The 141,149-nt window shown below is 40.4% G+C and overlaps 13 protein-coding genes across 21 annotated transcripts in view; 9 read left to right on the top strand and 4 right to left on the bottom strand.

Annotated features, from left to right (window-relative positions):
- krt222 (keratin 222) overlaps window positions 1-877 on the top strand; it is a 9,150-nt gene extending 8,273 nt beyond the window's left edge. Inside the window, exons 11-12 of the mRNA XM_030772184.1 lie at window positions 238-340; window positions 664-877. Coding sequence (XP_030628044.1) covers window positions 238-340; window positions 664-877 — 317 coding nt within the window. The remainder of the gene's footprint in view (window positions 1-237; window positions 341-663) is intronic.
- Window positions 878-7,961: 7,084 nt separating this feature from the next.
- LOC115809382 (adenylate cyclase type 8) lies at window positions 7,962-21,163 on the top strand. The gene is made up of 18 exons (XM_030770997.1): window positions 7,962-8,849; window positions 9,016-9,165; window positions 9,457-9,587; window positions 9,772-9,883; window positions 10,402-10,529; window positions 12,467-12,625; window positions 13,499-13,736; window positions 14,408-14,596; window positions 15,042-15,142; window positions 16,857-17,058; window positions 17,637-17,741; window positions 17,858-18,030; window positions 18,130-18,211; window positions 18,368-18,526; window positions 19,112-19,258; window positions 19,555-19,650; window positions 20,498-20,615; window positions 20,742-21,163. Exons 1-18 carry the CDS (start codon window positions 7,962-7,964, stop codon window positions 21,161-21,163), a joined length of 3,600 nt encoding a protein of 1,199 aa, XP_030626857.1.
- Window positions 21,164-24,681: 3,518 nt separating this feature from the next.
- On the top strand, window positions 24,682-41,315 carry parp1 (poly (ADP-ribose) polymerase 1). The gene is made up of 23 exons (XM_030771071.1): window positions 24,682-24,809; window positions 26,402-26,564; window positions 27,246-27,361; window positions 27,599-27,813; window positions 31,974-32,067; window positions 32,178-32,294; window positions 32,606-32,782; window positions 33,683-33,842; window positions 34,250-34,393; window positions 34,693-34,935; window positions 35,244-35,309; window positions 35,415-35,547; window positions 35,798-35,993; window positions 36,214-36,342; window positions 37,923-38,006; window positions 38,366-38,488; window positions 38,729-38,857; window positions 39,018-39,116; window positions 39,309-39,461; window positions 39,655-39,782; window positions 39,890-39,951; window positions 40,202-40,316; window positions 40,630-41,315. Exons 1-23 carry the CDS (start codon window positions 24,687-24,689, stop codon window positions 40,709-40,711), a joined length of 3,051 nt encoding a protein of 1,016 aa, XP_030626931.1. The 5' UTR covers window positions 24,682-24,686; the 3' UTR covers window positions 40,712-41,315.
- LOC115809153 (adenosine receptor A1) lies at window positions 29,200-30,369 on the bottom strand. Its single transcript, XM_075353558.1, has one exon. It carries the CDS (start codon window positions 30,367-30,369, stop codon window positions 29,200-29,202), a length of 1,170 nt encoding a protein of 389 aa, XP_075209673.1.
- A 723-nt stretch (window positions 41,316-42,038) lies between the features above and the next one.
- Window positions 42,039-49,476, top strand: lin9 (lin-9 DREAM MuvB core complex component). 5 transcript variants are annotated; one of them, XM_030771743.1, is made up of 15 exons: window positions 42,039-42,090; window positions 43,508-43,540; window positions 43,845-43,936; window positions 44,263-44,370; window positions 44,948-45,078; window positions 45,363-45,488; window positions 45,883-46,040; window positions 46,262-46,395; window positions 46,620-46,745; window positions 47,036-47,137; window positions 47,246-47,326; window positions 47,550-47,675; window positions 47,976-48,158; window positions 48,677-48,774; window positions 49,146-49,476. In XM_030771743.1, exons 1-15 carry the CDS (start codon window positions 42,060-42,062, stop codon window positions 49,249-49,251), a joined length of 1,635 nt encoding a protein of 544 aa, XP_030627603.1. In that variant the 5' UTR covers window positions 42,039-42,059; the 3' UTR covers window positions 49,252-49,476. The 5 variants fall into 5 exon arrangements, with proteins under 5 accessions (XP_030627603.1, XP_030627605.1, XP_030627608.1 ...); XM_030771745.1 differs by having other exon boundaries at window positions 43,508-43,544; window positions 43,852-43,936; XM_030771748.1 differs by lacking the exon at window positions 44,263-44,370.
- Window positions 49,477-50,522: 1,046 nt separating this feature from the next.
- mixl1 (Mix paired-like homeobox) lies at window positions 50,523-51,764 on the bottom strand. Its single transcript, XM_030772183.1, has 3 exons — window positions 51,665-51,764; window positions 51,336-51,556; window positions 50,523-51,212 (listed from the first exon to the last, which is right to left on the bottom strand). Exons 1-3 carry the CDS (start codon window positions 51,762-51,764, stop codon window positions 50,523-50,525), a joined length of 1,011 nt encoding a protein of 336 aa, XP_030628043.1.
- Window positions 51,765-55,785: 4,021 nt separating this feature from the next.
- On the top strand, window positions 55,786-74,324 carry susd6 (sushi domain containing 6). The gene is made up of 7 exons (XM_030771492.1): window positions 55,786-56,010; window positions 60,328-60,496; window positions 70,867-71,058; window positions 71,269-71,463; window positions 71,889-72,027; window positions 72,669-73,072; window positions 73,380-74,324. The coding sequence occupies exons 2-7, from the start codon at window positions 60,373-60,375 to the stop codon at window positions 73,403-73,405; spliced, it is 1,080 nt and encodes a 359-aa protein (XP_030627352.1). The 5' UTR covers window positions 55,786-56,010; window positions 60,328-60,372; the 3' UTR covers window positions 73,406-74,324.
- A 2,025-nt stretch (window positions 74,325-76,349) lies between these two features.
- srsf5b (serine and arginine rich splicing factor 5b) lies at window positions 76,350-82,676 on the top strand. The gene is made up of 8 exons (XM_030771691.1): window positions 76,350-76,406; window positions 76,905-77,043; window positions 77,407-77,477; window positions 77,626-77,730; window positions 78,022-78,091; window positions 79,695-79,768; window positions 80,199-80,306; window positions 81,475-82,676. Exons 2-8 carry the CDS (start codon window positions 76,918-76,920, stop codon window positions 81,731-81,733), a joined length of 813 nt encoding a protein of 270 aa, XP_030627551.1. The 5' UTR covers window positions 76,350-76,406; window positions 76,905-76,917; the 3' UTR covers window positions 81,734-82,676.
- A 593-nt stretch (window positions 82,677-83,269) lies between these two features.
- slc10a1 (solute carrier family 10 member 1) lies at window positions 83,270-86,482 on the bottom strand. The gene is made up of 4 exons (XM_030772182.1): window positions 86,190-86,482; window positions 84,537-84,741; window positions 83,976-84,154; window positions 83,270-83,477 (listed from the first exon to the last, which is right to left on the bottom strand). The coding sequence occupies exons 1-4, from the start codon at window positions 86,480-86,482 to the stop codon at window positions 83,270-83,272; spliced, it is 885 nt and encodes a 294-aa protein (XP_030628042.1).
- Window positions 86,483-94,304: 7,822 nt separating this feature from the next.
- Window positions 94,305-102,397, top strand: max (myc associated factor X). Of its 5 annotated transcripts, none has more exons than XM_030771512.1 (5): window positions 94,305-94,416; window positions 94,774-94,800; window positions 98,855-98,962; window positions 100,379-100,502; window positions 100,914-102,397. In XM_030771512.1, the coding sequence occupies exons 1-5, from the start codon at window positions 94,381-94,383 to the stop codon at window positions 101,099-101,101; spliced, it is 483 nt and encodes a 160-aa protein (XP_030627372.1). In that variant the 5' UTR covers window positions 94,305-94,380; the 3' UTR covers window positions 101,102-102,397. The 5 variants fall into 5 exon arrangements, with proteins under 5 accessions (XP_030627372.1, XP_030627371.1, XP_030627369.1 ...); XM_030771511.1 differs by having other exon boundaries at window positions 100,367-100,502; XM_030771509.1 differs by having other exon boundaries at window positions 100,364-100,502.
- Window positions 102,398-103,116: 719 nt separating this feature from the next.
- fntb (farnesyltransferase, CAAX box, subunit beta) lies at window positions 103,117-111,423 on the bottom strand. The gene is made up of 12 exons (XM_030772181.1): window positions 111,292-111,423; window positions 110,593-110,657; window positions 108,536-108,608; window positions 107,903-107,994; window positions 107,504-107,650; window positions 107,097-107,180; window positions 106,324-106,410; window positions 105,952-106,081; window positions 104,867-104,999; window positions 104,047-104,158; window positions 103,541-103,655; window positions 103,117-103,251 (listed from the first exon to the last, which is right to left on the bottom strand). Exons 1-12 carry the CDS (start codon window positions 111,388-111,390, stop codon window positions 103,117-103,119), a joined length of 1,272 nt encoding a protein of 423 aa, XP_030628041.1. The 5' UTR covers window positions 111,391-111,423.
- An 869-nt stretch (window positions 111,424-112,292) lies between these two features.
- On the top strand, window positions 112,293-124,220 carry rab15 (RAB15, member RAS oncogene family). Its single transcript, XM_030772769.1, has 7 exons — window positions 112,293-112,416; window positions 122,462-122,522; window positions 122,618-122,678; window positions 123,042-123,119; window positions 123,483-123,572; window positions 123,691-123,756; window positions 124,062-124,220. The coding sequence occupies exons 1-7, from the start codon at window positions 112,293-112,295 to the stop codon at window positions 124,218-124,220; spliced, it is 639 nt and encodes a 212-aa protein (XP_030628629.1).
- A 10,399-nt stretch (window positions 124,221-134,619) lies between these two features.
- sipa1l1 (signal-induced proliferation-associated 1 like 1) overlaps window positions 134,620-141,149 on the top strand; it is a 55,131-nt gene continuing 48,601 nt past the window's right edge. The window contains exon 1 of the mRNA XM_030771018.1: window positions 134,620-134,645. The gene's annotated coding sequence lies outside the window, so the exon portion shown is untranslated. The remainder of the gene's footprint in view (window positions 134,646-141,149) is intronic.

Genomic DNA, 141,149 nt, shown 5'->3' with positions numbered 1-141,149 from the left:
GTTTGTTTGTTGTACAAAAGCAGTCACAGGTAGACCCAGACATGTGCCGCACTCAATGATCACAACTCAACTTTTGTTTGCACTGCTTACTCACTCTAATTTTATGTGTTTTATCCAGCCAGCTTACAGACGAAGCCTACAGTAAATACACTCATTCGGAGTGTGACAAAAGCAGACACACACACACACACACACACACAGCCTGACATTGTTATATTTGGCTTTTGTGAATCACAGATCCAGGAGAGAAAAATGAAGGGGAACTTACCACAGTGAGAACTCAGGAGATGCTGGATGGGAACGTGGTTCAAGAGAACACAGAGGGCTGTGGCACTGTAGAGTGAGTGACTTACCAATCCACACGACTCTTCTACACCTTTATCTAAATAGGCTTACCACTACTAACTATCACTTCAATTTACAACATTATTATTAAACTATTGTGAGTGGGAAAAAATGACACCAATTCATTTTCTTGAGCCTTGAAATGAGGGTATCAAAAACACTCATTCTAAGCATAATGATAAAATTATTAGGAATCAAATGAATAACTTTTAGGCTTAAAGTTGTATTTTAAGTCAAATTTGTCATGAGGGTTCAGCAATACTTCTCTATGCTGACCTGAACTGGCACCTTTGTGTGTTCCCTATCTCTTTTCAAAAGAATGGAAAATGTCGATAAGGTGATCAAACAATGGGAAGACGCCTTTTTTAAGGTGAACCCAAAGCTGAGGAAGAAGTCTTCGGCCTTGCGCTTCGATGTGCAAATGAGCAAGCCTGAGGACGGCTGCGGACAGATGAAAGACGACAGCCCACCCAGTGTTGAGGTGTGTCTGGTGATGAAGCATCCTCATGGCATGCCCACTGCTGCTAAGTGACATCGTCATGGCAACTGCATCAACACTGAGTGGTACCTGGGTGATTATTTACCTCGAATACCTACACCTTACATTCTAACAAAAAATTATGAAGTTTTACATATCAGAGACAACATATTAGGACGTATATATTTCTAAGGAGACATAACAGTTTTTGTTTGTTTTTTTCTGTTTTTCTTTTGCGTCTCCCCTCACATGCTTTCCTGGTTAACTACCCTAATTCATAAATGATATGATATAGGTGATGAATATCATTGAGATGAGTATTGTGGAAAAGGTGGAAAAACAACATTTTGAAGTGTCATTGTAAGACTGTAGTGAGCCAATTCAACAAGCCATTATGATTTAGTAACAGTTGTGGATTCACAGTCTGAAAAAGCATTCCTAGATGACTCATAAGAAACAATGAATGTGTCTCCTCTGCACATACATTCTCCACAGTAAGGTATTTCCCTGTGTCAAGGGTAACAAAGGTAATTCCCACACAACGAAAATGCCATGCTCGTTCAAAACTAGAGGAGTAACAATGAGCACACCTCACTCATTCATGTCATGAACAAATACATTAGTCTGGTGTTTCAACAAATGATCCAGTCTTATACATTGCCTTCCATGTCTGCGGGAATCACTGAGGATAAAAATAGAGGTTTTTAAAAATGAAGAGATCATCTATTGAAAAGAATCCTTTAATTTGGAAAAAGGGATATTGTAAACATGAGTGACAGAAATTTCTGTAGGCTATTCTTTATGTTCATGGTTTATAAGAAGCCTGTCTTACAGTACAAGTAGTGCTAAATTCTCTCAATACCATCTCAGGTAGGAGGTTTCTGTTGATCCGTTTGAATTACAAACATTAAAGCGTTCAGGTAGAACTGCCCTGAAAAACCTCAGACATGCTCTGTTAACCGTGTCAAAGTTAAGTTCGTGTGACACTGAAATGCTGTTATAATTCTTCCTATTCATGCTTTTTTAATGCCCAAATTTTCATGTGTAATGATTCCTGATATGTCTCAGCTCAGTGACAACACAAACATGTAGACTTAGCTAAATATTACACAGCTGTCAGCTCTGACATTTGTGGTTTGGAACGTAACTAAAGAAAGAAAACTTCAGAGCTCATTTGTTTTGAAGTCGTTTAAAACTATTTGTAGGATAAAATCCTTCCATTCTTTTTGAAGGTTCTCCAGGAACCCTGTTTTTTTCACTGATTAATGAGATTTTTATCTCTCAGGTTGGCATGACAGCTGCATCTCGTTTTTATTAGTTATCAAAAACATAATACATAAATCTTTAGATGCACCGATGCATAAATAGAGGCTCTTCGGTCTGCCTGTGAGTTTATGAAATAATTATCCATCTTTTAAGGATTTTTTACACCAACACCTACTTCGCATGCAGTTTAAAATCATTTGAAGCCATTGTTTTCTGTTTATCACGCAAACCATAAAGGAATGGAAGAGAAACTGATGTAGGCTCGCATAACAGTGAGTTCTGACCCTGTGCATCAAAGAGGAAATAACCCAGCACATTCTGAAAGCCCTGAGGGTTTTTTTTTTTTGTAGAGATTAATTTGGTTGATTTTGTCTTACTATTTCATTTTATACTTATATTTTCTAGTACTATTTTTCAGTCTTATTTTGTTTTCGTGGTAACTTGTCTCTTCTTTTGTCATATACAGCACTGTATTCTCTTTCTCACTGATTCATTTTACCTCATATGTCTCTTTACTTCTTATATCTATAATGGTGTGGAGCACTGAACTGTTTGAATGGTGCTAAGGTAATAAAGTTCGTCATCATATTATTGCTGGCCATGCTGTTGTCATTACTACCCATATTTATTTTCTCCGGCAGGCAGAAACCAGATCTCTGTCAGATCACTGAGAAAAAAAACACCCATAACAACAATGTCGTATTTCATGTTCATTTTAAGTCAAAAAGAAATAAGCTTTTGATGTAGACATGTACAAAGCTAGTACTGAAAATGTAATGGGGAGTAGGAGTTTCTATACACGATTTCTGGTTTATGCAGTCTTAATTTATGAATTTTAGTATGTTGTAATTTTTCATGCTTGTGGTTGGAGGCATTTTTAGCATTTTGGCTTAAGTGTAGACTGACACTTACTTGATGAAATGGTTGAAAAGCAACATCATAATGCTGACTTGTTTTATTCTGTTCTCAAACATGTTATCTATAACACTTGCTAATCTGCCAATTTTAGCCTTAAAGATGACTGTTTCCATTTAGAGGTGGTGAGTCAAACTAAAAAAAAAAGGTTGTTCTACGTCTATCCTGTGTAGTGTTTTTTATATAACACAGGTGGCTCTAATGCTTGACAAGGAGAAGCCTATGATTTTGTCTAGCCTTACAGTCACTTTATTTCATTTTCACAAAACAATATTTTGCTCTGTTTTTCTGTTTCCTGGGTGACAAGATTGTTATGAAAGGTATCATGAACAATTGAAACAGGAACCACTAGGGGACAGTGCTGGGATGCCTGACAAGTCAAACCTATCACTGCAAGATGCACATTAGGATAAGGAGGGGTAAAGCCAAAGAGAACTAATTACAGTAAATAAATTAAATATAGTATTTAATTATAATGATATTTTCTTTGCTATAGTAAACAAATTAAACAAAGAGAAGTCATAAATTCAGATAATCTAGATGTACCCCTTTTCTGCCTTTTCTCCCTGTAAAGTCACTAAAATACAGCTTCATGCAGGCCAAACAAAGAAATGTCACATACAGTTCAGCCTAGCCTGAAGACTGGCTTGTTCAGTGAGTGTGCTCTCAGCTCAGGTCTGAACCATCTCTGCTGAAGGGTACTGATGAGCATGCTGGAGTGAAATACTCTTCTGCTCTTAAACCCTGTGTAATCCCCTTGGGGCTCTAGTCAATTATCGCTTTCTTCTTCTCAGAGCATGTTTGTTCCATCACACACACACACACGCACACCCCCCCACACACATACCCTTCCCAAACCATGACCCTCATAAGATCATAACAGGCAGGCAGATCTCCAATCAGACCAGAAGATCCTACAAGTAAGAGGGCCTCATTTAAGACGTGGGGGTCGACCTGCCTTGTCAGAGAGCATTACAGTCACTTGGTCACGGTGGAAAACGATGAGGAGCAAAGTGAGTGAAGAACATCACTCTAAACTGGGATTGTCATACCGGATGTTTGATCCCAAATACTGTGCTGCGTAATCTGGAAGGTGTGACAAAGATCATAAAAGCAGATTTGTTTTTACGATAATTTTTCAGAAAAATCAGTAAAACACAAATTTTGCATATGCTATGATCCGTATAGTGACGACACATCCTCAAAAGGCGGTTTCTTTCTTTGCCAACATTCTGTATCCTGTTTCTTTCTTTTACAACAAAGATACTGTTCAGCACTCAGTCATAAATACTGTACTGCACTGTAAAATCTGACAGTTGTGGCATACTCAATGGCTTTACTAAATCAAGCAAATGCATCTCTTAACTCGCTTAATTTTGTATAAATGAAATATGAATTAAGTTAGTAATATTTACGAGGTCAGTCAAGGCAACACATTTGCAATTACACTTACTAGGGCATTTCACATCATCAGCATAATCACTAAATGACAAATCTTTTCCATCCAACCCCTCTTCTCTTTGTATCACCCCAACCTAGAGCTAAAAGGCAGTCAGGTGACTGCTCCCCTGATGAACATTCCTGTTTAACATACCTGGTTAGATGCCAGGATCACAAATAGCTATGTGCTACAATATTAACACGATGCCTAATTCAGGACCATAACACTACGGTAGGGAGAGGTCTAGATTGAATCATGTGTGTGAATTAGCAGCTTAGCAAATGCCTGGAATCCCATTAGTGCCAAGCTGTACTGGTTAATGCCAATCAGATTCCTCTATAGCTCTCCTCAAAGCATAGCATAAAAAACAAACAAAAAATGCTATTTATAATGAATAATTTCTTTTTAGGTGTGCTGACTCAGACTGCCAAACCCAGTGCACACTCTTCTACTAAGAAACTCTTGCACAAAGGTTCTCTAGTTCATTTCTGATACTTTTTCATAGTTGCTGTGGCTATATACTTGTCCACTCAGACAAGCCATATCAAGAATTTTGTTGTTATACATCTTTGGAGAACCATCACTGTTATAGCAGAATAAGAAAAAAGTTTGATGAAAACAGTCATAGTGTTGGTGAGTAGAATGTTTTTGATCATAGAAGTAAACAAGTGACTGGTTAAATCTGATGTTAAATATGTTAAATATTGTGAGCTGCTTTCTTTTTCTGCAGTGCCATGAATAAGATGACTTCCTTTTCATCAGCTCACTTTTCCTCAGACGTCAAATTGAGTCTCAAGCCCTTTATCCGGCTTATGGTGAACATTCTCTCAGCCTGTTGACCCGCTCAACTCAGCCCAACATCTCTCTCTCTCTCTCTCAGTACTACTTTCTCTCTCTCTCGCTGTCCATCCACACTGTTTTACAATCACACTCTGTAGACCAGTATTGAACTGTCATATCTGACAAACTAGCACAACTTGACCAAAAGTTAAATTAATAACATCTTGGCATTCTTGATTTAAATTTGGACACTGTCATATCTGACAAACTAGCACAACTTGACCAAAAGTTAAATTAATAATATCTTGGCATTCCTGATTTAAATTTGGACACTGAATTTAAAAAAATATTTTAAAGTTAGGTTAAGCAGCCAGAATTTTGCTAAAGTACATCAACGCAGGTTTCTCATGTGGGCTATTGGACGATCATACCAAATAAATGCTTAATTTTAAGCTTTATAACGATGACATCATACAGTTCTTAAAGGCCATTCAGTTCATCAACATAAAGTAAAGATTACATTTTTATTTATTAAAAGTCTTCTCGTGTTTACTGTGTCCTGCGTCACGTGACGTCATGGCTGAAGGCTCTTGGGCGAAGGAGCATCGTTGCTGAGTAAGTAATCCTATTTGGGGTTGACAACTTGCCTTCTGGCTCCTCTACTCTGTGACAGTCTGTTTGTCCAGCCTCAGGTGACCACGGCATGAACATGGTCCTTTGCTCCTGATCACCGACTTCTTTCTGTCTGATTTTTATTTATTTTTTTCTAATTTGTCTTCGGTCCACCTCGTCACTGGAGTGAAAGACTCCAACGCTGAGGGAAACTGAATAACAATGTTGCTGGTGAGCTAAAACAAACAATCTCTGGTGAAAATGTGCAGATGGATTTATAGGACTTTCGGACACAACGGCTCTGAGAGTAAAGACATGCAGGCAAGTACCTTTGTTGTTAACTCTGGTTTTGCTGGTCTAATTGAAAGCCGTCCCTCAGATTATTAATGTCAGAAGCTTCTATTTATGTGCTGAAACTACAGTTATTAATGTGTTGTTATATTACAATTCCAACTAATTTAGAACACGAAAGCTTTGTTTACTGTTGCTGTTTTGGCCGGACTGATGCCCTAAAAGGCGTGGCTGATCTAAATCAAGTTGTACCTTAGCTGCCAAAGGCAGTATATAGCCACCATCGAAATTAATGAGCTCGGGGCTAAATGTGGCTGCCTGGCTCAGGACATCTCATGACGTCACAGAGTGCTCTGTCCTCAGAGGATTGGCGCTCCGTCTCCGATCAACACGCCGCTTACATCATTATAGCTATTTCGCCAGTTATTTAACTTGTCAGAGTTGCAAAGTCGACTGTAAATGTGTCTTGCGCAACATGAACTGGTTCTCCTTTTTAAAGGTTTGACTCTAACATTGAGTCAAGCTTGTCTGATAGTCATTTACTGAGACATTAGAGAGACAGAGTTTAATATAAAGTGTAGAGGTTAAGAATGTAATTATGCACAGTCCCTGTATTAATAAAAAACTGTAAAGAGACACGTTGTGTAAGCAATAAAAACACCTCTGCATATTCTTATTGCATATTGACAGTCATATGCAGTCATTTTAATTAATCAAATGAAAGTCATTACATTTTTACAATGCATCACATTTTACTCACTATTTAACAAACTCTTTGCCCTGTGTCACTGAAATATTCTTACATAGGTATTCACTGCCAGAGGTCATTTTTAGACAAACAAAGGAAACAGAAAACAGATGATCCAGGTGTATATAAATAGCCAGAAACCATGAATAACTATGAATATGAGCCCTGAACATCTTAAATGATCTGTGCCTTGGAGTTATTCACTTTCATGAAGAGGCGTGCTATTAAGCCAAAAGCTTAAATTAATTATGTATAAAACAACTCAACATGTCAAACAGCAATAATATCCCAACTGCTTCTTAACTATATATACTTTGTCACAGTATACAAATCTGTGGCATTAAAAACCACTACACTCCTGGCAGGCATAACATAGGGCAAGCTTCACACATCTTTACTTCTTGATGTGATATTTCAGTATAAAAGCTAAACATTTGAATGACAATCAGAATCATTCTATTCACTTGTGAAAAGATTTTTTAACACTTTTAAAGAGTTTGGCATTACCTTCGTACCATCGTATTTCAGCATTACCTTCTGATTCATTACTTGGTTGTTTACAGGTACTCTCTGGGCTTTGAAAATGAACTGGCCTTGATTTATCTTTAGTACAAAGAAACTAGGTCTGAGAATTAGTCTACATAGTTATGTGTTGAGTATGCCTGTGAAAATGGGGAATTGTTCTGCCCCTTGTGTTTTGGAGTATTGTTTGTTATCACATAGTCTGGAGGCTTTCAAAAACAGTATTATACGTTCAGATTAGATATTATGTGAGCATGTAAATGTTAAAATGCATAATATGCAGTTCTGTTATGTTTTATACAATTATATCTGTAGCCCCACAGTATGTATGCATTTGTTTAGGTACAGTATGTATTTGTTTGTTTGGTTGCTTGTATGTCTAGTCATTGATTCATACTTTCATTTATCAAGAAAAAATCTAATCACATCTTATATGACACAGGTTTGGGTGAGTCATCAACTGCTAATCTTTGACAGGTCTTCAGACCTCTGCACTTAAAAGAAATACTAGTTGCCTGTTTTGGGAGAGGTGGTGAGAAGAAGAAACCACATCAGATGTAGCTATGGTAACCTTCAACGAGTCACCAGACATCCACCAAATGCAGCCCCCATCCACTATACCTGCGCACATGTCACCAGGTTTGCGACGCAAACAGCTGATGTGGCAGAATGCTGTCAAGCACATCATTAGCCAAAGGGCGCTGAGCGAACAGGTCGGAGTGGAGCCAGCTCGAAAGATACATGTCACGGATGCATATATCGAGGAGATCAACCAGCAGATACGTAACAAGCTATCTCGTGGTTTCACTAAGCGCCGTTCCTCAGCTGCCCGTGTGCACCCCTCTTTTTTTGGTGAACGGTCCAGTTCCACCACGCATCCTGGTGGCTCCTCTGATTACATTAGCGATGCCGATTTCTTTGTACGCTGGGGCCATCCGCTACATGGCGTATATCTGCCAATATTACGACACACCTTCAAATCCCGTGACCTGGAGAAACTCTACCAGCGCCACTCATCCCACCAGAGACGTACCTCACTGGTGGTCACCAACATCATTGACGCTGCTGCAAAGTTGCATTTGCTCTTTCTTTACCTGGTGTTGGCTCCAGAGGAATCAGACCCAGTACGTGGTTGGTTGACAGGGATCTTCATGGCATTTGCAATGACTTTATGTATCCTCGTGTTAACCTGTAAAGGATCTAATTCACCAGGTTGGCTGCACTATGCTGGGCTTGCAAGTTGGCTGTCACAGACAGCTCAGGTTGTTGGCGGTCTGGCCTATGGACTGGAGAGGGACCCATCCTGGTATTTGCTGTTCACTTTGTTTGCCACATACACTCTGCTCCCCTTACCACTGCTCTGGGCTATAGCTGCAGGTTCACTAACCACCATACTGCATGTCATTGTGGAAATTGTCCTTCACTTCAATGAAGCTGGATTGCTGAGAAAGGTGACTAACAAATGAAGAGATGGATGGATGGATGGATGGATGGATAAATGAATGGATGGATGGATGGGTAGGTAGATGGATGGATGGATGAGTAGATGGATTGATAGATGTATGGATGGATGGATGGATGGATGGATGGATCATTAATTCTCATTCTCTTATCTAGGTCTGTGCAAAAGGCTTGCTCTATTTGAGCATGAACACTGCTGGTCTGTTCATTCACTACTTGACTGACAGAGCTCAGAGACAAGCCTTCTTAGAGACACGTCGTTGCATTGAGGGTCGCATGAAACTGGAAACAGAGAACCAAAGACAGGTGAGGAGACTCACATTGAAAAAGTGTACATTTGCGTGTATATTAGAGTGTGAATAGCAGCCTGTACTTACTCTTGGTAATGCTGTACTTGGGTAGTATAATTCACATCCAATGTCGTAAACGATACAGGACTAAATTTCAAAATCAACTTTCCCTCGCTCTTTAGTACAGTTCCATTGGTACATAAAAAATGATGAGTGTTTCTAATTTTGTTTGCTCATCACCCTGTGTCTCAATAAGTCGTGAGTCATCTCTTGTTGTTGTTGTTTGTTTCTTTTTTTTCAAAACCAGGAGCGCTTGGTTCTGTCCATTCTTCCTCGTTTTGTTGCCTTGGAGATGATTGCTGACATGACCTCCATGGATGATGATCTGCTGCCTCAGCAATTTCACAAGATCTACATTCACCATTACACCGACGTCAGGTATAAACCACCCATGAGGACCCATTAAAAATATTTACTGTGATATTGTGGTTTTCCAGTGGGTTTTTGTGTACTAGTCAAATTAGCATATTGAAAAATTTAAGAAAACAAGGACTTTCAAAATCTTGCTAAGATGGCTATTAAAGTCCCATCTCTTTGATATTTCCTCTGCTTCATCCCTCAGCATCCTGTTTGCAGATATAAAGGGCTTCACTCTGTTGTCCATGACCATGTCTGCCCAGGAGTTGGTACGAACTCTTAATGAACTGTTTGGTCGCTTTGATCGTCTGGCTGAGGTGAGATTCCAAAGGAAGTTCAGCTAAACCTTTGTCTCTAATTTAACATTACCTTGTACGATATCATTTTTAGTATTATATTATATCGACACAGGAGGTTAATTTTCAAAGGCATTGCAAATTAAATATTGCACAGCCAGGGACAGGGTGATGACCATCAGATTATAAGATCGAGAGCAATGGCTATTTTCTTTTAGAAATGATCAAATCATTGCAGCTCTTGTTTATTTTATGACTTTTATCTTTATAGCCATTTATGAATTAGTATTGTCAACTGAGATCATTAACCAGCATTTTGCAGCATTTTGAATTTTGTTGTTTTGTTGAGTTTAGCATATTATGAAACTTATGAGTAATGATGTTAGTCTGAGTACGGTGGAGTCATGCTTAGAACTCAAACTAAACACACTTACAAAGTATACAAAGACTAGTTGTTCAATTACTGTATTAGCACATATGACATGAGGCACCGAGCTGTCAGTGTCTTAATCCCCCTGCTTTTCTCTGTGATCCCATAGGAACATCACTGCATGAGGATCAAGATTCTGGGCGACTGTTATTACTGTGTGTCTGGGGTCCCAGAACCTCAGAGGGCTCATGCCCGATGCTGTGTGGAAATGGGCCTGGCTATGATCAGCACCATACGGTATGTCATTTCTATGGAGATTACAGGCTTTGGCTTTATCCACTCTGTTAGTACCTTTTGTTCTATTCATATGCCGTCGGCCTTTGGACAGACTTTTCTGGGCGTATCATGGTTATTTGTCTCAAACTGACATAGAATGAAACAATCAACAAGTATTTATTTAACCACCAAATAGAATCAGATAATGATAAAGATGCTGCATGCCAAAATGCATTTTGCAATACACACCCTTTTCATGAGAACTAAAGTTTCAAGCAAGTGTCAGCAGTTTCAAAGGTTGATATATGATAGGCTTGACTATCATGTGCTTTGTGCTTTGAGGATTGACATTGTATCAGAGCTGGTCCTAGACATGAGTTCTTCGAACTTATTTAAGTCGGAATTTTACTTTTCCCATGAAGAGAAATGAGGCCTGAATTTTCTTTTCCCCCATGAGGCCTCTTTTCACTTTTGCATTAAGGAGCGAACTTATTTGGTTCTGTGAGATGCAGATTGTGGTCTTTCTGATTTTCATTTTTTAGTGAGAGTGGACTGCCTTTGTGGATCCCTTTGCAGGCAGAACAATCCCTTGCCAATGGAAACCCTTGCCACCGTTGCCAATGGCAAGGGTGTTGGGAGTGCAGAAAGTACTGAACTAAAAATTCAACTGAGCTGAACTACAACTGAGCTATCGTTAGTGCTTCCAGTCTATGTTTGCCCATTACTTTTCACTCCTCACCAGTCTTTGCATTAAAGTTGCCCTTGTGGGTAACATACTATTTTTTCTGTTTAGTTAAAAAGTTGTTAGATTCTGCGTAAAAATAATATTTAGTCTGTGGTTCTGCATTATTTACTGGCACATAAGCGTGAATAACAGTTATGTCCAGCCTATACCCATCTGATTTCACTGAGATTTAGTATGATGATATTATTTCTCCATATCTCAACTGCTATCTGCAAAGCTTGTTCCTTGTCCTGACATGTCAAACACCAGTTATTACCTTGAGATGAGGTTTGGGAACAGGTTTCTTGTGTGTAACACCCATTTATCTGTCACTATTCGTGCTTTGAGTTAGGTTTCTTCTTGCCAAATCATGTACCAGCTTCATCAGCTGTAGACATTTTTGTAAATATGCTGATCTGTTAGAATTTCTCCTTCCAGCTTCATGAGAGATGAGACAGTACATTGCCAACTGGATCTATTTCATTTTTTTAATAATTACTTTACCAGCCAAGGCAATAAAACTGAGAACCAACCTTTACCACAAACTCTTTCTTTTTCATTCACAAATGCAAATGACCTGTGAAAGACAAAGAAATGAAAGATGGGAGCAGTTTCTATCTCAAATAGAAGAGCAAGTGCTCCTAGAATAGGAGAAACTTGCTTGAAAACAGAGGGCAGTGGAGAGCATCTGTAGATGACCTCTGCTTTTCAGTGGAGAACAAAGGTTTAACCCAGCTTATCCTCACATGTGTATGTTCAGATATCCTCTTAGCTTATAATACCATGAAACAGAGCCATGAACTCAGTCTGTCCACAAAGTGTAATGGTCAGTACCACATAATCGGTCTAAACTTGTTTGAAATCACTTCAGGGCAATCTAGCAATACTTGAAATGGAGAGAAATACTCAGCTCAGGTGTCTGTGCTTCTATACAGCTAATGGCCCAACTTCTCTTTGGTGTTTAAAAAAACATTGGTGACGTTTACTTTTTGCCAGTTGTGGTTATGGTCAGGCTTTAGGCAAGACTAACCATGGATACATAACATAATGTTTTACTGTAAAGCCACATTTTAGCAAGCTAAGTATTGAGTCTAAAACTTTGGCTATGCAGAGAGAGTACTAGCCTTGGTCCAGGGAGACCCAGGTATTAGAGCCAGGTACTTCATACTCTCCAGTTCTGCTACATTATGTTGAGTCAAACAGTGAACTTGACTTCTCTGTGGTGTATTTTCAGGGTTGTGAGCAAACAGCTGAACCACCACATGGACATGAGGATAGGAATTCACTCCGGTTCTGTCCTGTGTGGGGTCCTTGGCCTTCAGAAATGGCAGTTTGATGTGTGGTCCTGGGATGTGGCTGTTGCCAACATGCTGGAGGCTGGAGGTATTCCTGGGTGAGTGAGTTAAACAGACATGACATTATTTCAGCACAAATGGACCTTATGTCAGAACGAACTGATTTTACCAGCTTTAACGATTTCATTTGATCTGTTGTTAGTAAAAAGTTTGAATTCTTCACAAATAAAAATAACCATACTGATGTACAATGATTATTTCAAACTTTTTTAGAATGGTGACATTTCTCAAAGCTCCCTGCCCCATTTACATATTTTATCACTACTTTTGTGATATGAACATTTTGATCCTGATAAAAAAGGACAAAATTTTATATGTTTAGCATACGCTCCTTGATAGGCATGTTTAGCATATGTCCCTGCTACTGACAGACCTAATCCCCTCTACGTCTGGTGGAGATATAGCTGGAGGCAGCTGACTGATGATAAGACAGTGAAATCTACTGGTGACATAGTTGGAGAAAGCTGACTGACTGGTGATAGACCCCAGAAGGCCAAATCTCTTTTACAGCACTAATATACTCACCAGTGCTTATCCAGGCACAGAAATAGAGTGTAGTTCAAAATGGTTGGAAGCCAATCCAATCAGCTTCGGCAAATCTAGCATAGAACAGCATGGACTTTAATTAACTCAACAGAGATAACAAAAGGTTGTATGGATTGAGGTTAATAGATAATGTTAGAAAAATACTGTTACTATTCTTAAAACAAGTAATGTCCTTTACTATCCACAGCTATTTTTATCTCTTGTTTTGACCAATGAGAATGTAATCCGAGTTTTCCTCCTTATGCTTCACTTTTCTGTAATTGCTGAATGATATCACACCAACAATGTATGTCCACTGCCTGTTGCTTAGGTAGGACATTCTCTCATTCTCTCTCTCTCTCTCTCCCCTCCTCACCTATCCCTAGTCGGATCCACATCTCACGGGCTACCCTGGACTGCCTAGAGGGAAACTACCAGACAGAAGATGGACGCGGTCATGATCGGAACGAGTTTCTACGGAAGCACAAAATTGATACCTTTCTGATCTGTCACAAGGAGGAAGGAGAGGAAGATTTGGGGGTAGTGAAGCCACCTAAAACAGTCAACACACACCGTACATGGAGCACTGAAGTCCCCTTTGGCAACATCATTGATATGAACTGTGTAAGAGCCCACCTGAACCCCTGAACCCCAGACCATAGGTCTACACCTATTACCTCTTTCTGACTATACCCGTCCAAGTCCATGTACAAAATGTACAGTTGCCTCTGAAAGGAAACCTGGGTCAGTTCTGAGAAAACTTGTCACAGATGTAATACAGTCACAAATATAATTTACCAACTACATAAGTAATCAAGTGAGCTGTGTCATAGTCTTTAAGAGCAGATTACATCAGTACATGTGATATTCTTGTCCAGTTTCAGATGACAGGCTCAAGCAAGACAATGTATTCCAGCATTACGAGGGAATATATGTTTTTACACTGTACTCGCATATCACATATGTTGACACATTTGTAAACACACAAGTTAATCAGTTTGTATGTGCACTACAACAAATCATTGCCGTAATACCATCATGACTGTGGTTTAACATAAAGATATGAAGGTATTAGAATGTCTTATGGAAAATGCTACTCCATCACTGTAATTAATACATCTCTGTGCATCACTCAGCAGACCAAAAAAGTCTGACACAAAAGTTAGGAGAAATGCTACAGATGATATAAACATTAAATGCACATAAAAGAAAAAAACAGCTCAAATGCTGCAAGGTCCTGATTGAGCTACACATGCCATTGACATACATCTGAGTATGACCTTTCATTTCCACAGATCCTGGCCTCTTTCACCAATGGTTCCCTGCCACAGCTGCCCAACACTGCATCAGCACGACGTTCCACCTCCAAGGAGATAAACAAACGCATTCAGCACGCTATCGAAGTACGCAGCAGTGAGCGCATGCGTCAGGAGCATATCACTCCAGCCACGCTGGTGTTCAAGGATACCCACATTGAGGAGAAGGTAATATACCTGGCATAGGTGCAAAAAAGAGCAATATGTGTGTGACATTAAGTGAAAATATGAAAGTGTAAATACTGTACTTACTTTTTAATGTCAGCTAAAATGACTGATTTCAGGGCAGATATATGCGTTTAACTTTTTCCAGCAGGTGTTGGAAAGTGCTTTGCCAAAATGGAGATAACAAGGTAAAGATCCAGTGACAGATATGACAGAATATGACTGAGGCAAAATGACCAAGACAGAGAAAATGACTGAAGCTGTATGAAGGAGATAGGGAGAGTATGAGAAAAGCTGAATGACAGAGAGAGAACATGACTGATGCCAAGTAACAGAGAAAATGACTGAAAGTAAATGACAGTCAGAAGGACGAATGCTTGATGTTATAAAGAGCAGAATGAAACAGTGGCTGGGCCTGATGTTCTTTTGTGTTCTCTACTTTCTACAGTTCTCTCTGGTGAGAGATGAGATGTTTAAGACCAACTTAGTCTGCTCCTTCATTATGCTCCTCTTCCTCATGGCCGCCCAGGTTCTCATCCCAGGACCCAGGTATAAAGAACAACCAATCAATGCTCTGCACACCATACCACTCCTCCCTACAGCAAATCACTGCTCAGCACAGATTATCACTACTCAGTAGAGTCAGTCAGTACTTGGCAAGGGTCAGCTACTGCTCAGCACAAGCAAATCAGAGTTTAGCATAGCCAATCACTGCTCAGGAGAGATGATCACTATTCAGCATATCCAGTCATCACTACGCATTTACATTGAGTCATTTCACAGATGATTTTGTTGAAAGCGATTTACAAGGGCCATGCATGGATTTAGTGCTTTATTTGGTCCGTTTTTTTTTTTTAGTTAAGTAAGTGCAACTACTGGTTATAGACGATTTGAAAAGAGGTGAGTTTTTTTTTGGTGTTTTTTTTAATGTGTCCAGGGTGTCGGAGCATCTGTCAGAGAGAAGCAGCTCGTTCCACTAGTTAAGATTTAGGTGTTAGAAGATTCTTGACCTTAACCCATGTACAGGTGGTTCCATTGGGCATCTTGCTGAAGCTGACCTGAGCAGGTGCCCTAGGAGATACTGTTTGATTGCAGACTGGATGTAGTCAGCTGTGGTTCCATTAGCCACTCTGAGAACCAGCGTCAAGGTCTTGAACCTGATGTGGGTGGCAACAGGCAGCCCATAGAGGAAGACAAAAAGAGGAGGAACATATGAACATTTCATCAGATTAAAAACTAATCCTCTGGAGTGGATGGATTAAGAATGCATGAAGACTGGTCCGGAGAGTATTGCAGTTGTATAGATGAGAAATGACCAATGCTCTGGACCAGAAACTGTGCAGTGTGTTCCAACAAGAATGGCCTGATCTTCCTTATGCTGTAAAGAGTGTGTTTACTCGGCCACATGACCACCGTGATGTGGTAATCATGTTGTTGTGATGTGGTCTCAGTGAACATCAGATTAGCTCTCCAAGGTTTCATCTACTGATACTTCAAGGTTTCAGCAGTAAGACTCTCCAGCAAGGTAAACATTATCTTACTGCTGATGAACCTATGTTGACAGAGAGGTCTTGTGGGAGGGATGAGCCAGCAGGAAATACCAGGAGCTCTGTTTTCTAGAGACTGATCTGGAAGTGATTATTCACCATCCATCTGGAGACGTCAGTGAGGCAGGCTGTGATCTTAGCTGAGGTGTTAGTATCAGTGGGAGGGAAGGATATGTAAGGTTGAATATTATCAGCATAGCAGTGTCATCTGATAATCAGCATAGCCAGTCACTGGTCAGCGGCAGATAATTGCTGCTCAGTAAAGCCAATCACAGCTCAGTGGCACAGAATCGCTGCTCAATAAAGCCAATCACAGCTCAGTGGCACAGAATCGCTGCTCAGTATAGCCAGTCACTGCTCAGCGGCAGGTAACTGCTGCTCAATATAGTCAATCGCTGCTCAGTATAGCCAATCACTGCGGAGTATAGCCAATCACTGCGCAGTGGCAGACAGTTGCTGCTCAGTATACTCGTTCACTGCTCAGCAGTGTTAATCACAGTTAAGCACAAGTAATAGTTGTTCAGCCTTTTGTTCATAATGATGTTTTTTTTAATTTAGTAACCTGAACAGCCATGTCAAATTTCTCAGGCTTTTCTGTCTTTCATCCCTCTATTCAACATTTCTGTGTCTCCAAATCACATGCTTTCCCACTTGCCTTCATCCCTCTATCAATCACTCCTTCCACTCATCTCTCTCTTGCCTTCTCCTCCATTTAGGTCATGTCCTGTCGTGGTCCAGCTGAGCCTCTTCTTGTCAGCCTATCTTCTCTTGCTGGTGGTGGCTTTGGCTGAGGAGTTCAAACAGTCACCACTGGCCCTGCAGCAGCTCTGCTGCTGGATCCACGAGAACAACAGCATGCGTAACCTGCTCACCCTCACTGCTATAACCATCAACTTCAGCATGGTTCCATCAGGCATGGTAAGCTCCTCTCCAGCTCCTCATTTGATGAGTTCCACTTTATTTTAGTCAGTGTTTAGGTAAACATTGATTTGTTTAGGGAGCATTTCTATTAAGAGTTATTCACATCGAATGTGCACACAAGTTGGCTAGTGTAACTGAACAATGAGGTCTAGTTTCACTATCTGCACCAATATACACAGCAAATTTGTTGCTCGCAAAGCAGTTTCCTCTTGTCTGTATAAAACATCCTGGACTTGCACAGATTCTATTTCACATTTCTTTCAAATATGTCATACATGTCATACACTAGCACCTACGTTAAGAAATCCCCAAGACAGGCTGTGCAGGAGGCCATTGTAGTCTTCAACTACATGCTGTCAAACTCAGACTTATAACTGTAGTACTGGTGATAACAGCATTAAGTCTGTCAGATGGAAAGTGGCACCAAGCTGTTCAGCTCACCTGAGTTAATTAAAGATGTTAAAGTCTAAAAGGAATATGTAATTGTACTGAGAATATGCCTCATTCTGAATGATATAATGATATCATGCACTGTTACTAAAAGCGACCTATCATTTAAACCTGCTCTTGGCCAGGTGTGGTGTGATTTTGCAGAGACTGGGATAGGAGAGATGGAGACCAATAAGAGCAGTATGCAGCAGCCTGCTCAGTGGCCCCTTACTGTTTGCACATACCCAGAGGTAAGACAGAACTTTAGGGATGCATGAAAAAATGAAATACTGTAATCTTTTTTGAAATATTGACTGCTCCAACGTCCATTTCTTTCTTTATCTCTTTTTCCTCTTGTGCGTTGTAGTTTTTTGTTCTGAGTGGCGTGATTTCCATGGTGACGTGTGCAGTGTTCCTGAGGTTGAGTTCTCTTCTTAAACTGACTGTTATGGCACTAGCAGTTATTGCATACGCCTATTTTATTGAAGTGTCCTTCCACACACTGTACACCAGGCAACAAGAGCAGGAGCACATGGCCAGGTAATTTCTATATAACCAGAAAAAAAGTTTTTAGCTTTTTTTTTTTTTAGTATTAATTTTGTATATACATTGAATTATGTGTTGTGTTCCACTCTCCAGGTCTCATTACCTGAGGAGGAAAGGAATCTCTATTCTGCTCATGGCCATGATTGTAGTGGCTGTGTTCTACAATGGTCGACAGGTAAGGCAGATCATACGTGTCGGTTGATGGGAAGATGTAAACTGAAAGTTTCACAGTACAATTACAAAGGAGCTGCAGCGTTTGTTTTTATAGTGCGTGATGTAGTTTTCAGATAGACTTCTTTTCACCAATCTGCAAACTCTGCTCATCACCCAGTGGGAAGCCACAGCGAGGCTGGACTTTTTGTGGCGTCTGCAGGCGCAGCAGGAAGTGGAGGATATGCGGGAGCTGAGAGAACATAACGAGTGCCTGCTTCACAACATCCTGCCCGCACACGTGGCGCGACACTTCCTGGAGAGGAACAGGAGCGATGAGGTACTGTACCATGGTAATGCTCCACAGATTTAATGTCCTTTAGTTCACCTCCTCTGACCAATCACTGTTGCGCAAATGCAGTTGTTTTTTTTTTTTTTTTGCTTTGACAAATTCTAAAGATTTAGGAACACGTTTCCCTCATTTTTATCCTGCTGGAAGCTGCTCTTGGCTGTTTACAGTTGACAAAGCACAGAGCAGCTTTAGATTAGTAAGAAAAAGCATCAACTCCTAATTCAGCATGGCCACACCCACTGGCAACAAGGCCTGCTGATCTGGATGTCCATAGATTATCTGCGCGTTTTGTTGTTCTGTGATCTTGTTTAAGGGCAGATCAGTTAAGGGCATGGGTTCAGGTTAGCGATGAGGTAAGGAATAGGTTAGGGTCAGAGGTAAGGTTATGGTCAGTGTCAGATTTTGAACGAATCTGGTCACAGCTTTTACTCCATTACACTCCAGCATGCAGGATTCTTTGCGATTAGGGAAAATGACAGACCATTCGGTGAATATACTCTTTAGGGAACAAGCCTTTACAGTATGTAATATAGACTTTACATTTCTGTCGCTTTGCTTCCTCTCCCCTCTTAGGAGCTGTACTCACAATCCTATGATGAGGTAGGGGTCATGTTTGCCTCCATCGCTGGGTTTAATGACTACTATGAACAAAAGGAGATTCAGCATGAGGGAGTGGAGTGTCTCCGACTGCTCAATGAGATCATCGCTGACTTTGATGAGGTGTGTAAAGCACTTAAAAGAAAAATGGGTTAAAAACAGTGTGTATTAATATAAATCTACACTGCTGATGGGTACACATGTAAACATCACAGGGATTTTAGGAACATATTACAGCCCAGTCTGGTATCAACAGAATCAGCAGTATCCATTAACTAAGTTAGGGTTAATGTTGTCACAACTATTGTAATGAAAATGACTCTTTCTCAACTTTCTCTCTCTATATCCACTAATATCAGAAAATCGCTTTGTCTATCCTTTATTCTTATTCTTGTTCTCTGTCTTTCCCTGTACAAAAGCTTTTGGAGGAGTCCTACTTTCTTGATATAGAGAAAATCAAAACTATTGGCAGTTGCTACATGGCAGCATCTGGTCTGTCTCCAGACAATAAAAAGGTAAGATGCACCAATATCCTTATAGAAGACAACTAATTGCTCTGGAGTGATGACCAGTTACTTATTTATCACACACATACAGGACAGACATCTCAATAAAGGAGGGTAGAGACCAGCACTAGGCCAGTTTATTAGGGTACACTGCCCTGTTCATGAGAATAGATCACTCTTACAGACAGAGAGTCACATGGGTATGGTTTCCTACATAAAGCGAACAGACAGGCATCAAAAAATCCAGACCCAAAGCTAGAATGGGACAAACAAGTGACCTAAACAGGTCTGGGTAGGATAAGATTGTGAGTGGCAGGCTGTTCAGTTCAAGCATCTTAGAAAAGGCTGTCTTTGTGGGCTTTTCATGGTCGGCATTGTGAGGGTTTTACAATGGTGTGACAGATAAAAGACATCAAGTCCTGTGGGTGAAAACAGTTTGTCGACGAGAGAAGTTGAAGAAAAATAGAACTGGTGTAAATCTGCAGAGACTCTACTGATCTGTGTAGGAGTTTTGTTTTGACAACTAGTGGCAACGAGTATGACTGTGGCCCCTCTTGACCTAGATACATACATGGATTGTTGGATTAGTAATCTATCAGATTAACCACTCAGTAACCTCATCCCTGTAGCTTGCAGTGTTAGGATGAAACAAGCTTAAGTATTTCTTTCGTCATCTGTTAAAAAGTGGAGTTCATTGCTTGTCATTGATCAGGCTACAGGAAACTGTTCCATCCAGCAATACTGGATTTTTTGAGATACATGCTAGTTAGCTTAAAGGTTGCAATAACATGAGCATCACTGGTCTACAAACATTAATATTTAAATTCCTTTCTTTCTTTATCTGCCTCTTCCTCAGAATCGTGGTGGGAGTGACTGGCATCACCTGAGTGAGCTGGTGCTGTTTGCCTTAGCCATGCAGGAGACTCTGAGGGAGATAAACAAACATTCCTCCAATAACTTTCAGCTCCGTGTTGGTGAGACCTTATTGCACTTCAAATAAATAAGTAAATAAATGAATGATCTGAGTAATCTTCTCATTAGCTTCGAATTCTGTAGCTCAACTCTCCTCCTTAATTTTATTCTTCTAATTTCTCCACTAGGAATTGCCCATGGACCCGTTGTTGCTGGGGTGATCGGTGCCACAAAACCACAGTATGATATTTGGGGAATGACTGTCAACCTGGCGAGCCGAATGGACACCACCGGTGTCAATGGGCGGATCCAGGTCCCTGAGGCCACACAAAAAATCTTAGCAGACTGGGGCTTTGTGCTGGAGCTACGTGGCGAGATCTTCATCAAGGGCGTTAGTGAGCGGCAAGGGCGCATCCGGACATACTTCATCAGCAGCACCAGGGGCCAGAGAACCAGCAATGGAACAGTAGGAGGACGAACCGGCGGTCGTAGCAGTGGGAGGAACACTCTGGCTGCTGTAGTCTTTGGACTTGTTCAAGCCATACACAAGGAGAAGCAGAGAGGCAGTACTGGAGGATTCACCCTACCCACCAGCAGCTTGCAGTGTTGACTCAAGTTACTCTCTTTCTGAACCCAGCAAGGCTGTTCTACTGACAGGGTGGGCATATGAAAAAAAAAAAAAAGTTGGAAGACGTTTTTTCCTTGAGTTGAGTTCTTGCCAATGTACAAGACAAGCAAGAAGGGAATGAGCAGTCTTAACACTGACAGCTTAGAAGTGTGTGCTGAGAGAGAGCTAGCAGGAGACTCCAGATGTACGCGTAAGTTTGGAGCAGTTGTAATCCCCTTGGTGTGGCCCGTCTCATCCAGTACATGAGAGAGACAAAGAATGCTGGTGCATAGTAACCATGACAGGAATGCAATGTAAACATGACAGGAAAACGGGTGGTTAAATGGTGGGTGGCTAGTTGACTTGATAGTTGATTTATGTTGTCAGTTATCTTAGAATTGGCTTTGGTGTGCTCACCACACCCTCACATTTTGACAATAAACACAAGCTGTATAATAAAAACAAAGGGATGAATACACATCCAGAAAAAATACTTGAAAATGCAAATCTGGAAGACAACCTTTTATGTTTGTGAAAGGTGGTGTTTAGGTATGCTAGCTACCCCAAACAGATGATTCGCATGTTATGAAATGTACACGAGTTGGCAAATGAAATAGAGAACAAACCAGGCGGTTCCTGACAGCCTGCTCTTCAACTGTGTAATTAGAGAGTTTCTATGTAAAGTTTACCTTGTAATATACAGCTATCTAAAGGCATATGTGATGTGATCTTTCTCCACTCTAATGTTTGTGGGTATGTTGGCATCACACTTGATTTCATTGGTTTTACTTACGGACAACATCCACTTGGTGAGAAGGAACTTGCGCAACTTCAATAGCCACAATAGCTTACAGCAACTTCAGCTTTGTATGGTTGTGTGGGCTGAAATCCATTGCCATTTTGATGGGAATCTCATGCCAGGTGTGTAGTAGAGTGAAACGGCTCTCTATTTTCTGCTTACAATACCTCACATACGGTAAGAACACAGCTATGCCTTCACTCCATGTGACATAACCTCTTGAAGTTTTGAAGTCACCTTAATGGGTGGTAAGGACATCGAAATCCTTACATGAATCCCAATGCAAGGTGAGGAATTCAGAGGCTTCGTAGAGGACAGCAGGATGAGGGAGAGGGCATGACTTAGTTCAAGTTTTTATAGCACTGCTCTGAATTTATTTAGTGCTTCTGTATATTGTATTGCTACTATATTGGACTGTTGAACTGTCTTTTCCTACTTTTTGCCATACCTGAAACACAAACATTTATCTGTTACTTTTTGTTTTGTTTTGTTTTTTTTATTTTATCTGGGGGGAACAATACACAGAGAACTAATTGTGCAGTGAAAGCCAACAGATCCTCTGTTAGTCATGACATAGATGCAGTTTCATTTAGGGAGCAATGACTTCCGACGCCATGACAGCGTAAAATACCTCACATGTAAATTAAAACAAGTTACACTGTGTTGAAATCCCATAGCGTTTTGTAAACCTTTTGTTTTTTGTTTTGATTAACACAGTCATTTTCTGTCTGTTTGCCCCTTTTCATTTAAGGGTACCCTCAAGTTGCCGTTCAGTGGAATGATGTCATATTCATTATCATGCAGTTCATGACTATGACTGGGTGATTTCAGGGGTTTTTTTTCCATTTCACCGATGGGTTCATAAGCTGTGTGTGAGTTCATACATAAATGCTCTGATTCATATGCTTGACAGTATAAGGTGTTGGTAAATGAACTCTCAACATTCCTTGTGGCTCCAACCAAAACCTGCAGATTCACAACTTTTTATCTTGTTTTGCTAAATTACTTCAAATGTACTTTTTTGTTGTCTTCTGTGTTATTCACTTATTTCTACAAAGTAATTTGATTCTATTTGTAATATACAGTATATTTTGTAATTACAGTCATTTTTAGAATATTTTGATTTTGTTTTGTTGTCAAATTATAAAAGAATGTCTTAAGCCTCAAAATACAAAACAAAACAAAACAAACAAAAATAAAACGGGGTCATATTTTAATATTGGCAGGGCTCACAAGACAAATGAGATTTCGTTTAGCATTATCTATTTAGTCTGGAGGCTAACTCTACATGCCATCTTCATTTTCACAAAAACAACCAAAATATATAGCCCTATATTTCAGTAGTCAGTACAAAAATGAATATATTCCTGTTGGAAATCTTGGACTTGAGTTAGAAGTACTTCTTGGAAAAAGGATGATACTAGGGAAATATGTAATAATTATGAGATAGTGATTTTATGCATTTCCTTTTATTTTTTTTTTTGCAGAATCTTTGGGAATTTAACCTCATTTACAAATTCAGTAGATTATTTTTAATATTTTATATGAGCATGATGTAACTGTCTGTCAAATCAAAATCAACATCAGTGTCAAAATACAATTTCAACACCCATTTTGTTGCCTTGGAATATACCTGGTGTAGTTAAGGTGAGGGGGTATGAGTGCAAAAGTTTTGTACTCATCCACACCACCTACAGACATATGTATTTATATGGAACATATTTATCCATTCATTTGTATTTATCACTGATTGCTGTAGTTCCTATTTTTGTCAGGATGTATCAAGCCATGGTCATATATTGTATTTTCCAGTAAATGTTTATTTTCATAACATGATCAAACTTGATAATGGTGAATAAGTTTTTGGTAAATAAAATTTTGACAGAACAAAATATTGTCTTGCATCATTGCTCCTGCACCTACAGCTCAGGAAATCTTTATTGTGAGAGGGTTTTGGAGTTATTAAATATGTAGAAATATGTCACTTTATCTATTTCTCTGGACTACTTGGTACTTAACCCTACTGAACATAAACAGTACAAAAGATCCACAACTTCAGATCAAAGAGAAAAGGATAAATCTCATAATTTGAGACACAGACAGAGACAGAAACTACAGAACATGTAATATACCTTAAAATCTCATAGGTCGAAACAGCGATAGAAACTACAGGACTGGGTGGTAATTTAGTTAAAGTGCTCCATCTAGTGGACGTTTACGCCGGCGCCAATAAACACCGTGTATTTTCGATGCTGTGCATACTTGTACATGCTTTCAGGAATAAATCGGGTAGCCACTCCACATCATTCAGTAGTACTAAACACTGTACTTCCCTAGGAACAGCTGGAATTTATACTCGCCTAGTACACTTGGTCACAAGTTGTAGCATTACTTCGTTTTATATAATTATTTCCTACACACATTTTAAATGTGCTTTATAAGAATCCATATCGAAGTTGGTGCCAAACTCCAAATGAAAAAAACAAACAAACAAACAAATAAAAAACAATTTGAATTTATTCCTGCGAAGCCCAACTACGCCTTGTGAAATTGCCGACTCTGTGTTTGATTGTATTAGTCTGAGGTTCTCGTTCCGGTTTGCCTTTTGATTGGCTACGCCTGTGATTCTGCGCGGGTACTGCTGCACGCGGGGCGAAAATACGTTGTGATTGTTAGCAAGTTAGACGTCAGTCTGTAAATTTATTTCTATTTCAGCTGTGTGCAGATATGGCGGATGCAGTGGACGACAAGCTATACAGAGCTGAATATGCAAAAAGTGGACGTGCATCTTGCAAGAAATGCAAGGAAAACATTGCGAAGGACTCGCTACGAATGGCCATTATGGTGCAGGTAGGGACTTTTTGTTTACGTGAAAACTGAAAGCAGAGATATTTTCCTGAATTTCCTTCTAGAATCTTTTGCATTCGAAATTTGCCGATCGACATAGAATTGTCTGGGTTCTAATTTACACTAGATTTGAGAGTCGGCACCTTCATTCCTTAGAATTTGTCTGAGGCCCGTGAATGGGGGGGGGGGGGGGCGTTTAAATGGCTACTGATTGACTTAGCCTTGACTGAATGAAGGCAACTTTTCTTTGAATCCGTCGGCGCATTTGTATGAGAGAATGAGGCAGGTATCTCATAGCCTTAACAGAGAACTGAGTCAAAACGTAACTACGTGTTTCAGTGCCCCCACCCCCAGATTTGGTAAGTGTCCTGAATGCTTCTGGGGGATGCGACAGCATTCTTCCGCGAGAAATTCCATCTGGACAGGATAAAGATGGTCATTCCGGATGGCTTTGTGTTCAGTGGTTGTGGGTTTAGTGGCCATAAACCGTGCCAGGAGAATATACCCTACACCACAGCACAGGCAACAGAGCCAAACCTCTTCGTTGTGCGGAAACAAGCACTTGGCGTGTGCCACTTAGACACCCGACCGTGAAGGATGACTTGCCACATGGGTTTTCCACCGCTCAGTAAACTGCTGCTTCTCTTCTTTGCACAACATTAGTCACAGAGGCATTTTAAGACGTATGCATTGCCCCCAACCCCATCTGTTGTATCAGTGTGAAATCCCCAACAGGCTGCTGTTGACAAAGCTGCCTGGTTAAACTCTAGATTGATATTTGAAGTCAGAGTCGTTTGTCTATTTTGTCTTCCATCTCAAATCAGTTCTTGGAGATTATGGTCAAGGAGAACCCCTGTATAAATGCCCAGACACAATTTACTGTAACTAATTATAATTTCATTCCCTCAGACATGCATGTCAACATCACCCCTGTTCCTCATGAAACATAAGCAAGTTCATCAGTGAAGTTCCTACTAAACATTCCCTGATAGTCACCCCTCTCTTAAAGTCAATGATGTTTTTTTCCTCATACCATAAGTAGCCAAATTAATGGACAGCAGTCACTGGCCACTATTTTCATCCATGACCATTACTGTAATAGGATGTGAATTGCTTATTCTGTGGAAACAACTGCTTTCAATACACATGTCCAAATATGGAGATGTCGTCATCGGTGCAAAGTACATTTTTCTTCATTTGAGCATGTTGATTACCTTTTATTCACCTACCATCATAATTCACTGAAGGAAGAAGATCCTCATGTATTATATTGTTGTACTCTTTACCTCAGTTTATTGTACCTTCCATGAATTGTACCTCTCCCCACTTCTTTGACCTTTTAGGACTTATTCTATTACTACTTGTGTCTGTAAACATGATAGTAAGGTAATAGGTGATTTTTTAAAAGCAAACTGATACCATTGAATCATACTACTGAACACCTTGCACACTGAAAAATTCATTGGTTACCCAGTTCAAGAGGCTGTTCCCTGCTGTGTTATTTAGAGATTACAGATTAGTTAGAGATTTAGAGAGAGTTAGAGATTGGTCCACTCCTGCCTAAACACAAATCTTCTCTCCCTCTTTTCCCCCAGTCTCCCATGTTTGATGGTAAAGTGCCTCATTGGCATCACTTCTCTTGCTTCTGGCTCCGGGCATCTGTCCAGTCCTCCAGTGACATCGCTGGATTTTCAGACCTCCGCTGGGAGGATCAAGAGAAGGTTAAGAAAGCCATTGAGGGTGGAGGTGCAACAGGAGGTGACTGCGTTTTATATTGAATTTAGGTTTAATCGCTTTTAATATAATCAGGGCTTTAATTATTACATTATACAGCAAATCAGCGTCACTGCTGTAGGCTTAACATTTTAAATGAAAGGGTCCTCTGTAAACCTCTGCTATACTCCAGTGTGATGACTTTTCTCCCACCTTATAACTCACAAATTATTTTAATAGTTTGACCAGGAATGGCTTGATCTCCATGAAAACAATTCTATTCTTATCATAATCTTAGAAAATAAAGCTAACACAACCCAGATTTAGTCCTGCTCTTGCTTGTTCTTACAGACATCTTATAAGCGTATGGCCCAACAGCAATATTAAGGATTACCTTCATACTTATAACAGTCTTTTTGGATTAGCGTAACTTGTTGATTAATGTTATGACTGCTGGAGTATGTTAAATTAAGAGAAAAGAAAATGTGTCTTATTAATCATGCCTTTTCAAATCAAACTGCATGTTACGATGAAGCCAGTGTATTTTACTTTTTGCAGATGTGTCCATTTCGTACTGTGTCATTATCTGGCTTGAGGTTTGCCAGCTATGTGTTTGTCTGTCTGCATTAAAATAAAAAATTCAACATGTCCCATGATGCCACGTGTTGAGTCATGAAGTTCTAAAGGTACATGTTCCAACTCTGGTGTTTTCCTTTGATTCAAAAGGAAAAGGGGGCCCGAAAGCAGGAGCTAAAGGGGAGAAGACCCTGAATGACTTTGCAGTGGAGTACGCTAAATCCAACAGGAGCACCTGTAAGGGCTGTGAGCAGAAAATTGAGAAGGTACATGGATGCTTTTTATTTATTTATTTATTTATTTATTTATTTGGTTCATTTAATTTTACTTCTTTTACGTATACACGTTCACATCTCAGCATATCACTCTGTCACGAGGCAGGTTTTGAAATATTTCTAGTATGTAGTGTGACCAAAAAATATCCTTCTATGCAGCATATTTAGAATGACCAGCAGAGGAGTGGACATTTTCTGAAGTTTTTTAATCACTGATTTTAACATCAGGACCAGATCCGAGTGTCCAAGAAGGCTGTGGACCCAGAGAAGCCTCAGCTGGGTCTGATAGACCGTTGGTACCACATGGGCTGTTTTGTGAGTCGTCGGGAGGAGCTGGCCTTTAAGCCCGAGTACAGCGCTGCTCAACTCAAAGGCTTCGCTGCTCTGCGGGCTGAGGACAAAGAGGAGTTAAAGAAAAGACTGCCTGCTGTCAAGAGTGAAGGGTGAGTGCCATGTGGAGCGTGGTGACCTCCCGCGGAGATAGTGCTAATTAAATATGTTGTCTGTTCAGGTGAGGTTAAATGATCTCCCTTTGTGGGTAATTAGCTCACATCATTTTTTTAATGTTTACTGTGTGTTTTTGTAAAATTTCCAGCAACTTATGGTCGTGTTTGTTCCCTCATTTATTACCAGATGTGACAGTGGCATGATGATTAATTAATGTTTAATTACGAATAATGTATTTACACATATCCAAGTTATCCATATCCAGCTTTTAGGCTCAGTGTAAACACTAAAAGGCTTTCATTCAGAATCTGTGAACCTGGAAATTGCTCGAATACTGTTAGAGACCCATTCATTTTGAGGTAAATTCAGTAGCTAATGAAAGCATTTCAGATGCAGTTTGGACTCGAATTGTGTACAAACATTTCTGTAGAATATGGGTATGCAATCTTCATTCATCAATTTCATTCTTGTAATGTATTGTTTTTATGCGTCAAATGCAACATCATTGAAGTTTATTGACCTTGTATCTTTACAGTCATGTTGAAGAATTTTTGTCTTTTATTTTTAAAGTAATTACAATACATATTAACGGTATTACCATACATCGGTTTAACTAACAAATTACTGAACAATCAAGGGTTCTGCCTAAATTACAGAAAGTGAGGAAAACAATAGTGTTTTGTCTGCAGCACATGATTAGGAGGATAAGCAGAAGCTGGGTTCCTTTGGTAACTGACAGTGGTAGATACATCACCACCGGATTTAGTCAGTTTACATCAACAAAAGTTGTATTTGTTTCTTTACCTTGTTTAACTTGTGTTTCAACATTCCAACAAACTGTTTCCATTTACAGACCATTTGGTCACAATCTAGTGTTTCAAATGCAAGCAAAAAAAAAAAAAAACAGAGATCTGCATGAGTGAATGTTTATCATGTGCATACATTTTGTCTGGGCTTATATATTAACAAAAACATATGAGTGAATAAACATGCCCAGTTAGTGTTGTAATTGGGTGTTGAGAGGTGTCGATATCACACCAAGTCTATTCTTAGTGTGCAGATAACTCATAAAAATAGAACACCAAAATTAGGATCACTCTGCAAGACTGTACAGAATTCAACATCATGTGCTATATGATTTGTGTCAAAGAAATGTTACTAGACCTTTCCACACCCGAAAACAGTTTCTTAGGATAGACATTTATTGAATCTAAAGTAGATAGCCTCAATAAACATTTAAGTCATTGCTTCTGAGTAGCTGTTCTAACTGTCCTTTTTAATGGTAATCTTGTATATTGGGTTCCCCTTTTAGGTGGCGATACAATCATTTGAACTGTGCTTTTTGGTGTGAAGCATTAAGGATGTGTTAACAGTCTCAGAGTTCAGGACTTGTGGGTCGTGGTGCCTCCTGCCTCTTCCTGTGCTTCCTCTCCATCCCCTAAGCCTCTGCAACAGAGGAAAATGGACTTAAAGGCCACCCGGAAGGTCTTCATCTTGTAAGCATAGAGGAAAGGGTTGACAGCCGAGTTGGCGTGGGAGAGAATGATGGCTGCGAGGAGGAGAGGAAGGGGCACAGGGCAGGTTGGACACAGCAGGAGAAAGCAGTTGATGATATGTAGTGGGATCCAGCAAACGGTGAAAAGGAAAAGGACGAGGAAAAGCGAAGTGGCAGTTTTCATTTCCCTCTTGATTTTGGCCGTTGCCCCCGCCTTTTCGCCATTGGTCATCCAGCCCCTCTCCGACGCAATCCGCCTCATCTGTCGCTTCACCGTCACAAAGATCTGAGCGTAGATCAGGAACATCACCACCAGTGGTGTCAGAACGCAGCCGAAAAAGTTGAAGTACACCATGTAGGTCATGTCCACCACAAACACAAAGAAGCAATAGCCAGATTCAGGTGGGGTCTTGTGCCACCCCATTAATGGGACCAGACCAATGAGAAATGCCAACACCCAGGTGATGAGTATAATCAGTATGGCTTTGCGAGGTGTCATTAAACTGTGGTACTTGAACGGCATGAAGATGGCTACGTAGCGCTCCACAGCCACAGCCAGCAGGCTGAAGATGGAGCTCTGGGTTAGCATGATAAGCACAGACAACATGAGCACACATAGGTAGAAGTTGTGCCGTGGGATTCCTAAGTCCGTCATGATGGCGCAGGGAATGGCCAAAGCGCCCACACAGATGTCCGCCACCGCTAACGATACCAAGAAGTAGTTAGTGACCGTGCGGAGCTTCCTGTTCATCCCCACGGCAACACAAACAAGGACGTTTCCCACAGTGGAGAGAGCAGCAATGACCAGCTCAGCCAGCATGTAGGGCAGATTTATGGACACGATCAGATCGGCAGGAGGGGGACTGGTTGTGGTGGTGGTGGTGGTGGGGAAGATTGGGTTGCTGTGGAGTGGTGGCTTCGTGACCTCCAAGGGGATGATGGTGTCATAGGTGGTGCCGAATAGGGTGGTGTTTTCAGAAGAGGTGATGTTGAGAATTGTGGTGTTGGCATAGTGGTAAGTGGGTGAGAATGTAAAATTGGAGATGCTCCCGTTCATTCTCTGAAGATGGAAGTCAAACAGAGTAGTCAGATAAATTTGTATCGTTGATATAGTTATTCCTGTGAAGCCCTTGAGTTGTTTCTCTCTTTTCAAGTTTTGTCATCACCTTGAAATGCCCTTTTTGCTGAAATGTAGTATAGGCTATGAAATGATGACTTGGTCAGTTTCTCTTAAAATTTGCCCTTTTCTGTAAATACACTTGCATCAATCCATGTATTACACAGTAGTTGCTAGCAAAATCTATCAATCTATCAGGTGTTCAGTTTCTTCCCATACATGACACTGGTTTGTGTTGATTTTAAAATATATTGAAAACTTACACTTACTGGATTTTTGCCTCAAAAACAAACAAGCAAAAAGATTGTTAGTAGAATAAAAGTGTCCAGAGATACTCAGCACCCTTTTGGTGATGGATCTTCATGTCATAATCCTCCAGAAGTCTTCAGGTTCATGAAACCTAAAAGAAAGGAAAGCCATCCCTTGCTCTTTGATGCTACTGTCCGACAAAATATGAAATATCTTCTCAACTAAGCCACGGACATGGACTGTCCTCTTCAGATACCTAAATTATGTACACAATGGTTGAAAAGTCGTCTTTTTATATGAGTTTCCTTCCTGTGTTTTTTTTTTTTTAGAGCTGTTTGTTTTTTTTTTTTATTCTGTCCACGTCTCCTCTGGTGACCGTCGTGGCCCAGGCGCGGCTCTGTTTGCGTGATAGAGGGGCTGTTTGGGGACAGCTGGGGTGGGGTGGAGGGTCACACTGGCAATGGGACAGGTCCCACCAGTGTTTCCTCGATGGAGAGGTGATTAATGAATTGCTTTAGTTCTAATGAACCCTGGGATAGAGGAGCATGTGCCAACATGAACCTGTCTCAGATGACTTATGGGGTCCTAATGAGTTCCTCTGATAAATGAGGTGGCTGTGTTATTTACTCAGCCTTGGCTTTGGCTCTCGCCCTCTGTAGGCTGCATTTCAGGTCACAGCACCACATTACACATCTTTCTTTAAAGTTTTAAGATCATAGAACTGAGGAACTTATGAATATACTTTAGCTTGTGTTCTGAAACATTTGTAAGTACTTATGACACTTCGTCTTCATGTTTGCGGTCAACCGCGATGGGACTCCTCAAAATATAGTATTTTGACCTTGTATACCATAGTCATCTGTTAACCCAATTGTGAGCCTCACCTGAAATAACCCCTGTCCAAAACCAACAAGGAAGTCAGTTGTTGCTTTCATAGAATTTCCCATCGAAGCCCAGGCTGACAGATATTTACTTTCAGGTTGGGGGGAAAAAAGAAACACGCAGCAAGTCCTATTTAGTCGTTTTCATTTTTTTATTCTTATCTCTTCATTACAAATAGAGCTCCGGAAATACTCTGCAATTAGTGTGTTAGGTGTTACAGCTTTGTATTTGCTTTTGATTAGTGGTTTAATGATCAACCTCTTAGTATATTTTTATATAAGGGGTTTACTGACAATGAATGTTCTTTTTTTTCTTAAATCTCAATATGAGACATGGCAAGATATCCATGGTGACTTCTTTTTTCATTTCATTAATTTGTGCTATTACTGACTCATTCTGTTTGACTTTCTCAGGAAGCGTAAGGCAGATGAAGTTGATGGAGAAGCAGTGTCTAAGAAACAGAAGAAAGAGGATGAAGAGCAGAAACGCCTGGAGGCACAGCTGAAGGTAGGCGTCTCTTTATTTGTCATCTCACAACAAATGTCTCATGTCAACAAATTTACGTTTTACCCAAACTCGATTATATTGCTCCCATTGTGTCTTTGTCTGGTTTATAGGAGCAGAGCCAACTGATCTGGGGAATTAAAGACAAACTGAAGAAATTTTGCTCGATCAATGACATGAAAGAGCTGCTCATCGCTAATGGGCAGGAGGTGCCTTCCGGAGAGTCCAACGTAAGGCCACACCTCTTTCCTTTGGTCATCATTAAAAAACCTGTTAAAAGAAGTGTCTGATGGGGTCTGTGTCGAGGGTTTATGTGTATAAATGCCTGAATCCATCTTCTTATGACAAACCACAAACCAACCATCTTGAAGGTAACTGTGTCTGACTGTGAGGAAAGGGTTTTTTTTCCCCCTTGCACTGAACTAGCAGATTGTGACTTGGCAAATAAAGTGCACCGTTTATGTACAGAATTTACTTCAGCCATTATGGAGCTCTCTTAATCCCTGCAACATATTCATGTGTGTATTTATGTGGTTGACAGATTGTGGATAGTCTATCAGACTGCATGGCCTTTGGAGCTTTGAAACGTTGCGAAACATGCAAAGGGCAGTTGGTGTTTAAGAGTGATGCCTACTACTGCACTGGAGACATTTCTGCTTGGACCAAGTGTGTCTTCAAAACCCAGAAGCCTGACCGTAAAGACTGGGTCACTCCAAAAGTAGGTCCTTTTTGATATCTTGCATGCAAAAATTGCTTTGGCTCTGGATGAGGTCCAGATTCACCCACTGCATTTGTTTTGATAGGTAATGACAACTGGAGAAGTATACCCTCCTATGGGGGTTTACTTGTGGTTTACTTCTTGCTACAATGTGCTGTTAAACAAGGGCATAAGGTCCTTCAAAACCTGTGTCGTCATATGTTTGTACCACAATCAGATCCCAAATCTTTGGGAGAAGAGAACAAACCAACTATAAAAAAGGATTGAAATAATCTAATCAAAAGTCATCAAACACTTTCTAAAACAGCTGTTGTGACCTTTAGCCTTACTTTTCCATGGTGCTGTAAAGCAATAGCCTTATTTTCATGTTGTTGTTATTCACTTACATGTGTCTAGACTGCTTGATTGCCAGGTAGCCCAAATCCTGTGCTGAAAAACACAGATATCTGACAGACTTAGTTTGGATATGCATCAGTGTGTATCGTAGGCTATTGACAACCGGCATTGCCATTGCTGTTTCAGTTGTGATTAACCATAAAGAAATACGGTTTACTTCGTACTGCAAATGTATCAGTAAACAATGACAGTCTACTACAGAAAATTTCCATCGTAATATTTGACCGATATCTGACAGGCTCACTTCAAACTCAAATTTGGTTCCACATTACGTTCATCAGTCTTCACACTTAGGCTACCGCGTATGACTGCATGCACCGAATTGTCACAAGTGTACCATGACGTTTCAGGACGAATACACATACCGTTACACCCCTAGTTGCTAGGCTTGGATATGCATTGAATATGTATTGAGTGTGCACTGACTGCGCATTGCTTCTTTCTGTAAAGTGAGTTTCTTTTAACATCATACGTCAAAAAGCTGATTTGTCATCCCAACTGTAGGAGTTTCACGAGGTCCCCTTCCTAAAGAAGTTTAAGTTCAAGCGACAAGACCGTGTGTTCCCCAAAGCTGCTCCCCCTCCCCCAACCACCACCAGTGCTGCTGCTGCTCCCAGTGCCTCCAGTGCTCCCAGCAAAGCCTTACCTGAGTCTGCACCTGCAGGTCAGTGTGTTTTCCCAGTTACATTACATTTGAGTAATATAAACCAGATCAGTTGTATTGTATCTGGGGACCAAATGTTGGTATCTGGTGATCAGATGTGTTCCTGATAAATCATTATATAAACAAATGAATAATGTAAGCCTCAGGATGTTGAGGTGTATTCCTTTGCTTTTAAAATTGCACCCTAGAGAACATGTACTTCAGAGCTCAGACTCTTTTTGTTCTCTCTGGATATTAAGCTTGTTCTTGTTTCTGTAGATGCTTTTGAATCATTCTTAGTGTACAAGGGAAAAACTTTTGGAAGGTTGTGGCTTTGATCTCCCCAAAAGAGCCTAAATCTAGGAATCCATTGATGCCAATCCCTCTCCCACCGGTTCTTAAAACTGAAAATTACACCCTTGCCTGAGCAGATAAACCACTTACTGGACTTAAGCTGCTGGCACTGGGAAAGCTTACAAAGAACAAAGATGAGCTCAAAGCTGCGGTGGAGGAGCTGGGAGGCAAAATCACAGGCACTGCCAGCAAGGCAACTCTCTGTCTCAGCACCAAAAGTGAGTGATTCTGTTCCCATGCTGTTTTGTATGTTTACTCGTCATACACTGATTGCTCAAAGAGGGATCAGCTGTGAATGTATGTAAGCGTGGTTGCCTTTGTCATGATGTGTGACTTAGCTTTAATGATGACTCCTGCATGGAACAAAGATATCTCAAGAGAGCATGGTATACGCTGGACTTCATTACTGTTATGTGTGAGTGTCTGTATATACTATTTTCTTGTGTGTGAGTGTGTGTTCTTGTGTGTTTTATATTGAACTGTGACTGTGTGTGTGTGTGTGTGTGTCCTATCTCAGAGGAGGTTGAGAAGATGAGCAAGAAGATGGAGGAGGTGAAAGAGGCTGGTGTACGTGTTGTGTCTGAGGAGTTCCTCACTGACATCAAGTCCTCCGGCAAGGCCCTTCAAGAGCTCATTTCTCTGCACGGCATCTCTCCCTGGGGGGCTGAGGTCAAAGTCGAGGCCCAGGCTGCATCTGTGGCCTCCAAATCCACTGGAGCCACTGCCTCAAAGAGCGCAGGCAGAGTCAAGGAGGAGGAAGGTAGTGGTAATTAATCACAGATGAGACATATCTTGTAACTTTTGAGAGTGTCCAAATTTATCCTTCAACATTTTTAAATGTCAGAATTTACCATGCAGCATATTTAAACAAGTTATAGTTGGTTAATCTTTGCACAACCTCAAAATCTTATCGATAAAGACTTCAAATCAGTAGTTAATCCTTACATTCTGTATCTTATACTCAGTGTATAAGATATACTCTCAGTGTATGATATGCACATACATTTGTGAAATAAAAAAATATATATTTGAAAATAGTAAATATAATAAACTGTTTCTAATTTATAGGTGGCAACAAATCCAAGAAAATGAAACTGACTGTCAAGGGAGGGGCAGCCGTCGATCCAGATTCAGGTTGGTTGGAAGAGTTTAATGTTTTGTGGGTGTCTGTAGGTTTGAACTGATCTATCTGAAGGGAGTGAGTAGATCCAACCATAATCCTCTGTATCTGTGTCACAGGTCTGGAGAACTGTGCTCATGTGTTAGAGCAAAACGGTAAAATATTCAGTGCCACGCTGGGTCTGGTGGACATCGTCAGGGGAACAAACTCCTATTACAAGCTCCAGCTACTGGAGGATGATGTACAGAAACGGTGAGACCACCCCCTCCCACCCTAGACATTACTTATATCTTTCATGTACTTCTATTATACTCTGACATTACCTAATTTTTGTATATTTTTGGTCCTGAAGGTTTTTTAAGGAAGTTCTAACAAGTAATGGATTCAGTGTTGCATCTTTATGAAAATAATTTTTTTTTCCCTTGGATTGTCTTAGTTCCTAGATAAACACGACCACTTGTCCATGTCAGTTTAGAATGTTGTATTTCTTAATCCTCCTCAGGTACTGGGTCTTCAGATCCTGGGGTCGTGTGGGCACCACGATTGGAGGAAACAAACTCGACAAGTTTTTTGACAAAGCCTCTGCCATGGATAACTTCTGTACTGTGTATGCGGAGAAGACGGGGAATACATGGGATACCACTGTTTTCACCAAATACCCCAACAAATTTTACCCCTTAGAAATCGACTATGGACAGGTCAGTACATAACTATGTAACTCATGGGAAATTACATGAATTTGAAAATCGAATCTTATGTGTGCTGGCCATTCTTCCAAATGGTTCAGTAGTTCATGTTTAGAGTGTTTTGTTGGGAGCGCTTTTCAAAATGTATGTTTGAAAGCTGATGTTGTATCGCTTAAAAGAGAACGCGATCTGCTGTAAACCAAACGAGAATTCACTGCTCTTGTTTTCTCAGGATGAGGAAGCTGTGAAGAAGCTTACGGCCAGTGCTGGTACTAAATCTCAGCTGGCCAAACCAGTCCAAGAGCTCATCAGAATGATCTTTGATGTGGAGAGCATGAAGAAGGCCATGGTGGAGTTTGAGGTGTGTTTTGTGGCCTCTTTGTTACTTTTTTTGCAGAATAATTCAACAATGAATAATGCTGTTCTTCCCCACTTCCACATGGAATTACAACCAGACTCCAGAGGTGGATCCCAACAGTCTGGTGACCTGGTTTGCGATTTATTTGCAAGACAAACAAGAGCTTGGTATGAGGGTGCTATTTACAAGTTGCCCCCCCCCCCCCCCCCCCCCCCCCCAAATATTTTTCACAATTCCAAGTTCTTGTTGTTCTTTAGCTATGTGCCATCCCCTTTGGAAGAACAAGGAATCCTTCTGTTAAAGGATAGGGCAATATTGATCAGTGAAAATGTACTGTATCTTATGAAGTGGGCAGTTGTGCCAGTGCTGGTATCCCTTATAATTATGGACACATATTTTCCAATGGTCTCCAAAAGGGTACGGCTGCCCCCGACCAAAGACTTTCCTAGCCAACTAATAGTCGTTAGCTCAAGCCAATAGTCGACTAGTTGTCGCACGTTTCTGATATTAAATTAATCATTTAAATATATATTTTTTGAGGCATCACAAAATGGTTTGAGTTCCAGGGTCGTAAAAGAATGTTATAAGTAACATTGTTAACACTATGCTACATTACAGAGAAATTCAAAACTGTAATAATGAGCCTTTAAAATATCAATTTTACAAGTGCACGCGCAAAGTGAGCCACCTGTTAACGACAATGCTAATGGAAAAAGTAGTAATGATTCTGAATGTGTCGGAACAACCAGCAAGGAGATTGAACATTTTGTTAATTTATTTCAACACAGTATAACACCACACAACTTATGAACTTGTAACACCAACACAACAACTTATAAAACAAATGATAAATTAAAAAACAGCCTTTTGTTCAAAACTAAATTGAAATATTATTTTCATTTATTTTTAAAATGTAAATAAATATAAATTATATGAACAAACCAATAAATATGTAGCTGGGCTCTGGTAACACCACCTTCTTCTTCTTACTACCAGGTGCTGGTAAAAACAGTGGAAAATATATATTTTAAGACAAGACAATAGTCGTATTCACTAATGGATTTTTTTATGATTTAATGACTCTTTGAAAATTCAAAAATCATGACCCATCCCTGCTCAAAACTCATTGTTCTTTGTAATTAGTAAACAGTTTACATAACCAAGACCAACAAGGCTTCAAATCTTTTTGATCAGGACATCAACCATGTCACATTGGCATCACCCTCACTGTAGTCACACTCACACTGGTTTAGGTGTTGAGAAGGACTGAAGCAGGACAGAAAATCTGACAGGTATTTCTTGTAACCTGTGGAACAGTGGCAGTGGAAATTAATCAAGAACTAGGTATAGTTCCATGTAGTAGTCTGGAAAACAACAGGAGAGGGAGAGAGAGAAGTTGAGAGATTATGAGGAACAGACTAAAGTGTCCTTGTCCTTCTTTTCGGCGTGGTGAGTCTTCAGAAGGAGAAGACCAGAAAAAGAGTGGGTTACTAATAAGTGAAGTATCTGTGGGCTGCAGGTTGAGTTTGACTTCATATGCCTGAATGTATGTCTGAGAAATGTGGTGACTCTCTCTTCTAAAGATTGACCTTCAGAAGATGCCTTTGGGGAAGCTGAGTAAGAGACAGATCCAGAGTGCCTACGCCCTCCTGAGTGAAGTGCAACAGGTCTGTGTCCTTTTTGCTCCCATGCAAAGCCTGTTCAGTAGTTCATAAATGCAAACGTTTATGGAAGTTTCAGCTGCTTGGTCCACAATTTTGCATGTCACACAGCAGCAAGCCAGTAAAGGCACTATTTTTGTGCATTCTTCATGATCCATAAACTATCAATTTTTTGTTAATTTCAAATCACTGTTATTGTTTACATCAAGTCTCAACACGTCTAAACAATATCTAGTCTGTTAGATGAAAATTTATAGTGGCCTTATTTATAGTGGAACTAACTTCCAGTGTTTTCACCAGAATACTGTTTTGATGTCGGTCCTGTTTAAAGTCATGTTCAGTCAAGTCTTGTGTTTTTATTGCAGGCTGTGTCTGACCATGCGTCAGAATCCACCATCTTAGACCTGTCCAATCGCTTCTACACACTCATACCTCATGATTTTGGTATGAAGAAGCCCCCACTGCTGAGTAACCTGGACTACATACAGGTAAGACTCTGTCATAATCTGAATTTTATTGTTTCACTGGCATGAATAACACTGTTCACGGGGATAGACTCATGAAATATGTTAAATCAGGAAGTTCTGCTCAAAACCTTTCAAACTTTTTACTAAGTAACCCAAACCTTTGTTACTGAATCTAATGACTGTGATAGATTAAGTCATGAGTATATTTCCAGAGTATCTATGTAAACTCTGGAGTAATCCCTAATTCTCACCATTGATCAGGCTAAAGTCCAGATGCTGGATAACCTTTTGGACATTGAGGTGGCCTACAGCCTGTTGCGTGGTGGAGTTGAAGATAACAAGAAGGATCCAATTGACATCAACTATGAGAAGCTCAAGACTCAGATAGAGGTAACCCTTCTTAACTCTTTTTGTGCTGCTGTAAAGAAGAAATGAAAACTTTCAATGAGCTGTTGACAATGATTGCATAGATAAGGTGTTGCAATGCTGTGACCTAACCTTATAGTAATAAGTTTGGATTCTGCCAAATATGCACGTTTTAATCTTATAGGTGGTCGATAAAGCATCGGAGGAGGCTGAGATCATTCGGCAGTATGTGAAAAACACTCATGCTGCTACCCATAATACTTACACACTGGAGGTCGATGAGGTAAGGAACAAATCGGTCACGCTTGATTTGTGGGTCAGTGAAAGAAGCAGTGCTTTAGTAGCTGCTCACACCGAGTGTATTTGCATGGCATTTGTGTGTGAAAGTTGTACTGCAATGTGTCTTCCACATATGTATTCCAGTGTGCTCATATGTGGTCAGCACTCATTTTGGACGGCCCCTATTGTGTCTTAGATCTTTAAGGTTGTGAGAGAGGGCGAGTACCAGCGTTACCGCCCCTTCAAAGACCTGCACAACCGCCAGCTCCTGTGGCACGGCTCCCGAACCACCAACTTTGCTGGCATCCTGTCTCAGGGTTTACGTATAGCACCACCCGAAGCCCCAGTGGTAAGTGCAAATGAAGGATACTGCCATCTGGTGTTTCTAAGCAGTAAGTGCAGCTTTAAAGGGTATTTTGATTCCTGGGGCTATCAGCTGTCATATTAGAGATGCTCATCCTTAATTTGTTGATATATCACCTGCCAGTATTTCAGAACAAGCATGGCATTTAGATATGTAATTGATATCATTTTTTCATCAGACCGGTTACATGTTTGGCAAAGGTGTATACTTTGCTGACATGGTATCCAAGAGTGCCAACTACTGTCACACATCCCAGGCTGATCCTGTAGGCCTGATCCTTCTTGCAGAGGTTGCTCTTGGCAATATGTGAGTGAAAAATGGTTCTCTCTCTAAGAAGATTTCCCTTTCTTTTCCTGATTATCTTATATGCCTATGACCTGTTTGTGACACTTCTTTCTGTGTTCTTTTGAAAGGCATGAACTGAAGAAAGCCACTCACATTACAAAATTACCAAAGGGCAAACACAGTGTGAAAGGTAAGTCTTTCTCTCTTATTTTTCCCATTACACTCCTCTGCAGCACCACATGTGTAATTCAAGCATCAAGCTTCAAAAATTTTAAATTCAGTATTTTTGTCAGATGTAGTAGAAATTTTTGAAACCTTTTCACAGCGTAACTTTTTTAAGATGTTGGTCAGAGCGTTTCCTTTATACACACTGCTTCAAATGACCAAGGTTCATTCTTGCAAGGAACCATCTGGACATGATTTTGTTTTACTCAACACAGGTATGGGAAGAACTGCTCCAAATCCAACTGCCACTGTTAACCTAGATGGTGTGGAAGTTCCCTTGGGCAAAGGCACCAGTACAAACATTGAAGATACAAGTCTGCTTTACAACGAGTATCCTTCATCAATCCTCAACATCTGTGTGACAGATCACAGGCTGCCTGTGTATTACACATTTTTATTAAGTTTAAGTTAATGATAGAAGGCAGGGTGTGTGTCACAGAATGCACACAATTTTCCATAATTTTGTCTGATTTCGTGATTATTATAAATACACTTTTTGTTCCCTGTTTGGTATTGAAATGTGAGCGCATATTAAAAGATGTCCAATAGAGATTCCAGGTGTGGACCAGGACCGTGTGGTCCATCTTTTCACAGACAATGTGTGATATGGTTTCTGCCTTTTCCTTAACTTCTATTCTTCCAGGTATATTGTGTATGATGTTGCTCAGGTGAACCTGAAATACCTTTTGAAGATTCGCTTCAACTACCAAACATCACTTTGGTGAGACCACCACTGGCTGATGAGGGTCCATCCAACTGTATCCCGGACAGCACCACTGGCTTACCGCATGGCTGAGCACCCAAGACCAAGAAGCCACAAAACTTCCCAAACATAAAAAACACAAAACTGTAGTTAATTATCAGCAGCTTGCTCTCAGCTACTTTAGAATAAGAAGATGGAGTAGCTGACTGTAATTTTTGAGCTCTCATAATGTTTTTTTTTCCACACTTGACAGTAGTTTCTGCTTATACAATGAAACAGGAGTTGGGTCTGAGTTTGTGCTTGAAGTGGCTTGGTTCATTTACCTGTGGAGCTACCCTGAGTAGTGGGTGGTGTTATCTTCCATTGGTTAAATAGGTCTGTGTGCAGTCTTGCATGCAGTTGATGAAAGAGAGGGATTCACACGATCCTTGGACTATCTGAACCTCTCCATATGCAAATTCAGAAAACCATTCAGTGCAGACTTTTTTGTTGCTGTTTATCATTCCTGAAAATAGATGAAAATACTGTACAATGTTAGTATCCTTTGCTTGCTTTTAAGATAGAACAATGACTGTTCATAAGTAGACTCAAACAAAGAATTTACAAGGATTCCTAGTGTAGGACTGTTGAAGTAGGCTGACTTACATACTTAAGTTTATCTTTTGTTTTGTTTTGTTTTTTTATATATATAAGTTTTGTCCGTCCTTGAGATTAAGTGCTATAAATGTTTTAGTTTACAGCGGTCAAGAAGCTCCCAGTAATAACGATTAAACGTTGGAACATTGTCCTAACTGCTCCGTTTCTTTATTCGTTTTTCTGCTGTTTTTCCCTTCACAGAAAATATTTCATCATAAAATAAGATTGATCGATAATACTTTGAGGTTTTCTAATACAATGTTGCATCAAAGCTTTCTTGTTTCTGTCTTCTGAAGAATGTCAACATGAATCCATTAAACGAAATCGTATGATGTTCCTTCATCCAAGTCATTTTATGTCATATGTCATATTAAGTCTCTCCTTTACAGGCTTCTGTTAATTCTTTTACTCATAAGACTGATTTCTGCTATCTCATTGTATCTGCAACCTAGTTTAAGTTACATATCGCGAAAGCGAAGAACACTGACCAAAAAATAACTGGCTTCATATTTGACTTTTTGGCGGCAAAGTAACTTATTGAGTGGGTTCGTTGATCTATTTTAACACTTAGAAAAGATACTCAAAAGAACTGTTAATATGATACGACAAATAGCCAGTTTTCGTGAAATAATGCTGTTCTCCATGAAGGTGTTTGAACAGCCCTCTCTGCCCGTCTCTGTCCCACAATGCTCAGTGTCACACGGTCTTTGAAAAAGCGGCGCGGCTAGTTCAAGATGGCGGAGCTGGACCAGCTGTTAGATGAGAGTGAGTATAAAAACTAACTCGGGTTAGAAAAATGGAAGCGTATTTGGACGGAACCCATACTCACCAGTTTCGGGAGTCACACCATACTTTTTGTTTTCTTTAAATGAGCACATTTGTAAAGGTTTTTGACTTTATTAATGTGTTTTATACGCAAAGTAATGTCACTGTTAGCTAGCTAGCAAACTTGCTAGCTAGCTTTTAGGAGCCACCTAAGCCACCTAGCCAAGAGCTAGACAGCTAGCTACCAACTCTAAATAATATCGAAATGGTGACCACAGCTTGATTTGTCCCTACATTGCTAGTGGGACGCAAGCTAACAAGCTAACAAACCGGATCAACAACACCACAACTTATTTTCTTCACAGGTGTTTATTATTTGTGGGGGGATAATATAATTTGGCGGTCGTAAAATTACTATGGCTAGTAGGAGTATGTATCCTGATATGTCAGTGGCCCACATCGTTGACAGTTGCAGGCTAGTGGATTTATCTTTCTTGTTGACTGCAACCATGCTTACAACAGGAGCACTTTACCAGCAGTTCAACTCACGAGACAGTCTCTAAGCCCACGGGGGGTTGTCAAATCTGAACTGTTTTTTTCTCTCTACTAGTCAGAAGTAGTCAGTTTTTAGATCCCTTGTCGATTTGACAGGTTGTGTATCTTGTACGTGAATTGCTTTGTTGTCATTAACGATATTAGGCTAACTAGCTGGTGGTTCCTGGGGGGGTCTGTATATATAAGGCAGTTTATACCACTGAACAGATTAAGCTAATTTTTCTACAGATATTATCCAACAGTGTTACTTTAAAAATGTCCAGCATTTATTATGTGGGCCTTCTTCGACTAGTTAGCTGCTTAGTTTTTTGTTCTGTCCGTTGAGGTATAGCAAGTAAGCGCGTGTTAGAATCAGACATTTGACGCTACATTTGTCAAGCTTGTTTATTTTCTGCTGACTACGTTTCGTTTCACACATGTCTGCAGTGATTCGTAACAGGATGTAATAGAGCCCTTAACATTATAGCTTACAACCTGGTTAAATGTTATCAGTTAACACGCTGTGGAATATTTTACAGACTATAAACCAAGTTCTTATGATATCCGACCCCTGTGGAAATGCTTGGTGCAAAGGGTCGTGTAACGTACGCTCTTGCAGGGAATAGTGTGTATAGTTGTCTGTAAGCTCGAATAGTACGTATGAAGACATAGCAGCGAATGGGATCAGAACATGTTTACACTGGGGTGAATTGAATCAGACATATAAATTATATTGGACACGTGAATCGTGCCTTTGTACTTCTAGACAAAATCCTGACGAATTGCCATATACCATTTTACTTTTGTTATTGTAACTAAGTATACAGTTCACTGGAGTAATATTCCATATTTCTGATGCCACTGTTTTCTGCTCTGTTTTCAGGCTCCTCAGCAAAAGCCCTTGTCAGCCTGAGAGGTGAGTTGTTTTGAATGATATGCATATTATAGCACATCCAGGGGGCCAGAACACTGTGTATTGTGGATACTCTGTTGGAGTTCTTGTTTTTAATCATGCTTTTAAAGCAGCTTAGTGTAGTGAGGTTAAGTGAGACCTACTCCATGATTAGGTCAAGACATGTAATGGTGTGATTTTTTTTCTCTCTCTCTTTTTTTTTTTTAAACACCATTTTGTGATTGTGACTGATTGTGACTGTGATTGTGTAGGATGGACTTACACGTGTGGTAACTTGATGTTGACTTCAATGTTACTGTTCCCACAGAGGGAAGCTTGTCAAACACTTTAAATGAGAAAAACACATTACCAAAATCTCAGAACACCAGAGGAAGAAGCAGCTATACATCAATGGAAACGGTGAGATTTCCAAGCCCTTCCTGAAGAGCGTTGAGCTGTTTTTCAAAAGTGTTAGATCTGTTATATCTCAGGGATTCTTTTATTGAAAGTGTTTGAGACAAAAATTACCACATTTCCACCTGCACTCAGAGTAGAATGTGATGCTGTGCAGTTGTTGGACACTAAAATATTGCTTTCTTAGCCCACGTGCTTTACTAATTGTTTTAAATATGAATAAGTTGACAAGATACACAGCATGATGAACTTAAGCACAGTAGAATTCATGTGTTTTGTTTTATTTTTAGCATGTTTCCTCAGTATCTACCTCTGTTGGTTTTGTTTCCCAGCCAACAAGGAGCTCTAAGAGGAGTCGTCTGTCCTGTGAGGAGGAGGAGAGGCCGCTCACCTCCTCCAGATCACCTAGGAGGAGTCAGAGAGTCACCACAGTGCCTCAGGTTAGATTGCCAACCCTATGCAGAGCTCTTAACCGGCAATACCCTCTCTGTGTTCTTAACTAAAGGCCTTTAAACAGGGCCACTCCACCCACAGCCCTGGAAAAAAGGGTACTGCATATTCTTGCCTCCCTTCACAGAGGAGTCTTATGTTATGACACAAAGGCCAGTCGGTTTGTGTTAGCAGTTCAAATAACTCCCATTGGCTACGGAATATAAAAAGAGGTTAGTGGAATATTTGACCTAAAAAGTCAGCTAGGGCTTGTCACAGTACAGTGACATTTATTTACCAGTCCAATGACATTGACATAGGGAAGGCTGCTGACTGACACTGCAACAGGCAGACCTTCCATTGTGATATAAAGCATGCCTCTCTTGAGGGAGCTGCACATTTTGTTACTGTCACAGATTTTACTCTCAACATTTATATGCCCCCATTCAGTTTACACATCTGCTCTTTTTAAAAAAAACAGACAAATAAAAAAACACTTCAGATGAATCAAGCACGCAATGATGAGTTCACCTTATGTGTATAGACTGAAATAGGCCACAAATAGACCATCGTTGTTATCTTTTGTAGAAGCTTGCAAATGTCTCGACTCCAGACAAGAGGGTTTCCCAGAGGATCGGACTGAGATTACGAAATCTTCTCAAACTGCCCAAAGCTCATAAATGGTGCATCTACGAGTGGTTCTATTCTAATATCGACAGGTAAGCAGTGTCATCGTTGCATTAGGAGTGAAGGTGTGCAACTCAGCTTAGACTCAGAATAATGCTCAGTTAGCAATGATTGGGGCTGTGTTAATGCTGCGTGGAGTAGAGCCCTTTCTTTTCTTGATGTAATGTACATTGGAATAAGTAATTTTCTGAATGCGTTTTAGAAAATGAATGGCACTTAACCTGTGATAAGCTGTGGGTAGAAAAAGTTTTTTTTTCCTCTGTTTATCAGCCACTCAGTCAGTGCTTTTTTTTGTCCTCACCGTATCTCCACACAGGCCTTTATTTGAAGGAGACAATGACTTCTGCTTGTGTCTGAAGGAGTCATTTCCCAATCTGAAGACAAGAAAACTTACCAGAGTGGAATGGGGAACCATCAGAAGGCTAATGGGAAAACCCAGAAGGTAGAAAACCACCTGATATCATTCAGGTTACTTAATAGCATCCACAAACCCAAGCTCTATGGGCAATAATCTAAAGTAGGTCAACAGATTAATACTATCAAGTCATGCACAACTCACTGTCCTCCCTTCAAACGTCATTTAAACTTTCATAATTGGATTAATGTGTTATCCCAAAACAAGTCATTTTTCAGGAGGTGTTTTTGTTCTTTGGAATATAGGAATTACTCACCTGTATTTACAAGGTGCTTGCATTTTAAACGTTACTTCAAAATAAGACACTGTTTTCACAGGCTCTTAGTCCAAAAGCAACTATGAAAAAAACCATTCACAGATCTGAATGTATCAGGTGAGGGGACTGCTTTTGCGAAATGCCTGTGTTTTCTGTCTCTGTCAGGTGTTCATCTGCGTTCTTTGCGGAGGAACGGGCAGCACTGAAGCAGAAGAGGCAGAAGATGCGTTTGCTTCAGCAGAGGAAGGTCACAGACATGTCCATCTGTAAAGACCTGCCAGATGAGATCCCGCTGCCTTTAGTCATCGGCACCAAAGTCACTGGTGAGACTGCTGTGCTGAGCTTTGCTTAAGAACTGCATACATTAATTAACAGTGTTACCCGGACGGTATTTTCCTTCAATGAAACATAGGAAGGAAATAGAAAAGGAGAACTGTACTTTGATTGGCTCATGGCATAGTATAATTAATGAAAAGCGGATTAAACTCTCCATGCCTTTTAGTCATTGCATGTCTAAGGATTGTTTGTGCTGTGTTTATTTCAGCTCGACTTAGGGGGGTCCATGATGGCCTGTTTACAGGACAGATTGATGCTGTGGACACCAGTGCAGCAACGTATCGTGTGACCTTTGACAGGAATGGTTTGGGCACACACACTGTGCCTGACTACGAAGTGTTGGTAGGAATATTTTTATTTCTTTGCCAAAGCATGAATGTCACAAATTCTTTGCTATCTCGCATCTCGCTAGTCATTATGTGTGCCTCTCGGTTATTTGCTGATATTTAAATACATTTTACTTACTGTCCCTGTAGACGTTTACTGTCCTTCAAAAAAATTAAAAATTAATTTCAGTGAACAGAATTATATGAATTCAGTGGAACTTCTGAAATTTTTGTCTTCAGAGTAATGAACCTCACGAGACGATGCCGATATCGGCCTTTGCTCAGAAGCAGCGGCCATCTCGCTACCAGAACTTTCTGACCCCTCCTCGTGGCTCCTACCCAGGCTCAACCCAGTCCATTCTTATGGTAAACAGAGAATATACTGCTTGAGAAATGCTGTACCACAGCAGTGCCATTCCTCACCTCAAATGCAACGTAAAGACTTTCTGCAGTTGTATTACAATCATTCAAAAGACTCACGTTTTCCTGTGAAGTTTCTCATTGTAATACGCAGTATACGTTTGAGCAGAATATTTCTGTCTTTGCATAATGTTGAATGAGATCTGAAGGTTTTTGGTGTAATTTTCCATTATTGTAGAGCAGATATCTTAGCTGAAGAAAATGCATTTTGACCTTGCTTACCCTTTTCTCCATAGGACAATGACCCCCTGTTTAGTGAGACCCCATGGAAGAGTAAACTGTCTGGTACAGATGGAGAGACACTGGGTGGCTTCCCTGTCAAATTCCTTGTGCAAGTAGTGAGTATATTGCTCTTCTTGTTGTGTGTTCATCTGAACTGATTCACCCATCACCTCTAATTTGTTTTGGTTGTGTGTATGTGTGTGTGTGTTTTCCCCATCCCACAGACAAGGTTGTCCAAAATCCTCATGATTAAGAAGGAACATATCAAGAATTTAAAAGAGATGAACACAGAAGCTGAAAAACTGGTAGGAGTTTATAGTGCTTTGTGAAACATTATTGTAGGTGTGTTTGTAGTCTTTCTGTGCTGTTATACAGTTCTCATGAATTTCTTTTTCTTTTTTTGACTTTGTACATATTCATTTCAGAATTACCAGCTTACTTTACTGAAGTGTGTCTTTAAAATGCTCAGTGTGTTTGATTTGTGGCTGAACTGTGCGGCATTTCCCTGTTTTTTCACTCTTTATACAGAAGTCCTATTCCTTGCCTATTGGACTGGATTTTCAGAAGAGGTATGCCACCAAAGTACTTGACCTGGAGCAGCTCAATAAGGACTTGAATAAAGTCCTACACGAAGTGCAGCAGTTCTGTTATGATGTGAGTGGATCCGTGTCTTGTTTTGTATTGTGTTGTCTTCCCTGTTAAGTAAATTTCAGTTAACCTCGTTAGCCCATGTCCATCTTAAGTGGTCAGAGAACTACTGCTCTCTGAACTCGAAATCAAATTATGCATGACCTGTGTATCTAGTTGTGTGTTGTTATCATACACCATGGTGGAATGTGATGACTTTGCCTCTCTGACGGCACACCAGCCAAGTGAGAGATGTCTTTCTTTACTGTGCTCAATTGTATTGTGTTGAATGCTAGACTGTGGCTTTTATTTATTGTGTTGGTGTAGCTGGCTCCAGACCAGGGCATGCAGCCAGCTGATCAGCCCAGCGAACTGCGCAAACGCTGCGAACAGGAGGCCCAGGAGGTGATGAGGATGTCCAACGAGTTACCTGACGGCGAGCAGCGTGTCCAGAGCCCTAGCCTGACCCATCTCATTTCCCGCCTCACTGCACTGCTCCTGCAGATAAGGGTAAGAAAGAAAAAAAATACAGTTCTCACTCGCTCGCTCTCTCTTTCTCTTTCCAGAGCAGATTCTGAGCAACTTACAAAGCTTATCATCTGCACTGAGGGGCTTAAGCAGAGAGGAAGTCAGTCACACAAATAGATCAATGCAGATATGGAACATCCTTGTGTGCACTGCATATCCAGTTCACTTGTTTAAACAGAGCATGACAGATAATATCTCTGAAAACTCAGAATATGCTCAGAATATAGTGCACCACAGCCTGTGTTCCTACAGCACAACCACATCAAAACATGATAACCACAAACAGAAGACAACCAGGCCTGGTTATGAAACATGACTTAAATTCACGCCTAATTAGTTACACCAAGATCCTGTGCTATTAGTCAAGTCAGTAGATTTATCATGGCAGTCCAACAGGTTTTGGACCCAAGAAATTGACTTCGGGAACACTCATGGAGTATTTCTTGGGGTTTTTTTAAGGTTTTTTTGTAAGTTTATTTACCTCTTTCCTTTTCTCACAGTGTTTGGCAGAAGGAGGTGACTTGAATTCATTTGAATTCAAGTCATTGACGGACTCTCTGAATGATATTAAGAATTCAATAGATAAATCCAACCTCAGGTAAGGACCTGTACAATTACTCATTAAATTTCTTACCTGTGTTCATTAAGAGTTTTTTAAATATTCTAATTACCTTGTTTCCCAGAACTTAATAATGAGAATGGCTTGCAACTTCTCCGCTACTGCTGCTCAGCTTACTGGCTGAATGCATTGTTCTTTTTCTAGTTTGTAGCAGGTCCCAAATATAAACTCTTACTTGAAAGACAGGCATTGTTTTTTTACATGATTCTTACAGTAGGCTAAAGTAAATAAAGCCATATAGCATTTAAACATGGACTTGTAGATTCCAGCTATCCTCATACACCCTGCTGATTCCAATGACAGATGATTTACTGTCAATATTTTCCCTGTTTTTTTTTTCTCTCCCACAGTGCTTTCCAGGATAATGTAGAGATTCATATAGCGCACATACAGAGTGGTTTGAGCCAACTGGGAAACCTGCATGCCTTTTCTGCCAACAACACAAACAGAACATGACTGTCCTCTGACACTGACTCAGAAAGCAGCAGGCTCCAAGCCACCTCTACAACCCCCCATCCCCTCACACAGTGGGAGTATATGTATATATGTTCTCTGTTTGAATTGTTTGGAGAGAACTGTCGTGTCTGTGCGTTTGTTCACTGACTGACTACAATGGCCGTCCCTCAATTATTACCCCTTTGGTCACAAGCATTCAGAACAACCGCGCTGTAAGCTATTGGCTTTTTTTCCAGATCTGACAAAGCAGTTCCACTTGTGGGACATACAGAGCTGTACCTGATGTTTCTACACATTTACTTTGAAGAGACATGTAATTAATAAGTAATTGAATAATTGGGAAAAGTATGTAGAATTACATGAGTAACCGACCAAACACCAGAAAAAGTACACAGCATATTTAACCTTTAACTGCTACGTCTGATTACACAGCAGAGTTTGTGCCAAACTACACTCCTTCTCCTTGTCATTCCCCCTGTATTTATTTTATTTTTCTGTGGAAGCAAATGTGGGCGTGATGAGAAATAATTGTGGTCTCTTAGAAAGGGAATTGCAGCTGTCAGTGGATGCTTTGTGTGTTACTGTTTCCCCAGTGTCTGTACGATGGAGGCTGAATTAAAGTCCTTTTTAAAATGTGTACATTGTAGATACCTGTACAGTCGACTTAAAATGAATTACATTGACGACATTAGAGGTCAGTGTTTTAATTGTATGACTATTGAGAAGAGATTTTCTTATTTTTGTAAAGCCGAGAATGTGTTTGTATGAATCTGAGGAGAGAGAATAGTATGAAGTTAAATGGATGCAACATATTCGTTGCGCCTGCTGTTAAAAACATGAGGTAAATGTTTCCTCCTTATATTTTCACCTTGGTAGAGGAGTGCCGAGCAAACCTGCCTGAGACCTCGCTTTGGTTACATCACTGGTGTAAGTTGTTAATTTTATGCGTTAGGCTGAAGCATTACTCTTTTAAGTACAGTTTCACCAGTTGTTTTAACTGGTTTATGTAAGCATGTCGGTGCATTTGTATATATTTTACTGTTTATTTCTATTAAATGTGTATTTGAGCAAGTTGTGACTACACTTTTTTCAGTAATCCCACATACAAAAACACTCTGTAGGATGATCAGTGTTATTTATTTCTCTGGTGGATAATTAAAAACATCAGTCAACCTCAGTAACTACAATCATTTAAATACAAAATAAATATTTTTTCCCTTCAATCATTCATCAATGAACCACTTTACAAAAGAAGGATTTGCGTGCCCAAACTATATAAAATCGTTAAATCCAGAAATGGCTTCACTCTCCCAGTCTGAATCTGAGTCTGACATTTGTCCACCTTGGCTTCCCCTAATAGGTGAGAAGCGGCCGTGAAACTCGGGGAGAGTTTTCACCGGGATGTATTGAATTTGACTGCAGACCTGTTTTGGCGACGACCGGTTGAAGTTACTTTGTGTCGGGATTGGGGGAATTATGACTTTCATTTCAGGGCCAATGGTTTTATTGGGAGGAAAGTTATCGTAGTCCACTAAAACTTGTTTTGCCGCAGATCTTGTATCTTGGGGCTTGATGTAATGTCCACTGTCACTGTGATATGAATGAGCGTCGTAGCGAGGCACGACAACACTCAGGTTATCTCGTTTTGATTTCTCGGCTTTGATTCTGCTCTCGGCGATTGCATCAAGGAGGCCCGGCAAAGGAGCTGCGTGGTAGTTTCCATTTTTGGACGAGACCGTTGTCTTGCAGTGTGATTCCTCTGCCGTGACAAGCATGGTTGGTTTTAAATTTTCTCCCATCGCGAAGTTTTGCATCCCTTGCATATCCTGGCCTGTGTGGTTTTGAATGTGGTTCAGAGGTCCTATAAGAGCACAAGAGGCAGGACCATTGCCACTGGGTTTCGAGGGAAAATGGTTCCCAACCTGACGTCTTGATTTGGCACGACGATTCTGAAACCACACCTTGAAACACAACATGATAGGGAATAAGTGATCTGTAAAATCATCCACACCAAGTAATCATAATTTGAAATCATGAATAAACAGAGAACCATAGATATAATTACTGAAATTAAATTAGTTTACCTGTATTCTAGATTCCGGTAGGCCGGTTAATACCTCCAGTCTCTCTCTGAGGTAAATGTCAGGATATTTGGTGTCCGAAAAAACCTTCTCCAGGACCTCGACTTGTTGCTGGGTGAAGTTTGTCCTCTTCCTACGATGCGTTAGCAAAGTTATGCTGTCCGCCCGTGGGCCCACTGTATTGGTTGGGTGGAAGGGTCTTATCCTTTCGTGACCTCCAAAGTCTGGAAAAATAAAGAGGCATAAATAAATTGCTATTTTGTACACTTTTAAACTGCAAAACAGAATTAAATGCCTAATCAGTAAGCATGGAGAATTTTGCTGTCACCAACCTGAGTGTTGCTTGTCAACCATTCTTTGGATGCTGCCTCCTGCAAAGACCTGGAACTGGGTCAGGTCTCCAACTGCTAGTTTTTCATGAACCACAGACATCGTCCACTCGTTCGAGTTTAGATTTGCGTAGTTGTGATATCCCATCGCACATCCCAATTTATACAGACCTGACCGTGCTTTGCATGACGCTGATCAAAGAGATTTAGGACGTGTGAACGTGCGGCAATAAACGGCGGCTGGCACTGGTGCGATTGCGCATGTTGCCCACAGACTACATTGTTCAGCATGCGTTTTATGGTAAGTAGGTGTGAATGCGTGGCATCCACTGAAGGACGGGCCTAAAGCGGCATAAAGGGTTCTAATGGACTCACCACCTTGAATACACATAGCTTGAAAAAACATTGCATTCTTGGGCAAGGGTACAGTTCTGTTTTGCTAGGCGGGATCAGTTTAACTTGAGCCCCAAATATTTTGAGATTATAGACTTTTGTCAAACATATGCATGACTCATGGTGATAGAAGCCATAATTTGTAAATTATTTTTTGTAGCTATTTTCATCCTTGCTGACCAGTTTTGTCATTGTTTTTACTTTTATTTTTGTTCGTTTGTTTGTTTTGGGGTTTTTTTACATTTGGCAGCACAATGTTGTTGTCCACTCATACTCCTACCAAAATTTAATAAAGGAGGTTATGTAAAAGTATTTCCCATGTACAATTTGTTTGCGTTCTACAACTACTTTCTAAAAACTGTGTAACATTTGTACTCTCTCGTTCCTCCCATGAAAGGTTATCTCATCTGAATTTGGTCATCAACATTTTGTTTTTGCCCTGAACGACTTCCTCAATATACAAACTCAGTTCAAAGTTCTCTATCAGAAGCCATTCTGTATGTGGTTCCAACCTAAAAAAAAACACAGAGGAGTGATGTCATTGTGTCAAAGCCTGGACAAGACTATAGTCTTGATCATGCAAAATACTGTTGTGAATGACCATGAAATATGCAATCATTTGATTTCCTTTATTTTGTATTAATAGCCATTGAGAGTCAGAGGATATGAAGAACAGGATTATGGTATCTTTTAGTTCTGTCTTTTAATCAAATCTCAGCATGAGTGGAACCATTCCTTAGGTCTACACAGAAGCAAATGCCTCCAAAAGAATGGAAGACTGACAGAAAGGATGATGTGTATTGAAGCTGTGTGACATCCAGAAGGCTGTTTTTGGATAAATTACCATACTTTTCACTGTGTGCAGAAAATTTTACTGCTATTTCAAAGCTATACAGCAATTTTAAAAATACTTTAATAGCTTTAAGAGAGCAGATTTTTTTTTACTGTTTTACTGCCTAAAATAGATGTTACCATCAACTTTCAGGCTTTTTCCAGCTGTGCACCCTGTGTCAGGTATAAATGGAACAAAAAGGCATCCTCACTGACCATGTGCATCATAAAAGCCATAATGTGACGTGTAATATAAAATTATATAAATGGGTACCCGCAGAGTCCCTGGATCAGGGTATATATTCAATATACCCCCCAAATTCTGTGTCTTTTTATTTGTAATAACACATAAAAAAATCATTTCTTTCCCTTTGATCAAAGCCAAGTGAGCATGATTAACACACTAACCACACAAAGATAGCCTCAAAAAACATCAAACAATGGGGTATTTTCTTTTGATTTCTCCAAAATATCACACTGAAGATAATGATCAACCATTAGCACAATGGGTCCCATCCTGTGCAGACAGCACTTTCTCACCTTCAAAATAACCACTCAGACAGAGGGATTAGACTCAGACTGCAAACAGCTCTTATGAAAAGCTGCCAAGATTCTGTGGTTTTAATTTTCCCTTTTTTTCTCTCTGTAAATGAGAAACTCATTTTGAGTTGTATATCTGAATGGAAATAAATTGGAAGGAAAATATTGTTTTATGTGTGGTAAAGATTTCAAATGTGCAGCAATGACGAACTGTTGAAAAACAGTGCATTTAGGTCATGTGAGATTGAAACTCTGAAACTTTGACAGATCTCTTTTTTAGAATTTTCACTCTAAAAGTACCTAAACCAGATCTAAACCATGTGGCTATGCATATCCAGTAGTGAAAAACAACTGAAGAAAGTCTGGCAGTGACCAAGTGGATTGTTATGCAAGCATTGTCTTGTGTGTCTTTCGTCTGGGTTTTCACACTGAAACATTTATTTCTGAGATGTTTCTCTCAGCCACTGTAAATCAGAGTAAGTTTTCTGACAGTAAACACTTTAGATTTATTCAGTGTGCCAGCCAGTCTCTCATGTGCCTTCTTCTGCCCTGATGGTCTTTACCAATAGGATAGGATATTATGCTAGGCAGAAATAGCAGAAAAAAATGTATTTTGATCTGATGAAAAATCAGACATTTCTGTATGTCTACAGCAATATCTACGTTTAAACTTTGTGAAATGTTAGCACCATGCACATTAAAAAATGTACATTTGATGCCATTAATACATGTGACCACTTATCGTCTGAAATAGGGGTTGTAATAATACAAATTGTGGTATTGTGTTTCATCATAGCAGAGTTGCTGAGTGTTTGTGTTTGAGGAAGAATCTGAAGAAGGGGACCCTCAGACATCAACACATCACATAGGAGACAACCATGAACTTCAATGTTCTTCAGCAGTTTGGCCATTACATTGCCTTGTCTGAAAAAAACTTACATTACATGCTTTGGCATTCTAACTCTGTTATTTCACTCACCGTGCAGCATTAAAGGTCCTAAATGTGTCAGCTGAGTCAGACACTTAACACTAATAATGATAAGACATAAGAAAACATAGAAGATACCACTTCACATCTGAATTTTTAATCAGTTTTCAGGAAAAAAGGAATATTGACATTTAACTGGTCTGTATTTACTTAAGTTGAAATACTGTGAGATCTTCATTCACTTTAGTCATATAAAAGTGGTTGAATTTAAAAACAATGATGTTTTGAAACAGCTTGTCTTCTCATTTTCTTATAGATTAAACTGCATATGTCATGTGTATGATTACATAGGTCACCTCAGCAAACACTCAAAAACATCCAAGAGACTAATGTTTCCTACTCTTGCTTACAGTGGGTATAAAACTTAAGCTTAATGGGCACCACTGTTTTTTAGGGTTTGTATTACCTGATGGATTAACTGATGCTTTCCCTTAAAACAGTACTGCTACTTTCAAATATATGTTTAGGAAGGTAACACTAAAGATAAATACCATGGGGGGAGGGGGGCTGTTTTACTGAATACAAAACCTGGACCCTTGTAAAAGAGATATTTGATTTCAAAGGTTGATCAATATGTGTATACTATCGATAATGAAGCAGTCTCTTGGTTTACACCAATTTTTCTTCTTCTTACAAGTTAAAAATTAAATAAATTGTTCCCTATAAGTCATGCATTTATCATGATCTCCCACAGACAAAAAATTGCACTGACTTTTGTTGACCACCAGATGTCAGAGACCTGCAATATTTTGAAAGCTTTAAAACGATGACTCTTTTTAATAGCATAACTGGATGTTCACTGTGTCAGTGATCCGCAAAGTTTCTTCTTCCATCACTAATTTTGGTACTATCGGCCTCCCTCTGTTGGACAACTGTGCGAGAGTGGGAATGCACTCGTCAAGCCACGCATAAATCCGCCCTCAATCCTTGTACATTCAACTACACCGTTTTGACAGATTAGAGGTTCTACTGATCACACTCTTGACACGCATCATCTGTGATATTTACATCGCCCTTCTTAAGTCAAGATACTGACCGTATAACAAGTAGATCACAAGAAGGCAATGATTTTATGTTTGACAGAATGTTTCAGTATACGCTTAGTTAAAAATGAGGAAGGTGAATGTGAACTCTACGCCCAAACCAGTTACGATTAATATTCGCAATAAACAATTAAGTTAATGTTAAAAATGGGTGACATCGGCGATGTGTGTCCTCTGTGTAAAATACAACACTAGATTCAAGTAACATGCCCTGTGGTTGCTTCATTATCGAGCAACAGCTGATCTGTCTATCCTGTCTATGATTCGAGCACTATGCGTAAATTACATAAACTCCACCTCCATCCTGTATTATTCACCATTCCCATGGAGACGATGTGAGAGCGAGGCAGCTGGTAGAGTTCCCTTGTAGTCTTTTATCTAGCTAGACAGTTTCCATTTACATATGACTTTGACGTGGATAGACAAAACACTGTCTACGAAATTACTTCAGTCTCTTATTTGAATGAACACTCTATGATATTTCAAGACGTTTAAGAAGCTTCATGACCCGAAAGTAAATAAGAAGAAGAGGGCTTTCAGCTAGCCTCAACGTGGTAAGGGCTTTAACTTCATCAGATTGATTCCCGTGTCTTTTTCTTTATGACCAGTTAGCAAGCTAGCAGACGTTAGCAAGTGAAATACAGTGACGATAAAGCTGAAGTCGTGGGCAGAATCATATAATAGTTATTTTTTGGCTAATGTTAGCTTGCCAGGTATATCAGGAAGGCAAGGTGGTGTTAAGGTCTGAAGTTTGCTAGCCAAGGTTAAATGTCTGTTTCAATTTACAAGAGAATTACGCAGGTAAATCGTCCTATTAGCAACCCACTCCACTAAGATACAGTTTAAATTAATTGCCAACAGAATTAATGGAAAAAGCGGAACTTTAGTTACTGTGTTGGCAACAATGAATGTCATTGTTGTAGTGCTAAAATCCGCTGGTTAGAGAGCTTTTGTCGGAATGCTGCTTACCAAGCGTGCAACTGTTGGCTAGTAAGCTAAATTCAAGCTTCGAAGGTTCTCATCGCCATAGAGCTCCGGGCCTCCGTATTCCTTTTGGTTGCAACCCTACTTGTTTATGGGTTTACATAATTAATATAATCGTTTACTACGTAGAAATGTCTTAGCTACCTTTTTCAGGAAAGGCAGTCACAAGGTTCTTCCGTGCAACATATATTTTTGTAGCTAACCAGCTCAGCCCCGCTTGTCATCGCTTATTAACGCTACTGTGCCACAAAATATACCGTGACTGTTATGTGAAATTGAAGTACAGTATTTGCTACCCTCCCAGCCTGTTATACAACAATGTGATTTCGCTAAAAGTTAGCTTTCGCACGGTAGCATACCAAATTCAAAATAAAAGTATACTATATATCAGGAATAGCTAACATCAGCTGACAGAACTGCTGAATTAGCCTGGCCCGGATGATTTTGTTGAACACTCTCTTCTTGTGAAATAAACTACTGGGGCTATGCTCGCTGGATTAAAAAGAACAAAGCTGTCATTTCCCCCGAACAGTAGGAGAATATGATAGAACTCTTTTGTGGCCCCAGGTATCCTTTTCATCCAGTTATGAAGTCATTATGTGTACTCTTATATATACAGTATTTGTATAACATACTACCTCACAACAATAATACAGTGTTGTCCCGGATTCATTTTTCGCCGGTGTCTAAGCATCCCGTTTTCTTAGAGTTGACGTTAATATGGTTAACGTACAGTGTTTCGTTAATATAGGTTTGTTGGTCTAATTAATGATTTAAGGCCTCCTGCGTTAGAGTTAATCTAATGTTCTTCCAAGAAACTGGGAGAAATGTGCTCTAAATTCGAGTCAAACTTCACCTCGTCTGCGTACAGTAATTTACGTCGGGCACTCTGAGTACTGTTCTCTTTGTTTCAGCAGATCCTCCAGCAGGACAGTTGCACGTGTCGGCGCGTGTGACTTGGCTGAGAGCTTGTTGGCGAGGATTTTTTTCACTTGATGTAATACTCGATAACGTTTAAGAAGTTTGTTACAGTTACGACTCTGCGCTGTTTTCAGTTTTTTCCCTGTTGAGTCTGATTTACGTGACATTAAGAGTAACGCAGTGTGACGCATTATTGACGTACTGTAGCTTACTGTAAGCAGGCTCGGTTGTACTTATTCGAGGTTTTCTTTCTGTAGCAGGGACAAACGCGCTTAAAGGTGGTTCTTTTTGGATTTGTAGAATTCGTAAGATTGATATTATCTGAGTATCCAATGAAGAGTGTGCTTGATTTAAAGTTTTGTTTTTCTCTGTCCCAGTCGAGTTTTGATATAGGGGCACACATTCTGTTTCAGATCTCAGTTGTCTAAGGAAGGAATGCAGCTAATAATTTGCTACTTCTCATCTTCTCATACTTGTCTGTACAGTGAGATGAAGTATGTAGTTAAAAAAAAACAAAGAAAACACCTGAAGGACTTGATGCTGGAAATGCAGTATAACAGAAGGCCTTTCTTCACTGTCCTCTGGAACACTTCTTTTGCTGGGACACCAGGCATCTGTGATGGCATTAGTTACAGACCTATCAGATGGCGGTCTCCTGGTGGCCGTTCTTTGCCAAACTGAGCCCCTCTGTTCCCAATCCCAGCTTCTCTCCGTCGGAGGTCGTAGGAACCCCAGACAGCTGCCAGAGCTCAGCAGTTACATATTTCTTGCTGGAGCTTTTTTGTCTGAAGAAGCCTGAACACTTCTTTTTTGGCAAGATAGAGTGAGAATTGACTCTATGACAAGAATTTTGGCTGGACTTTCTGGTGCTGTGTCTAGATGTTTCCATGGCAACTGACTGACTGATTGTGGCATTTCTTTCCATTAAATCAGTAAGCTCCTGAAATTTATGTAATCAGTTGCTCCAGCCACAACTCATATGATTACATGTAAGTTCTATTCATCATATCTACTTCAGTATATTTTACAGATTAGTATCATTGGTCAGATACAATATTGCCACATCAGCAATTTCTTGATGGTTCTTAATAGAACAAGGCTATAAACTTTTTCCACACCTATCCCTGGTATTGGGCATGTAACATTATAATTTAACTCTTCATGTTGTTAATATTGATTTAATGAATGGTATTGTTTATGAGGCTCACTTGTAATGTTCAGTTTAAGCATCAAACCAATTCACTTTCTAAATGTGTTAAGTCTCATACCACTCCTGGGACTTTCAGTGTATTATTTATACAGCAAACAGTAAGAAGTCCTCAGTTTGTTTTAATGTTCCCAGTGAAAACGGTCACATACATTGTCTGATCAAATTCTGTCTCTTTCCCCCACTGAGGAGTTATGATACGTCGATTTAATTTGTGATGTGTATTAGTAGTTAGACTAATCAAATTTGAGTTTGCTACTCTTCTGTTTTCTTGTGCCTGAAAATCAATTTTGATGTCAACCAGAGCTCCTTATCTAAGCTTAAAAAATATTTATGAATGGGAAGGAAGATAGAGCTGTTCTGCTCAAGTTTTCTCTGCTAACAACTTTTTTCCCCCCTTTACTTATCTTTACAAGTGGGAGCCAGCATGGCAGAAGAATTGCTCTGTGCAGCTATCTCATGTGTCTTTCTGTGCTGTGTGCTGAAGAGACATCCTGCTCAGGTCCCATCTGTGCAGAACCATGCCTAGCAGTGTCTGTTCTGGGCCTGGCATTGTGCGGCTGATTCAGTGCCTTGGCACTCTGGTGGCATGGTGCTGGTATGTGGCATGCCTCGCTCCCCTGCTGCTGCCTGTATGGTGTGGAGCAGCAGGCATACACGCTCTGCCAAGGAGCTTGCGTCATGTACCCATGTTCCATCTCAAACAAGAATATGGAAGGTGTAGTGGTATTGCAGCCTTACTGCCACTGCAGTTAATACTTTCTCATTTGGTTGATGGCTGATAAATTATCTGTACCCCCCTCTACCATGCAACAGACTGGAAATGTGTTAAGTTTTGCACCTTTCTTCAGAATGTCGTTCACACGGTTTATCTTGTGTTGGTTGTGTGTTGCACACACCTGATATCTGAAGGTGTTTTTTTTTTTTTTTTTAGAAAACAGCGGTTAATCTTTTAAGGATCGTCTTATCAACTATTGCTTGCCCTTCATGTTTTGTGCCCTTATGTTGCTGACATTACTTAAAAGATGTTATGCAATACTAACCAAACTTGATGGATTGATGACTGTGGTTTGATTTTTTTTCCCATCCACAACTTTAATGATTAAAACCATTAGGTCTGTTGAAAAAAATCACCACGCAGCCTTCCTTCTGTCGAAGGGAATGCTGACAAATGAAGATTGCTTACCCAGCAGCACACTGGCACCTGGATCTCATTTGTGTAATGATGCTGAACGTTATATTTTTCTCTCTGATGTTATCTCTCTAACATTGAGCTGTTGTTATGGCATTAAAACTCTGGGTTACCCATGAATCTGAGTAGGCGTTTGTGTGTATATAAAAACGGGTTAACTCAGAGTGAACCACAAATATTTCCTCAGCCCCCTGCTTTCAGACTCTTGCTCTAGATTGTTATGGGAAACTGATGTTTCCTTTCCCACTAGTTGCGCGCTGCAGGACCTTTAACCATCACTTCCCACCCCTGCTCTGGTCTGACTGTTGGCTCTCTTATGTGTTGTTGGAGAAATAGTGATTCAGAGTGTCTAACTTCCCAGAATGTTTCAGCCATGGTCCCGAAATATTCAGTGAAACACTGTTGGATCTTGGCTGAATGTTGTGCTTGTAGCGTTAAATTCAGATATCCTCAAAGTCACTGTTTTATTTTGTTTTCTTAAATACAGATGCTGTTAACAAGGCTGCCCTTGTTCTAAGTTGTAATGAAGTGTGTATGTGTGTGTGTGTGTGTGTGTTTACCCCCCAGGTTCAGCCTGAGAGGACGCTGGTGTGTGTGTCGCAGGAATAAAAGATGTGCAATGGAATGGTAGCATCTGAGACAAGAGCACCGCTCCTCTGCTCGCTGGCCAACAGGCTGGCTGTGTCTGTGCTCCTCCTCCTCTTCCTCAGCATGATCCCCAGAGGCCACGCGTCAGGTGAGTGAAACAGACTTTCATAATCTTCATCCTCTCCCTCCTACCCATGTCATCCTCAGAGCCCTGTCCTCTCTGGCCAGTCAGCTGTCATCCTGCGTGTCACGGTGTACAGGCTTTTAGTAGCTAGGCTCATGATATCGCTGTGTGCGACAATACGAAGCCAGTCAGTTGTGTTTGACTTTTCAGCCTCTCCTTAGCAAATAAGATCATGAGACTCACAAAGAAAGAACAGTTATCAGCTCAGCTGGCCATTTTCCTTTTCACTTCAAATTGCCTCAATATTATGACAGCAAGGGAAAGATCTGGCTTTGTGGATTTGCTGTTGTTGTTTCCATAAAACAAAGCAGTGACTATGAATATTGTATTTGGGATGACAGCATAATGGCTTTGTTTCCAGAAGAGAGGTGTATGTAAATGTGAATGTAGGGGGGGATGGGCGGCTTTCTTAGGAGGAAGAGTGTGTATGTGTGTGTGTGCGTGCACGCGCTCTCACACATGTGTGTTTAAGTCTTTGCCTCGAGTAGACTCTCTGTATGCATTCCCTTGCGGTGTGTGACCCCTCCCCCAGCCAGCCCTCCACAGTGTGTGGCACTCACACACAGTGGCAGATGCCCTTGCTGGGACGTTGTGTTGTTTCTGCGGTCCTGTAGCACGACAGCATGGTATCTCTTAGGAAGTGGGTGCACATGCAGAAAACCTTCAGTTGATTTGGATTTTTGATGCAGCATCTGAAAATAGCAGTACTTTGAGCATTCCTCTGCCTCTCCCTTTGCCGTAACCCGTATGTGGAGATGCAGCATGGCTGTCTTTGGATCCTCTTATATAATAACTGAGTCTGAGAGAGAGAGAGCATATCAAAGAGTTGGAGGGATGGGGGGTGGTCAGCTTGGTCCTGATAATTTGGTTATACCTTGGACCACAGCTGTGAGCCCCCAGGGAAGTGATAGAATACCCTTGAATGCCTTTTAATTTGCTCTCTGTGTGTAAGTGTGTACATGAATTCCAGCTTGTATGATCCTAGTTTAGTGGGACGTCAGAAGCCTGCACTATGCACAGTTGAAACTGTTACACCACGTACAAGAAAAGGGGGAAAGTATTGTGCATTTATTTATATATATTTTCTTTTGCCCTGTTCCTATATATGTTTATATATTAGTTGGTTTGTTTGTTTCATATGTATGTATATGTGTAGGTGTGGGTGTGTGTTCGTGTGTCTGTTAGTTTGTTAATTGAAATCCATTTTTCATTTTATTTATGCGTCTTTCATCGACTGCTTTTTTTATGCTCCTCTTCCTGTATTTGTTTTCTCTCAGCTTATCGCCACCCTGCATACATCATTTAAGCACATACTGTAATCCCCTCAACGATTACCAGGTGTAAGCCTACAGATTTCCATGAAATCTAACATTCATAAATGCCATTTTAACTGCACAGGATCTCGTAGCCCCATTCCATATAGAAATTAAATGGTACTTAGAACAGAGAACAAACTACATGTAGGCTACCTTGTTTTGTTGTCTTACTTTAGAAGCATCAATGACATTCATATGTTCAAAGCAAAGCTGATTATTTTTTTAGACACTGCCAAATGGACAGTAAGGACAGTAGTAAGTAGGTTAATCGAAGGCATTGCAGAACTAAAACTAAAGGATACTGTTCAGTTTTTCCTCGCACAGATGTCTTGGGAATTAACTTGATGGAGACTTATTTATAAATTAAAGCCAAACTCCCCCCTGCTCCTTCTCATGGAGGCCTTGATTTGTTGAACCAGGTATGTTGGTGCTGGGTTTGGGTGATAATGTGCTGTCACATGGGATAACCAGTACTGACTGTAAATCTGAACTGGACTTCAGTCGCTACTTCTAATCTCATACTGTGTGTGTGAGTTCTGGGAATAGCATTGGTCAGAAAGAGGAAGCAGAGATTAAAGCTAGAGTTTGTTCCTTGTCTGGTTGATCTGTTCTTCCCGTTTTTGCGTCTCTTTCAGACGCAATAGCGGTTTATCTTGAACTCAAGGTGAAACCATGGGGAAAACCTGCTATTTGTCCCATGCTGACCAAGCTGTAATAAATCATTCTTGTGTCTCTCAGTGAATCAAGGCCTTCACTGACAAGTCTTACACCATAACTAACAACCTGTCTATATCACTAACTAACTGTGTTGTTTCTGAGACAGAGGAGGTTGGGAGGAGAGGAGCAAGAAGGCCAGGCTTTCATAACACAAACAAGAGGTTTTGTGTTTGCAAGTATTAAAGCCTTGAAGTGGATGTCTCAGGCTCTGTGAGAAAAGGGAAGCAACTTGCCAGCCACCAGTGAAGTCACGCCCCCCCCCCCCCCCCCCCCCCTCCCTAAACAACCCACCCCCTACATTCAGTTCTCTGCTTTCGTACGATGTTTGCTGTGTATGGAGCAGTGTCAAAGGTTTCTTTTGTAGTTGTCTGTTTGTTAGCATTGTCCATGTTTCCCCATTGTCCTGTTTTGTCAAAGCAGGACACTGGGGAAACCTTTGAGCTGTGATGGTTTTGATTGAATTGTTTATGCCAGGGAAGGTTCTAGCAGATTCCTAAAACAGGACCACACCCTGTTCCTAGTGTAGATACATGTTGTACTTTTGTGTATGTGTGTGTGTGTGCGCGCGCACACGTGTGGTGAGACCTTCTCTAAGTAGTTTCACTTTTGTCTTGCAAAGTAGCAGTGAATTATTACCTCTCCATATGTGGTGCAGTCAACAGTGCATTTTAAGCTGCACAGCTTCCGCAAGTGGCTAGAACAAAGTTTGCAAACAAAGCTGAGGGAGACGGAAAAATGGGTACACGCAACCTCAAAACCTGTTTTTCACTTGGGGCAATTGCTAAAATGTGCATATTTGCCTTCTGGTTAAAGAGAACAGATATGCAAATCTGATGCAGCATTTCTTACTAGGTCTCCGTGTGTCTGTTCTTCTCTCTGTGTGTGTGTTTTCTGCTCTGTACGTCAGGGGGCCAGGGCCGAGGTGTGGGAGGCCTGGGGCACAGCGGGGAGGTGCTTCTGTGCTGGCTGAAATGGCAGTGTTTCTTATGAGCTGTGAGGAGATTGTCAGACCAGACCAGCTGATGCCAGACACATTAGTGCTGGCTGCCCACCACTCCACCTATCAGCTTTTAACAGCTGCACATAGACACAATATTTCTTTCTTGCCTGATGGAAGGGGGGAAAGGGTCAAGCTTGGTCTTGATTGGTGCAGTTAACGTACCATACACTCCGTCAGGCTGTTTTTAATGACCTGCTACAGAAAGGACGAGCAGCAATGCAGCAGGGCTAAACAATTACCCTGCAGGGGCTTCATGCCTCAGGCTTAGTAAAATGAGTAGGAAAATTAAGAATGTATGAGGGAAACTGGTTTTATGGTTAATAGTGCTATTTATTAGATTGGTTAATGAAAGCTAGCTGTGTGTCAGAATAAAGTGCAGCAGGCTAACTCTTGCACCTGGATGGTACTGTAGTTAATGTCGTTAGGACAATTTGGTTGTGGTTGCGGCTGTTTAAACAGGTACAGAAATGATTCACATAAACAGGGTTAGGTTAAAGCGCTCAAGCCATTTCACAAGAGTTTGACACAGCTTGCTCAGCCTAATGTGTGTCTGGTATTAGTTTCCAGGCCAAGACCAAAACAGGCCAAAAAAAAAGAGGTGAAAGGGGTCATAAGATGCTGATCGTGTCTCTCTTGTCTTGAAGTTTGAGTACAACAAGAGTGAAGTTCATTCAGCTGGGTTACCGTAGGAATAGACATCACTCTTGACTCTCCAGGGAGTCCCAAAACAATCCTCGGTGACTTTAATAGGTCCTTGTCTCATCTGCAATCATTGGAAAAGGGTTTTAGGTGCAACGAGATTGGCAACGGGGAAAATTACTCACACTAATGAGATTCTAAATGTGGTTTTTATCACTAGCTCACTCTCTTTTGCTCTTTTTCTCTCTTCTTCCTGCTTCTTCGTCTTCCTTCTTTCCTTCTCTCTCTGTCTGTCTTTCTCTCCCCCCTGCAGCGTGACCTTTCTCAGAGTTCCAGAGACCTTTCTCATGCATCGCAGTTCCAGTGTAGGCACCCGTTAGTTTCAGTTGTTGTTAGCGATGTCCAATTACTCTGAGGGTTTTTTTTCACACGCACATAATTACTGTATCTACACAGACATAAAGTGAGAGTCTTTGTGTCACTTGAGAAAGTCCATTTGCGAGTAAGGTTTGTTTGAGCATGTCTTACTTCCCTTGTGAAATGTTCTGTCGTCATCACTTTCGCAGTGAGTCATGGTGTGAACAAAAGAGGTGGGGGGAAATTAAAACAAAATTTTTTGCGTTCACACACAAATATTGCTGGTTGAAACTAGTCAGACGCAATCATTTTCATTTGTTTAGATCAAACGTTCTTCCCTTTTTTGCAACAAGGACATTTCCAAATATCCATCCCCGGCAATGTGTTTGAAATTTGGCCGCTGTCATCTAACATGCAGTGACTTGATGGTCATGCAGTGACTTATTACTTATGTAGGGCATATGTAACAGGGTTTTATGAGAGCTGACGTCTACTGATGAGCAGAGGACATGGTCATCTTCCTGTTTAGAGGCGATTCAGCTTCAGCCCTGTGGCAGCCCTCTGTTTTGTCATATAGCCTGTGTGATTTCTCCTACTGGGCCTGACTTGGCCTTTTCACTGAGCATTGCCAGCATCCTCTCTGTGAACTGACAGCTGATCCCCTGAAGCCTGTTACAGAATGGGCCTGCCCTCTCATCGCTGCTGGCGTGACACACACAGGCAGATGGACATGGATTGGACATAGAGGGATCAAAACAAAATGATTGTTTACATTCCTTATGGTGATGTGCACATTATCCAAATGAGTAGCGAGTGTCTAGTGCTAGCAGACTGTCGGCACACTTTCACGCTTACGCAGTCAAACCCCACTGAGGGAGAGAAAAGAGAAGGAGAATTTCTTTGACTGTCTTAAGTAACCTACTGCATGTAAGTACATATTCAAACAAAATTAACTCTAAATGACCAAGATTACTGGGATTGTTGTCAGAGCACCTCAGTAATATGTCTCCGTGTGTCTCCACACCCAACACTCTTCTGTGTTACCTCTATCTCTCCTTGACTCCTGCTTGACACAGTTCAGCCTCTGGTCTTATGTTGGACTAGTTTGTAGATTACCTTATTTCCCCCTTGATCTTTCACTTTTTAATGGACTGAACAGTTCCACCACACCTTGGAAAGCCCTTGCTGCTCACACACATATTGTTATTGCCCACTCTAGTGAAGAAGTGGTGGGTGTGATTTGTCTGGAAATGACTTTTGGGCAGAACTGTTGGGTGTTGGTGTGGGTTAAAGCCGTCAGTCTGAGGTTAACTTTGTAGGCTTTGCTGTTTGTGTTAGTTCTATCTTTGGCTCACAGAAAATTTCTCTCTCTAGAATTTGGATTGAGGAGCCTGAGAACTGACAGTCTGTTTTGCTCTGGTTGTGGGAGAGCAAACCTGAAGTCTAAGGAGAACTGCACAGCATAGCATTACGCTGCAGAAACAAAAAACATATCTCTCCTCTGCAGACAAGTCCAGGAAGACCATCTCTTATTCCCTCCCCACCCCCCAAACCATGCATCCATCATGCTGGCATACACACACACACAGGCATGCACATGCATACACAGAGAGAGAGAGAGAGAGAATTCCTGACGTGGGCGCGACCTCAACAGCAGCAAACAGACAAGTGTGTTGTTGTTCCTTCATTCCTGTTTGCATGAGGGGTTGGTGTCCATAAGTGGTTTGACGTGTGTGTGTGTGTGTGTGTGTGTGTGTGTGTGTGTGTGTGTGTGTGAGCGAGTGTGACAGAAATAGAGGGAGAGGGAGAGAGAGTGTGCATGTGTGCTGCTTGAGCCTCTCATTGTCTGGTAGAAAGCTGAGAGGGGAGGTACTGATACCACACAGCTGTCCTTATGGGGGTAAAGGGGTGGGGGGCATGACCCAGACCAAAACACACACCCATCTGCCCCTTTCACTGTGACAGAGGGTTAAGGGACAATAGAGGCTTCCTCTGCCCTTTTACAGAGCTGAAAATAAAAGAGAAGGCTTCTCTTCAATGCATCTATGAGGGCAAGCTGTCGTCCCAGTCTGTCAGCCAACGTCCTCTGTTCTGAAAACACAATGGCAGCACGTGGAGCTCTGTTTAATGTTTTTTTTTTTTTTTTAAACCATCGTGGGATGGACAGGAGCTGGAGTCTTTGGGACATCCTGTTTATGCTTGCTTGGGTGTGGCATACAAACTAATGCTGCTGATATGAGCCCCTCATGAAACTCTCAGAGAATACCTGTAAAAACTGCTACGCTCTAGTAGACCTTGAAAGCCAGCCTGAGGTGCTTCTTTCAACGAAAGAGATAAGATTTACCTAAAAGGCAATTGGGCCGTTTATTCATCGGTTTTGTCACGGGAAGCGTCTGAAGAGGTCTATGGATTATTGTGCTGAAGGATGTGATAATGCTAATCGTTTGTGTGTGTATGAGCGTGTATATGTGTGAGACACACCTTTTGGGACTTGTTGAACAGCTGTCTTGTGTGAAAAGCGTGGTCTATTGCTGAGCTCTAATTAATGGGCCTTTCTGCGGTTATGCCTCTGATGTTCTGGGGCTGTCGAGTGTGGAGCCCCAGGCTGTGTTGTTCTGACTGTCTCTGTTGGTGATTGTGTCAGGGCTCGCCTCAGGCTGTCAGCCAAGCCTGCCTGATTTCTCTCTCCCCTGTGTGTGTCTGTGTGTGTGTGTGTGTGTGTTTTTTTTCTGTTCCCTTCTCTGAGACATGCCTGTGTAAACCTGTAGTCCACATTCAACGCCCCCTCCCCCCTCTCTCTCTCTCTCTCTCTCTCTCTCTCTCTCTCTGTCTCTCTTTTTACCAATGGGAGCGTCACCCTTTCAACAGGAACATGCCGTGTTCCCCACAGCCTATCTCCTGCTCCAACAGAGCATTCCCTGCTCTTCTGGTGTATTCTTCGTCTGTGTGTATGTCTGCATATGTATTTGTGCGTGTTTGTGTGCGTGTGTGTATAATTATGAGCGCCCCCAACCCCCAGGGCAAACACAAATAATCATAGGGAAAAGCTTTTGCCTCTGCCTTCTCATGGGCAGTGTGTGCACTGTTCAGACTGTTTCAAGTTCGGAGAAACATGAGACAGGAGTAACAAGAGCGTTGTGATGTGGTGTCCTCTCGCAGTGAAGTAAAGACGCGCTCGTATCGTTCCCCTCTCTGAGTCATGTGATACGCTGTGTTACGGGTGGGGTCTGACATCCAAAATACTGAGGCATGTTGGAGCTAGTGTTTTGACCAGGGCTGTTCTCTTTAAGCTCTTTCAACACGGTTTAAACGTTTGTTCACACATTTCAAGTTGATCGACTATTAAAACCAGCAGACTCACAGCTGAGTATGAAATGAGTTTTCCTATGTTGCCCCCTCCCTAACCAACCAGTCCAAAGCACCATATAAACAATGCAAGCATCAGTAGAGTTGTGGGCCTCTTACTCTACAGATTACTGCTTGAATAAAATCCCTTTGGGTCAGAGAGGAGGGAATCAGATAAAAAAAACAATAGGAAAACAAACAAAGGGGGGGGGGGGACCACACACTGTCCAATCCGAATGAGATTTGCAGCAAAAACATTTATCACTGAGCGTAGCAAATGTTTTTGCTCCCTCAGTAATCCATTGTGTCACGACCCTACTAACCAGCTGCAGACTAAACTGATCAGGACAATGTGATGCGCTTTAGAACATATGCACTTGTAATGATGGATAATTAGAATTTCAATTTGCGATTTAATCTGCTGTTTCTTAGCAGTAGCATCAGCGACAGATGGAGGACAGCAGTCAGCAGGGAAACTTCGTGAGTTTAGAGCAGGTCATTTGAAAAGAGTGATTCAGCCAATATGCAAAACCTTTTTGTTTTTGTTTTTTTTTTTTTTTGTTTTTTTCTTTTTTCTTCTGAAGCTGCCCCTGGGTGTTTTCAGGAATTTTCATCAACCTGTTTGGCTCTGCTGTACTCTTTTTATTTTTGTCCTCCTACCTTGTGGGCATTGTTGACATTCTTTACAGTTTTAACTTACAGTTTCATCTCTCTGACAGTAACCAAAGGAACAGGAGGTGTCAGAAAAGTGACGCTGAAACCTTTCACCGTCCCATGTGAAACTCGATTCATATAATACGCTATTTAACTGGGATGCAGGCTGAGCTGATTTCTTTGAAACAGTTTAATAATTGACTGTGGTGTACAGTAGGGAAATCAGCTGATAAGATAGGCTACCGTACTTTGTCCCTTGTTGGACTGTCTCTCCCTGCCAAGTGTTCTTGCTTGGTATGTCTCATATATGCGGTTCCATTGTATCTTGCCAGAATGCCCTCAGATGTGAAGAGTTAATAATGTTCTTATGTAGAGTCAGAAACGCACCTGCCATTCTGTTCTTCCTGTTTCTTTGTTTCGTTTCATTTGAGTGACTCAGAGAATCTCAGAGCAAATAAAGAACAAAATGAGAGAGTAGGCAACTTCATCCCTCTGTTATAATACAGCAGGGGCTAAAAACACAGGGTTTAAGGGCTGGTTACGCTTGTTGAAGTGTTATGCAATTAAAGTTTTTCCAGAGTATAGGTTGACCAAGATCTCAACCTAACCATTACCCTTTACACATCCCTTCCTTTGATTTAGTCAGGGGGGAAAAAAAAACAAAAAAACCAAGAGCCTATGTCACTAAAACCAGTGGGATACATACATACATTTTTTATATATATATATATATGTGTGTGTGTGTGTGTGTGTGTGTGTGTGTGTGTGTGTGTTTATTTCACACTGAAGCTGAGGTCCTCCCTCATTTTAGATGCAGCAAATAACATTTGCATGACACAACCACAACCAATCTGAGCAGTAGATGTCTGAGAGGACCGAGCAGGGTGGTTTGAAATTGAAGGTACAAGTGGATTGAAGTACCGTATCTCACACATGTTTATATTGTAAATAGAGGAGTGTGACCTACAAACATAGACTTGTAAAACCTATGAATTAAAAATGTATACGGTATATCTGTGAATTTAGAAAGAGCTATCCCTGGCCTAATCCAGCATGTTTTGCTGTTTACCCGGTGTATCCATGTAACTCTCTCTGTTAGCTGAACCAAGATCACTCATGCTTTAGTTAACATTTATTCATTGCTCCATAGAAAATCCCGTAAACACAGGCAGGATACAGTGACGTAATATGTTGTCTGCGCATTAGTTTAGGTGGATTGTAAAGATCAGTGTTTTCTGTGATTGGGGCTTTTACCTGAGTGACACAATGTGGCTAACACAAAGCCTGGAAGCCTGGGCTGTGTGGGAACAAAAGGAGAGGGACTCTCTCAGTTAGGCCCACTGTAATCTTCTGAATGGCAGCTTAAAGGCATGTTGAGCGCACAGATTTAGGAACGTTGCAAAAGAGGGGTCCTTCAAACACAGCTTCCCTGCCAGGATGGGGCGCTTGTGTGTTTTGCTGTCCCAGCTAAAAACGGGAAATGTGTTTTTGCATGTGCCACAAGCTGAACTCACCCTCATGCCCTGTGGTGTGAATGTGTGTGAGTGTAAGTGTGTAAATGTGAGTTTGAGTGTGTGTGTGCGCGCGTGTGTGTGTGTGTGCGTGCAGGAGAGTGTGCACGCGAGAGTGAGTATGTGTGTGTGTCTGTGTATGAATGAAAAAATGCTCTGGCCTGCTGCCATAGAGGTATGCAGAAGGGCAGGAGTCCAGTGACTAAGAACATGGCGTTCTTTAAGTGCTGCAGAGCTGAACATTGTGTCTGGGTGTGTGTTCAGATAGACTGAGTATATTTGACCAAACAAGGCAGAATTTACTCTGCCATTGTGTAATCCCATTTTCCAACAAATAGTCATTGAGCAGACTTTTGTTTATCTAGTCTTTATTTGTGTAGCTTCTCTTCTTAAATGACCTGAACCAGTGATTTAAAGGCACCAAGTGGCCTGAGGCAAAGTGTTTCAAGACAGGATTCTTAATAAACATTGATCCTAAAAGATGCTCTGATCTACTGTAAAATTAATATCAGTCGATTCAGTGACTTCAAATTAACTTTTTTTCTGTATAGTCATAGCTCATTGTTTCTGATGATGTTTGAACTAAAGAAAACCATAATAAATAATAAAGCTTGTAAAGTTGTAGCAATAAGACATGCACTTATATGACATTATGACAGAAGGGCACTCAGCCAATGTATGCACATTTGCTGTTCATTTATTCCTCTTTAAGAAAGCTTTGCATGTGTCTGTGTGTGTGAGCGTGTGTGTGCTTGGTGATCACTAATGCTGATACTCCCTCCCCTGATGTTCCAGGCTGTCCCAGGCCTTCCAGCGTACAGCACGGCTGGGGGAATCTGACAGAAACTAACCGTGGCTCCTTTCCCTCTGGGACTCTGCTGCAGTACAGCTGTGACCAGGGCTACAGCCTGGATGGCCAAGCCACTATCACCTGCAATGCCTCAGGGTACTGGTCTGCTGACCCCCCGCGCTGCATAAAAAGCAACGGTGAGGCCTTATATCTCCTCTCCCATTACACACGCTGGTCCTGACTCTAAACCTGACGGCTCCAGAGAAGTTCCTTCTCAATTCAGCAGCTGTTAGTGTTACTGTCAAAATAGACAGGACATAGTGAATGTGATAAAAGAGAAGACTTTGTAGGTGTATGCAACTGTCAAAAGCTCACTGTAAATCACTCCATCTCTTTGCTGTTCTCAGTTTGCCAGCCCCCGAGTGAACCAGAAAATGGTGGCTACACATGTCACCCGTCTCCCTGCCACCGACTGACACACGGCACGGTCATCGAGTATTTCTGCGATGAGGGCTACGCCCTGAAGGGGGAGTACAAGTACCGAACCTGTCAAAACGGCGAGTGGGACTCAGCCATGCAGATCAGCTGTCACCTGAGCCAAGGTCAGTTCTGCTCCCCTCTCACTAATGCAGCATGACCGCTGATGGACAAGCCGAGAGCCACCGTCGTCACGGCCCGTCTGTGTGATGTGTTTGTGTCACTGCCAAATGCTGTAATGTTAAACTCATGTACTGGGGCTGCATTGGCTGAAGTGAGTATCAGAGAAATGTAACATCTGAGCACTCAAGAAACCCTGAATTATTTAGGCAGCGCTGAAAATCTCTAGTTGTTGCACAAAAACCTTTTCTCAAGTCTGTTGCCCTCAAATGCATTTCTGTGTCCTGAACATTTTCACTGTTTTTTTTTTTTTTTTCTGATCAAATGAAGTGTTGAGTGAGTGTCCCCAGTGATTATGCCTGCGTTATGACTGCAGCTGTGTCTGCGCATTGGATGTCCTCCTAAGACCCTTTTCTTCTCACTTTCTCAGGGAAGGAAGAACACTCTCCCTTAGCCATGCCTGCCCTTTCCATCGTGGCATCCACGGCCAGCTCTGTCGCTCTCATCCTCCTGCTGGTGGTTCTGTTTGTGCTGCTCCAGCCCAAACTCAAGTCCTTCCACCACAGCCGGTGAGACACCACATCCTTCCACTTTGACAGCTCAATCAGTCATGTAGTGACAGCCTGTATTTGTGACTCAGACTCTGTATGTCCATGTTTGACATGTGAACAGCACGAACAGTATGGGTTTTTTTGGGGTTTTTTTTAATTGATTTCATTTAAACTCTGGATGGTCCTGACTCACAAGTCTCATGAGACTTTGTTCCAGTCCACTTTGGTGGAAACTGTACCTGTCCCACTTCTTACTCCAGAACAGTGTGATTCAGTTCTTTTGAAATTCATCAGCTAAATTTAAAGCAGTTTTTTTGTGTTTTGTTTCCTTATGTTTTTCTCTAGAATCTTATGTGTCTTTGGAAGAAGATATTTCAGCTTTATTTTAGCCCATCTTTCATGCTTTTTTTGTTGTCCATGATTATGGAGATGTACCAAACAATTTGCACCTTCTCAGACCTGAGTCTGACTGAGACTAAACCTTGAGACTAAACTGAGATGACACCACCCTTGCTAGTTAACAGTATGATTTCACTGCGTGATTTGAAGTTCTAGTATTATTACCTGCGTTCAGTTCTCTGACGTCTCTCTCACACATTCATATCAGCATGCGTCTCTTTAGCAGTAGTGTGTTCTTAACCTCATTTCTCATCACACAGGCGTGAGCAGGGCGTGTCGGGCCAGCCGTCGTCCATCGTGGTGGAGGGCGTTCAGGTGTCGCTGCCGTCCTATGAGGAGGCAGTGTATGGCAGCGGAGGCGGGGCTGCGGTGCCTCCACTGGAGTCCCGCGTGCAGATCGTGCTCTCAGAGGGCCCTCAGGTAGAGGAGAGTCAGATTTTGGCACGTTCTCAAGCCGAACACTGCCTGCCCTCCACGTCCTCATCCTCACGTCACGCAGAGACCGTACTCGTTCACCAGGTGCCCTCCTCTTCTTCGTCCTCTTCCTCCTCCTGGGCTGCTGAGCAGCCTGGTGCATCAGCCCCTTTCCCCCAACACCAGGACTCAGAGAGCAGTGACCAGCATAGTCTTCTGTCTGTCACCTCCACAGAAGACTATGGTGACGGTATGTCCACGCGCCTCACAGACACAGCAACTTGTATACAGAACTTAACCGTAAACATTTTCAGATGAATTATATGGAAAGAAAAGCTCACAAATATACGCAATATAAAATACAAGCTTACATTATTTACATGCTTACATGCTTATCAGGTCTGTGGTCTCCTGGAAGAGTTAATGGAGTTTGAGTCATTATTTGTTTTAAGTCAGTGTCTTGGCAGCAGGAAATCTCACAGACAGTGACCACAGAGTAATGATGCTGCTGGCGCAGTTGCCTAATGTTTCCTTCCTGTCTGTCTGTCCATTTGCAGATATTCCTTTGCTAAAGGAAGCCTGAAGCCAACTTGCAGCACCCTCTGCCTGTCGATGCTAACCAGGACTATGGCTATTAAATCTTCTCTCACTGAGGCCACCCCCTCCCTACTCCCGCCCTGAGAAAATAACAAACAAAACAAAACCACAGCAAGGGATCATTACATAATAACACTCTCCTTACCCACAATCTCTCTCTGACATGGAGCACCAAGATTGGGCCCCAGCCGTCCACTGTTGTCATCTCATCCCACCAGAGCGACCATAATAGAAGCCCTGAAACCAGTTTAATGGATGCTATGTATGAGACATAGTCCTATATAGAAACAAACATACTAAACTCTGACCATGTCTTCTGATGTACACCTCTGGGTGTAATTCGAACAAAAATGCTTATCTAGATGTTTTGCAAACATTGGCTATGGCAGATTAATGCTTGCAAACCAGGTTATGGCTGTATGAAAGAGCTGGTCATTGTCCCTCTTTTGTTAGAAGTGGTATTCACTTCTTTGCTTAAAAGTAAGGAGTGTTTTCAGTAATTATTTGCTATAGGGACAGGCCTTCTCCCTTTTACACTGCATGTTCTGTGCATTGTTTGTTCTTTTTCTCATTTCAATGTGCAAGTGCATTACAGAAGCACACCACAAAATGAAGCATGAAGTTCGCACTATGTACAGAGCTTGTGTCTCTTGGATGTCCAATGGAAGCACTGGCCACACACACACACTCACACACACACACAGACACGCCTTCGCATACCCTCACATTGACACACACAATCACAGACCCATGAGGTAACTGGTTTACATAGAACTGTAATTTAACATACTTGCCTTTTTTATGTTTTTCCACAAAAGTGATTTGTGTTGTACACTCTATCAGACAGGACTTTTCATTTGTGTGTATATATATGTAAGGGTGTATGTGTGTGTGTGTGTGTGTGTGTGTATGTGTATCTTTCACATTGTGTGCTTGTTTGATTGGGAATGCTTAAAGCAGTTTTTCTTTTTAATTGTTTGTTCCCTCCTGTTTTTCTTTAGAAGCTTATGTATCTTTGGAAGAGGATACTCCAGCTTTATTTTAGCCCATCTCTCATTTCTTTGTCTTATGTTTATGGAGATGTACCAAACAATTTGCACCTTCACAGACCACAAACTGAGACGAGACCACGCATGGAACCAATAGACCATTCTTTATAACTGAGTTATAATATAAACCTTATTCCTTCTAATATATATATATATATATATATATATATATATATATATATATATATATATATATATATATATATATATATATATATATATATATATGAATGAAGATAGATAATACTGCTGCATCGTAACTCCCAGTGATGCCCTTGAACTCTTACCCAGTCATTCATATTGCAGTAAATAGGTAATAACTGTGCACTGTGACTGTCTCTCTCATGTTTATACATTCTGTGTTGATTTGAGTTTATTGTGGGTATTGGCTATGGTGACATATTCCCTGCCTGATGATTGGACAATTAAAATTCAATGACTACATCATATTATATATTTTTTTTCTTGCTTTGTCAGTATCCCAGTATGGTAGAAAGGCAAAGTTATGTGTATGATTTGAAGTCCCTTCTGTTTTTATTTTTGTATATCTGTGACCTGCTCCCCTGTCAGCATGGTAAACTGGAGGCAAAAAGGTGATGCTGCCTTAAGACGTGTATATTTCATGACTGTCTTCATTTTTAATCATACGCTTCTACCGTCTCATTCGCTTCACAGTATCAAGATGTTTCCCAATGGCCTTACTACATTTTCTTTTCTATGCATCAACACTGTCTTGTGTAGTTTTAGAGGTGTGGGGGTTTTGGTTTTTTTGTTTTGTTTTGTTTTATTTTTTTTTTCTCTGAAGACTCAGCTGAAGAATGTCCATACCTCTTCCTCCCAAAGCTTTTCCTGTGACTGTATTACTGTATTATATTTAAAATTCTCAGTACCCTCGATATTAATTTGTTTTCTTTTCTCTGTTTCCATATTTACGGAATGGCAAAAGGGGCAAACTGATTTTGGGTCCTGAACGCTGTTGTACAGCGTTTACTGAAGAAATCAGTTATCCCTCCCCCTGATTTTAGTGCTTTGCACTTGTCACCATTTTTCCTCTGTACATTGCAGTGGGTGTGAAGATAGTATTTTAATATTTATATAAAAGTTAATTTAATTCCACAGTGTGTATATAACTTTCTAATTAAAGCTTTCTTTTGAAGTGTGCAAGTCTGCTGATTATTGACTTAATTTTATCATTGTTATTTTGTCAAAATATAACATGTGGCACGTGCTACGTGGTTTTAGTTTGGCATTGCCTTTTAACTGAGACTTAACTGTTCGTGGAACGCAAAATATGTCCGTGTAATAAAGTGCTGAGTTCTTGATGGAACGTTAGGGGTCTTGCTGTACACTTCATAAAGTTCAGGGTGCAACGCATTGCCACACAGTGTGCGGTTCGTTTGCTCGTGCCTGTACTGCTTTGACTCCACTCAAGGACAGTACAGCATCACATTGATCACAAGCGTCTTAACAGTTAACCGTGTGTAGCTAAATAGTACGAGCTGTGTTTACTCTGCGCTGTAACATAATACTGTAGGACTGGTAAGCCAATATATCGGATCAAAGTTAAAGGGCTACCCTAGCGTATAGTCTCTGATAAGAGGATACGCAAGACATCACTGAATCACTGTGGGAATCTGGAGCTTTCGAGACATCTACTGGCTATTACTGGGATCGATTTTTTTTTAGCGCAAAACAAGATAAAACAAATGTAACATTAAGATGATTTACAATGCGCTGAAATGCGTTAACTCGTTAGTAGGTCTATAACTGCCCAACAAACCAATATAGGCCAATGTTTTAAGATCCCGCTGATCTTGGATCAGTACTGAATGACACTCCCAGCAAGGGAATCGTATGACGGATCCATCTGACTCCATTTTGTGCTACTGGATTGTTTAGAGGAGGCGCAGCATAAATACCTCTGAAGGAATCAAAAAGGTGAGCGGCTCCTCTTGTTAATAGCAACAGTGACGGTAGCGTTCGTCTGAAAGTATTACACAGACTGGGTTTCGATGTCAGGTCAATACAAATATTTCATTTAAAGAGCGCTTGAGTGTTAAACGTAAACTAGGTCAACGCAAAGATACAATTTCGGCTGCTGAGTAATTATCGGAGGGCCTCGTGTACTGTCAGATCCTTTTCTAGCTGTAGCTTAGCGGTCTAGTCTGTTTTAGCTGTGAATGCATTTGCTTTTAAAATGTTAATCTAGTGTCTTTTATGTTGTAACTGTTTGAGGTAGCTTCTTAAGCATGTCATGACATCGGTGGCAATCATCTTGAATGTTTACGACGATAATTAACAATAGGCTACCGTTGCCAGTTTTGTCCTTATTAATTAACAAGGTGAACTGGCTCTGTTGTTATTATTATTATTATTATTATTATTATTATTATTCACTGTTCCAACCGTAATTTCATTTATTTTCACTGTATACAGGCCATTTCGAAAGATGAGCGGTTGTCGCATTTTCATCGGTCGGTTGAATCCATCTGCGAGAGAGAGGGACGTTGAACGTTTCTTTAAGGGTTACGGCAGGATCAGAGACATTGACCTGAAGAGAGGTTTCGGCTTTGTGGTGGGTCAGAATTAAATGTGTTTAAATGTAACAGAAGACAAAGCATGCATCTTATGCTTTGAGTCTTGGTGTGTCTGTCGTAGCCAAGTTAACGTACTGTCTACTTACTTGTAAGATATTGAAGAGCAGGAGCGAAACAATGGATGGGTCCCAGAGATACAGAGAGAGAGCATAGGAGATTTGTCCTCAATTTCAGATTGGTTACGAGCTGAAGACAAAAATACATCGAAAAATGTAAAAAAAAAAAAAAAAAACATTTGTAAAATAGACTTAAAACGATTTGGAACGTAAAGCCGCTGCTTAACCCATGTTATGTCTTGCTCATGTTATGTCTTGCCCTAACCGGTGTGTGCATGTTTGAAGGAATTTGATGATCCAAGAGATGCTGAAGATGCAGTCTATGAACTTGATGGGAAAGAGCTCTGTAATGAGAGGTAGTTTCTTCACTTTCACAGCATCTCCACAATTTTCATAACATTCAAATTGAGCTTTGCTTTGTTACACCCAAGTATTACTTATACATTATTACATGGTTTTAACTGTATCCAAGTAAAACCAGATGATTGTGTCTGTCATACACAGGGTGACTATAGAACATGCCCGTGTACGCCTGCGAGGCGGGCGTGGGCGAGGTGGTGGAGGTCGTTTCCCTGACCGCTACGGGCGCGGCTCCCAGGACAGTCGTAGGTTTGTTTCAACATGAGTGGGAACTGATTGTTCTTAAAGTAACCATGTGTATTACGGTTTCTCTGGAAGCGGTGGTTGTCCTTTGGTTTATGATAAGGCCAGTACAAATTAGTCTCAAATGGTTTGAGTTAACTTGTTAAAGCTGGTGTCGTGAGAATGTTTATAAAATAAAGGGTATATTCTGACTTGAGATGTCACACATTTTGGTGTTTTTGAAGTCATTATAAGATGTTTCTGAAAGGTAATGATTTATAATCATCATTAATGTTTCTCATGAATCCCGTCCGACAGAAACCCACCTCCAATGCGCACAGAGAATCGTCTTATTGTGGAGAACTTGTCCTCCAGGGTGAGCTGGCAGGTGAGTCTTCGCACACACATTCCTCTCTGTCATTCATCATACTGTGAGAGAACAAACAGTCTTTTCAAGTGTCCATGATAAAGTCCAGCTAAATTACATAATCTCCTTCTGGAGTTCAGAAATAAACTTACAGGCAGTCAAATAAAATAATTATGTATAATAGAGACTGGCATTGTTTCTGATTAATTTAATACAAATATCAATATTTAATACAATGTCAATATCTGTAACAGCACTTTCAGTTTCCCATGCTCATATTCTCAAATCAAAACCTCTTATGATATACAGCTTTGCAGTTGGCAGAGATGGAGATAAGTTATGATTTAAAAAAAAAGTAATTACAAAGTAATTACAAAATTATTTTTAAATAATTTGTTTCTGTTTTAACCAATTGTTCACCCCTTTATTTGCCAGCCTGACTGTTGTGTCGTATGGAAGAGCTCGCTAATGGTGGAGTTAAGTCCCTCTCTCTGGGGGGGTTGAGCCAGTCGTGCCAGCCAGTCTGTTCCACACCTAGTTGCCTCCCCGCTGGTCGTATGAGAGCTCACTGGGGGGGACGTGTCCCCTTCCTCGCTCTAGAAGCGACGGCTGCCGCTGAGTGTGACGGAGCCTCGCTGACAGAGAGAGAGGGGGAGAGAGAGAAAACGCAAATGAGTGGGGCAGAGAGAGAGAAAAAGACAGAGAAAAACAGAGAGAGAGAGTCGATGGCGTTTCGATCGAGCGTTTGATAATTTGAGAGGCTTCGATCAATATCGTCCCCTCCTCACACCCTCCCCCCATGTGTGCACGAGGATAAATTCTGCGGTGAGAGGTTATGGTCTAGGAGAGACCCGGTGGCCCTGTCCGAGGGGCTCACTCCCAGGTATTAGTTTACTCTCTTCCACCCTGTTCACTCTGAAGGGGACGGGGGCATTGTGGGAGCCCTCTGCCCAGTGAGAACACAGGAGCTCTTTCCAAACAAGTCGCTCCGCAGTTCCTCTGTTGCTCTGTCTGTGCAGTCAGGGAGGGGGTCCAAGAATGTTAAAAGTGATGCTAGCAAAACTACCCATGATACTTGAAGAATAAATTTTAGAGAGGGAGTCATGTTTCTCTAAAACCCTCTCTTTCAGTTAGGATGTTGAAACTCCACTGTCATTGTGCTGAACTGTCCCAATTTTGTCTGAGAGGAGTCTCATAAGAATGTGCTGTGTGGTTTTTTTTTCCTCCTCTCTGTCCCCTGAGACAGTTCACTGTGTCTAATAAGATAACCCTCTGCTCCTTCCTTTTTATGTTTTTCTTTGATGTGTCTGTGTAAACTGAGCAGGCGCACACAATCATAGTCTCTAATAGGCTTTTTTTTTAGTCCTGCTCATATCCATTCTGTTTCTTATATTTAACTCAAGATATTCTGAGTTTTTGTGTGCAGTTATTAAAACTCAGAATGCAGTTAGAGTAAAAAAAGTCTCTATATTTTTTGGACTGGAGTAGGTCAATTTTCTTGGACCCCTTCTATGGTAGACTGTATAGAGTTTGACAGCATACAACCATTTTTTCACTTTGTAAATGCTATATCCAGATATTGTAGACACGAAAAGTAACTGAACTGCTTTCGTACTGTATGTAGGACCTGAAGGATTTCATGAGACAAGCGGGAGAGGTTACATTTGCTGATGCCCATCGCCCAAAACTCAATGAGGGGTAAGGTGATGTCTCTGATTCTCTGTCTCAGTTTCTCTCCATTTCATTGGTGAAGCACAGGTGTTATGGGTGGCGCTGAGGGTGAGGGTACTTCAAATGTCAATCAGATGATTTGACTTTTCACTAGAGTATTTTGTCCTTCATCTTTATATGGTATAGTATAGTGTAGTATAGTATAGCATAGCTTAGCTTAGCATAGCATAACATAGTATGGCTCAATTTAATGTGTTAGGGGTTTCAAGTGTTTTAGTTGAGGTAAAGCAGAATTATTTAATCTCAGAGTTAAAAGGCAAACCTGGGGTAATAGGGCCATCTCTGTTGAGTTTGAGTACAGGTTGAGTTTGAGTACAACTTCTGTAGAACAATCTTAGTGTAGCATAGACACTGCTCCACAGTCATAGTATTGACTACGCTTTTTAATTCCCAACAGTGTGGTTGAGTTTGCATCCCACAGTGATATGAAGAATGCCCTCGACAAACTCTCTGGGAAAGAAATCAATGGAAGAAAAATCAAGCTCATTGAGGCTGTTCGAAAAAGGTGGGTTCCTTACATTTCTCTTGGTCCCAACCAGTGAGTGAACCATTCAGGGTAGGTACTTTTGCAGCGCAATAGGAACCTTGTGACGTAGGTGTACAGCCATTGGATTGCAACCGCCATTTTTAAAGATCCGTGCAAAATATAGTCTTAGAACGTATTTCATTTAGCTTTTGATATTCATGTCTCAAAATGTCTGGAACTGTAGGAGGAGGCACATGGTTTTTATGTTTTATTTTACCGGTATTTTATATCCCCCAACAATGACCATTTTGCAACGTCCAATGTATATTTGTACATTGAAGAGGTAGCGTACACCCCGCTTTGGTAGGTGCTTGTGTGTCCGCTTGTGTGGCTGTGATCCGCATTTTAACCTAAAATAAGAATGTGTTTATCCAGCTTACGATTTGAGGGCTGTGGCGGGGAAAAAGGAAAAAAAAAACACGATGCTGCGAGCAAGCGTCAGGCACAAGCGCTATGCTAGCACCCGAAAAGTACCATCAAGTCATTCACTGCTACTGCGGTGGTAAATGCATAAATGCAGGGGGAAATTATTTTTTCCATTGGACTGGGTCTATCGCCATACAGTTTTATTTTCGTTAATGAGAAGGCAGTTATAGGTTATCTAATGTGCAATCAATATTTCTGTCATTCAAATTCAATAAAACTCATTGTGTACACTGTAGTCTAGTTTGTCGATTTCTTTTTTTCCTTTTGGAGGTATTTAAAAGGTCTTAAAAGTAATTAAATTTGTACTTCAAAATGTGCAGCTATCCTGGTTAGTCGTAAACAACAGCTCTTAGCTGCTATACCGTCGGCCGGCTTACGTCACTTCAGCGTTCCTACTGGCGGTGCGAAAGCAAACAGAAAAAAGGCCCTAGAACGAATGTAGTTCTAGGGGAAGCTCCACAGGGGGTAGTTCCTATCGAATTAGACCCTAGAACTGTTCGGTGCAAAAGTGCCTATTGGCAACTAGATGTGGAACCAGTGGAAGCAGAAACAAGCCTTTTGATCATTGTTTTCTCAAATGCCGTTCTGCAGTTAATAAGCAAGCTAGATGTTCTTGAGTTGTATTATAGTATACTGAAGTGGCATAGATAGTAGTGTTTCGCTCAGTGGCTGGTCTTTACAAATGATCGCTAAATGAAATTCTTTTCTCCTCTTCTTAAAGGTCCAGGACCCGTTCTCGTTCCAACAGCTCATCTCGTTCCCGTTCCCGCGGACGCTCTGTGTCACGTTCCCGGAGTCGCTCACAGTCACAAAGCCCCAAATCCAACAACCGTGGCAGAAGCCGTTCAAACTCTGCCAGCATTTCTCCCCCACGACGTAAGGAAGCAAAGAAAGCTTCGCGGGCCGATTCTGGATCCCCCAGCCCCCCTGCAGAGCGAGCCCCTCCATCCCGTTCTCCGTCCACCGACAGCCGGCATTAAATGTTTCTGCTCTCACTATTCATATGCTTTGTGCAGTTTGACACAGTACAGTGTACTACCCAGCCAGAGCAGCTTCATCCCGTCTCGATCGTGTCCTCTTGTACTGTACTTTCCAAAATCGTCCTATTTAAACATCCATTTCCTTTTGAGCTAAATTTACTAATACTTCATCTTCCCCATTACAGACATCCGTGTCCTTTTGAACTATGTTTTTCTTCGGTTCATCACAGGCCTTCATGTCCTGTTGATTCACATTTTCCTGAAGTACCAGTCCCCCTTGGGCCCCTGCCTCCCCTGTGTATATCTGTGCTATTGTTTATTGTTCAAAGCATGCTGTAGGTATGACTAATGACCTTTAGTCAGGACATTGCAAGCATCGCTCTCTGCAAAACATTGCAAAACAAGAGTCTTCAGAGTGTAGTCTGTTTTGCCATGTTAATGCTCATGGTGAAAATATTTGGTGGTAACAGAAGTTTTGGAGTTTTTTTTTTGAAGTCTTGAAGTCTTTTTGAATACTGAACAGCCTTTGCAAGGGTTTCTTTGAGATCTCCGAACAGATCGTTTGAGATCTCTAAACAGGTCCTTTGAAATCTCTTTGGCGTGTTGTCCTCTCAGGCATGGCTCAGTAATAGTTGGAACTGATTACTGTCGTAGCAGTGGAACGGATTTGATAAGTCCTGTTCATATATTTGTGTACATGTATGTGTTTATTCTTGGTTCGAAACCGTTTCATAAGATAACCAAGGCATTCTTTCTTTAAAATGCAGTAAATGCCAGGACTTTTAACAACAAAATATAATTTGAAAAACATTTTTATAATGAACAGATTGTTTTCTTAAGCGCTCAATTTTGAAGTGAATGTCAAAACTGAAATCAGTCAGCTTTGAACTTAACGTCACAAGACATTCAAAAGTTGTATTATAGTTCTTGAGAATAAAATAAAGCTTCCAAACTGTTGTGTTTCTCTGGTCATCCCTATGAAGACTACCCATCACCAAAATGACACATGACCTAAATTATTTCGATACAATGCAATTTAAAAGAAGCCTCAACTATTTCAGTACACATAAGTATGCTTCAATCACAAAATCTTTGCAAGTTAAAAAAATTTATATATCAGTGCAAGTCTGTGAGTCTGTAGGACATTGCAGAATCGAAGGAAAGTGCCACTCTTCCACAGTGAGGATCAACAGATGAGCAGCCCTGTCAAAGGTCAGTCCCTTGAGGGTTTCATTTGTTCTTCCGGTAATCTCAGACTTGAGCCCCAGAGTGAAGCTTCGCAGTTAGGGACCTCTAGCCTCTTCTGCTGTGCTTTCTGCAACAGTATATTCTTGCCCTTCTGTAGGAAAGAGAGAGGGTACAGTACTGTTACCCTACCAATTTATGCGCTCAGTCTGGACAGTTGTGTTACATGAGGTGAATGATGAACAAAAACAGTTTTGTGGCTATAAAGAATTTTGCATCTGATTTTCTGCTGCTTTGCCATTTACATATTTCCTAAAAAGTTTGAAGAGTCAATGGGGGCAGGTGTGAGGGTCAAATACCTTTACTTGATTTCCTGAATCTCTGGTGACATCGGAAGAGAAACACAAAAACCAGGGCTTCAATAATCTGGAACATAATCTGGATGACAGGGAAGAGGTAAAGCATCCCGATGTCCTCAGGGCGAAATGCTACTTTAAGGATTGTGATGCAGAGTTGGAGGTTCTGGCATCCTGTCTCCATGCTTATGGTCCTCTTGGAACTAAGAAAGAAACCAAAAAGAAATACAAGGTACTCAGTGTTTACCTTCAGCAGTTACTCTCATTAGCAGTAGCGCCGCCTGCTGAACTGACCTCATTTGGAACATTGTTATAAGTGTCCTTTAGTACAAAACTAAAAGTCTTGAATGTTAAAAAAAAAAAATCAATTAAAACAATAAAAATAGAGACGACAAGCAGATGAAGTAAGTATTTGCTGAGAGTTCATCTAAATTAAGTGTTATGTAAACTCTTCTTTGTACAGAGTGTAGCTGCATGTAATTATTCTCATTTTGTTGAACTGTACATTTGTTTTCCCGATAAGCACTGAGAAACTTGAAGTTCTTCATCAGCTGTAAATAATACGTGCAACCCACAGCTGCTAAGCGGTGACTCATACCTAAAACAAATTTAGTTTTTCACGCTGACATTTGGTACAGTGAATGTTCACGCAAAATGTCGAACGCAGCGCATTCACAGCTGAGGTATGAAAGTTTACTTACGACCCGTTTAGCTTAAACAGGGTGGACAGGACGTATCCCAGTGTGTATCCGATCAGTGGCATCAGCGCTGATATAGCTAGGAGCTTAGATGATGTTGCCTTGAAGATGGCATCTCCAGCCGTTGCACCAGCCAAAATCCCAATGGTCACATATGTGACAACTGCAATAGTCATCCCGACCTGCAGTTCATTAACAATCAACTTGAAGTTAGGGTAACAACATGGTTATTATGAGTCTGCCAAAAATAAAATCCCCCATTTTCCTCATAGAGTTTTAGAGTAACTTTTTTCAGTTTTCAGTATTCTTTTCAGTACAGTAAGTATATATACATAATATATATACTTTAAAATTTTAATTGCTCTCTGGTTGCCTATGCACTCAGACCTAAAGGACACAAACAGCAAGGCCTACTGCCAAATCACCCAAACAACCAAGAACCACAAGGACAAGCTGAGAATATTGCACTGAATAGAGTTTATGAGCTCAGCACACATGCACTTTTTGTTTTCCTAATCTTGATCTAGACACCATAATACATTTGAAATGAAACAACATCCTCACCTTAGCGACAGTTTTGGAGTACTGTGGCACCCGGTGGTTGATGTACATGCCAATGGCACAGAAGACCAGGGTCATTAAGAGGGCTATGATGATACGCCCATACGGTATGGCGTCTCCCAGGTTGGAGAAACCTTGGCAGTAGAGGTAGAGCATCAGAGGCATCATGCCCAATGCTAGGACAGTGGAGCAAGTGGTCATCACTATACTAGGGTATGAAAAGAACATGAAAACAACACACACACTGTGTTACACACAAGTAATTTATAATCCTTAATCTATAGCTGTCTCTTTTTTTGCCTTTTATCCCTCTTTCTGTTCATGTTTCTATTCCCTGTCGCTTCTAGAAGTTATCTCCCTTTTCTCCCAATTTTAATCTTAGTGGATTCATCATCATTTGCAGAACTCCCATGCTGTTCTGGAAGGTGTAGACTACCACATGTCTTCTCTGCTACATGTGGAGTCGCTGGCCATTGTTTTTTTCACTACACTGCAGAGGACTTTTCTGCGTAGCTGTCATGTGGGTGGAGGTTCACGCTATGCATCCCAGATCTGTCCACCATCAGTCTGGCACTTCTGACCAACCAGTGGGAGTCGCTATTGCAGCTGGCTTCCCATCCACAAACACTGCCCATAGTTTGTGTGGATACCTGGCCAAATCTTTGTGATGGTGTGCTAGCTTTATTTTTCACTGTGCATCCTGAGCACCCTACCTACATCTATCTTAAGTCTAAAAAAATTCCTCAGTTCACACTAACATCTCATAACTCTGGACTAAGATCTTACAGGAATTACATTGCACTGAAACAGCTCTCAGATTTGCTAGCCTTGAACTGGGGTCCACGTACAAGTAAGTAAGCACTAGGCAAAGAGCTCCCTTTTGTTGAAACTAAGCCATCACCTCCCAATAAAGTGACAGAGGGCTTCAATCAATGCACCAATGCCTGAATTATTGAAAATCAGTGAAATCTTGCATCACGATGTCTCAGTGATTTTGAACCCTGCTCCAACCCCCCAGAGAAAAGAAATCAGTAAGAGAGTTCAATGACAAACAGACACCATCTACTCGCTCTCTATATTCTACTTCTGAGTGTTACAAGCCTAACAGACCACTGCCTACATCTCACATGCTTAGAGGTGCACTGTTTTTCCTTTTGACCTAAAAATCTGTCTTTGTTCATTAGTGTATCTAACTAGTATAGCTATCAGTATAGCAATCACTTTCTAGAGCAGAGATCTAGCACAGAGTTAACTTCATCAGGTGTGGACAATTGTTTTTCCTTCATTAAGAAATCACCCATGATTACAGACTGGCTGCTCACTACTGTGAATATGCAGTTCACTATTTCACTGTCTGATTGCAGTATATAGAACATTGGAGTTTACCTGACAGCTTAAGAATACTATACATTACCAACAGAAACCAAAGAACCTGAGGCTTCAGATCTCTGCAGAGCAAATGTAACCACTGAGTTCCTTCAGACTTTAGCACAGTGTCTGAACTGTTACAAGACACAAACCCAATAAAAGAACCAGTTTTTGTACTTTGGCCAATCCCTGCCCATGTTACTTGATCTAGCATGAGTAAAAGCTTATATGTGCACTGTTCCTATGGCTTGATACTTTATTTAACAACTTATTATTCAGCACAAGTACCTGAGGTTCATATCACCCTGGGAAGCCAAGGCAAAGATGTTGGAGAGGTTCCCTCCTGGGCAGCAACCGCAGATGAGAACAGCCACAACCTCCTTGGGCCGCAGCTGGAATGCCTTTGCCATCGAAAATGCCGTGAGGGGCATGATGCCGTACTGAGCCACGATGGCAATTACCACCCCTTTGGGCTTGAGGAAGTGGGCTTTTATTTTGGAGAGCTCCATGGTACAGCCCAAGGACACCATGACAATGATGAGAATGATTATGATAGCAATGCTGATGGCCTTGTCAACCATGTCGGGTTCACGTGGGCCATACGCGGAGCTGTTTGACAAAGTACCATTAAAGGACCCATTGAGGAGAAGTGTAGCTGCTGGCTTTGCATTGATGTCCATTTTTGAAAATTCCCCTTGCTTCCTTTTGGCTGAATGTTGAAAGACAAAGGAAACAGAATGCACCACTGACAGGAAGCACATTGCTGTTAACAAATAGCTCATACTATTTCACATTCATTTACATCTGTAATTACCAAACAAAGAGCCTTACAGATAACAGGGGTACAATACATTTTAAAATACTCCAAAATAAAAGACAAACTTCTGATTAGATTTTTATATGTGTGTGTGTGTGTGTGTGTGTGTGTGTGTGTGTGTGTAAATCCAACCAAAGAGGAATTCCCAGTCAAAGACAAAAACATGCTCATTAAAACATACAGAAGCCATAACAGTTATTATCATTATACTATGCTCAAAGCCAGGTTATTAGCGCACATTAACAATACGGTTTACTTTCGGCAGTATCACAGCATATTTCAAAGAATTATCAAGATAAGAATCACCAAACTTCAAACTTTCCATTCAAACAAGACAAGGACGGTCTAACAAAACTCTTGGCTCTCATAAGAAAGTGCTATGCCTTACCTTAAACACATGCAATGTTTTGTGATGAGAGACAGTGGGAGCAAGAAGAAGAGAGAATTTTCTGTGCTTTGCCACTTATTTCTTTTTTTGTTCTGTACAATGCTGATCTCTGCTGAGACGATCTCTCTTCGTTATGAAACTACGCATCAGTGGCAGGGTGCAAAATCCTGCCCACGGTTATCATCTTATAGCTAGAGACTTTGTCTGTGTTGAATTCTGACTGTTAAGTAGATCAACCACCTAAGACACCATATTGACACCATACTGAATTTGGTTTGCAAAGACCCGTCAAACATAAATCATTTTTACACTAAGAGTATGCTCTGCTCATTTAAACTCAGATGTTTAGTAATGTGCAGTAAACAGGTTCCTTCGTGCATGCTTTGTGACAATGTGAACTGTAATATTGCCATCAGACACTTCTGTAAACAACCACCCCTGTCCCCCAACTCAAAAAATTGATGAGACTGGTTAGCTTGTGCATCTCATGTTCTGGTTCTGTTTATAAGGAAATCTCAGTTGTAAGTGTGTGAGTTGACTCTGCTCTATCTGTCACTGTTTCCCTGATGCAGAAACTTCTCGCTGTCATCTCAGTGAAACCACATCCTTCACTACACTAAAGGAGCACTGTGTCGCACTTTCAACCCAGTTTCAATTGCATCAGCAGGATTAGTCTGCCACTACCTTACTGTTTGCTGTTTAAAGAACAACTTGTTTTTATAGTCAAGTGTTTTTTGGGTTTTTTTTTTTTTGCAAGTTAGTTCAAATATACAGTTCACTTCCAGCTGAGCGGTATGTTTATCCATTCTGGTCATATATCATCAGCTCACAAGCACCTATAACGAACTGAGGAACAAATATTTTACAGACATCCAGAGTGCTGAAGATCATTATAAGCTGAGTAATTATGGCTATCTACATGTACTATGAACATGCTTTTAAGACTGCCTCAGACCAGCGGGCTGTTAGTGTTTGTCATATGAATTAGTCAGTCTCATTTAGCACTCTTTCAGTATCTAATAATGTCATGTAAAACTCAGCAGGGGAACAACAAGATTACATTTTTGTTTCATATTCTGGAGTTAACCTTTCAGGGCATATCTTCACTGCAATGTATTCCTGAAGACAGTCTTCATAAGTAAGATTAGATAAGACAGATTCTCTTAAGCTCTTACTATCTCGTGCGATGCACAAAGTGAGCGTACTGATCAGCTGTAAATTGACTAGAAACAGCCAGAGTAACACTGCAGATAAAGAGCAAGTCTAAGAGGAAGATTTATTTGTGAGCGGAAGCCACTGTAGGAACATTTCTGTATGTGCACATTTCAATGAATCTCCAAGTGCACTACATAGAACAAAGTTATACATGTTGCCTTTCCGGAAATTTTAATTTATACTTCATACTGCATAATACAAATGATTAAAAAAAAACTTGAATCTGGTATCTGCCAAATACCTGATATTAGATATCAGTTTCCAAATGTCTCCGGTAGCCAACTAAGAGTCCTTCCATGATTGCTTTTGTGATGTTTATTTTTGTTGTTACTGTACCTTGTAAGAGCTCATAAATACATAGGTCTCTGAGCATGTACAAAGTTTTTCAGTACAGTCTGCTGTCTGTGTCTGCCATTCAGAAACCTTCACTTTTCTTTACCTTCACTTTTCCTGCCTCCCTCTTTCATTGGTCCACAGCTAATTAAAAGTTACATTTTGAATGGTCTTCTTGCTGAAAAATCCAGCCTTCTTTCAGCAAAACGCAGTACAGTTTAGTGGTCCTGATCCTCGTATCCTCTGACAACCTGACCCAGCAGCTGAATTTAGAGATGAAGTTAAGAGTACAGGCTGTCCTCAACTTACGACATACACAACTTATGACCACTTGGACTTATGACGACTGTCCCATAAACCTTATCATACTATTTTTGAGGAGCCATGTTTGTGATTGTTTGGGTTTCACTGCGTTTGGATGTCTGGCCTCGGGCATAATTCATATCAGGGGATTTCTGACTTATGACGAAATCGAGTTACAATGGAATTATTGGAATAGAACTCCATTGTAAGTTTAGGGCAGTCTGTATGCTGAAGTGTGCTTGGTCCAATAAAGCGTCACATACAATTTTCCCCAAGATCATAAAGCTTTATCGAATCCCCCAGAAATCAGACAGAAATCACACGTTATCAGAACCTGTTTTCCAATTTGTTCATTTTCACATTAGAAATTTGGTCTCTAAGCAGCTGTCATTTCTTAGCGACACAATAGTTTTTTGTTTTTTTTTGTCCAAACAAGAGAAACTGGGTTAGGTTGGACCTAATGATTTCTAATACACTATATAGGTAACCAGTCTTTATACAAACCCTATATCTACACACTTTGCTGGCTCAAATGATTTGTTAATTTATTCCTCCTAAGAGTTTTAATTGGACCCCACAAATGAAATACTAACGTAAAATGACTTTCAATTCAAGAACAAGTTCTATTAACATACCAAAGATGAGTCTTTTTCATCTTTTCCCCCTCAATGTTCCTAGTATGTAAATGAAGGAAAAATCCCACAGACTGTCTCTTCCCTCTGTCTTTTTTTGCCAACTCAGTTTGGCTCTTCATGATATTTACTGTCATTATGCCTGTCCTGTGTTAGTTTTCAGAGGGTGTTTTTACCAAACCTTCCTTTCCGGTCTCTAGGCTCAAAAGTTTAGCTTTGTATTATCCACCTCTGTATTCCTTTCAGTGTCTCAATCTGCCCCACTCATTATGGCACAGTTTGGGGGATTTGCTTATTTCCATTTAGGTATATGTCCACTTATGTCCATTCGTTCTTTATCTCACCATTTCCCTGATGGTACTGTAGAAAAATAACCCCGTTCCATACCATTCTGAGGGATAGTGTAATTCTCAGGCTGACTTTGTTCCAGCCAACAGTACACGAACACATTCCTCAGTAACACTTATCAGATAAGACACAAATGTGGAGTCAATTCAAAAACTATTGGCGACACCCTAAAACGTGAGAGCATGTACAGAATGTTCTGTTATTTATAAATGGTTCATCTGATATGGATGAAAATGCTGTTAAATCAAAGCTGGCAGCTTGTATTTTAAACCTAGAGAGACACAATTTTATTATGTCAAGCATTGGAAGACAGTGCAAAATGAAAAGAAATGTAGCAGTGTCTGAAGACTTTTAGATCTCCCTGCAATTATGAAATTACCCAAAGATGGAGAAGGATCTTGTTTATCTTTGCATTCAGCATGCTGAGGTAAGTATCGAAACGTGCCCACGCATCATGACCCACCAAAAATTATTTATTCCTCTTGAGTCCTTCTGTTGGAAAGGTTGACTCATGTTCTTCAGACCAAGGGCTTCAAATGCATGTTACAGACATGCATGTGAAACACAAAACTTCACGCATCACACCAGTCAATCACTGAGTAACTCAGAGCTGTTGATATTTTGCTATTTCTCGTCTGATCTGGTTTGCAAGGTTTGATTATATTAGAGAAAGAGAGAGAGGGAGAGAGAGAGAGAGAGAGAGACCTTTACAAAGAGAGCAGCCACCTTGTGGAGACATGAGGAGGGGCAGCTGGGCGACTGAATAGATGATTGCATCATTCTGTGAGCTGCTACAAGACATCTGCTTTTTAGTACCATCACCTTTGCCCTTGGCATTATTGTATCCCAATCAACCTCCCTTGCTGACGGACGCTCTTTGAATACAGAGGTCTGTGAATCTACAGTGCTTAAAAGCTCATTACTTACAGGATGCTGGTGAGAGGCCATACAAGAGCAGTGATGAAGCAAAAGCCCTGGCATCACCAGCATTTCCGCATTTAATTCTAATCCATTATGCAGGGGAGAGCGGGGTGAACATGAATATGGGTCAGTGGATATTGATATTTTCCCCGAGTTCTATGCATTTTCTCTTCTTTAGCTTCTCAAGTTCTGCATCATATCATCACATTACCAACCCTTTACAGCATCACATTAGTTGCCTACATTTACTTATTGGGAGTGTTTTTCAATTTCTGGCTTTCATTTTTTATGTAAAGAAATCCAAACATACTATTTTCTTTATCCTTCCATAAGATGAGCTATTTTTCACTTTTTTCATTATTTTTGTTCAGTCAAACGTATTTTTCTGTATAACATGGATACTAGTTAACACCTGAAAATGCTGCGCCCCTTTGGCAATCAACATCTCCTATTTAGACAAAGTACATTCATAGCCATGCAGTCCGCAAAAAAAATGACTTTTTGGCATAACTTACCCCACCAGGTGCAGGGTAATTTGAGCCAATGAGTAGGGTAAGTTGAGCCACTTACTGCTTTGTGTCTCCATGACTGGTGTATTACTTTGAACAGTTTATACCCAGGATTATATGACAAAGTAAAATGAAAAATGATAAAGGCTCCTGATCCAGTTTGTATAAAATACTTTGAGAATAAATCCTCTCGCACTCAAAAATATTGTCTTCAGTAACCACTTACTCACATTCTAAACCATCTCCAAACTTTTGAAAGCAAGTTTATATTGTGTTCATACATATAAACCTGCCTCACCAAACTTTGTAAGATGGAAGACAAATGTGCTCTCAGCATGACTGAACCATTAAAAGTTTGTACTGCATGCCTAGATTTGGGGGAAAAAAGTGCAAAATTCCTAAACAGCAGTGATATTGAGGGTACTATAAACCCATTTTGCACACCCATATGGTATCAATCATTGTTTTTTCTTCAAATACAATCTTTTATTAATTTTGTGGTCTCTAATGGACATGAAGTTACTAGGAATAAAACAAGGTCTGGTGGCATTTTTCAGTCATTTTCATAGGACCAAAATGGTATGTGGGGATATGTAGGAATATGAAATTGTATGTGGAAATACTTTGTTGTACGGTCATTTAGTGTACAAAGTGCCAATGTTTCCAAATCTAGGGCCTTATAAAAATGAAATGGCATGCAGTACAGGCTTTTAATGGTTTTGGCATGCAGAAAATATGTTTGTCTTCCATCCTACAAAGTTTGGTGAGGCTAGGAATAAGACAAATCAAGATATTAATGCCCAAACATGGCCTCCCAGATGAGGTGTTCTTGAGGCTATAAAAATGAAATAATATAAAAAATATGAAAACATAGGATTTGACCAGAAAAATTTTACAGGCCTTGGTTTTGGGACCCATTCATGATATAGACAAGGTTTGAACAAAATCTGAGATGGAGCTGCAACAATAACAATATATATATATAGCCATTTACATCACAGACTGATAAAGGAAGTGTATCTTGATCAATGACTAAGGGCCATCTCAGTCCTGTGAAGATCCTGGACAGGAGAACCCTGGTGTTTGAAAATTACTAGAGATGATCACACCAAAGATAAAACATACTTTTATAACTGTTTAGGACACATTTGATAGGGAAACTGTTCCCTAACCCCCACTGAAATGATCATTTTGATGCATCTTATATTTTGTTATAATCTAAGCTATTATTTATTATTATGTAGCTACCAAAGTATTTTAAATGTAACCTAAGCTACCCCATGGCCTACTGTACTGAGCCAATGGATCATGTCATAAAAAGGAGCCTTATAACTCTAAATCAAAAATTTAAGATACTCAACAGATTATATTTTCCATTTTCCATATTTTTCCATTTTCCACCATTTCTCGGCTAGCCTTTTGGTAATGCCTTCTTTGTTTCAAACGAATTGCATTAAATGAAGACCATAACCACACAGATCGTTTGTAACATGACTGAAGGTTCGCTGAAATAGGCAATGAAGTGCAAAAATTCTTAGATGTGAGACCATAGGCATATTTATTTTGTAAAAGAACAAATATTAGACTGTAATCTATTGTAGAAAAAAACTGTATTAATTGTACAAAAAAGACCATTATCCAGCGTAAAGAATACAACCAGAAAAAATAGTGGGAGGGCTGAGTGCTTTAAAGACTGCATTATTCAAGGCTGTCTTTAGTGCTTCTATTGTTTAGGTTGTCTATACTGTTTCAGCCTAGACTTCTCGCTGACCTCATTCCATGCCTTAAACACTCTAGTGGACAAGCATATTGCACTGAGATGGTGATTGTGTATGTGTGTGTGTGTGTGTGTGTGTGTGCTTGGTGAGAGAGGCACCATGACCTTGGGGGTAGTGGATGCTGTTGTGCCTGTTTTCACTAACACACTGATCCACTCCAGCAGCTCAAATAATCCACTGTGTAAGCTCCTTATCCGGAGCATAGTTTTGTTTAGAAAGTAGGAAAATGAACATTATTTGCTCTTACATCTGAATCACTAGCTCTTTATTTTCATAAAGCAGAGATTGAAAACCACATACTTTTGATTTTGAGTCAAAAATAATGAAAGTACACAAATTACAAATCACTTGACACATACATAAAACTTCTTTCCGTCCCCAAACTCTATCTAAATTCATCATTTAGTACTGCATTCAAGTAAATTATCATACTGTTGTGCCGTGCTGAAAATTGTAAACTGTGTGAACTGTTCCAAGTTTTCTGATATTTTCTCTTGTAATATAAAATGAAATGCGGGCCGTTTGGTTTGTGGTAGATAAGTGGAATAGCCACCACCCCACATAATTACTTACAAAGGTTCTATGATATGTACATATTATTTGCGCCTTTATTTTTTTCATAGTGTTTTCTCGTTTGTGATGCAACTATCATACCTGTACTACTGAATTCCCTACAGTTTCCAGAGTTTGCATGAAATGTCCCAGATGTAAATCATCCAATCTGCCTACATGGCAAACCTTTTTAAACGTCAGAAGCACAGTAAGAGCCTGTATTCAAAGAATGAAATAATGCACTACCACCTCTACGGCAATAAAAACCAGCCTCCGGCATCCCCTGACAATCCACGTGTCTCAATGATGGCCTCTCCACGGGGGTTATCATTTGGACTACAACTCCCACAAAAACTTTGAAAACAAATAGTCTGTTTTTACGTCGATAAGCGCTGCCCAGTCTCAATGGATAATGGGTATTGTAGTATTTTAAACATAGTTTGACCATAAATACAAACGTTAAATGACGCTACATAACTACAAATCCCAATAACTTATGTAAAGTTGCCATAGGCGTGTCATTAGACGGTAAATGTCCGTGTGTAGGCGAGTCACGTGTGGAGAGTCCGTTGATCCTGTTTCGTGTCTACTGAGAGTCTTGCCTGTTTGTTCATTTGGTCCAGGTCTCCGCTTCATGTTGTTTTCAATATCAAATTTTGTTTAGGCTGACGCTTTACTGAAGAATGAGCGATAACGATGACATCGAGGTCGACAGTGACGTGAGTAGTTACATTTTTCTTATACTTTGTACAGTCTTGCAGGCTAGTTTAACGAGCTTGTGAAAACAGAATACAACGCCTTGTGATTTCGTTATTTGAGCCTGAGACGGCTAGCTGGCTAGCTAGTTGATGGACTGCTAGCTGTCGTAGCTATCTTGGTAGATGAATTTACAGATGAGACCAACAGCTCCACATTACACTATCAATGTAACAGTTTCCATTTTGTAATGGTTGGATGCATTCTGCCAAGTACAGTAATGTAAATTAAGCGCATATAGCTTTAGCTAAAGCCATCGATTACTGTTGAAACAGTTGTGGCTACAATTGTGCTTTTCTGTTCTGTTTTTTTCTTTACAGGAAGAATCTACGAGATTTCACTCTGTGGTGCGTAATAAGCGGAGCAATTAATCCAGTTTAGCCTTGTAATGATGAAAATACCCTCTCTTATGAGATTAGCCACAATTTATTTCCGGGTAGGTACACTCGTCGGCAATTAATGAGCAGCGGAGGAAAACAGGACAGTTGTAAGAGAATTGGTGATGGGAGAGTATTGTTATTTACGGATATGAATAGTTAACATTAGCGAACTGTTCAACCTTCTTGTTGCCATTAAGCAAGCCCTGCGCAGTACGGTACTGACCCGTCCTCAAGAGGCCACTCTGTGAACAGAGGATGTTGTGAGAGCACGAAGCTTAGCAGGCTGGGGGTTTAGTTGGGGATGATGTCGATTGGACTGTCGCGTTATCCCTTCTAATTTCAGAGTGCCGTAATGCATGCCCTTCATTCGAGAATATGTTGTTGTGGACTTAGATTTGCACGATTAGGCAGCGCCAGTTTGTTTACATAGGCAGCGTAAGTATTCAATGAAAGGAAAATCAGCTGCTGTGAGGTTAGCATTTAGTTAAATGGTTTTCACCCACCGAGCTTGCAAACCAGTTTAACCACCCGGAGAAATAACGCTGATAATCGGATACGTTAACTCGCACATATCGTATCAGAATCTGGCGGCTATCTATCACATGTCTTTGCTGAGGGTTATCAGGTGCTCCTGAGTCTGCTCACTCTTTACATTTCCCAGAACGAGTATTATTCATCATATCAGACGATCTTCTGTGTAATGATTTTCTCTATTTTTAGCACAATATACTACACTAGTCGTGAACTGGTGACCATGGATTTTCAGAAACAACCAGATACGGCATAGATGAATGAGTGCAATATGGGAAACGTGAAGGCACATCAGTTCGCACATAAGCCTCTCGCAGATTTTAGAATTATGTGAATAATTCATTAAATAGAATCCACTCTTGCAGAATTAGCTGTTGAGATTGATGCTCCTCGGGCGGCATGTGAATTATATGTAAAGATGTGAAAGGAGCGAAAGTCAGTCATTTACAAAGATGACGTGCAGTTAAACGAAGGGTCAACAGAGATTCGGAGATTTCGTCAGCATCAGTTTCAAAGAGAATGTTTGATGGGAATCTCATGAGAAACAGAAGGCGTGATCTGACGTTTTACAGCTTTGATAATTGTTGCTTGCCAACACGATGTTGTTGGTAAATTCTTATTTCGTCGAATACGTTACTACTTATCCTATTTTCCCAGGAATTATGATCCAGGCAAATTTCAAGAAAGGTATAAAGCTAAAACAGATCCAAATAGATGCTTTACAAATTCCAAATGTATTACACAGTGTCAGTATCTCAGTATGATTATGAATGGTCATCTGACAACGTGCAATACTGTCACAGTAATTTTTCAGCAGACATACATTAAAGCTGCCTGTACTTAATGTACATATTGTTTATATATTTCTATAAAGCATTTAAATGCAGGTTATCAATCTGTCATCCATATTAAAACTGCCTATCATGACAGACCAGTCTGGGCATGGATTGAGTTGATCACTGTGAGGTCAGTGTACCGCTGATAGCTTATATTTAGAAACATCCTGTTTGAAAATAGGATAAATAATGCATATTCTGTCTCTGCATCCGTCTTATTACTGATTGGAAATTGGAACAAAGATAGTCCGTTATTACCACAATTATTGCACCAAAAATCTAAAAAGTATTTAAAACACAATGACTTGACCAGTTTACATACATAAGCTTTAATAACGACTTCTTGGGTTTCTGACAGAGATAAACATGCTATGTTTCAATATCACATGATCTCAGTGATGCTGTTAATTGGTTGGCAATTAGCAGCCGTTTGCTAAAACTCCCAAAAATCACACTCAGTCCAATCCCGTTCGATCGAGAACCAGATCGAGTTTTTTTCTCCCCTCCCCAGACATATTTCATATCATAGAGGTTCGTCACCTTCTTCACAGAACGATATCTGTGTTGCTCCGATGTTTGCATAACATAGTTCCTGTGTATCTACTTAGATTTAAATAACTTCCCGGTATCCAGATCTCATCTGTGAGCTCAACATTTCATCGTGCCAGTAGTAATAGTGTCAGTGAGAAGTAAATGTTCGCTCCTCACATAGTAGTTGTGCAGGATACAGCGCACATGCTCCCTTTATTGGCGCAGGAGGTGTCCCTAGTGTCAATCTAGTGTGCTCGCTCAGCAGGGAGACTCATGTTGCTTTGGCTGTCTATATTTCCCTCACTAATGTCACCAGAGAAGGAGTGCACAGGTGACTGAATGGTCAGCTCCTCCTCCTTAACCTTGTGGAATGCAGACAGAAGCGTCACAACAGTGTATTTGTTGATTGCGGTTCTTTTACACGAAATCTTGATGAAGGTCGTTTCTGCCTCGCTGACTCTATTTTTATGTTTTGTTGTTGTTGTTTTGTTGTTCTTAGGCTTTTTGACGCAATAGCTGCAGTGTTGCAATTGTAATCTGACTTGTTTTTTTTTTTGTTTTTTTTAAGGGTATTGGAGGTGGTGTCTGGTGGAACCTTTTGAAGGGCAGTCGTTACAGAGAGGGTGTCAGTTGAACACTGGCTAGGTTCCCTCACTTAAGAAACTGGAGATGTTGACTAGAGTTGTCCTCCAAGCTCCTTGAGTCTTTCCTCATAAGGAAAACATTTCCTTTGTGATGCCAGTTGAATCTCTTTTCTTTCAGTACAAGAGATGTTCTGTTAAATCAGTGAATATGTAGATCATCATTATGGCTGTGGTTTCCCTGTGCTATTAAAAAAAACAGCAGCAACAACAAAAAACACCACGCATGACAGGGTTAATTGCCTCCTACCCCAGTACCATTTATTCCCCTCTCACAGTAATGTATACATACTTTGAAAAGTTATCTGTGAATGGCATCTGTCTCCTTAAAAGCAGTCAGAGAAAATGGGTCCTACAGACAAAAAAAAAAAAAAAATCATCCACGCGGATCAGTGCTGACATTTTTTGTATAATGAACAGGACTGTGTAAATGGGTGAGGGAACTGATCCCAGCTTTCTCAAGATCTTTCTCCGGCTCAGCTATCAGGAGCGGAAAAAGAATTGCAGCTCGGGTTAGTTTTGTGGCTTTCATGTCAGTCAGATGTTTATGCTTGATTTCGTGGTTGAATTGGGAAAGATGGACATGCCTTGTCAGCATAGAGAAACGCTGATACGCTGAGCAACAGGCTTATGTTAGACCCCATCCCACCCCCAAAACAGAAGAGGAGCCAAGCTCAAGCTTGGGCACACTGATGAACATACAACCAGCACTCTGAGCTGTCTTATAGTACAATGGCACGGTGTCCTCCAGTAGCATTAACATGCCTTGCTCCTTATTCATGATGTGTCCACCAGAAAAATAACATCACAGTGCTGTGGAGAAGTCATGTGTTTGGATGTCTCACGGTCAGTTTTGGTTTTGTTTTGCTGATGCGTGATAAGGGACTGTTTATTAACGAGTCACTCAGACGGCCTGAAACAGGTTTTGAGTGACTGGAGGCGGAGCAGACTGGCCCAGCCTTTTATTTTACTGCAGTAGCCATGTTATTCCCTTTGAAATGACGTGGCTGGTTAATTGTTGGTTATATGGCAACAAATCATACACGTTGTCCTTGTTAAAACGCCACATCATAGCATTGTGTTCGCTCTGTAGTAAGAATTAGTAAATACCCAAATAACATTTTAAATGAACCTAATCTTAAAAAAAACCAAAAAAAAAACCCTGTTGTAGGTTTTTTTTTTTTTTTTTCCAGAAAGCATTAGAAGCCAGACACCTTTTTAGCCAGATAAAAAAAGATGAGATGGAGGGAAAAACATGAAAGCAGACAGCCATCTCCAAAAAATAGATAGATTTACATAAACATTGTCCCTCAGTGGTGTTAGCACTAGTTCATATCAACCTTTCAGATCAGAACACTTTAACTCTAGTGAGTGGGGATACTACCCAGAGAGCATCCCAGGGTCGGAGCAAGCGCTGAGTGGAAGAAGGCGGATTAGATTGTGGTCAGGAGCTGAAGTGCATGTCGACCTCTGTCGTTGCAGGCGGACAAACGGGCACACCACAATGCGCTGGAGCGCAAACGCAGGGACCACATCAAAGACAGCTTTCACAGTCTCCGGGATTCTGTCCCCGCTTTACAAGGGGAAAAGGTTGGTATAAGAAAATATGACTGATAACTCAATTATGAATGGATTTTGGGATTGTCATTCATGTCATGAAGTTACAGACTGCCCTGATTAGCTAAATAAATTTCTGCTGTTACTTGTTTCCACTGATCAAGTAGTAATGCTTAAAGGCAGTAGGTTTATAGTGGATGGTTATAGAAGGATGCTGTATACACTCATATACTGTTACTCAAAGCTCAGTAATGCAGATTCACAGGGAAGCTCTGTCTTTTGTGAGAGCACAACCACACCTTGTGTTAATTATTGAAAGATTGTACTCAGGTGTGACTTCAGTAACAGGTTATAAGAATTCCCTTAAATAGATGGACAGTTGATGCAGAATGGGGAAGTGAGGAATGCAGTGGAGCTAGCGGGTGCCTCTTAGCACTGGTTATGGGATGTGGGTTACATACTGACCAAGTACCAGGAAGCTAGTATGAGAAAATATTGCCATTCCTCTCTGTTTTTGACATCTTGTGATATTCAGAAGCCTGGTAGCACAGTTTGGCCAGTCAGGTTTGGCACTCGGGTGCTTTCTTTAAGCAGGCAGTGGGCTTCCTCCTCAGTGTTACGTTTGGTGGGGGTGTTGAAAGGTGATGTGCAAATTCTCTGTGATCTCCAGTGTGCAGAGATGCAGCAATAAATTATGGTGTTTGCACATTGCAAATTACCCCTTCTGACTTCAGAGCCTGTTTAGAATGCTTAGAAGGAATCTGGGCCAATTTGAGGCCACTTTTTTCCTTTAGTTTTCGTTCTCTTTTTTGGGGGGGGGGGCAGCAGATGTAAATACAAAAGAATAAATAATGTTTTATGAATGATGTTTTACATATATGAAACCTTTCATCCCTCTTAAATGCCTGGTCAATTCATAATTGTGTGTGTTGGTTGTGTGTGTATGCTCGTATTTGAATTCTGTTTTTGCACTGGCCTGCATTAAAATGTTCAAATGTTGATTAATAATGTTAGAGTTAAAATGATTATTGGTTTAATGAACGGAAAAGCTTACTGTGTATGCAGTTTGTTGTGGTGGATTTCTCATTTTAAACTGATTATGTTTCACCAGTTTTATGATGTTTGTTACTCCAGTCAGTGTATCAATGAATAGATTGTTATAGCCAACAGCCCATTTGTTTAGATGAGAAGAGAGAAAAAAGAATTTTGTCTTCAAGGGAAATATTTGAATGATGACACAAAAGCTAAGCCTAACACTATGTTTTGAGGAAGACGATCTTTCACTAGATATGAAAGTGATATCATGGGCTGTGCTACCTTTTTTTTTTTTTCTTTAATGGAAAAGGGTTGAGTAGAGAAGCAACTGTGCAGGACAGTGATATGTGGACAGTGTAACACTGCGTCATGCTTGAGAATTTCATTTGTTGCTGACAGCAGTCTATCAAACAGGCGTCCCGAGCTCAGATCCTAGACAAAGCCACAGAGTACATTCAGTACATGCGACGGAAAAACCACACGCACCAGCAGGACATTGATGACCTAAAGAGGCAGAACGCTCTGCTGGAGCAGCAAGGTAAGCATGTGGGTTAACAGGACTCTACTAAAGGCATTACAAGCCCTGACTCTCAACTGTGCTTTTCTATTCTAGCTATATCATTAGATGTCTTCAAATGACAAATAATGTATTTCGTAATGGCACTATCCAAAATTGTTGGGGTTTTTTTTTGCTAATGGAGATCCAGCTTAGGTCACTTCCCTCCTATTCCAAACCAACCCATCCCAACCCCAAGAAAAGTTTGCCAGTTCTTTCATTCAGGCATCTCAAGTTCCCAAGTTCTCTGTGAAAGCCTTTGTTCAACCCGGACCCTGATTCCCATCGTCAGCCAGTTCTCAAAGCATCGGAAGGCTGGACGTGTGATGAAAATGTTGACATGATGTCATTTTTGTTACTGTGCTTTCTTTTCCCTCCCTCTTAAATCTACAGTCAGGGCACTGGAGAAGCTTAAGGGGACCACGCAGCTGCAGGCCAACTATTCGTCCTCGGACGGCAGTTTGTACACCAACCCTAAGGGCAGTGCCGTTTCCGCCTTCGACGGCGGCTCTGACTCCAGCTCCGAGTCTGAGCCTGAGAAACCGCCCAACCGAAAGAAAGCGAGAGTGGAGTCCAGCTAAGAGTTGGCTTTTCCCTCCCTCTCCTCTCCTCCTCTGAAGGAAGGGAGAAGGTATCGCTGCATTGCACTCAGTGCTCTTTCAAACTCCCACCAGTTCCCTCCTTTTCTGCTTCAGAGTGTGCCACCAATCAGAGACTCCATGCCCTCCTGTCTCGCGTCCAAGTCTCCCGAAACACCGGGTCACCAGAGAGAGGAAGACTGTTGACGAAGCTTAAACGCATAGCTCTTTGGTTTTCTCTCCCTCAATGTCCCTCCCTCCCTCCTCCCTTACTTCATCTACATTTTACTTCTTGGCACAGATTTCTTCACAGCAATGACACCCCCACCACACAATTCAAACCCCAAAATGAGGCAGCTTTGCTACTTAAGGACAATGCTTTTTGTACCCTCATCTGCCACCTGTCGGATAGACTCCGAAGAGGCAGCGGAGCTGTACACCTCCAAGCACTGCTACAATATACCTTTTTTTTTTTTTTGCTTTTTGTTGATAATTGTAACGAACCTGTTTAGAATTTATACACACCCTAGATGAATTGAAGGAGCCGTTTCTAAATATTTGTACTTTTCCACAAAAGAATGTGAAGCTACTTTGAAGCAGTTATTAACGTACCTACCAGTCAAAGGAAAAGAAAAAACAAGGCCCACTGGATGGCTTACTTTTTTTCTTTTTTGACGTTTGAAATTCCTTCACTGAAATTGATGTTTTTGGAAAGAAATTGATGTTTTGAAAAAGAAAGGCTCCCAAACTTGTGTTGTATTTGTCCTTTTAGCTTGACGTAGTGACTGACTTTAGGTGGCTGAGTAAGACATTTTGCTTAATTTTCTCTCTTAAAAGGCTCCAAAATATGTATTGCATTTTGTACTGTTCACACGATTTTGGGAATTTACTGATTTGCTATGTGGTTTTCCCATATTCAATTTTTAGAGAATGTTCGAGGGTAACTCCCGTTTTCAGTTTGAGGAGAAAAAAAAAAAGTCCATGTATTGTGAATTCTGAGGTAAACGTTTAAATGTTGCTGATTTCGATTTGACCTTAACCAAAAGAGAATCCCCCCCATCCCGTTCCCACCCCCTCCAGGTTGTGTTAAGAGTGCAGTCAGAGATGTGTGTGTGTATATCTTTTACCATATTTTTGCCATTTAGGACATAACTAGTGTATACTAAATAGGTCTTTGTTTGTCTGATTCCATTCCATGGAAATTACAGGTATGTTGTACATACTGCCAACAATTGTCTTGCAAGTTGAGGCCTAACTTTACTATGAGACTATAAATAAAACTATTTTATCCTTTACAGATGTCGTCTGTCCACGTGGTTATTTTGTTCAGATAACTCCTTGGAAAGGGACTTCATACTGCCAACTGGATTGTAGTGTTATAATCCATTTGAAACAATCATTTGGGATTTCAGTGACACTGATGTAAATGAAATGTCTGGAAGTACAAAAGCTCCACATCTAACGTGTAGGAAGTGAATTCATAATCAGTGTAATCACCTGATCTGCCCTAAGGCAACTCCCAGAAGCCAGTGGGCGTGAGGTCAGGTTTTTCAGGTTAGAGGAGACATGGGTACACTGAGGGTCAGAAACCGGATTTGGTTTTGGTTTCACTTGGGGAACATGTAGCATCTCATTGTTTCTCAATGGTTCCACATCAGTATGTAACATGATTAATAATTTAATAGCTAATTTCAGAGAATTGTTTCATACCTAGACAAGTTGTGTCACTAAAATATACTACGTGATTGTCAACCGCAAATATGAATACAAGCAAAATATGAGGCATTTGGTCAGTCAACGGCAAAGATTCTGTGACGTTAATCAGTGCTGGTCTCTAGACAATTCCAGCGAATGTCCTTCTTTTATTCCAATATTCAAAATGTCATTGTGACATCACTTGGAGTGTACTCTCAGTGTTCTGTTACTACCAGCGATAGCCTCTTGGCTACAGCATACACAGGCAGTGGTCCCACCTGTATCCAGTTACTGAAACTTATTTAAAATATCTCGGCAAATGTCTATGAGTCATCCATAGCACAGGCTGCTGCTGCTGCGTCATCTCCTCTCTGAACTGGGACTGGAAGCTGGTGAAAGTGCTGGATGGCTTGTGCTACCTTCTCAGGACAGATATTGTATACGGGATGAGTTGGTGCCTGGTTAAAAGAGAGGACAGAATGAAACCTTTTAAACCACGCAATTTATTTCACCGTCCTCTCCGTCCAATAGGGTGCCAACGTCAAATCTCTTTCTTATAGACAGATCTTAAATACCACAAACTATCTGGTGACAGGAACATGAGCATGGATGAAAATTTACAGTACGTCCCAGAGAGGAGGGATGGCAGACAGTTATCCAAAATCTATGGCAAACACCTCCCCATCGAAAAAGACAGCTCATTGGACAGTGGATTCTTCTAGTCTTTTTATGTCTAGCATCTCTCACCAGTTTATTCTCTTCTCTTCCAAGGAGCAGCTCGTGATGGAGGTTTCTGTTCCCAAAATATTGTGCTATTGAGAGGCCACTCAGACAGTAACATGTGTGGTAGAAGTCTCTTGATCTGAAAACCAAAACAAGGATGTTTGCGTTGTCAGAATACTTTTGCTTTCGGACAAAAAAAAAAAAAAAAAAAAGGCAGTAGTCACAGGGTAGAATGACGAAAATACCTGAGTGTGTGTGTACATATCGTATTGTAAAGTGGTAAAACGCAGAACACAGAAAGGATAAGTCTGATCTGTAACTTGGCAAGACTCTACCGATACTGTTAATAACTAAATGTGGTTAGTATTTAGCACCGAGCAACTGTGTGCTGGTTCCAGTCATCTGAAGCTGTACAATGACGATGACAAACTTAAGAGGTATTTAAGTCACGCCTGGTGTCGTCACAGTGTGGACGGCGGTGCTATTGTTGGTGACTGTAGACATGCGTGTGCTGGTGGCGGTAAACTCACTTGTTGGGTTTGTCCAGTAGGCCCCCTGCAGGGTTTTGACAGCAGAGCAGGATGTACTCCTGCAGGGCCTGCTGCTCAAACATCCACCGGCTCAGACTGAGCGTCGAGTCTCCTGGAAACATCCGCACAACAACACAACGTCTGAAAAATTGCGCGCACACTACACCGTATCTCGTGGAATCATCTTTCGTGTCTATTAAGTGCACACCAGGTTCTCAGTCACTGGGTTGATCGCTGTTTATTCAACAAATTTAACTGACTCCCTAAGGTGAAGATAGTTCACGACAACCACTTAAGGACATATCTACCAAAGTCATTCTGCACAGACACTCTATGCAATTTATCCTTAAACAGGATAACTGACTCCCTAAGGTGAAGATAGTTCACGACAACCACTTAAGGACATATCTACCGAAGTCTTTCCGCACACACTACGCAACCAGCATCATGACCAGTGGCAAGTTAGCACATTTATAGGTAACCAATCAGCGATCATGTCCTTAGTTGTATATAGATAACTGTCAAAAGATTCTGTTAATCTGGCTACCAAGCGTGAAAGTACTTGGGCCCTGTGAACAGGATTAACGGTAGTACAACATGGGCTGATTTCTCACACAGTAAACATAAAATTTCATCTAGATCCAGTCTAAATCTTTGGCTAAGAAACTCATTTCCAGATTAACTTTGAGGATACTCATGATTCCAGGAGACAATTCATAAGGAGTAATATGGATGTATTACAGTCACACATCAATAAGCTTCTATGAGCCCTGTGATTGTGTGTAATAAGTGAAATGGACCTTGTAAGAAAATGAGTTACCTTCTTTGAAGAGAGCTCTGTGAAGCAGGGGCAGGAGACCTGCCTGCCAGAAGGAGTAACATCCGTCCACCAGTTTGTTACAGCGTCCCTGGAAACCGCCCTCAAATCGCATCTGCCTGCTGGTCACCCAGCGCTGTGAGAACAAAATAGCATTTTATATGGACATAAAGCCCTTAACAGGAGAATAACCTTGAGAAGTGATGTCGCCCTGAGTTACACCAAATGATTGCTCAACAGAAACCTACTGCATACACAGACATTGAGCTGGTTTTAGATTGATTTTTTTCTTTCTTTCTTTTTAATTCTTTTCTTTTATTCTGAGTCAAGCCAGACTTTATCTCTCAAAATTAAAAAAAAAAAAAAGAAGAAAAATTACATCATTTTGCCGCATTCAGCAACAAGCAGAAAGGTTCAATGCTGTGTGAGAGAAGGGTGGAAAAGTTACTGAAGATGTTACTATGGAAACCCATGACTGGAAGCTATTTAAGTAGAGAGGCAGGAGCAGTAATGAAGGAGTTTAAATGCCACCTGTATGAGGTCTCTAGAGATTTTCTCCCTCTGCTTGAAAATGACGATGAGATGGCCTGGATAAGAGTCTGAGGTGAGTGGGACAGTCTTTAATGACTGAGAGGATGAATCACTCTTGTCCACGTTTTGTGTGAAATCAGTGGGTGACATACGACCATTGGGTATTCCCTCTGTTCCATTCTGTCACGTAAGAATTTATTGCATTTGGTTCATGGGTCAATGGTCTGTGGTATTTTGAGCGAGGACCGTCAGTGTTCTGTGTCTGGATTCAGACCACAGGGTTTGACAGACACTCCTCTGTCTATCTTCACCCAAGACCTCTGCTGACTATAGTATTTCTGTTCAGGAGCAGGTCAGGACAAAAAAAAAAAAACACATCTCAACCTCAATGTGATCCCTCTTCAGAGACTCTCTGCATTTCAGTCTGGCACGGGGATGTTTGGAGATTAGGAACGTAGAGAATGAAAGTGAGTATGTGACTGAAGAGAGGGATTGAGAGAAAATAACGAGAGATAAAGAGCAGAGAGTGAAAGAGAAGACGACTGGAGTGAACTCACTAATAGAGCCTTGAGATCCAGCATGTGCTCCTTTCCCAGGATAACCATGGCCGCAGTGCCACAGAAGGTGTAGCCCCCATGGGCTTCCAGACCTGGAACTCCACCTAGACCACCCTCCCAGTTCTGACACCTGAAAGCATGCAAAACACAGAGCATACCAGTCTAAGAGCATTAAAAAAAAAAAAGAACAAACAAAGAAAAAAAAAACGTCTCAAAGTGAAAACAGGACCACTGCAAAAGACTATACCAAGATCTAATAAACCACATTCCTACTAGATAAGGTAACTCTAATGGATTTGCATGCAGGTAAATAAGACATATCCCTCAGGAAAACCTGAGGATCCTAACTAAAAGTGGAGAAGCCCTTAGTACCTAAGGATCCAGTTGTGAGTTCCTTCAAACAGTGTTGGCGTGATTATGTTTGTGAGAGAAGCCACAGACGCTGCACAGTACGCGCTCCTAGGAGATGGAGTATGAGAATAAAGACAGTATGAAAATCTATTACTGCAATACATTCAGAACAGAACAGACTAGATGACTGTGTTTAACATCATTGACTGTTAGAGGAGCTTAAAATGTCTCCTGCCTGCTGGCGATACAGGCTGATTCAAATTAAAAGTTCAAGCCATTATGAGGTTTGTAATTCTACATGGATATTAAGGCGTGTCTTGGTAAGGTCATTTGAAACAGATGGTACCTTTAAGTATACTGTGAACGGGTTAAATATCTGAATCTCATCTGAATGATTGTCTTAAAGGTTAAATCCTCAGAGAGACAAAGACCAGATCTTGCAGTTTGTTTTTCAAATAACCCATTCAGCTTGAAAGACTCGACTTTTCTGATAATTACAGGAAATAATTCCATAAGAACAACTGTATGTCCACAAATTAAACTGGATTAAACTGACTACACTGCATAAAATGTATCTTTGGACTACAATAGCAAATAGCAAAAAGCTGCATGATAACACAGATCTGCGTAGGGACTAAGATCCGATTGAGGAAGCTGCCACAAATCACTGACACAATAATCTGGGTAAACAGCTTTTAGCAGAGAATTAACCCCTTGGTAACTGCTGCCAACAAAGAGGGAAGGGCCTTATCTTCTCTCTCAAGCTTCGGCGAAACCATGGCGATGGAACGTACCTGACATCCACCTCCCCACCCACATGCATCACAAAGGAACCATCTGGCTGCTTCACAGAGTACAAGAAGTCCAGGAGCTTCTCCCTGTAGTGTAGGGAGGGGAGCACCAGTGTATGATACCATGGATGTGGACAGTGACTGAATTCAGTTCTGCCTATGTAAGTACATGAATTGAGGTCAGTTTGATTAAAGTTCAGTCAAATGTCTAATTTCGGCTCATTATTATTCAATCACTAGTCATACCTGAGCCCATCTGACATCTGCTTAAGATGAAAAGAACAATCCTGATATATATATATATATATATATATATATATTATAAAATCAGGATTGTTCTTTTCATCTTAATATACATATGATGAACAAGAAAGTCCCATTTAAAATATCATCATCAGAGACTAGAATACCTGTCAATGACATTGTAGGCCTCCTCTGTGCCGAGGATGCAGAGGGCATTGACGGCAGCGTAGGTGGGTGCTAAGTGGGCGTGCTGTCCTGGGCCACCGCCAAAGCCCCCTGTCGGGCTCTGGCACCGGGAGAGGAACTGACAGACACTACAAGGCAAAAATCACAAGGTCATCTAATATTAATCTTACTTAAACTCCTCGATTTCAATTGCTATTCTAAAGACAAGTCTGTGTTACCTCACAGAAAGAGACAGAAACCATGGTGGCATGAGAGAAAGCTGAACAGACATGTCATAACAACATGTGAAGGGGGTGTTCTGATGAAGCCAGTCAGTTGAGTACATTATGACCCAGGTCTGATGTGGGGTGAGTTTGGTGGGGGTGCTATTTTGTACTCACTCAGAGGCCACGGAGGCAGGCACAGGCTCCTCAAGCAGCTCCAGACTGTGCAGGATCCAGTAACAGAGCCAAGGCCGGCTGGCGTCCAAACACTAGAGCCAGACAATACGCGCAGTCAACAACCAACGTCAGCAGAGCAGCGTGGCTATTGCACAAGCACACAGGCGCTCCCTGGGCCCATTTAGGTGGGTGAGAAGTTAACATCATGCCTTTTTTTTTTTTTTTTTAAATCATTGCACCCTCTTGAAAGACAGCCAACAATGATGTTAGTGCTTCCAAGGGCCAATACATTTCACACAGGAAACCATTCACTCACAAACACGCCAAGACTTAAATGAATCAAAGGGTTTTTTTAATGGAGAGGGCCAGCTCTCAACCGTGTCTCATTAATTTATTTATTTATGCATAAACAAATGACAACAAATACAAAAACATCAAGTAATTCATGCAAAAAAAACAAACAACCTGATTAACATCCCACCAATGCATGACATAAGAACTAAACACAAAAAATGCACAATCAAGAGGATGTTCCTTTCATAAAACACACACACACACATACATAATTACAAACACAGCTAATATAAATTGAGGCTGAACCACTTTTGCAACTCCAAAATAAAACCTCTTTACCTCATAAGCATCTGAGAGATGACGTAAACCTTTCTTGAGATATTGATAGTGCTGCTCTCTCAGTAAAGCAGGCCTGTAAAATGACAGAAAATGAAATGAAAGGTCTTTGTGCTGAACATGACACTGTGTCTAATGACAGGTCCAACCATTATTCAAATTCTTCTTTTCTTTTTCTTTTTTTAAACTTGCAAAGCTCTAGTCCACTGGCTGTCTTTGACACACAGAATGAAATGTTCTTATTTTATTGGCCATCATTAGAGCTTCAGGAAGCCCTGGCGACAGACACCCACTGCCTGCATGGTTATTTCTCCCTTTGGTGTCTGCAGGGAGCGGATATGCTGGGGCATGTCTAATTGGATGGTGTCCGAGTCAAATGGGGTCCTACACATATACTGCTGCCTTCAGCCCACTCAGCTGTTGGTTCCTCAGGGCACAGGACAAAGCCTGCACTATCACCATCACAGACACACAGCTCCCTTTACAGGGTCTTATTAAAAATCAGCTATTTCTGCTCCAAGCAAAATACAAATATGACCTGGAATAGATATAAGTTAGACTAGTTATCATGCAGGTAGTTATGGGGGATCTCAGTGAAAGTTCTGACTAGTTAGTTATCACTTTTATGATAGAATAAACCTATTAAAACCTAAGTTAAGAAACTTGGTTCAGTAAGGGTGGAGTAAGGCAGGGACTGATCCAATCTGTAAACTGTGCCTGCTGCTCACACTTTGTTCTGCCACTCATGAGGATCAGTACAATTCATAAATAACATTTTGACTCATATAAAGCACTGACTTACAGCAACAATATCAAACATATTCATTCACATGGCTTCCAGCACTCGTTACTAAATAACCAAAGATAAAAAAAAAAAAGTTAGCTAACAACCAGTCAAAAACCAGTTACATGCAACTTATCACTCAGTTTCCAATCAAATGTGATCTCTGTCTCACTTTGAAGGCAATCCATAAACAGGAGATTTAGAGATGAAATATGTAGAATTTGCCTTTTTCATCTTGGTATTGAGGGCTGACATTCTTTTGATGCCATTTATCCCTTCCACTGAAAATATTATCCCAAAATTACTTTTAGAAATGGACACAGTTAATTCCTTCACTTTCCACTTTACTCTGTGAGAAAAGAGTGTGCCACTCCAACTTTACAACAGATCATGTTGAACATGTTATCAGTACTGAAAAACTCTATCAGGACCTTACTGATATACTGATAACACATTTCAAAGAAAGTGTGTGTTTAAAAGTACATTTTGAATCTGTTAGCCTTCATGCAAATTTCCTACTAACTGTTCCCTGACACAGCATTGTGGTGATATCCCATCTCCTTCCCCTCCCCCCAGGGTTTTTCAGTCAATAATTCTTTCAGTTACAAAGAAATTACAATAAAACAAACACAGCAAGAATAGTCAAACCCCAGTGACATACAACGACCAGAAACGAAGACAATGATTAAACTATTAGTGTGGTGAAGGATCTAGTGCTTTAAGCACAGCGAAGACAGAATTCAGTGTATTGCTGTTCACATATACACAAGGAAGGTTAGTCTCATCTCAACTACCAAACGGATGCAGAATGACTCATTGAACCGCAGGTGATGTCACCATCATTTCGCATGTTAAACGTGCAGAGCTGTTGGCATGGAAACCCGTGAGTCAGCCCGTTATTATTTTGGTGATAATTAATAACAAAGAGCAAGGCAGGGCATGGGTGCAACATATAAATTTACTTACAAAACCATCATTACAAAACACTTAAAACAACACAATTAGCATTAAGTGCATTGTTTGTTAAGAAAGACATGTTTATGTGAGAAAGGTGCAACGTCACAACTGATTTGAGAACGCTGCAGAACACCTCTCCACATACGTAAACGAAAGGAAAATAGAAATGTGATGACTGGCCACCACCTGTCTTTAAAGATGTAACTACATATTGACAAACACATATATCTGTGCACTAGCCATGGTCATGGTGGAGAAGGCTTTGGCAGTTAATGAAATGATCGCATTCATGACCAGAGAATGCCGGAGCACTACTTACTGCGGTGAGCTGTGTATTTGCTGGTAAACACTGAATACCCCTTGAACTGTGCGCTCGACTTTTTTCTGGATGCAGTGGGGAAAGGGAAAAAAACGAAAAAGGAGACTGAAGTTATGTGTGGTAGTGACACGAACCAAAACAGAACAAACCGAAAATGTGCTTCGACTGCATAGTGAGGATGATAAATGCATCATGCAAAAAGAAGATATTAGTTGGTTATGACACACAAGACAACACAACACGTAACTACCTACCACACACACAGTAATACACTTTATCCCAATATACAAGAGCACTGCGTAACTTGAATAGCTGTCTATTTTGCAAAATGCCATTTAACAGCTAACATAAATCCCCTTGATTTGTGTTAGCAGGTACTACAATGAATGATGGATTTTTCCAGTGCCAAAGGCGTTGGTTACCCACGTGCATTAGCTACAACTGCACAATATAAAACGTAGTTTATCCAATTTACAGTCCTTGACGGTTGAGATATCTCAAACCAGTCCACAAGACCAACTAAATCGTCGATTCACTTAGGGGGCTAAAAATCAAACGATCCGTTATCTACAGGCGATACACTACTAACTAATACTAACTTTAACAGGTTATGAACAGTTGCACGCTAGCGTTTAGCACACCACTAGCTAAATTAGCCAGGCTGTTATTAGCTTAGGGTATTCCAGTAATCTGACTCACCTGCTCTCGTGAAGTCTCTGTTTCTATGCCATCGTCACTAAACATCTCAAAATGATGACAATCACGAAAGCACCGCAAAGGTACAGGCGTCTTCTCCATTATTAAGGTTTAAACGCTTTAAAACAACCACTACAGTCCAGTTAATTTTAGTGTCAAAACACCGCTTCGTGGGTGGCGCTTACTAAGGTGCAAGTACGGCAACTCGCATAGTACATATTCAGAAATAGGATTAGCGATACATCCCGCCTGTTCTCAGGCATTTCAACTAATAAGATAGGTACATTTAAAAACATATATTTTTTTTTATCGAACACTGTACACTTAAACAAAAACATATGAAATACCCATATAAGCAATATATACATATTTTGTACACACAATGCCACGATTGTGGACAGTGTACCGAGTTAGTCTTTGCCAAAGACAGAAATGACATGTTTGTACAGCCAGACTGTGATTTTCCAATAGGCTAAACGCTCAAAAAAGTGACAAAGACATTGATATACTTCAAGCTGATTTTTTGACATCATCAAATAGGCTATAGCTCGTACATGTTCTTGAGAGTAATATGAATGGTAGAATTACACTAATTTTCTATTATTTTCAAGGAAAATATTTTCATGGTTTACTATTATGTACTCGTTTCATATAATCAGGCATCCAGTATCCACTAGGCTACATTGTAACAACTACAGAGGAATATTTACGTCCATGATCTCCACCCATTTCATGAGGTGCCGGTGATGTCGACAAAAAGGCGGATGCTGAGCGCATCTACGCTCACCGCACCCATCGAGCTGGGCTCAAGGGGAGCTTGAAAGACCAGTCCATTTTTGATAGTTTCATCACCAAAACCACGCATCTCTCACGGTTTGTACGCCAAGAAAGAGTGTCAATTTCATGGAAAGAGCGAGAAGGTAATACCTCGCATTAGGGAGACATGGGATGCGAATGGCTTGAGAGAAATTCATCGCTGAGTTAGTTAATTCTTACACGGCGCTATGGCTAAACAGTATGATGTACTGTTTAGACTCTTGCTTCTTGGAGACTCTGGGGTCGGAAAAACCTGCTTATTATGCAGATTTACGGACAATGAATTTCACCCATCGCACATTTCCACAATCGGTAAGAACGCCTCTTTACGCTGTGCATCGTTTACTCTTCCGGCGCTCAGAATTCTTATGCTTAATATTACATTGAAAAAAAAAAACCCACACATCTATCCACGCAAGGTGTAGTTTATTTACTCAGTAGCACTGCAACACAGCCACTGACTCATGAATCTCGGGAACGTGTTTCATGTGCTATGGCCTATTTGTTTTTGTTTAATGAAACAACAGAATATCTTATTATTTTTCAGCACAGAAGCCTTAAATCGAGGCAAGTAGAAACTTATAAATAGTGTGGCTCAGTAGGACTATTTTCACGTTTCATACGCAGGGAGGTCCGTTTTACAAGTCTTGGAAGACAGCGTACCTGTTTTTCTTATAAATCATAAAGTTCTGGTGGGACAGATATTTTATTTTATATAATACAGGATGTAATAAATATTTATATGTGTGGCCCACTGCAGATTTTTTCAAAATGATCATAGATTCTGCTAGTTAAAAGGGTATGATTTTACCCAATAGTTTTTACTATATTGATAAGTCTTATCTTACCCAATAAAATATACTCTACACTGGCATGTCTAAATAAAGATGTCAAGAAAGTTTATACATAATATTGCAACAATACAGTAAATCTTTTGATGTTATTATTATTTTGTAACCATACTTCATTATTATGTCACTTGTAACATGATGACTGCAAAAGAAAGGACCCGCAGATGCTCTGATGTATTCTTCATCTTACATTGGCAGGTGTATTTCATTGATTAAAATATACAGCGTCCACAGACAATGCTTTCTGCTATGCTGCATCACCTGTCAAATTTACATACAAACTCCAGGAAGAAGGACATTTAACACCTGTTAAAACACTTTAAACACCAGTAGAAAGTATCAATACTGCTTCTTCTTCTGTATGTATAACAAAACAAGAAAAACAAATGCCATATTAAATCTACATTCTGTGTTTATGCCCAGTCCTCCAATTTCTGTCCATCACAGCAGTTAGGCTTCTTTACCAGTGTTCATCATATGGCATATCTTAAGGTTTTTATTGTGAAAGTATAAAATCGTATGACTTGGTGGAAGCCATCTTGCATTAAATGAGTCTGTTAGAATAGGTCTCAATAAGCATTGTACGTGTATATTCACAAAACCAGTCAAGTTTTATCATGTTCTTTTAAGAGTAATGATAAACAACAAACTTCAAAATTGATCACCTTAGTTTTTGTTTTAATTTAACTGGAGTCTTCAGATGGACCACAGAAGATCATTTACTTTGCTTCTTAGCCAATCTAGCAAATCTATCTTGGGTTGTTCAGTTTGAGCAACTGGCATGCTGAGATTGAAATAAGTTTTGAAGGTTTGTACATTACATAGCAAAAATTATAACTGTTTTTAATATGTTTTAATTTGACTAAAGGTGGACTTTCTTTCCTTAAGTCTTTCTTCTGTAAAGAAATTTTAAGGGGCATTTTGTTGTGACATTGTTGTCAAATGAATACTTTGACCAGGTTTGGCCATAAAAACCCTTTCAAAGCTGACATTTGCCTCCCAGTAACCTCTCTGCTTCATCATTTTTGTTAGGACAGCCTGTTCCCAGCCTGTGCTTGATGGTGTCATACACCTTGCATCACCTCATAATTGTCTTGACTTAGCTCATGGGGATATTCAAGACCCTTGAAATGTCTTCATGCCTTTTCCCAAAGGGGGGAATGATCCTTTGCTTTGAAATGCAAGACTGAGGTGCAATTTTTCAGTTCAAGTTTGTGCTATTTCTTGTAATTGTTCCTGAGGTAATGATCTACAAGGCAGTGGACAGATTCAGGGTTGATTTTTATTTCAAATTAGTGTCGAGGTTTTCAGGTTTGATTCACATCCTGATTCTGGTATCATTGTTTTGTGAAAATATATTGCATATTTCTGTTTCTACAGTATATCCCAAGAGCCTACAATAATCCTTACACACTGTCAGGAGGAGCGTCAGGGTTAGAGAGGGTCAGTTCACCCTAGCTTCAGTCTGACTAAACCAGTCAGATATTGAGAAAAAAAAAAAAAGTTTCAGACTTTCACTTCATTTATTTCACGACTGACTAAACAGAAATCTAATTTGGACACCAAACTGGCTGAGGAGTTTGGAGGACTGTTTGGTTCACCTCACTTCAGTTCAGAATCATCTGCTAGTGCATGCATACAAAATATCTCAATGTAACTTGAACAATTTAGATAGGCCTGTCTTACCTAGCATAATCCTTTGAGGGTATCTGTCACTCCTTGTACCCAGATATGTTTTCTTGATGACTGTTTGGCTGTGTTTACTCACATTTCATATTGAGAATATAAACTATATGGAAACAACCATGACAAACTGTGTGTAATCAAAAATCTTAATAACTGTGTAATACTGTGAAGCTCTTTAAAACTCTGGGCTTTAACATGGTGAGGTATATAAAAAAAACGTTACTAGGTATTTTACTATACTGCATTCACAGTGCCTGGACTTTTTTGTAGCTTTACTTCCAACTAACTTTTGGCATTTACAGAAATACTTATTTGGTTTACCTTAGTAGTTTTAATTCTGGTGACATGGTTGTGCTGATGCAGTCTGCCTATAGGACTGACATAGCATGGTGTTGTCTACTTTTATAGACCCTTGACTGTGGTGCAATTGTCAGGGCACATTTGGCCATAACTTCAGTGATGGAGACTTCCCAACTTGCTAATATTTCATGAGAAACTTTGGCTAAGCTGATCTTGGCATGAAAGTCTGAGGGCCACACATCACAGACTAAGGTCCACTGTGCCGGCAAAAAGGGTCCATTATACTCCACTGTTACATCCGTCTTTGCTTCAAGATGCAAGGTAAAATAGACTAGCAACTCTGAATCTGCTGGCTGCAAGTATCAGTGTAGGGTGTGAGCAAGATGTTTCAGAAGGAGCATATAAAGAGCTATTACACTAGAGAAAACAACAGTAAAGCAGTGCAGAGAACTCATGTATCTGTTTACTGAGCCATAGAAAAAAGTCATATGGTCAGATGAGTCATCCTTCACCCTGTTTTCAACAAGCAAATGAAAGAACATGAGGCACAACCTAAAGAAATCTATAGCCCTGGTGCCTCTTTTTCCCCCTGCATTGAAAGGTTCTGGCAGCTCTCTAATGGTGAGGATTGCATTTTCCTGGCATGATTTAAGTCCTTTCAATCCCTTAGAGAGCAAAGTAAACAGCAATAATTACAAGGCTATTCTGAGTTATCACCTTTGTCCTGTGGTAATGTGTTTCCATCCTTATTGGTGTGGTCCTTTCCAGGATTACAATTGCCCATTCTACAACAAAGTGTGTCTATTGAATAGTGTGCTGAACATGAGAGCTAAATAAATCATAGGTCACAATCGTCTCATCTCATCCACCAGATGTCAGCCAAATTGGACACTTATAAAGAGTACCATCTAAGGCAGCATTTTGTAACACCATCAACAGAACATCCGATGAAGGAATTGCTGAGGGATACTGGTGTTGCACCCCTCCAGTAGTCAGAGACTACAGTATCTATGACAAGGTGCATTAAAAGTCTTTTGCTGGATTACTTTGTTTAATGGAAAACACTTCATGTTTGTGTTTCCTTTATTTTGAGCATTACCTATAAGTATCAACAACTGATACGACCAGAAGATACAAGATAGTCGACAGTTCATCAGTGCCTTACGAGTTACAGCAAGTTCAGTAACTTTCCATACAATGCATTACATATGGTGAAAGGAAATGTCAATATAAACTGCTTAACTGTTTATTTTGAGATCAAATAATCCATACTTCATGCAACCTATAAACACACCTTTGTCAAACAATATTGATACGTCATGAAAAGGATCATTACTGCGACAGACCATTAGATATTGTTTTAATGGAGATATCATCAATGCTATGTCGACCAGCTAACCATTTTAAATAACAACAAAACACATGGTGTCATTATTCAGACCATAAATAATTTAAGTTATATTGTGAAATATTAATTCACATAGATGAATACAGTAGATCTAATCTCTTGGCAATTTGAAATGCGAGTTTAGTTTTTCTTCCATCGAGTAGCCGCGCATTGATCGGAAAAACATCAGAGCAGGCTGTTATCATTTTGCAGTCGTCATGTGCTTCTGTTTTCTGTTGAAATGATGCTTGAGCGACAACCACGAAATTAAGGTCCGACCCTCATTTCAAATCGCAGAAATGAGGAGCTATACTGCGGGAATCTAGCTCTCATCTTGCTGATGAACTTTAAAAGATACTGATGTTCAAATTTGTTCCCCTCATTGTCATGGAGAAGAGCCTTAAAATAACTGTTGCTCAAGTTTAGTTTTCTTACACTCCTTTCCAAGAGAGGAACCTTAAGATTTTTTTTAGCCAACCGAAGATTAGTTTACTTTCTTATTTATTTATTTTAGAAAGCTTTGTTGTTTGTATTAATTTTGTACTTTTAGCACTAAATTTGTATATGTTTAACTACAGAGAAGAAGAACTTCAGTTCTTAGTTGGTTCAATATTCTTTCAGGCCAAATCGTGATATAAACCCAATCATGGCTCCAAAACGGAGGTAAAAACCCCAAGAATAGGGAGAGCTGTTACAATACTTTTTACAATACCGTAATTTTAAAAATGTAACTTTGGTAGCTAGCTCAGTTCAATAATGAAAGTATTGTAAATAAACATATTGCTGATCATTCTGAATCTTACCTGTATGCCTTTATGTAGTGGTAGTGAAATGATTAACAGTTATCCGTATTTACTTTCTCACCAGTGAAAGGTAATTGGTGGAGATATTGCTTAATTTACAAAACGTATGCATGTTGCACTAATATCTACATTTCTGCTAATAATAATTTGAGTTTAGCTTTCACGATATGAGATGGTTGTATTCAAAAGAGCAAAACAGCTGACTAAGAGCTTTGCATTTTAGATGTAAAATTGTGATTAAGTGACATGCAAGAATTTAGCAGCTTGGTTCCTTACATTTGTAGCTCATTCAAATAATATCGAATTATTCTGCGTTGCCCCCCCCCCCCCCCCCCCCATTTTGAATAATTTCACACAGCGAGTAGACTTAAGAAGGCTACACTTCAAATCAGAATACGATATTCAACCTTTTGACACACCCAACCACAAACGTGTGATCAAAGGTCCATGTAAAGCAAATAACTGGAAAAAAGCAAGTCATAATTTGCCTACTTTCGTATGTTTTGCCACCGTTACTCATACAACAATAACGTCATAGAGAATGAAATTAGTACGCGCGGCGTCACTTTAATTACATTCAGAGACTAGAAATTCTAGAGTTTGTTTTTTCAGCTTTCAAGCCACTTCGGCTTTGAAGACAGAAGAAAGCTATGAAGCTTTTCTTTTCTAAAGGTATATGTGGAGTGACACCACGAGAGGGTTCCATTTTGGGCGGCCTCACCATCATGATGATCATCGTCATTCAAATGGTCTTCGAAGTGGAGTCCCTGCAAATTACTATTGGCAGCACCAATACTACAGATAATCTCTGCTTTACATACCACGTTTGTCTGATTGTATTGGACAGTGTCACTACCCTACTGTGTTTATGTCTACTAGTCGCCGTTTGGGTTCAGCATTCCCTCGGCATTCTGGGATTTACCGTGTGGTTACCCCTGTACGACGTGATCTCGCTGATAATCACCTACTTGCTCCACGTTGAGATGTTTACAGCGGGATTGGAGCAGAACCTGACTACTTGGTTTTGCGTGATAGGCAAGATCCTGTTCGACCCCCTCTGGCTGACTTTCATTGTGACACATGGATTAGCGCTATGGCAGGAGAAGAAACATAGCAACCGCAAACGCCAGGGCGCCTGGGTTACGTTTTTAGAAGGGAGACGTTTTAAAGTGATGCCTGCAGGCTCTGACGACAGCATCCAAGATTGAGACCTGGGCCCTGAGAGTCTATAAAGACAATTAAAGAGATTTTTGATGAAACTTCAGTTTCAATTTTTAAATGATGTTCATCTGTGGTCAAGCAGTAATGCACCACTGAGCAAATTAACATTTATCATTGAATGTTAACATTTAGCGGTTAAACCGTTTTGTTTAGCTCCTTTTTCTACATTGTTCAAATCTAAGCTACATGTAATTTAATTTAAAATGATTTCAATTTATCTTTATATTCATCACATGAATGTAACCCCATGGAAGAAAACAATAAATACTGACTGATATGTTTCCTTCAGTCTGTTTTAATGCTGCTCTTGTGGACTGCCGTAAGGACAGGCCTATTTGTAGTATACAGATCTAAGCTCTGCGAAGCAACCCTGCACAAAGATAAGGAATTAAGGACAATAGCTTCTCACAGTTCATCTCATATCATTTCCGCATAGTATCTCAGCTGTACGAGCAAGGAGTTGTATGAGAACCGTCTATGTCATATGATATAGGATATTAACAGTAATTTATTTTCAAAAACAGGAGTTCTCCAAATATACTTCTACTTTTGGACTGGATTTAGGCTGAATATCTGACCCATGAAGGGATATTACTGTTTTTACCTCACTCTATCATGTAGCCAGTGCTTATTAATTGTTGTTTACAATTAATTTTGCGAAATTTAAATTTCATATAAGTTAATTTAATTTCATGTGAACTTAACCAGAACTTTTACACATGATTTATACCATATTCCTGGTTGCAGTGTTTATACACAAGTTCACATATCATTTATTGTTGGGGCTTTAATTGTGTGAGGCCAACAGGAAGGTTATTTTGTTTCACAACTCTCAATAGTTCATTGAAATTTGCTGAAAAGATTATACCTAGCAGTAAATTTTAGGCCAGTTTCTTCAGTGTCTGTGCTGTTACAGTAACAACAGGTTGTCACAAATATAGATGTCAGACCAGCTAGCATAGTTACTGAAACATGAATGTGGACATTTGTCTGTTGAGAGTAAAAGCATAACTTGACAGTAAATATATATTGTATTCTCTCGTAACTGCTGAGTGTGTTTTCACATTCTCCATTGGGCTAAACGCCTGCTCTCTTCAAGCTGAGTCTGAGAAAAATGTCCTTGAAAATACACCACTGTATTTACAGGAGAAGGTCTTTTGATGTACTGGAAGCACATTCACAATTGCTACCAAATTCCCTTTGACACTCTTGTAGACAAATAGAAAAACTAAGTATGTGAATGGTCTAAAAGAGTCTATTGTCAGACCAGTGGGCTTGGTTCTCCTCACCAACTCAAGCACAATCCTGACTAGCAATATTGATCTGGCCCTCAAATATGAAGGCCCACAGTAATTATAAAAACGAGGGAGCACAGTCCCTGTAACATCCCCCCACTATACTGCACATCATCTCCATAGATCTTCAAGGCATGCTCGCTCATGTTTAGTGTGAAGTGGCAGAATCCACTTTATGACAGTTGCCTAAAACACAAGATAGCGTTTTGGTCACACAGCAGTCTGTGTGCAGGCTATGTGTTAATGCTTATTGCTGTATGGCTGGTCTTTACCTGAAAGGGTTCGAGCATTTGTCTGTCCAGTTAACTCAGAGAAAGATTGCCATAGACATGCCCTATACATCACAGTTCAGGAGGCTGCAGTCTGAGGGAGTATGACCCACATGTATTATGTAGCTATATTATGTGGCTGACAAGTGACCTAGTGCAGTTATGAAATGCTCAATGCTTGGCCAGCCAGCCTTGCGAGTGACACAGGCTCAGCCTTAACACGAGGCTTTTGACTGTTTCCTCCGAATTATTCATTTGTCAGATTGTCAACATGATTCTTTGAAGGTGTTGAAATTTAGCAAAAGCAAATATTCAGCACAACAGGATGGCTCCCCCTCCCAGGAAGGGCTTTATTTAAGAGTACAATGCCTGAAGCTAAAGGGTGGGCTTTGTGTGAATTTTCCATGTTCCCAGGGCTGCTGGCCTGCTTAATGGATGGTTTATTGTGAAGACTCCTACTATCTTTTCCCTTGGGGCAGAAAAGACCCATTGAATAGGACGCTAACAGAACAAACAGTCTCCGATGAGTCCTCTTCTCTTTGGTGTTCACTCTTTTTCTCACAGCCTATAGTCATCCATAAGAGTCCACATTAAAATTTTTCAGTTTCTAATAAACTCTGGCCTAAATTTTCTATAAACTGTGCTCTGTGTAAATGCATGAACAGAATGAAGAACTTGTACCTGCTAATCATCTTACCGCTGTCCTTGTTTTCAGTGTGAACAGGTGAAATTTGAATTAGCCATTAACTGTTGTGGTTGTAACCATTATGTTATGGTGATGTTCAGGACCACTGATATTGATTTTAGAACAAAATAAACACAAACTCAACCCTGCTTTTCCTTTCTTGTGGAGAAACCTGTCCTCGTAAGTCTTTGTCAGGCAGGCAGACATGTGCTTTGCTGATTTTTGCACGAATGTGTAGGGCCTTCAGAATTCCAGACCCAGGTTAGCATGTTGCTCATGTAAACTCAATCTGTCCATGTTCTCAAATTCCTTAACATTTCCTTTTTTGACTTTCCCAAGATATTTAGAAAGAGATTGTTGGTCATTGGTGTCTGTGGACTTCTAACCCACTGGAAATGAGTATCTCAAGGCAACATGTAACACTATAGCAGTGTGACTGGGAAGCATTTGACTACGTCAGTGAGTCATACATGATTGAGACTATAGACTGACGGTAGAATGGGACTGTAGCATTAGTGCAGAGAACTGAAACTGCAGCCTTCCCATGAGTGACCTCTGAGAGAAATGAGTCTTCTCTTGTCTTATTTCTTATCCTGAGGCATGCAGATCTACTAACTGTGGAAATTACCTTTCCCTTTGTCACTATCTGGATACAACTCAAGTAACCAAAGATTAAAACTCAACTGTCAGTCAAGTTAAAGAAATGATAGATACTTTAGAGCTAGAACTAAAGCAAACAAGGCAAAAACATTGTTATGTTTGTCACATTTACCGCTGTTATTCATTCAAGACATTAAGTTACTCTTGATGCTTAAATGACACAAACACAAGAGCAGCTAAAAAAACCCCAAAACAAAACAAAACAAAACAAAAAAACCTTGTCTTGTATCTATGTTTGTCTAAGAGTTCCAGGGGCGCAATACGGAGGGGTAAGTTGACGCTCGGTCTTTTTAGCGATGTCTGCTTATGAGGTATTAGGAATCCGACTGATGCACTGATTGTAAGTCACTTTGGCTAAAAGTGTCAGCTAAATGCTAAATTGTAAATTGTAAATGAGAGAATTCTACTTGTCTCAAAATGACAATAGTGTGCCACTATGCACATACTGTTTATACACATATTGTGTGTGTTACATACTGTTTGTTATTTTGACTTAATTTATGGGATTATTGATTGACACAGGACAGACTGAGTGACACAGGATAATGTGTTGCTTCGTTCCAAACCTTCACAGTTTATTCATAAGTCATCAGACCAGCGTGTTATTCGTTATCTCTCGGTGGGGGGTTAATGAAGGAGACTTATTCGCCGTCTCCTTAGCTGTCTCTGTTCTTACACCAACCTTCTGGTGATCGATAAAGCTACGCTTCAGTGCCAGATTAAGATCTGCCTCAGTGGGTTTGCACCATTAGCTGGTTTTTTAAAAGCCTAATGGTGCTTTTGATGAAAAGGCCAATGCGTGGAATGTGCTAAACTCTTGAAACAAAGATCGATTCATCACAAAGCATGGCCTGGGGTCAGCATTTATGGTTTTGTTGATGGGAGTTGAGATGAGTGGTTTATCTGCATCATTTTTGTTGTTGTTTTAGGTTAACGTTTAGGACAGGTTTTAATGGAGCATAAAAACTAAAATTGTCTTCAGGTTAAGTCAGATTGAACAGAGCGTGCTCAAAAACCCTTAAACTGAGACCCTCATTTGAGTATGTCATTACAATTAAACTCAAATTTTTACTGGTGGGATGTAGCATATGAGCCCATGTTTTTAAAGCGTAAAGAATACTGCAACAATTTTTCTATAGTTCCGAATGTCGGACTGTTTTTCTTTTTTCTTTCCCTTTTTTTTTTGGTCTTTTTTGCTAGGTGTGGATTTCAAAATGAAGACACTGGAAATAGATGGCATCAAAGTACGAATACAGATATGGTGAGTTGAGTGCACAGAATATTCTTAATACAGTAGCACTGCAGCTGTGTGTTATCAGGCCCGGTTTATTTGATTGCATGTTGGCTGTTGAACAGGGACACAGCTGGTCAGGAGAGATACCAGACCATCACAAAGCAGTACTACAGACGAGCACAGGTAAGTCTCTCCTGCGGTTTGACAAGCACTGCAGACTGTATTTTTATAACAGTATTTCTACTGGAATGTAGCGCCCCAGTCTTTTTATTCCTGTCGTAATGGAACAAACCCAATGCTTTTGTTCATTTGCTCTTCTGTATTGTTAAATCAGGCCGGTTAGCCGGGGATGGAGACTTTACTCAATGGCTCATGATGAACGATGTTGAATATATGAGAATATACAAAGGCAACAATTTACTCAGGGTATCTGTTTGACAATATATGTCATAGAATGTATCACTACTCCTTTTTTGTGATAAGACTTCCATCTGTACTGATCTCCTCATGTGTTCTAACATGGTGATAATGTTATGGTCTTATCAGGGGATCTTCTTGGTGTATGACATCACAAGCGAGCGCTCCTTTCAGCACATTATGAAGTGGGCCAGCGATGTGGACGAGGTGAACCTGCTAGAACAAATGAACTCTCTCTCAAACACACTGCATTTACGACAGCGCATAGATTCATTCAACACTTATTCATATATTTCTCTGCATATAACCAAAGCCTGTATTTCACCACTTTGGTCTTACCAGCACTCCCATCCCCACCACTACCCCCTTTCCTTTCGCTCTCTCAGTTTTTTTCTGGTGCTGTAAGCTCATTGTATGATGTTCCTGAGAGAGCTACGTCTCTAAAACTGACATCATTTCAGAAATTCTCACTTAACACATTCATATTTCTCTTACCACATGTGCGTGTCTTTGTGTTTTTCTCTCATTTCATTATATCTAACGATGCGTGACTTGTACGTGTCCGTGCAGTATGCTCCTGATAAGGTTCAGAAGATTCTTGTGGGAAACAAGTCAGATGAGGAACACAAAAGACAGGTGGCGACAGAGCAGGGCAACAAGGTGAGCAGCCTATTCACTCTCATCACTCTCATTCACACTCATTCTCAGTGAATATCCAGTGGTGCTGAATGACTCTCCTTGGCCTGTGTGTCATTCTAATCCTCACTATCAACCGCAGTTAGCCAAGGCTTATGGAATGGACTTTTTTGAGACAAGTGCCTTCACCAACCACAACATTAAAGAGGTACAGTAATTTAAATGTTAGGTTCTTTCATCAACATTTGCATGGTCAACATCTGTGCCAGAAGATTTAAATTTCTAGGCTTTTTGTGAACTCAGAAGAAGACAATTACACAACATTGCCATGGGTGTCCCGTTGGGCATTTATTTTTTAATGCAATTTAACAAGGATAAGGGAGAGGACCAACTGCTATATTTTCTCTATAAGTGTTTTGCCTAAAAATATTGTCCATTTTGCAAGTTCAGGGCCAGATCTTGCAAAGTGTTCTGGGAGCAGAGATGAATCCTGTTCTTATGATATCTTTTCAGTCATTCACTCGATTGGCTGAGCTGGTCCTGCAGGCCAATAAGAAAGACCTGGATGTGCTTCGAAACTCCATCAACGATGAGCTCAGTCTTGCCGTACTAGAGGAGGAGGAGGGTGCATGCGATAGTGGTGTGGACTCACAGAAGTCCTGCTGGTGTTGAGGATTTGAAGCAACATTTCCCTTTCTTCATTTAATGCTGTAAAATCACGACTTCCTCATGTTTGCATTCCTCTGAAGTTTGCTGTTGGTAGTGACTGATGGTTAAGGTTTTAATTGGCTTTGGTGCCTTCTTATGTGTATTGTTTTCCTTGGCTGAGAGTAGGAACCTCGAATGACCTCTGGTTGACGTTATTTGGAGGGTACAAAACCCTACATGTCATTTATAGAGATGCCCACTAGAGGGTACTGTGCACACGCTTAAAACTCCACAGTAGCCCACGTCCCTGTGTAAAGTAATCTGACTGTGCTCTGAAATCTGAAACAGTTTAAGTGTAAAAGTAAATTCTCACAAATACATATTCGTATACTTTGACACTCACCTGTGTAACAAGAGTTGTTTTACTGGTTAGTGATATAAATTTCATTCACAATAGTTCCCCGTGCGTAGTGACATCATCGCCAAGTCATCATCAAATGCTGCTACGCTACTAAATGCTTGGACGTACCATAGCAGCGTTTTTTGTATGTTTGTTTGTTTTGTTTTTTTATTGCCACATTCTCGGTGGCATTTTACAGCTCTTGTCAACTGTGCAAGCAAAGGAGTTGAAAGGATTTTCATACCACATTGTTTTCTTGAATTGTAGAGCAGTTAAAAAGACGTTGTCAGCTATCAAAATCTAAGTTGTTTGTTCTCGGATAAGAAGTGTTACGACTGTCAGGGCTTTGGCTGAAGGTTGTCCTGAGCTAACTCACTTTACTGTGACATGACTTAGAGTGATGCCAAATCTTCAGCCTGATTTGGATCTAGGAAGTTTGAAGTCCACATTCCGAAGAAAGCATCTTAAAGAGGAAAAACATTAGAGCACTAACCCTAACTGTTGACAAATTGTCACAGATCTGTTGTTAACAGTGAGGGTGGTAGTGGTGGGACAATGTACATATAAATATTCTGAATGCATATGTCATATTTTAAGAGAGTTATTATAATATAAATTCAGTGTAATGCCCTTTTAAGGCGTGTACAACACGTCATGTTCCAAAACTACTGTGTATGGTCAGAGATATTATTTTACTGATAATGCAAAACTTTCTGTGTTTTATTCATTTATTTTCACTTTCTCTTCTGTTATTGTTACAAGTCCTATTTTATATTAAAGGATTTTCAGAATCATTAGTCGCTCATATATTTAGTAAAGTAGCAAGAGAATGTCTTAAGATTTACTTATGTCTAGCTTAAGTCCACATCTTCTCTATCCCACGTTTAATTAAATTAATCCTCCACAGATTATTGCGTATTTTCGGAATATAATTGAAGTCACCTGTGTAATAACTAACAAGCACTGATCACTGGACTGACCTTGAAGCATTTATTGCCACCTACTCAATGTTGCTATTGCTATTAAAACATTTGTATGTGTGCAGTAGGTATTATGGTATGTTGTGTTGAATGATATCCTGTTCAATGCTCAAATGTTTTTCTGTGTTGTTCAAAACAATGTACATCCCAAAAAAAAGAAAAAGAAAAAAAAAAAAGAATCTTTAGGCTACTTGAAATGAGTTTGTGGTATGAGACATGTATTATTGTGATTCTATTGAGGGAGTCAAATGTTTATGAATAAATAAATATTTAAAAGATCTTTAATTACAACATAATGTAGGTGTTAGTCTTTAACTGTGTCTTGGAATGATATCAGGCATGAATTTTCTGATCTTTCTAACTAATATATGATTACTAAAAAAATTTAAATGTGTGTTTAATTAGTAGAATGTTTTCCTTATCAGCTGTGAATGTGTGCAATGCCATTTGGCTACACTGGGTGGCAGAAATATATCTGAACTCATCTTATTACAGCATTTTATGATTGGCTCTGGCTTCATAATGCCACAGTACAACAGAAAATATCCTACTATAACAGCCATCGCAGTTAATAGAGTTTCAGAGAAGCCACAGAGTGAGGTCATGTCATATCCTGCTAAGTCATGTCCTTCCTCTGAAGCCCGTACAAACACGCACACACACACACACACACACACACACACACACACATACACCCACTCTAATTCACTTACCCTAAGAAAATGCAGGTAACAGAATCTGCCGGCAGAAAAAAGTCTGGCCCTGGTCTATTTCACAGAAAAGCAGCAGCTGATAAAAAAAAAAAAAGGTTCTGAGGAGAAGTGATGAGAATGTATGTGTGAATGCAAAGGTCCTTTGAATACCAGAGCTGAGTGTGGGCTGGATAGCAAGGCATGCCAATTTAGAGGCCAAACCCCTGTGAAGTGGCAATAATACCAAATAAATATTCAACCAGGGAATCTGTGTTTTGCAGAGGGTGCCTTTTTTGATTAAGCAGTACTTTAGGACTCTGCGGGCGGGGCGGCGGGTGGAGAACTGCTGCTGCTCTGGTCAGCAGTAGTAAGAGATCAGTGGAGCTCCTGTGAACTACTGAGCGTGAAGGACAAGTTCACCCCTGTCGACATATGGGCCCTTTACATCCCTTACCTGCTGGAACTTCAGACATTTTTTGCTATTGTTTTGCATCAAACATATGGATTTTTATTATCTTTCTCATCAAAATGCTATTTTATGTAATATACTAAAAGGCACTCAGAGGTAATATTAGGCTTAGTTTTTTTTATTGCTTTCTGAATACCAAAACAGGAAAAAAAAAAAACCGACCAAAAAACGAAAACAAAAACAATAACAAAAAACTGGCCTGCTACAGTAATGTACTGGGAAAATCCTGTTGAGAAGTTAATGAAGCTCTGCAATTAAGGCTGCAATTTTCAAAATTGGCCAGCGTCTCATCAAGAGTGAGCTTCCCATTCAGGCACAAAAGTGTGACAAGTTAGGCTCACAGCACCACACAGTCCTACACAGGAGACTGCCATATTACTCTCTAATGGGAAAACAGATCATTTTTAGGTATGAGAATCCATAAAAAGGAGGCATCATGCATTCTTACATGTCAGTATTTGAAAAGAGATCGTACAAGGATGCTTTTACTAATAACCATGGCACTTTTGCTTTGGAGAAAAGAAAAAATGAACAAGTTATTGGAAAGATTCCACCAGAGTATAATAAATTTATACTATAAATTTGATAGTGATTTACCTGTCAGACTGGTGGTTTCATCTCATCCCCATATTGTATCAAGGTCTGTCAACTGGGCAGGCCACTCAAGTAAAGAGAACTTGCTATCATGCTCCTGGACCCATCCTGAGAGAACACAGGTTTTGTAACATGACATGGGAATATCTAAGTCATGACAGGTAAACCATAGCATTCAAGGCACACACTTGGCCAACAGCAGTATTCAGACTGACACATTGTTTAGTTGGTGTCAAGAGCGTGTGTCAGGAAAACATTGCATGTCACTGATCATAAATGACATTGCAGGTTGCTTTTTGTGATCTGTAATTCCAGTACTGCCATAATAGATGATGCAGGTTTAATTTGTTATTTTTAAGTTTATTTTCTCAGCATTATGCTGCTGTTTTATAGCCAAATCAGACAGCCTTGCATAGATGTAAGAAATACATAAATTGAAGTAAAATAATGTCATGAATTTAATGCCTTGAGCTGAGATCATAGTTTTGAGTAGCTATGATTTTATTCGGAGGCTTAACTACACTATTCTATATGTTTAGCTTGTCACTTAGCTTTAAAGTCCTGAATAAAATGTTTGAGCTACAACAGCACATCATTAAATCTGTCACAATAACACATTATGGCTGATTACATCTTGAGATCATTATCAACATTTCCACGCCTTTTCATCATTTGAGAGTGTTCGGTCTTACCAGGATGGAACAGCGGTCTCTGTCACCAAGCACCACTGCTCTGTGTCTGTTGCCTAAGTTACAGCTCCCCTGCTAGCACAGTGGGCTAAGAGGAGTGAGAATGTAATCAGGAGACGGTTAGGGACTATTTTGGCTCATTCTGGTGTCGGCTCCTGCATTTTGAGCTGTGATGACTATGACCTGAGGGGATAACAGGAGGTGTGAACAAACTGTGTGTGTGTGTGTGTGAGAGAGAGAGAGAGAGAGAAAGAGAAGGGCAATCACTATTTATCAGTTTGCGACACACAGTGGCTTTAATTAAAAACTCTTTCTGGCTCGCAGGTGCAATGACAGCCTGTCTCACCTTCTTCAGGCCACTATTGAGCTGGCTCAAAAATCTCCAAATCAAAGGCAGAAAACTATGGTTTTGGCTGTGGAAACTTGTGCTGAACACTGGTGGCTGAAAAGGTACAGTGCAGAGAAAAGCATGCAATATGTAATAATTAAAATAATTAGAATGATGTTTAAATTTATGAGGCGTTTAAAAATGAGGCATAGTGGAGCTCTTGAGCTAAGATTTTTTCCCTGCTGTTCTTTTCTACTCATTCAGAACATGTTGGTGGGAGGTAAACTTTGGCAACTGATCAGCTTCTCATGGTGACCTGCTGTTGCTGCAGTGTGTCCCTGGACTACGGGTTCAGCCTGAACTGTTGAGTTCGGTGAGGAGGACAGTATGCTTGAAGAGCAAGTGTGTCTGTCACCTCAGAAGACAGGCCCTAGCTGGAACACTTTCTCTCTCTCTCTCTCTCTCTCTCTCTTTCAGCCCACTGTTCCCAGTAAATCCAGTTACAACCTAGCCAAATCACCCTACACACTTTCCTCCACTCTTATTTAGAGCAGAGTTGGGCAAGCACAATCCCCAAGTGCATGGTTTTAAAGAAAGGAGAAAAAAGGAGATGGGTTTGGTGTTATTTTTGGGGTGTGTGTGTGCGCATGCAGCGGGGGTGTTTGGCGTAGGTGGTGATGTTAGTGGTAGTGTTTGGTTGGTGGGGGGGGGTTGCTGATATTGGTGGTCCAGCTTCAAGGCACTTCTGCTGAGCTCTGTGATGTCATCCACCTACCTTCTCTCTGAGCTGCGCTTTCACACTAGAGTGACTCATGCAGGCTTCAGCTCTCTGAGTTTTCACTGTGGAGGTGCATGCCACAGAATACTAAGCACCCAGAGAGGGAAAACTTCAGCTGCTTAACGTTACTTAACATTTCCCTTACAGCTGATATGAACTCTTACCCTCCCTAACAAATTATATGTACATTCTGCATTCTGCACCATTAAACTGTTACCGCTGGTTCATTTATGTCTTCTGATTTCCTGTTAGAGATAGAGCAATGGTTGTTTACTCTCAAGTGCTTCAGTTAATCATATACTGTGCATTACTCCATTCACCTATATTAGGTGTTGTTGCACTAGCTTGGCAGAATGTGTTTTACTGGTCTGGGTTCATTCAGTTGTGGAAAGAATGTTGACTTTTTTCTAAGGTCACGAGACTTAATTTTAGAGCATGCGCTGATAGCCCTGTTCATAGACAACGATTTACTTGCATAACCTGTTCCATTGATCCCAAAATCAAGTATGTGTAATTGCAATAATCATACACTCGTCAAGACCTTAATTATCTGAGGCAACTGTATTCATTTAAAATGGTACATCTCAATCCATTTCCCAGGGTACCTGTCCCTGCACATTTCTATTCTTCGTCCTGCACTGATACACCTGATTCCACTAAACTGATCACAAATTTACCTAAGCGCATAAATACCCAACCACACTTGTCATCCAATGTTGAGTCAAGACAACTCTATTACATCTCACATTATCATAGACATAGCCATGGCAATTACAAGTGCTTGCAGCCGTGCTAATTCGAGAAACAATAAACAGTAGTGTACATTCTGCACATGTTCATGAGTTAGTGAGATGTGATGTTCTTTAAAAATTTCTCTGCTCAACTAATGAATGAAAATGTTCCACAAAACATTCGATCATAACAGTGTTCATTGTCAAATGTTGCTCTAATTGCTTGTAACGAATAGCTGCTTGCTGTTTTAATTACCCTAATTAGTTAAGAGACTTTTAATGATTAGTTTCTAAACCTATTCTGGCACCTTGTCAATATCTCTGTACTTCTGTCAAATCCACACTGTGGAGGTGAGGTGAGAGAAAGAGAAAGAGAAAGAGAGAGAGAGTGAGAGAGAGAGAGGGAGAGAGAGAGAGAAGGTACATGCGACTATGCTTGCTTGTTGAGGGAAAAAGGAAAAATTCAACATGTCTTGATAAAAAAAAAACAGATGTAACTAATTTTGGGGGCACCAAATATAATTTAAAAAATTACCTTGCCCCTGATATTTAAAATAATGATTCTTTTTAACTGAAATACCAGGAAATACCAGAAGGCATGCACATTTGTGCCTCAGCATTCTCAAGAAAAACAGTATGTCACATTTAGTAATATTAGCACACCTCATGATGTTCTCTTAGTGTAAGGAAAAGAATAATACTAAATTTGAATTAAACTTAATCGCTGTTGTAATTCAGAACTTCATCAGGCATTCTACAATGGTTGCTGAATATTTTTTACTCTAGATTTATGTGGTGCTGTCTTTTCCCTGCGGAGAAAAAGGTATCAGGGAAGTTTATGGAAGGCCCAGCTGTAGAAAACAACAGTAATGATTTGTTTTCCTGGACAAGAGAGGGATTTTGTGTGCGTGCGTGTGTCTCAGGAACCCCTTAGCATCCTGAATGAACCACTTAGGATTTTACTTTGCTTGTGTGCATACTCAGGCCCTTTGTTGAAATAATATATAGTAGTAATATTTTGTATATTGTGTGAAATAGGTGCTAGCTGGTTATGTAGCGTTTCAATATGATTCAGTTTGGCGGATGATTCAGTGTCTAGCCCTTAGCTTGAAGCAAGTTGGGCTGATGCCTGAGAATACGGGTTCTATATCCTATCAGGGAGATCAGAACATTCAAATACATGCCACAGTGATTCCCAGACAGTTTGGTGGGTATCATTATTGTAAACCTCAGATTTAAACACGGGCTTGAGGCTACAGCGTATTGCCTTCGGTTGACAAAAACACTTCATAGCACTATTCATTTGTCTTTAGAGCCGTTATTGTAAATGAGCTCATGAAAAGAATGTGAAGATGATAATTTAAAAAAAAAAAAATCATATAGCAGGCATACTCTTATAAAAATAGATGAGTAGGTCACTTCTCACTACATCTGAGCGTATGGTAATAATGGCGCTGTGCCCACTCGTACATGAACAATAAACAACTTGAACTCTTTTAATTGTTACATACACAAAATCTCATGTTCGGAGTTTGGGCAAACTGGCGCGTCAAGCGTTCTTTTTCGTCCCTACATAGAGTAAGCTTTACATTCCTCATCAAGCCAAACAAAACGCTTATGAATGTGAAGACAACTTGTTGCTTTTTATTGTGTCATTTTCTATTAACGTAAGTGAGTCAGTGGAGCGGACCTAAATGAATGAAACCATTCTTCCAGCGCACACCGAGCGAGGAATTCCACAAGGTCAGGTCATCGAAACACTGCTGTGGTCACACTCTAGGGGGTCTTATGACATAGCCCCTGTGTGCATATAAAACCAGTCCAGATTTGAGGCTCATAACTGCTGTTCACTAAGTAACATGATAAATATGGAACTGAGAATTTTGTAGAGTTGTTTAGGCCGACCATTGCAGGCCATGTCTGCACTACCCCAAGACTCATTTTCACTTGAGACGAGTCTGTGTAACAGTAAATGACTATTTAAATGCTGACATTTTGATTATTGTTAATTGACAAGTTCACCAATTGTGACATACAGATTCATTTTAAGTAACCCTTACCTTGGTGTTTATGTGGGCCCAACATGGGGTGCAATCTAACACTTGGGCTTTTAGGTTTCTCCTTCTGTATTTTTTAACTTAGGTGGTTATGTTCTATGATGTCCTAAAATGCTCTTAAAATTCCATTAGATTACTGAGGTCTTGCTGGTGCTGGTAGAGTCGATAGTAGAAACAAAACCAATAACATTATCTCTTTCTTTTCAGCGCAGGAATTTCTGTGCTCTGACTGTTGTGTAATCTTGCTTAGACAAATCAGCACCTTTCACTCATGGTCTTTAAGAAAAAAATGTAAAGCTATTTTCAAGAGTTGTGCGCTGATTTAAGCTGCTGCTAAATTTCAAACTGTAAACAGCAAAAGCCTTGGCCAAAAACTGCCTACTGGTGTAACACATGAGCACATCGCAGTGATTACGTAATCACAAAGGGGAAAATGTTAGAACTCAGTAAAGGTGAGGGTCCCCTTTAAAGGCTTTTTCTTTCAGCCCCACAGTGAAACCTCAACCTTGGTTGAATAATCATTATCACAACTCTGCGCTATTTGATGAGTTTCAGAGTCATGTAACTCCAATATGAAAGCCCGACAACTGAAATAATTCATTACGCAACGATTCTCGAGATGTAAGCATTATAACATGACAGGAGAGAGGGTGGGTCATCAGAATTAGATTGTGTGATTTTTATCTATGATTTTATTAGCCACTATAACGTTCTAGGTTTGCTTAAATTAAAAAATCGGAATTATTCGATTTTATAGCATCATTTGTAACAGCCCACAAAAAGAACCTAAGTCATCACTAGAGCTGCTTTGATTTTCAACGGACTTCAATACATAATTTTATGCAAATTCAGTCAAAAACCTGAGCACGTACTTAATCTCAAATATTCTTAGATGCACATAATGAGAATTCAGGTGAAGAGGGTTTTTGCAAAGCACAGACCTCAGTTGTCTAGCTAATGTGACAATAACACTAATACACTGAACAAAAGCTGGCAAAGGAAACTCTTATGCTTTGCTTGTGTCTGTCAGTGTCTCCTACTGTATGTTACTGTATGTAATCCCATGCTCAGCTATTCTGAATGAACCTCTTACAATTGCAGCAATATATTGCAGTAATAATATACTGTAGACATATGACCTTGACAAGACCCTTTTATGACACCTGACTGTGGGTGCAGCGATATTGTGTCATAATAAATACAAGTAGTCCTCACAGTACTCTATTAATAATCAAATAATATATTAGCTCAATGTGGCTTTGTTCCCAATAAATACAATCATCTGAACTGTTTTACGTTCCATTCTTCATTCCTCCAGTACCCCTGGAATTCTGATACTGGTTAAGTAAAGTTGTTCCATACTTTAGTAACGTTACTGGTTCACCAAGCAATTGACTGGTAACTAGGAACAACACAGCTTGTAATGGACAACATTCAAACATTCTAGAAAGATGAATACTGAGGGAAGTGTTTAGGAAATTGACTGTAGAATAGTGGCTTACCATAGTTGCAGGAATAATTCAGAGAAACCGTACTTATACATGTGGCTAACGTGTGTAAAATACTACATTAATGCAGCAGATAAAACATGCAGTTATCTACAGTTATCTACTGATGAGGTTCAGAGACTGTTATTAAAGTTGCAGTTTGAAAATGAGCACGTATGAAAATATAGCAATGTATTTAATTTAAGGTGTGCCTTGTAATATTATTACTTTAAAATGCTATACATGGCATTACAAAGGTAGTGCCGAAAGACTTCGTTCAAAAAAATAAACAAACAAAAAAAAATCCTGTTGAGCACATATTACCAAGCGTCCTGGAGAGCCACAGTGTATCTCTGATATGAACGCAATGAGAGATTACAGGTAATCTACCCTCTGATGCTTCCTTAAGTGGAATATCATTGTCGGGTTACTCCTGGGCCTGGACCGAAATTTTGTAAGACTGTCGCTCGAGGAGCAGGTCTGTAGATCCAGTGTTTGGAGAAACAAGCTACAGTCAATAGACCAGAAAACAATCCTTCCAGATTAGATTCAATTAAATTAATATATGTGTCAATATATATATATATATTTTTTGCTTTGAGGGTAACATTACAGCAGCACACAGCGTGCTATTTCTTTGGAGAGACAATTAATGCTTCACGTAGGTGGAATGATAACATAGGTGTTGACACATTTTTGTCACTTTGCCACTACACTGGAGTCCATTATTTTCTTTTCAACACAATATAACGACAAAACCACCAGTTGCATGAGGACCGCAGCATTGCAATTATGGCGTTGCCAGAGCAACGCTTTCCAGGGGGGGCCCTATCCGCATAGATACGAGTCTTGGAAATGTCTCTCCTTTAGCTTCCAAACGCTTTCCTCCCTTTCGCTTGTTTCCATTCACCTCGTATTTATCGCGAGACCATAGCAGAGGAGCGTTGGCTTGCAGTGACCTCATCTCTCCAGCAGCTGCAAAGCAAGGCGGAGCTGTAACTTTGTATGAACTTCGAAGTTGAACAATCGTAAAGGGACACCGGGGCGAGCGGAGCCGTTAAGACACTAGTAGCGATTTCTCATTCAGGAAGAAAACAAAAACAAAGGACGACACGAGTCGGTGTTGCAGTTGTATTTGCTACCAGTATGAACACATACTGACCATACTGAAAAACGCTCGCGTGGAGTTTTATCGCTGAATTGAGCGGGTGGAATAGACGCCAGCGAGGTGGGGAGGCAGGAAGGTGAGTTCACAATGCTGCTTTGATTGAATGGTAACTAACTCTGCGCTGTTGCGGTGTTTTCTCTGTCAGATGGTCGTTGCAATTTAAATGCATATGATCGCATGTATCTTGATAATGGTAAAAATGTTATGTGTTGGTCAAGTAATCCCCATCTTTACCTTGTTCGTCACCTCAATTAATTGGTAGATTTGAGACGCAGAATCAGGTACAATTAAAAGTTATGTGACGCGAGGTTTGTTCTTTCGTTAATGATGCATTCTTTCCATCGTTCTGTAGCTCCTTGATAAAATGTTCAATTGTGACTGACATGAGTAAAACAACTAACGAGCAAAGTGACAAGATGTTGACGTTTAGGGAGCAGGATCCATCCATGATCAGTGAAACACAAAATGCACACCAACTGGCCTTTGTACCGACCAGTTAACTTTTCACTTACAAGAACCTGTTCTACTCATACAGCCCAGACTAATCACGCCAATCCCACAAACTGCTCTTTTATCGTGGGAACCTGGCGAGCTAACGTCTCTGATAAAATCATTTCGTATTTTGGCTGACAGACTACGGATTTGGAAATAACAGATCTGTTTTTACATTGTTAGAAAACTGAATTGACGTAGCTAACCACGTTACCTCAGCCTCAGCACTTTCGAAGTTGCGTGATCCTTTAATCCCCAGTAAACGCACCCAACTAGTGAAATTTAACTGGAAATGCAATCAGTATGTTTTGTTTAAAGGTCCTTGGAAAACCATGCTTTTGGAAGTCCTTGGTGAAGTGGGACCTTCGAAAGGATCTACTATTTTTTGTGTTGACTATTTAGTTGACAGGTGCTTGAAATTTATCTCTTTTAAAGAGACAGTAAACATGTTGAGAGCGAGAACTGGCCGCATCTCCAGGCTTTCAGAGATATTTCAGTTTTGAAAACAAAACAAAGCCCTTGAGTTCATAACAACAGGAAACTATGGATCACATGGAGTTCTTTTTTTATCAGCAACCATTTGCATGGCCGACGTTGGTTTGCAAAGCGAACCACGTCCTTACATTTTTCTTGTGAATTTGTGTGGGCTCATGCAACACTTGTCTCTGTCCCACTGAATCAAGACTCTAATCTGAATTTGAGCGATGGATTCCCATGCAAACTTCTTCCCTCCTGATTACTTAAGTTATTTGCATCTTGGGTGCGTGGGTGGCGCGCTGTACGTTAGCCAGTCTTTCAGTGTAGACGGAGCCTGTGTGTGGGGGTTGGCATGGAGACTCAGTCCCGTGTGTAAGTGCATGTTCGTCCTGCACGAAGTGTTCTTACCTAGAACATTTGGAAGAACAGGGGTGATTATACATGCTTTCACCAATTTAACGGCCTACCTTAAATCTACGTTAATCTAGTTAATAGGTAACATAGATCTCCATTAACGTCGTGATAGGGACTGAAGCCTTCACTGTGTTTTTGTCCGTGAGAGGGCGTGGAGGGGCAGGTAGAGAGTTTGAGTGATATAACATTTGCTATAACTAGTTACTGTAAATACAGACTGGAGAGGGACCTTCGGATGGTGCTGTTAGGTTTTTTTTTTTAACCTATTGAGAGGTTTTATGCAATGGTCTCCATTTACCTTTAATAAATTAGATGAGTGGAAGTCTTAGAGCTGGGAAAAAACTGTTTTTGAAGCCTCAACATTTTTTTTCCCTTTGACAAAACATGCCTCAGGAATTACACAAGATTGACAGACTTACTTCTTCATGGTGTTATTTTTTTAGCTACCATGTGACATCAAACACATTTGCAAAAGAACATCTCGGCAGCCCACTGTTGGAGAATGCCAAGGATGCGCTTATCTGGAGGCAGTGTCGCTTTTTCAGTATTAAGTAGCCTATTGAGAGGGAGTGTGTAGGTGGACGCACACATGTTGTGCAAACACATGTAGGAAATGAGAGAAAGAGGAGAGAGAGAGACACACACACATACACACACACACACACACACAGAAGAGAGAGAGATAGAGAGAGGAGAGAGAATACCTGGGTGTGTGATTGGCAGCAGGAGGATTATCAAGCCCAGTTCTTAAGTAGAGTGGCTCTGCTCTCTGCTGTTTCTATAGGTATTCCAGGATTCAAGTGGAAACTTGGGTGAAACTTAGTTTTGAATGCAGCTTCGGACACGAAGGCCTTGAATGTGTATGCATGTGTCACTGCAAACGAGGCAGAAATTCCTTTAAAATAAATTTCTTATGCAGTGTCAAGTCATATAGATATGCTGGCTGCACTTCAAGGTGTTTCTTTCGACTCTTCAACTTTTAGAGAACACTCTGAAAGGTTAATTGACTCAAAGAGGGTGTTTCTTTACTCCTAGCCAGGCTTCAGACATCTAAGTAGGACAGGCAAGCTTTTAGCAGCACATGGTAAACAAACTGTTACTTGTCAGTGTGAGATCTCAACCTTCTCTTCCCCTCCTAATACTGTTCCACAGCCAACCTGCACTGCACTGTCTACAAAGGACTCTCCATCTCTGTCCTTGCTGCTCATCCCTCTTACTAGTCAAGCCAGTGTTTTGAATCCATGTTCATTGTCTTGTGGAGCTCAGTGGATTGTTACCTCACACCTACAGATGTACATGGCTTGTGGGTGAATGTCTTGCAAGGAGGGAGAGAACAGAGCAGCACAGATGGCTGATATGAAATCCACCAGTGGCATAATTTAATAGGCCAATGCAGTACTTCCGTTCTTACACGCTGGAAAAAAGCAGGTTCTAATGGAATCAGTATGCTTTGTACTGTAGTCCAAATCTAAAGAGCAGTTGTCCTTGTGAAAACTGTTACCTAAGGTGTGTATTGTACTAGACTGTAAAATGTACTTATTGTAATTTACTCTGATCTATGCAGTGTGATATGAAACATGATTTTTTGGGATGTTGCATAATTTTTGGGGGATAGAAAATAACCTTGGTCTCATATCAACTTTCCCATAATAATCATCTATGTTACCCCAGTGAAACATAAGATAGATGGTAGTGGTTTATAAGAATTGTACAATATATTGAATTACTATTAAATTACTATTCTTTATATACATTCACTTTGGATTGTATACCTATTTTCTCAGAGTTTCTCATGATTTCAACATGTATCATTTTTGGAGGGATGACTGTCATTGGTTTCAGGTGTCCTTATCATGTAGACAGGAGCTGTCCCCTCTCTGTGAGGTGAGAGAAACCGCAGTCACTCTTAAAAGCCATTGATGTTTCCTAGCACAAAATCTCTAGCTCTCTCTCTCTGAGATGAATTCACGCTTTAATTAGGACTGAGGGAGGATTATGTTGCTTAAAAGAGCTGTGCAGAGACCCACATGCACACTCACACACACACATATGCACTGAAAAAAACGATGTTGTTTCTGAAAGACTCATAAAGCATCAATGCAAACAGAGAAAGCTGACATCTGATGTAAATGACACATAGTAGTTATTATAATTTTTAAGTTATATTTCATCCTAAACTTAGTGTAAATACAGTTGTAGACCCTTCACAGGTGGAGGTTGTCACGTGATCAAGAGTAGTTCTCTCCGTCGCCATGGGTGATGAACTCGGAGTTCTGATATGACTGAGCTGACATTTCTACCAAGTATAGGATTTTTTCTTTTTTTAAATTGTGGTCAAAGGAAGCAGAGCCGTGTGTATTTGTAACTGTGTCCTCATGAATGGTGAAGCAAAGTTTCTCAATGTATCTGCATTATTGCTGATATTCCCGCCAACTGTCTTTGCCATCTGTCTAACATAGCCTGGCCGTGCTTTGTGAGGGAGAAATTGTTAGCCTCTCACTGGGGCGAGGGGTGTTAACACAGCACCCGAAGACTGAAATTAGTAATGAAAGCGCTCTGCTAACCCATGGACTTCATAATTACAGCCCTGTCTCCTGCACCATTTTGGGCACTGTCTTACTGCAAGCTGCTGAAAATTTATGCAAGCATTAGTCACAAAATCGCTCGTCTGAGAATACAAGACAAGATCTGAGCCTTAAGGATTTGATGAGGTTCTGTTAGTCTTAATTTGGACATTTTTGATGAATTATCTGCACCCGGAGCTCTGCTTCTTGTAATGCATGTTTTTTAATTGGCGAAGTAAATTTAGGTACTGTTACTGTGTCTTTTTTATGTGGGAGAGGGGGAGGGGGGGGGCATTGTAAAACTTTGCTCTTCTCATTGATAAGCTTCTTATTCCACACTTCTCAGATAAATTTTTGACTTGCGCCCCCCTGGTTCATAATCATAGGTTCGTTTCAGTGTGAGATGCTGTGTGGAATGTGAGCTGCTCTGTGATGTCATCTCCGTCCTCATGTGCCCAGAACCATTACCGACTTCCATCCAATCATACACGTTTTTCCTAATTCATTTGGCCAACTTTTATGATTTTTGAAGTTGTCTCAGTGAATATTTCAGTCCCCATTAAAAATCCAGTGCCTGACTAATTTCAGAGATGGTGGCTGATTCTTCATATATCTTTTCATGAAAATTCTTCAGAAGAGCGTAATATAGGCTCACGGGAGTTTTCCTTTTTCAGCAAGTGCAACACCCAATTATGATGTATCGTGATCTACCAGTAATGGCATCGATTGAGTTTTGAAATATGTTGAGTCACTCTGCCCCTGATTGTCATGGGTTCCGGATTCACGAAGGTGCCAGACTGTATGTAACCCTGTATGGCATTCATATGAATGTCTTCTTCTGCACTCTCCTGTTCCCTCACACAGGTATTTATCCCTAATGATGACACCCCACCCCCAACTGCCCTCAGAAGAACCAATGTGGAACTGAAATGTTAATGTGAGATCATGCAAACATCACACAACAATTTGAAAAGAAGAAAGAAAGAAAAGAAAAGACATAATGTTAGACGCAGGGTGTTTGACTCATAGACGCTTTTTAACCATTTGACTTACAGATCCTTTTTTAATCTGAAAATACAAAATGTAAAAGTTTTCCAACAAGTCAGAGTATATGGACAGTAGATCACAAAGTAATGAATTTAAGGCCATGGCTTTATATCCCAAAATAAACTGAAAAAGATGTTGGTAAATGGATGACAGTGACATGACCTGGGGCATGAGTTAAGTGTAATAAGTGATTTACGAAGCTCATGAGTCAGACGCAAGATCTTGAGTCAATGGTCTGTCTCTAGTAATCGCCTGTGACTTTGGCCTCATTTCTGTCTTCCTTTCACCTCACATGACCATGCAAGATATAATTACTGTCAAAGTAGGTCTACAATTTTTATGACCAGATGAATCCTTAATACATTAGGCCTTTTTTTGTTTTGCACCAGCGTGATTTACCACCGTGGATGATAATTTACTGTTTGTTACAAAATGTTTTCATTTGTCAGTTTGGTAGAACATATTATAACAGATAATGAATGAAAGTCTAACTGACAAAACCCTTAATAGAATTGTTTTTTGTGGAAGTTCTCAGCAGTAAAATATCATTTTAATTTTTATTATAGTTCCACCTAGCAAATGAACTCCAAAAGGGGTATGGGTGAGAGTAGTAGTTCTCAGGATTATGCAAAGGGATAAAGTTTCCTTTGAAGACAACGTCTGGTATTGAAATCAATCTTACTTTTTTTTTTTTTTACATGACTTTTGACTCTTAAGCATAAACCATAATTGACTGCATTGAATAGAATCCAAAGTCCATCCATTTGTCATCTTAGTGTATCAAAAAGCACACTGATTAAGTGTTTCACTGGGCCCATTAACATTTAATCATTGAGAAGATGCAAGGACTCATGCATTGGTCACTGACTCATATATATATATATATATATATAAACTTGAAGTATTGCTCCTTTTAAGACAAGTGCCACCTGAAAGACTGGTCAGCAGACATGATTTGAAGTATCCCTCGATAAGTTTTACTATGACGACTGGACATAGATGAAATACTTAAATATTTTGACTGAACTTCCTTCCTTGTTAGCTTAATGGCATTGGCAGCTCACTGTCAGGTGCGTATTGTCTGGTGTAGGTTTATAGCACTTGTTTACCATCCAGTATGGTATTTGTTACATCACCGTCACAAGAAAACCTGTGTAGTCCGTGCTGGTGATGGAATTGAACAAATAGATTAAATGGATGGGGTGCCTCAAGGAAAGGTTCGGGACCGAAATCTGTTAGGGTGTAAAGGTTCTGGAACGAAATCGACAACGGCGGTTCTGTAGTCCTCGGTTTAGCTGGTATATGTGTAGTGAACCATGGTTTTCATGGTTTTTTTCCCGCTGTAATGCCAAATCATAGAAAGTACATGCAACACTGTTTGCACTTTTGATCATTGAAAATAATGTTAATCATAATTCAGTGGCTTTTCTTTTTTCTTTTTATTACTCACTGTGAGAAAAATACATGCTCTGTGCTTGTCATACAGTTTTCGTATCCTATAACTGAGAGTGTCGACTGACTAAGCACTTTAAATAACAACAAAACATGGTGTCATTAGTCAGATCGTGAATAAGTTATATTGCAGT

Source organism: Chanos chanos, chromosome 4 (genome assembly GCF_902362185.1).
Source record: "Chanos chanos chromosome 4, fChaCha1.1, whole genome shotgun sequence".
Taxonomy (NCBI): domain Eukaryota; kingdom Metazoa; phylum Chordata; class Actinopteri; order Gonorynchiformes; family Chanidae; genus Chanos; species Chanos chanos.
This window is presented reverse-complemented; position numbering and strand designations above follow the sequence as displayed.

Excerpts from the sequence above, each read along its gene's own strand:
- fntb (XM_030772181.1), bottom strand. The coding sequence starts at position 111,390 with ATGGAGAAGACGCCTGTACCTTTGCGGTGCTTTCGTGATTGTCATCAT. Across the intron at positions 107,181-107,503 it reads GCCTACAATGTCATTGACAG|GGAGAAGCTCCTGGACTTCT; the intron begins GTATTCTAGTCT and ends CCTACACTACAG. Across the intron at positions 105,000-105,951 it reads TGGATCTCAAGGCTCTATTA|CGCTGGGTGACCAGCAGGCA; the intron begins GTGAGTTCACTC and ends TTGTTCTCACAG.
- max (XM_030771509.1), top strand. The coding sequence starts at position 94,381 with ATGAGCGATAACGATGACATCGAGGTCGACAGTGAC. Across the intron at positions 94,417-94,773 it reads ACATCGAGGTCGACAGTGAC|GAAGAATCTACGAGATTTCA; the intron begins GTGAGTAGTTAC and ends TTTTCTTTACAG. Across the intron at positions 94,801-98,854 it reads CTACGAGATTTCACTCTGTG|GCGGACAAACGGGCACACCA; the intron begins GTGCGTAATAAG and ends CTGTCGTTGCAG.
- srsf5b (XM_030771691.1), top strand. The coding sequence starts at position 76,918 with ATGAGCGGTTGTCGCATTTTCATCGGTCGGTTGAATCCATCTGCGAGA. Across the intron at positions 78,092-79,694 it reads CCTCCAGGGTGAGCTGGCAG|GACCTGAAGGATTTCATGAG; the intron begins GTGAGTCTTCGC and ends TACTGTATGTAG. Across the intron at positions 79,769-80,198 it reads CGCCCAAAACTCAATGAGGG|TGTGGTTGAGTTTGCATCCC; the intron begins GTAAGGTGATGT and ends AATTCCCAACAG.
- lin9 (XM_030771743.1), top strand. The coding sequence starts at position 42,060 with ATGGCGGAGCTGGACCAGCTGTTAGATGAGA. Across the intron at positions 42,091-43,507 it reads GGACCAGCTGTTAGATGAGA|GCTCCTCAGCAAAAGCCCTT; the intron begins GTGAGTATAAAA and ends CTCTGTTTTCAG. Across the intron at positions 46,396-46,619 it reads TGCCTGACTACGAAGTGTTG|AGTAATGAACCTCACGAGAC; the intron begins GTAGGAATATTT and ends TTTTGTCTTCAG.
- parp1 (XM_030771071.1), top strand. The coding sequence starts at position 24,687 with ATGGCGGATGCAGTGGACGACAAGCTATACAGAGCTGAATATGCAAAA. Across the intron at positions 35,548-35,797 it reads GAGGATGATGTACAGAAACG|GTACTGGGTCTTCAGATCCT; the intron begins GTGAGACCACCC and ends AATCCTCCTCAG. Across the intron at positions 39,783-39,889 it reads GAGGTTGCTCTTGGCAATAT|GCATGAACTGAAGAAAGCCA; the intron begins GTGAGTGAAAAA and ends TTCTTTTGAAAG.
- susd6 (XM_030771492.1), top strand. The coding sequence starts at position 60,373 with ATGTGCAATGGAATGGTAGCATCTGAGACAAGAGCACCGCTCCTCTGC. Across the intron at positions 71,059-71,268 it reads GCGCTGCATAAAAAGCAACG|TTTGCCAGCCCCCGAGTGAA; the intron begins GTGAGGCCTTAT and ends TGCTGTTCTCAG. Across the intron at positions 72,028-72,668 it reads AAGTCCTTCCACCACAGCCG|GCGTGAGCAGGGCGTGTCGG; the intron begins GTGAGACACCAC and ends CTCATCACACAG.
- mixl1 (XM_030772183.1), bottom strand. The coding sequence starts at position 51,764 with ATGTCTGTGGTTCATGAAAAACTAGCAGTTGGAGACCTGACCCAGTTC. Across the intron at positions 51,557-51,664 it reads GGTTGACAAGCAACACTCAG|ACTTTGGAGGTCACGAAAGG; the intron begins GTTGGTGACAGC and ends TTATTTTTCCAG. Across the intron at positions 51,213-51,335 it reads TACCGGAATCTAGAATACAG|GTGTGGTTTCAGAATCGTCG; the intron begins GTAAACTAATTT and ends TTGTGTTTCAAG.
- rab15 (XM_030772769.1), top strand. The coding sequence starts at position 112,293 with ATGGCTAAACAGTATGATGTACTGTTTAGACTCTTGCTTCTTGGAGAC. Across the intron at positions 123,573-123,690 it reads CGACAGAGCAGGGCAACAAG|TTAGCCAAGGCTTATGGAAT; the intron begins GTGAGCAGCCTA and ends TATCAACCGCAG. Across the intron at positions 123,757-124,061 it reads CCAACCACAACATTAAAGAG|TCATTCACTCGATTGGCTGA; the intron begins GTACAGTAATTT and ends ATATCTTTTCAG.
- LOC115809382 (XM_030770997.1), top strand. The coding sequence starts at position 7,962 with ATGGTAACCTTCAACGAGTCACCAGACATCCACCAAATGCAGCCCCCA. Across the intron at positions 9,166-9,456 it reads AAACAGAGAACCAAAGACAG|GAGCGCTTGGTTCTGTCCAT; the intron begins GTGAGGAGACTC and ends TTTCAAAACCAG. Across the intron at positions 18,031-18,129 it reads GAGCAGGAGCACATGGCCAG|GTCTCATTACCTGAGGAGGA; the intron begins GTAATTTCTATA and ends TCCACTCTCCAG.
- LOC115809153 (XM_075353558.1), bottom strand. The coding sequence starts at position 30,369 with ATGAACGGGAGCATCTCCAATTTTACATTCTCACCCACTTACCACTAT.
- slc10a1 (XM_030772182.1), bottom strand. The coding sequence starts at position 86,482 with ATGGTTGACAAGGCCATCAGCATTGCTATCATAATCATTCTCATCATT. Across the intron at positions 84,742-86,189 it reads CAGGGTGATATGAACCTCAG|TATAGTGATGACCACTTGCT; the intron begins GTACTTGTGCTG and ends TTCATACCCTAG. Across the intron at positions 84,155-84,536 it reads ACTCCAAAACTGTCGCTAAG|GTCGGGATGACTATTGCAGT; the intron begins GTGAGGATGTTG and ends AATGAACTGCAG.